Source organism: Gobius niger (genome assembly GCF_951799975.1).
Source record: "Gobius niger genome assembly, chromosome: 9".
NCBI classification, from domain to species: Eukaryota; Metazoa; Chordata; class Actinopteri; order Gobiiformes; family Gobiidae; genus Gobius; species Gobius niger.
In genome coordinates, this window is record NC_136860.1 from 17,243,769 (window position 1) to 17,358,375 (window position 114,607).

Here is a 114,607-nt window from a genome sequence, read left to right on the forward strand (position 1 = left end):
GATAGTTAACCTAAAGGTTAATGTGGTTTAGACAATTAAACTCATAGATCTATTTAAGATCACAGCAGACCGTCCCTCCTGAGTAGACTATCTAGCACTGACCAGGTGACCATTTTTAACTGTTGCCATGCCAACCAATGAGAAATGAGTGAGTCAGAATTATAGTGAATGCAGATTTCTATTTAGATAGAAATGGATCCTTAAATTGGGGGACAAATCAAAGAATAACACTGACTAACATTGAAAACACATTGCAAATGCAGCCAGCCAATGTTCTTGCTGTTTTGACTTAAAAAGCATAAGCTCTACGGAACTAAGCTCTATGGAACTCAATGTTTATACAGCCACAATGGACACAATGCATAAACACAATTCCCATCTCTTGCGGTCTGGTTAGTGGAAAAGTGCATTGTATTCAGAAGAAGGCTTTGATATTTCTAGAGTATTTACTGGTGCAACATTCCAGAGCAATAACAGTCTGCACAGGAATGAACTGTCTCACTTTATGCAACATTTATAGTACTGTAAAATATTTGACGACTGAACACTGCATATTCCTGCTTAATGAGAAATGCCCTTTAGAAGTAAAAGCTGTATATTGTGCTGCTGTCACCTGTTGCGATTGAGAGACATTCCATTTGTCATGTACTAAACGCTTCTTTATGAGATGCTCCAAGCTGTTTATGACACTCACCGCTAATACGGCTCAATACTGGTTATTAACTCCGCTGGAGACGCCATATATCAAAGTACTAACTCTGTCACACAAGATACAAGGAAATCACTGCATACCAATGAAGGTCTAAATGGACAATTCTGCATTCTATATGCTGTGAAGCCTATTGTATTCACTGGCTATAGGTCCCACAATGACAATAATTACAACCTGTCAATGCTATATTGTCTCCCAAAATAGAGATAATGTCCTTCACCAGTGCAATGCTTTGATAAAACCCATACAGCATTTCTCCATAGTCCCTGGTGCACACTAACTGAAGATGTTTATTTATACGTTTGTTTAGTGCATCCTCAGTTCTTCTGTAATGTTAAGAAAGATTTACAGCAGCATATCCCGGGAGCATCTTAAAGAATAGATATCCACTCCTCTAGGTTTGATAGCACTGCGGTTACATCCAAAAATGAGCAGCAGGGTAGTGATTCACTTATCCCAGACCTTTTGTGAAACAGAAGAGCTGCTACTGTCATGATATTGGCTTATATATTGTTGATAAATACTAATAAAATGTTCTGATAGCACAAAAGTTTTAGTTAGAGTTGTCTCAATATCGTTGTTGCAAATACATTTCCAAGTAGTCCTGTGGTTTCTTTCAAACATGTAAGACATGCATACATAAGTGCATTGGATTTACCCTCAGTGAACTCATGGCCATCAATGGCTTTCTTAGTCTTGCCTACAAGATTTACTGTCACTTTATGAACAACAAAATGCCCCACAACCAGACCTTTGGGGACCAGTCTTAAATGGCCTCTAAATTGTGGTATATGACTAATCTTGACTGTGGGTTTGGCCACATGTTGGCCAATGGCACCAATGTTCTCATGGGAAGAAAGCAGAATGTTAGCACTTCCATGGTTGAACAGCAGCTGCCTTCATCTGTTCTTGAGGCTACAGAGAACATTACACCCTTATCTAAAAAAAAAAAAAGATGACAAAAATCAAGGATGGCATATTTTTGAATACATTCACCAAAAGTATTCTGCATGTTACTTTTGGGTCTACTGCTCTACTAGTGTGATATAGGAGGCTGCAAAGTTCTGTTTTGAGTCTATAGGAGACAGGTTTGAGCAAATAATACTCTCTGATGCTTTCCCTGTAGCTGGTTTCAATAATAATTCACAATCTGAAGATCTATGCATTCAAGTTTAACCCAGTCTATTTTCACACAGTCTGTTGTTGCTAAGCAACTTGCTGCTTTATAACTTTGCATAAGTGTCTTTGCTTCTGTAAAGGAGTTGTTACAATCAGTGATTGATGCACAAAGCATTTCCAAATGCTCCTCATGTTGTTGTCTGTTTTTCTTTCCATCGCACCACAATAAACACAATCCTATATTTTGCCACTGATCTCAAACCTTAAAAACTATAATCCATCGTATTTCCATCACAAACACTATCCTCTATGATGCTCGCGCAAGCTCCAATCTATAAACCATCCCTATCCCAAACTTGGATATGCAATGTTATCGTCTGAAAACCGAGAGAAAAAAAAGAATCACCACTTTTATTCAATCTTTTTTGTTCCCATCAAAAGGCCATTTTGTTCTCGGCGGTCTTAATGGTTACAAGATATTCAGCAAAGCACCGCTGATCCGCGCCTCATTGTTCGGACTCCCGCCGAGAGTACAATCTTACTTTTGGAGCAGCGCGGCGGCAGCCATACAATTCCATCAGCATAAACGCTCCACAAACACTCACGCTCAAAGTATAGGGCTGGAAAAACACTACTTCAGACAACAGGAATCCTTTTCTCTGACAGAACAAGCAGGGATAGGACCAACTTCAATTTTCATACCTTAAAAATTTCATAAAATTGAGTTGAGGTTTTTGGTGGAAGGGATTGGTCTGAATGGATATCCAGCTTGTGTATTTGCAGGGATGTTAAAGAAATCAAAATCCAACAATGGAGGAGTGACATCTCCCAAGTTGGAACAGGTTTTTATTTTTATTTTTTATTTTTTTTAGACTTGTCTTTCTTGTACATATGCTGGCTTAAGAAATGCAATGTGGACAAGAAACGGGTGACACCATGGGCTTCTTGGACAGTTTCCTTTTAAAGCATGCATACGACAAGTACAGTTAGATTAATAATTTCCCATTATTTAAAATATTTTGCTAAAAAATATACCTAGCTTTCCCTTGTTTGGACATTTTTTTGTGATGTTTAATACTTTGTAAAATGTTTACATTATGTGACCCAAAAAAACGATCAAATATCCATAAAGTTTTCTGTACGACATTACTGCTCATGAGGGCCAAGAGCAAGTTCTCTCCATCTATCTGTGTCCTGTTAAGAAGTGAAACAAAAAATCAACAAAAAACCCCTTAAAATTTCTTCAGATAATTGCTACTGATTTGATAATGAATATATTCTCCCATCAATATAAGTATGAATTAAAACAGAAAAACCTGTCACCACTTTTTGTTTTCAAATCCTCTCTGAAATCCACATTACAGTTTATCATTTATGTCTTACTGTTTTTTGCTCATGCTATATTATATTTGCCAAGGGCCCCTGCAAGGCTCTTGACAAAATGCTAATTATCATTTTTTTGCTCCCGACTTGTAGATCCATGTATGAAACCTAGCCTCTGCACATTTCTCCACACTGACCACCTGTCTGTCCCCCACCCCGGCCTATGTGCATATGCCCTCCTAAAATCAGCCCACACTTAACACATTCAACTGCGATTGTAGCCTCTCTCGATTTTCGCCTCTGCCGCAGTCAACGTCAGCTGTGTCTTTTTAATTCTCTAATCAGCATCGGGCAGGAGCGCTATCTCCGTCCCCCACTCGATACAGACATCCCACAACACAACCAAATCGCTTTTTTTGTCAAATGTTTTATTGAGTGCCGACATCTGGGCTACTGTAAAACAAGCATTATCTGGCGGCGCGGGCTGGAGGAGCAGGTGCCATTGTCCCCACTGTCAGCTGTGTCACCCGCTGGCAACCGTGATGGAGATTAATGAAGTATCTGGAGAGTTATACGCTGCTCCAAATACTGGGAGTGGGGAATGGAAGGGGGGGTCCTGTCAGATGTTTTAGGATTCCTATGAGGATGGCTGCAAAAAGTGATGGTGGGAGAGATGTGGGGAAAAATAAGAAGAAAAAAAAGAACAAGAGAAAAAGGTGCCATATGTCGAAAGATGAAAAGGTGGTGTGTCACTTCTTCTTGGGGGCATTGGGTGCGTTGAATTTGAAAAAGATGATGTCGCCGTCTTCAACGACGTAGTTGCGGCCCTGTTGCCTGTATTTGCCGGCAGCCTGTAAGGTAACGCGGAGAAACACGGGATCAGTATGTATCAGTATTTGCCAGTTAAAATGTCCAAAATACTGTAATTGTGGGTAGACTGTATAGATGTGTGATCATCTCTTTTTTTTTCATCGGATTTGTCTCATCTCAAAACAGGTGTAGTGAAAGCAAGCTGAAATTGTTTAGAAATTTAGAAATATTCGCAAAATGGAGCTCTTGGTGCTGATTTTCACAACATAAGTACACCAAATATGGTCTGTTGCTACTTAATTCTTACAAGTAAAACAATAAAACTGCTCATAACTGAGAACATGTCAGAGATCTCCTTCAAAAGTATTCCCCGCAGTGCCTTTATAAATGCAAATTAAATACAAGTTTCCTGAAAGTTTTGTAATGACTCTTGGGGAGTCCAAATACATAAGCAGAATTCAGAAGACAACAGGTACAAACGTGTGCGAATAAATATAAATGTTTTGTGAAAAAGCCAGTGTGTGAGAAAGAACACACGCCCCTTGGCAGAAAGAAGCCCCTGCTGGGAGCTCATGTGCTTATAGGTTACAATTGCTTCCACAATCTTTACCAGCCGAGTGCAAATGTCATGCAGTATGTGGTCCTACTGAACTCTCGTACCAGTGTTTCATCCAGGGGCGCTCTGCACTCCCTGCTGAGAGCTTAACCCCACCCCCTTCCCACTTTGTGCCCAATCCCACAATCTCACCACGCCTTTGATTACCCGCGCCATCCTCCAACTCCTCCAGGAAACCCAAATAACTTCTGCGATTTCCCCCCTTTTTTTTTGTGTGTGTACAGTGCGTGTTTGTTCTCCTTCCCTTTCGTCAACTTATAATTTAATTGACTTGAAGTGCTAACACGGACAGGTTTATGCATTCTGCTTCTGCACCGCGCACAATTAATTAGAAGAATCAATGTGGCTTTAAAACGCTCAGGAGACCATTTAATCCGGGCTCGATACTCAGAAACAGAAGAGAGAGAGAGAGGGACGTGTGGAGGAGGGGGGTGTGGGGGGAGGAATCAATGGCTATTTGTGATCCGCGACTATGTATTAAAGCAGACACGGCTAACTGGTTCATTTGCACTTGAAAGCGGCCATCTGGAGCAGCGAGCTTGGCTTAAGCAGATATGATTACTAATAATGTGATATCCCCATACACTGGCCCCCTCTTTCACGGGGCCTATATTCCCCACAACTGCCGTTAAATGGCATGGGCCCTTAATGCCATAGGCTTCATGTTCTTGTAAGGGATTAGGCGAGAGAGCAAGCAAGGAGGCGACACCGCGATGGCCTCGTTCGATAACAATAGTGAGACAGCCCCACGAGACTGAGCGCTTCACCCACTATTTTAGAGCTTATGGGGGGGAGTGGACAATACACGACCACTGCATTGAATATCAAATACCCATTATAGGAGCTTGAATTGTAAATAGATTTCCACGTAGGCCGTCTGAGGTGGGGATGTGTCGGCATAATTACATTACAAGTTGGGTCTCCTTGTTAAACTAAGAAGAGTGAAACTTAATAGAATAAAAGGCACATCTCTGGCACCCAGCGGTGTTTATTATTAACGGCGGGCACTTGCAGCGTTAAATTGCAGCCTCCTAATATTTAACTAATAACTGTCAAATTTAAGCAGCTCATGTCAAGTGTGAAAAAAAAAAAAACACGCACACTTTTTTTTTTTATAGGGTTGTACTCTGCTTGTTGTCCAGGGGTCCCGCCCACGCATTGTCACCACAAATTCACCATGAAATCTGTGAGCACACTCGGGGGAGTACGTCTGAGGGGTTTAAACAGGCACATGGGATTGATTGACCCCCGTTACGCGTCATACTTTTACTCCTTTTTTTGTCGATCCTTTTCATCCTGTCATCTCATTTTTTGAGCTTCGAAATAGAGCCGAGTATTTGTTTGTCATTGAAAATTGTGTCCATTTTTGTTGGGCAATTCTTGAGACTTAATATCGCCACGGGTAAGGAGTCCGCAAACATGCTTCAAGGAACTCAAGGGACAAATTACACACTTGTGGCGGCATTGTTCTGTTAATTCCAATGAACATGTGCTTTGATATTTACACAATAGTACAATAGTAATTACATCATTTGGTTATAATATTTTTGCTCACACAGTCTTGTATAAAGAAACAATAGAGACTCACAATGTGCCTATTGCAATCAATATCACCACAAGACTTTACCAGCAGATGTCACCAAAAACAGCATTTCATTTATTTTTCTTAATTGCTTTGACCTCATGCTGACTCAACGCTGCATCAACTATTTTACCAACGCAAAGCAATAGATGGGAAAGGATTGGGATGTCACACTGGAAGGGGAGCGTATGTATTCACTCCATAGAGCACTTAAAGATTGTAATAACACCGAGTATCCTTCGTTAAAGTGAGCTATACAAGCCCCATTCATGTGGTACTGATCCATGCCGCACTCCTCATTTGGACCATTTCACACTTTGTTTAACTCGCCTCTTTACATCACTGTCACAGCGGCTTGGGCACAGCGGATGTGCAACTGGCGCTCTCTGAGTCCCTCTATAGATGTGCTAAACGCCTGGAGAGGCTGAACAAGTGCTGCCAGTCGCCAGTTAAGACACATTGTGATAAGATATGCACAGCTGGAGTGCCCCACCACTGTTTAGACCCAGCCTGTCAGTAGTGGTGCGAAGTAATTCCTTCCCCTGTGTAAAGGTGAGCCGTCTCTCACTGATCACTGGAGACTCGCTGCTCATCCTCACCTTGACAGCGGTCTCACTGCCTTCCTCTTTAAAATCCTGGAATTTCATCACTTCGGCCATAATGAAGCCCTTCTCAAAGTCGGTGTGGATCTTCCCCGCAGCCTGTGGAGCCTTGGTGCCGTTCTGTCACAAAGGGAAGAGAGAAAGAGAGAAAGAGAGAGACAGTGAATTGTTTTGCTGGAAGATGGATTGCGGCGCGTGCCCGACATGCTGTTTGATGGGGCGATAGCGGGATAAGCAGTACTGGGAGGTGGCGTTCGCTCGCGGGCTGCTGATTTGAGGATAGCTTTCCAGTCGGTTGTGCCCCACGCTAGGCCAACCTGGACACCGATAAGACACCGGCGCTGTTATCAATGCGCGCGTGATTCCCATTCCCCCGGCTGTATTGATTTCTGTCCAAGCAATCTGTGCTCATTGTGGGTCGCTGCCCTGCTCTGTGGTCAGAGCAGCGAGACCCGGAGAGCAGAGAGAGGCCAGGACAGTGAGCCCCTACAGCACCGGGACCTAAAGAGGCCTACAGTCTATGGCCACAGATGACAAAGGGAACTAAGATACTGTAGATATGCCCTTACAGTTAGTTACATTACATATGAAAATGCTCAACAGTGGGAGCAAAAAGTAGTGCCACACTGCCTTGTCCCATGAATATTGAAAACTCATTACTATTAATGCAACAACAATGAAATCTGAAATTAGAATAAAGAAAAAACTTTTAAGAATGAGAGCACAGGATAAATATCTACTCAGTATCTTTCTGGTCGGCAGCAGGTTATCCATAACTAATGAGTTGTTACCATAGGAAATACTGTGGTGGGTCATATATCTATGGAGATAATAGCATTTAGGAATCATAAACGGAACTGGCTTGAGCTATAAAAATTTGGTTGAATAAAAAAACGTGGAAAGCTTGATTTTATTTTGTCTAAGTAAAAAGAAAAACATATTATCATGGGAAATTGTAGTGAAAGAGGACGTTGAATATTGTACATACTTTGGCACACGTGTCTCAAATCTGTTCACTCTAGATTAAAACTGTATTGGATAAAATATTAATGAAACCTATAAAATCATACACCTGCAGACAGAATTCTAGTCTGGGACACCACTGGAGTGGCGACTGATAAAACGTGTAATTTATATGCGTCTGAAATAATGGCGGGCGTGAATGACAAACGATGCGAGTAAGTGACGTGTGTGTTGTGCATCATCCCTGTCCGCTCCCTGCGCTCCTGCGTCTGTGCACTCGGGAACTGTTGAGCACTTTTAATTATGTATATAATCAGGTTGGGGTCAACATATTTCATGCCAAAAGAATGATGCGTATTTAATGACTCTAATACATTACCATCTCTCCGCAATCGCATTGACGGAGCGCTCGCCACTTTAACTACCATTAATCTGCATCAAGGTTTGTCTATGCTGAGAAAAATAGATTAAGGGGGGGATCTTTTTTTTCACCCCCCGTAAGGTGCACTACAAGAGAAGCACATTGTCCTAGTTAAGAGCTATGCAGAGGGGGCTGATAGATAATGGTCACCTCGAGGCTGCCTAATAAAGCATGTTAAAGGATTTGGCTACACGACATTACTGAGTGGAGTTTTTACAATGCAAGATGTATTGGCTTAATATAGTTAGTCAGTGATGCTTACCTGACTAAATGCCTCTCACACACAATCAAGGCCTGGGGTAATTACTTATGTGGAAGACGAGAGCTCTTTGAAGTGTTAGGGACTTATGGAGTAAACAGCCACGACATCCGTCAAAAACGGACTGATGTCACCGGACAAGAATGCAATGCGTCCCGTAAAAAAAAAAGAAAGAAAAAAGGCTACATAAATGCAGTGAGCTCACGTCCTGCTCTGGCCTGTAAATAGGGCCGCCGTAAAAACGATTACAGCCTAAGTTTACAGGTAGAGTGCTAAAATGTAATGAGCCGCAGAAGGGGCAGATTAGGAATGACCAAATTTGAATAATGAATATGTGGAAACAAAATTCACAAATTTATTTATGTTTACGTTTTCTCTGCAGAGACTTATGTTTTCTCTGCAGAGAGCATTTTAGGAGCCTTCTTTTCTGTGTTTCATATCTACATACTTTGCAAATATCGTATAATAGTTGGATCATTCAATGAATACAGCTTTATCATTAACATGGCCCAATGCCTTGGTCATTTAAAGTGGTTAGAACCAAAACTGTAACAAAATCTTTTTATTTATTTAAAAATGCCTAAGTAAAAATGCTTAATGTTAATTATATAAAAAAATAAAAATGAGTTCAAAGTTCAAATAACTACTTGTATGATGAGCTTGTGATTTTAGTTTGCAGTGAATCTCCTGGTCAAGTCAGTTTGCATTTTATCTTCAGCTAGTCTGCTGAAACAATGCCTTTACAATCTTAAAGATGACATTAAAAAACATAACTGCTTTGTATTGGTCTTAATAAAATAAAATGATATTTATTCTCTCATCTTTGTTCCATCTTAAAGGTATTTATGGTTTGTTTGAGTATTAACTTGGACCCACCTCCTCCTGATTCACTATCATGTCCTCTGTTTGTGGAAGAAAACAGTGAGTGAATGTTTGCACAATAAGAGCATGCAGATGCAACATCTGTATTGATGTAACGGCTGTGATGCGCTCCCACACACAGAGCAGCGGCCAGGCCGGCGAGACGCACCGGGAGGAGGAGCCCCCCACGAGCCCCACAAACACTCCAATGAAAGAGCACATCAATTCTGCCACAGACACCCTCCGTCACACAGATTAGGCAGCCACAATGCGCCGCGCCCTTATCTCCCGCGGCAGGAGGAGGCCGTCCGATCGGTGCCGGATGGAAACATTCTCACACACGTAATGGGCAAAATCAATTGTTGCCGTTCCTCAATCAATGTGGCTCCCACTTTCACCGTTCAGCGGCTCACCAGTAAATTGAAGTTATCCTTGGCCTGTAATGACCGGCTAAAGCAGCACCATGACAAAGTTGAGAGAGTGTGATATGGGAGCGGGGCAGTAGCGTGGAACCGTGGATGCTGTGTGCTGATTGGCTGGTTTCTCTTACCCGTATAGTCCAGGCCCGCACCTCGTCTGGGCCGGCCGTGAAGAAGTACTCAAGCTGCAAAACTGCGTAGCCCGCTTTGATGATTTTACTCAGGGCACTGAGGAGACAACACCCACAGAATATAAATTTTAACAAACATCAAGTGATGTAGCGTATTAAAACTATTGTCACAAAAAACCCTGTTCATTTAATTACTCTTCAGAGTAAGCAAACCAACGATAATGTTTTGACGACATCATGACTTTACTGTTTTTATGCAAGGTGTAATACCTACAATAGGCAATAGACACAACTGACAAGAGTGAAGGACAATGTTCTACGTACTCCTAAAATGCAACTACTAAGTAAGTCTTTTTGTTTCTGTATTTACCAATGATAAGTCCATCCTTTCACAGATCAACGCCATACTGTATGCCCCGTTCTGATTTAGTTTATAATACTCCTACCCCCACAAGTGGTCACGTAGAGAAGCACTGAGTCCTGACGCAACTTTGTGTACTAACAAAGTGCATATTGCCCTTTGAAGAATTTCATTAATTAAAGTAATTCCCATTCATTTCCATGCAAACTCATTAATTGACTAAGATAGGTCACTTCATTCCACGTAGCACAGTCAACTCTCTATTGGTCCCTTTGATTAATTGCAAAGCTTGCACCCTCATTTAGCGTTTTTAAGAATTCACTGCGATGCCTCTCCTTCCCCTGCGCCGTCATAATTTTTCTCTCCATAGACATTTTCACACTGGAACAATACGCCAGAATGCCCAAGTTATAATTATACCTACAGATGACAGATGACAGTTAAAAACTTCATTCAGAGGAAAACCCTTTTGACTGAGTTGTTCGGTAAGAAGAGGGATCCTTGGCTTTATAATGGTAATTACTCCTGCCATTTATTATTCTATCAGCACATGCAATTAAAGCAGCGCATGGAGGACACGGCTGATAGTGCGCCGCTGAGGAGGCTGAATCGTAATTAACCTCTGCGTCTTGTGCTCAGAGCAGTAGGCCTCTCTCTCCGCCTCGCTCGCGTCCTGTAGCTGGCTCTCCATCCCGCCGCTGAAGGGGATGACCAGGGCGCCCGGGTCGTGACTGTCCACCCACTCCTTGATCTTCACCAACCTGGGGAAAAAAACAAGGAAATACTGTAGGTACTGCATATATTGTAGGTTTGAGGTGCAAACGCAGTGGGGAAAGTGGTTGAACCTGCTGGTTTACAGTAGTAGGCCACAAAAGAGGGGAAAATGTAACTGCATGAAATGATGAAATTAAATTAAAATAATTTAATTTCTTAATTTGTACTAAATACACAATTAATCTCTATAAAGACCTCATTTAAAGCCACACCGCGTAATTATTCGAACCAAGAAATAGAATCAAATACATGCATTTATTTCATTACTGATATTAATATTGTTGAAAAATACTCAAATAGAACGTGTCACCTCTCCTTAGACCTAGCAGCACCTTACTGGGAACGGGGACGTCTCCAGCTCGTCTCCATGGAGATGTTGACTAAAGTGTGCCAAATATGAGATTCAAACAGGTTTCATCCAAATCCATTCTTTGATTACCCACTCCAGAAATAACATGTGTCAAGCTGGTCATTAGGAGATTTTCTTTTTTGTTTGCAAAGCTGGCAACAGAATAGTCCAAAATGTTACACAGTGTGCCTTTAAATATGTTTATGTAACTACGTGCCATAAAGAAGTATTGTTCACATACTGTTCAAGGTTTTATGTTTTTTTTGGGCTCAAGATGTATTCCATCTTGAAAATAAATTAGCCAGCAGGGCATACACACAGCATGAGGAAAAAAGCAGTTTGAGCATGTTTTTTTTTTTTTTTTTAATATATATTTTAAAATATATGTGTCCTAATTATGATTGATTGTAGAAGTTATCTCCTCAAATTGGATATCCTGCTGAAATAAAGTGGGCTGTAAATGATTCACATTGAAATGATTAACAGATCCTTTCCCATCATAGATTACATTTCAGATGTTTTGAACCAGTTTGAACGTAACTATGTATGAACAAAACAAAAAAGTACAACCTTTTTACAAGATATCTCCAGGCAGCAATGCAAGTGGGACAGTCTGAGTCTGAACACTAGACCAGAGCACACCCTTTCATTATCATCATCTCCCGACTCCACATATGTCTAAATCCAGGAAGAAGTCTGAACCTCCCCTTACTTTAGGGACTTTTGTCATTTTCCTCTCGTCTGCCGTTCCCGTGCAGCAGGACACCTGACATTGCGAACAAAGATATCCCCGCACCTAATGGTAACCCTTGGTCAGAACAATACGAGGGAGTTAGGGCAATTATGAGATTAGCTGGACGAGAATCCCAGGCCTGCGATTTGTCCGATCTCACAGAACAACATCACATAGATCTATTCTTTCACGCGGGCTCCTGGGCTGGATTGATTCAGAGGGCCCCCATCATTATGTGTAATCCAAGTTTCCTGTTTAAAGCCTTTAAGAATCAAAGAGTGGGAGGGGCCAGGACGCCTCAATACCACATCCATTCCAATAACAATGTCACCATTTTATCACCTCCAGCGCCATATCATGAGCCAACCTATTGATTATCAATAGACTGTATATATGACCAGAAACACGCCAGGGGGAGGACGCACATGTGGTATATGATGTGAAAGTATATCTCTTACCGTAGGAATACACAGTGGTTTGATGTAAAAGTTGCTCTACTTTTCTGAACCAGGTGTATTTTGTCGAGTACATTACAAGGTACAATACTTTGTTCATTTAAGTTGGTAATGTTTGTTTATTATTTGTACAGGGACAGGATATAACATTGACCAAGACAAAGGCAGATGTAGAACCATATAGAGCAGCTGAGTTTGAGTCCTGGGGGATATTTTTGTTGATGTTGTGTATTGTTATTAGCTTATTTCGGGACAGTGCAGGTTAAAGTACAATATGTACGTTTTTATGTCAAAAAAGAGAAGAAAAGGGTTGACATTAGCGCATATTGGACCTTTCAGTGACTAAGTGGCTGTATGGGCAGCTAGCTTGCCGCCTTACCATCCTGGTGGCCTCTATAATGCTTCAAGATTTTTTTTCAAGGTTTTTGGTAGGTTTTCTGGATTGAATGCATGCATAACCATGGAGATGGTTCAATCAACTGTGAAAATCTACCAAAAACCCTAAAACAATTGATCATGGCGGCTCTTAGGTAGGCTGAGGAGAATGATTCCCCTCTATATTTTTTTATACAGAGGCGGCAACAGAAAAATCAAAACGAGCCCATGCAATCAGATTTGCGTCACGTGTTGTTCACGAGCAGCGTCACTCACAGGATTTGAGACCTCAATACCAATCTACGAATGGCGTACGAGGGAAAGAGCGTGTCTCCAATCATGACCAAATGACCAAAGCACATCGATAGTAGGTGAGTTTTGTGATCATCAACGGTAAACGCCCACCCTTCGCTGATTGGTTTACTCCACTTCCTGTTAGCTTGTGTATGTACCGCATGGGAAATGGAATTGACACAGCCCGTCACCAGACTCAATCTCTGCTACAGCGGTGAGTCTAGTTCCCAGGCTATAGGTCTTAGGGGCCACCGGGAGGGTGAGTAAAGGCGCTATGCTAACCACCCAAGCAGCCGCTGGGTCACTGACTCCTGCATGTAAACCATGACGGTAGAACATTGATGCACCGAGGGCTAGCAATTTGGCTGTGTTTTGGAGCCTGTCAGTATATCTACAATGAAATATTCAGAACTAGAAATAAAACTAGCCAAAGGAAAAATTAGGACGATGTAGCACATGCTATGGCAAACACGTGGAGGTAATGATGACAAGCCTGTGTACAATAATGACTGAAGGAGGGGCAGCAAGGAACTTCCGGAGCCAGCCCTCATTTCCTAGCCCATGTTTTTCACAGTATGATGTAAATATGTTGCAGCAAACTTGTTTCCATTAGTTGTCCCACACTTTCACTCACAAACACACTCTCATTCATCCTGACCGGGCCAATTGTACATGCTTTTAGTGCAAGGGGAAATCAGAGCACCAAACAGAAACCTATGCAAACTATGGAGGGACATTCAAACTCCACATAGAAATGACTCAGCTTTGGAATCGAACGCGGGACCTTCTTACTGTGAGCGTTAACCACGTGTGACATCGTGCTGTGCTTTGATGTTGTGAACTCTTCTGTTGAACTCGTGTAGTTTGTGCAGGTCCATCGGTTAGGTTTTACTGAAATAAAAGTGTGTATGCTGTTCATTGTGTTTTTAACAATAGCTCATATTCACACTTCAGGTTCTGCTCTGCTCAGATCTTTTAGCCCAGGAAGCGTAACCTAATATTTCCCTTTCGGTGCTTATTGTGTGTGCACGGCTGACGTTTGACTGCCACCGCAATAAGGAGCTGGCTAATGTCTCTGCGATAAAAGGAAAAATAAAATACATTTAGTCTGATCCCAAAACGCGAAACACAGCAGACTGTGGTGCGCTCTGAGCGGGGAAAAATCCAATCTGAGATAATAACAGCTGTAGTTTGTCACTTTGGGCGCACAGCTGTCTATTTGGTGGCACGTTATTTGCATTCCTCAGGTACGGCGTTGTTCTCTCCGGGCGGCTGAATAATGATCACAAATCACTCTCTCCAAACCAGTCAAGGGCTGTGATCCTGTGAATAGACCATTGTACCTGAGACTGTAATTGGTGAAGACTTGACAGAGCCGCAGCCAAGGCAGCCCGGTAACAAAGAGGCTCTCGGTGGAAGGCTGAGGGATGATTTTAATAATGTGAAGGCGAGATGGAGAACAAATGAGCGCGTGGGGTCTAGGGGGTCCGGGCCCTGACTGACACGGGACCAGACTAACACCAGGAACACCCCCTTCAACCCAACTCCCCAAACAAAAGCACTGTCAATTAAGAACCGCGATCCTCCGTCAGCGCGCGTCCCCAAAACCGGCTCCGACGACTTCTGCGCAATTTGTTTCTGTGTCCGGTCCAATTATTTGGACCACCACTCAACATGCGAAGGCAAATTGGGGAATGTTTATGTAAAACGTGAAACAGTCTTTTTTTAGTGTCTTTTCTTATTCACAAACAATGAGAGCATCTCTGCCACTTACAGGCGGTGATGCAGCTTCCTTTGACAAGGTGGCTCTGCCATTAACTAACCAAGTTGGGTTTCCTTTTTCATGTTGATAAGAAATAAGTATTTTAAGTTGTATTTTAAGTTGTGTGCATAACAATGACCTTTTCAGTCTCACAGTATATCAAATATAGAGTAAAATTCTTTGGATTTTTGATTAACTTTCAACAAAAACAACGTTCTTTCATGTCAAAGTGCCTTGATCGAAGTGTACATTTAAATCATTTGTGTGCATTTTCCTTCAGTGTTTGAATCATTAAAGTAAAGATTTGTTTTGTCATCAAAGCTATTGTAAAAGCACACCAAAAACCTACTTTTTTAATGAATTAGTTGTTTATTACATTAATGTGACTTGCTTATATACTTATTCCTGTGTTGGGATGTTACAAAGAGTTAGAAAACTATCTTTAACTTTTCAAACCAAGTACTGGGTTAATGTAACAGCACTGTGCTTCTATCACCACTGTAGCACATGTTATCCATTGCATACATGATGAGTGATTTGAAACCTTTGAATCCAGAATAGCTGTGTGGTTGTGTGCATGTTTTCTGCTTCTATTATGCCCTTGCTCTGAGTGCCATCTCTAACAGAAAGATTCAGCACTTTCGGCTCCTGCTCCCTCTCTGAACAAATGATGCCTGAAATTTTTATTCTTTTTATAATGGAATTCCAATGGCCTACGCTGCAAATCAAGTGGAAATTTTTGCATATCAAGAGGGAAAAATTAAATGTTAACCACGTTTTAATGTGATTAAGGGTGACAGGGACATTATTTCTGCTAATCACTCACGGGCTTGAAGACTCGGGCTTGTGTTTGCACGTTTCCCCCTCAGAATACAGACTTTTAGCCTCTGCGTTTGCCTCTCTCCTACTTGTCGCGATGTAAACACGCCATGAATTATTGAGGAAGTGATTAGAGTTGGAGAATTTGAAAGTGACACTAAACAAACAGATCGTTTGTCAATCTCTTCCTCCATCTGAACCGGTGTAATGTTAGCTTTAGGCGCTCTGCATCTAATCTAAAGAACAATATATGGAACGACCAAATGGGGGGGGGGGACAAAAACAATTGTCGCTTCCACAACAGGCGGGCGTTTGAATGGGGGCGTCCCGCGGGGGGCCACCCTCTGGGGCTAGTCTATTTGTCGTTTTGTGTGGGAATCTTGACGGGGGATAATTCCTGTGTTTCCTTGCGCCTGGGGCTTCGCCGGGCTTTGCTGCAGCTTTGATCTTCTTAAACGGCTCAGAAGGAGAAGACAATGGGAGTCGCTCAAGTACAGGGCCCCGGCTACCTGAGACAATGACCCGGGCCCGCTCCCGTTCGCTCTTTCATACAGGTGGGCCTTATTAGAAGCGCTTAGGCCTGTTAAGCCGTAAAGGGCGGGCCTTAAGAGCTCCTTTCACATGCGGCTCAGCTCAGGGGTAAGCCGCTGTACCTGCACACTCCACCGACACACCCTCAGGTGCAGCCGAACGGGAACGCTCCCAGGGCAATAACATGGTAACTTGCACTATTCATAACTCTCAGCATGTCGATGATGACTGACGGCAGACAATAAACAGACCAAAACAATGCTGATCGTTCGTTCAAGTAGACCAAACATTATTGTATTAAAAATGTCAATGTCAGTCACGATGTTTCTTTTTTGTGTCACCTAATAATACAATAACTATAATTTGCTGATGTATTGTCCGAGCCTAATGAGAGTATTAATAGAATAAACAGCTGTAACAGTAAATATTTTCTCTTCTTACCACTAATCTTGTCTGACATTATATTTTTCTTATTGCCGGCGTCTCCTCTCCTCTTCTCACATCTTATTTTTATCTTGTCGGTTTCTGTGCGTTGGGAGACAGATAAGATGAGCTCATGGTGTCTTTTGAGGCTGGGACATCAGGGGGCCTCAGTGGGAAGCTTTTCATCTTCCCAGTGAGTGGCGAGCTCCTGAGCACAGGCAGAGGAGAGAGCGGAGGAGACGAGCGGCTGTTCTCTGCTCTGTGTGTCCACGCACAGACCCAGGGGCATGAGACATCAGGGGCCCGAGCGGAGCGAGCACATCTGACACGCGGGCCTCGATACATCACCAATATATCAAATTGCAACTGCTTTTCAGTCTTCAAAGAGCCGCAATCCAGGGGAAACACAACACAGCGCCGGCACAATGGGAGCGACTTTAATTAAGAGCATCATTTCACATCACAGCTCAAACAAAGCTCGAGGGTGTGCGGTTAACAAGCTTTTCTGAACAACTTTCACTGCTTTGATACCCACACCCGTTCAGGGGCTCTGGGGGCTGCAGAAGTTAGGTGTGCTGTTCAGCAAAGAGATGATCAACTTTACAACAAATTGTAATAAAGAGGGATGTCAACATTGTAAGCTATGATTTGGGGTTTTGTAAAATTGTATAGTACCACGAGCAACCGTTAAAATGTAAGTGTTATCATTTGTTCTTTTATAATTAATACTTCAAATGACCATTAGGTTTAAAAGCCCATTGGAAAAGGCAGTCACACACTGAACCCCCTTTCAGCTTGGGGCTCAAGGCAATCCTCTTGTTTGGTGATGATGTCATCACTCTACTTCCAGGTCGCAATTCAGCTCTCTTCAGGGGACTTGCTGATTTGAACCTTTAGCCTCAGAGCTTTGTACGATACTCTTTTTAAACATCTTATTGCAGATGACGTATTGAAGTATTACTCTGGATTATCTTAATGCTTTCCTGGCATCAATTATGATTTTTTTTTTTCCATACACAATGAAGACTTATTTTGAATACAAAAAGTGTATTCATTTTGACTGGAGAACTACTTACTAGGGCAGGGCGATGTGGCCTAAAATCTATATCACGATATAAAAAAGAAATATCATGATAACGATATATTGGACGATATAATTGACAACTGACACATTTTTTCAATATCCCAGCCTTACGCCTATTGAGAAGATTAATTCAGTGATATTTTCTTCTTCTTTTTTTTTTTACAGCAAACTGATGTCCTCGCAAATAAGATCTAATCAAACAGTTTACATCCTTTATTTCATTTCATTTGACTTTTTAAGCACTACAGTCAGTGCTGCTCTGATGGAGCTGAGCTGAACATCAATTATATCATGTCCACAACGATATCAAAAAATTATATCGCGATAACGATATGTGATACAATATGGCCCACCCCTACTACTTACAATTATTACATTTAAATGCAGTTACAGTTTTGGGCCTTTTGGTTGATGTTAATTCACAAAGACTATGGTAAAGTTGTTGTTTTTGTCGATGGAGCTGGGTGCAGTTTGGATCTGGAAGTAGCTTAACATTTCTGTAACAAATTTAACACACACAAAAATACATGTAAATACAACATGTTGGGGTTCCCATTACGACAGGTTGAGGTCTTTCACTGAACTCTTCATGGCATGGATTGTAGTATTAGTTTCAATGGGACGATTTAAAACTGGGCAAAATAAGCAAAACCAACAGTTGACTCCCTCTGAGCCACTTTTAGGCCTTTTGTAAATGACTGTGTAAAGTAAGTGCAGCCCAAACCTAAAGTGGTTCTTTAACAATCAACAAAATGTGCCTAAAAAATTTATTTATTCAAAGTAGCAGACACAAACATTATTTAAAGCCTTGTTAAAAATCACACGGCACATGTCGAGAAGATGAAAAATTCAAAGCCGCGGGAGCATGTCCTACATCACCCAAAATAATTCTCTATATGGGGTACCCGCGCTGTCATTCAGAGCAGTTGACTGGGCCAGAGAAAATAAGGGCTGGGGGAGAGAGGGAGAGGGGGAGTCATCAAGATGTGACAATTGTGACAAGAGCAGGCAAAGTGTAGTGGCGCCGCGCAGCACACGGATTCCTCCATCTCGTCTTTTCTCCCCCGTGACAGCTTAATGTCTACCACATGCAATATTTATTCTCATCGTGTGTCAGACTGTCGAGCTGTCCTCGCCGGCACAAAGAATGCCACTTATTAGAATAAAGCACGAGCGAGGTAATCAAGGACATATGTAACATCAGACAATCACGGCCTCGTCCAATTCTGTCTGCGCCGCGACTCAACAATAATGCTGCTAATAGGTGTTCGAGAGCGGGATGTGGCAACACTAAATTCATTTTTATTTGTCTCATTAGGGGTGAGAGAGGCTGGGCCGGGGCTTTCCTTTCTGCCTCTAGTGCATCGGTCATGACCCTGTAGCACAAAGATGGGCAAACAAGGACGCTAAAACACGCCTGTTTTTGGACGCAGGATTTCATGTAAAATTATTCTTAAAGCAGTGAAAGTACATAAAGGAAACACAGTAAGTCTATGCTGCATACACTGGGATTTTCTTTTCTCCCCAATTTTTCTCCAAATATTCCAACGGGTGTCCCTTAAAGGCCTTATGTACGGCATCATATGTCACATTCAGTACTTATGTTCTTTCAATACATAACATGTACTACCAGGGTAAAAATCGCTAATTTCATGCTACTTTTACCAGGAGGAGGAAGAAAGAGAATCCAGTTGTTGTTGTTGATGTTCTTGATGATGCTACAAAATACTAAGTTCACATGCCCCATCTCCAGTAAATATTATTGTTCCATAAAATGCTGTGACGTGTTCTGAAACCCAGCAGTATCAGCAGAAGACACACAATGGGAAACAGATTAAATACACAGAACAACTCGCCATCTCTCAAGTTCAGTTTAGCCTTAGCAGATAACAGTGGACTTGAAGTGAGCAGGGGCGAGCTATTATTACTCTAAGGACTACTGAATCATGGTGCGTCATGAAACGCATTTGCCAATAGTTATATAGGTCAGGATTCTTCAATTATGAGAGAAGCTGTAAAGTCTCAAGAAAGAAAACAAGTTTGATATCATTAGTAACAGGATAGTGTCTGTTCCTGTACAACAAAGACCAAGGGGGCTGACACATGACAACAGGGCCTGTCATTACCTGGACCAGGGACAGTCTGCAGCACTAAAACTCACCAACAGACTTCATTAGCACCATCTGGTTCAGCTTTACTGCACCGTCTCACTCTCCTCTGTTGTTTTCTATCATACAAAACCTGCCACGGCCAACTAGAGGAGCGGAAGAGGCACACATTATTGGAAAAGTTTTTGCCCGGCCACGGGGTCCCGCACTGGACAAGGCCAGAGTGGACAAACTAGAAGTGGTCTTGGCTTTGAAAGCAGCACTGGAACTCCACAGACCGTATTTCCTAAAAAAAAAAAAAAAAAAAAAAAAAAAAACTTGGAAGGGGCCAGCGGTTTTGCACTCAATAAACTGGAGTTGTGTTTATGACCGTATTGGTTTGGAGGAGCTCAAGTAGAGAGGAGAGTGGGGTTTCAGTGGATCGTTACAGGCTGCCTCAAAATCTCTAAATCCCAAGGCATATGTGACAAAAGCATCAAACAAACAACAAATGTTAAAAATAAATAAATACATAAAAGATAGACATGCCAAATACTTATCATAACATTGTGTATGTGCATAATGTCTGTAGTGGCTAGAAATGTTTCCACTGACTGCTGACTGTGATCGAGCATCTCTACTGTAGTGAATAAAGCTCCCCCTAAAGGCCAAAACCGGTACACGCAAATTATTGTCCAGCAAGGAGGACGTTTATCTTTGGTTTCACTTCAAAAACAGAAAAACACAAGACAAATCAGCACCAGTGTCACATCTCTGCCAGAAAGTCATTCCGGAATGAAATGACATCAAATAGCTAAATACTTGCTATTTGTCAATCAACAAAAATATATATGAATAAAATTGTTAAAGTTAAAATAAAGGGGTAGACAAATATTGACACTTTTCAATATATATATAGTGATTTTTGTGACAATATCAGCTACATCTATGGAGCAGGATCTTCCGATCAATCGTATTGTTTTAATTGTGTTGAAGCCTATGTTATAAATGAGCAAGTGCAAACAAACAGGATGGTGATAACTTCAGACATTAGTGGAACCACATTTGTGCATTAAAATGTCGACTAAAAAGGATGAAGTATGATTTAGATGATTTATGTTACGGATCAATGTAGTGCTAATTATAATTATTTGTGTGACAGGCAGCCATTAAAGCATATTTGCTGGCTTCAGCTGTTTGCCAAACTGAACCTACTTGACATGATAAGCAAAACATGTAATAATCCCAATCTTAGCTCATATTTGGTAAATGTATTCTATGTATTTAAAGGCCATTGCAGTCACTTTCTGGAGACATTTCATGACTTCGAAGGATTTACTTTTAGGGACCTGTTTTTGTTCCTTTAGGAGCATCCTGGTAGGAGAAAAAGCCTTCACTTTCCCATAACATATTACAGAGCGGTGCACTCACACTTACATACACACATTTAATAGAAGCCTGGTGCGGTAGTAGCCTGCCGTTCGCTCTCACTCTCTGGGAGCAGAGCACTCAGAGGCAGGCCACGCTCGCCGGCTTCCTTAAAGGTCAACTCATCTACTTAAGAGGCACCAATTTACTTTAATGTACATTGTCCAAAAGAACAAGAGCAGGAGGAAGGAAAATGCCATCAAAAACATCCGCGCATAGGGATTTTTTTTTTCCGTGGCAAAGCCTGACGGCTCAGGGGAAAAATGGATCAAGAGAATCAATGAAGTATAAGTCTTCAGGTGTCAATTATGTCAAAGCTTGTAAAATAAACAATATTTGTGGAGACAGGTGTAAACAGGCAGCCGCCGCACACGTTCTCAGTCGTCCTGTAATGACCCTGCCATATGTGCTACAATCTAAAGTCATAAAGGCAGCTCCCAGACGCAGGGCAGAGGAGAAAGCCTCTTGATAGACTCTTGTAGATGCCATTCCCTATCACGCAATGCCTCTCATAAACACATGACAAATGCGGCCTTAATCATTTTTTATGAGCGGGGATGTGCAGGGGGCAGTGATGGCTGCAGGGAGAGGGGAGCAGCGGGCAGCCCTCTGCTCAGAGGAGCTGCAGTCTCCCCTGAAACATCACAGGCCTTTGATGTGCACACCGCAATTACAGCAGCATCCAAATGAGCGCCGAGTCGCCTCTGAGACAGACTTCAAACATGCACATGGACACGTTCTCATACACATACACTATAGAGCGTAGCCATGTGCTGCTCTCCACGGTAAATGATGTTCTGTCTCCAGCAGAGCAGCTGGGATGAAAGCAGCCGTGCTCCTTGTCTGATCCACATTAATGATGGTTTGCTAAAGCTAATACGCTGTATTCTTGTCTAAACAAGAGCAGCCTGGTATGTGGCTCCCATACTCCAAACAAGATGATGGCAGTTAACAACGGGCTGCTTCTGTGGCCTCCAAAGTCTGATAACATTCTGTAAGGCTGTTTGACAAATGTTGTCACATAAAAGTTACAACACACCCAACCTGTTCTGACGCCGTGGTAAAAACATCAACTAAAAATAGGCTTCAGATGAGAGCTGGATGCATTTACCTAAACAGTGACTGGCAACATGCCATCAACAAAAGAGCAGAAATCAAAAGGTGCTGGAGGAGCAGTGTAAACTAAACCTGTCATATTGCTTCAATGAGTGTCCTAAGAGACACAGATAAAATTGGCTTATTTGCCTCATTCGAGGATTCGCCTCCTTTTCCTCTGCACATTAAAGCTGAGATTGCAATTTGTCTTGCTGTTTGCTTTGAATAGTCCTAAAGCGTATCATCATCTCAACTGTGCCGGTGGAAAAACACGAGAGCATGGCGACAGCCAAATGGCAGTCTGGCGTCTCCGCTGCAGACTGGCTGCCATTAGGGCTGAGAGCGGCATTTATTGTACAATTAGGGCCAGCTAGATCTACCTGTAATCATCTCCATACAGGTGTGAGCTGCTCTCTGGACAAGGGAAGTGACTCATCACTTGTCAAACATCAACACTTTGATGTGAGTATTGTTCAGAGAGGAGCCCCCGGGACACCTGAGCACTACTGTTTAAAACACACCAGGATTTATTGCATTTCTCACAGTAAAAATCCCCACACACGCAAGTTAAAAAAGCCTTTCTGCTGATGACGGATGTTCCACATGCCATGAATCATTTGATTTATGAGCTGGCTCCCTCCTCTCTCTGTCTGACACTCATACTTTCGTGTCAGGAACATTTTAACAAACACTCAAAGGTAAACAACTTCCCTTGTAATACAATGCTGCCAAGTAAAGCACTGAAAACAAATTTTGCAAGAAGTGACACCAGAAAGCCTAGAGGGCAATTGGAAGAGTGTGGTAACAATCCTCAAGTTGGTGTTATTGACAAACTGCTGCAGTGAGGAAAAGTAGCCCTTTCACATGTAATGGATGTGTCCGCAGCCTCTCGGGAGATGACATTACTATAAAAAAAAGGACTTAGGACAAAGCACAGACCACAGGCCAGTTAAAATGTCACTCATGTTTACATTAGTTGTTTGTCACATAGTGATCAGTATTTATCGAATTAAAGCCTAATTTTAGCAGAGAAAATATAAGGTAATTTACTTTCATTTATTGATTTGCTACCAATGAGTTTTTCTTATTGGCATGCACACATTGTACATACGTCAGATGGTAATTTACTTTACTTTTGTCTATGCTTTTCTGTCAATGACGTTTTCAACATCTACTGCTGGAAGTTTTTTTTAATGAAAGTCTTGGCTCTCGTTGTGAAAGCCATGACAGTAAAGCATGTCTTGTAAAGTATGACGCTCACATCCCCGTCTCGAGCAACAACATGTGTAGACAAACCCAAATATTTGACACAAAACCCTAAATGTCTGTATAATATTAATAGCGCTGTTTGTGCCTACACTTTATTGTCCCCTCTCCGCACTGCTAAATCACTTGCTCATGTTTGTTTTGTTGTCATTCAGGGCCTTTGATATCATATGGAAATTTTACAGTAAAATGGAGACCACATGTCCGTAAGTTGCTTAATGAAGTGCAGAGTCGGAAGGCTGAGCTGGCTGTTGCGCCGCACTTAGTGCCACCTCCGGGCAGATCCTCTCACAAAGATATAACCGCCCGAACCAGCGGGGGGCCACCTTCAGTAGATCTCTCAGTGTACACTTCTCACACTCCACTGTACCGCATTAATGCAGGCAGGGCGCGAGATCCAATCAAAGTTAGCAGAAATCAGTGTGCGCGGGCTTCGTAAGTAGGAGGAAAAAAAGCTCTTTGCCGGTGATAAATGAGAGCAATGAGACACGGCGCCCTCTCCTACCTCCCAGCACTCACCATTTGTTCTTCCTCCTGATGTAGTCTTTCTCCGAGAGGTTAACGAGGTAAATCATGGGTTTGGATGTCAAAAACAAGTATTTGTTCAGCACTTCGATCTGCAAAGAGAAGGACACAGTGAAAAAAAAAAAAAAAAAAGGCAGGCCAAAACTTTTATAAACTACACATGCGGCGATGAGGGCGCACAAATCACATCAGAGTTAGTTGTGTGGACAACCGCACTGAGGGGGTAACTATAAAGATCAAGATCAGCATGGCCAGATGTCTTTAGCTTGTACAAAAGTGATGTCAAAATAAAGGAACACAAGGCAGATTGTAATATTAATTTTCATAACAGAAGACTAAAAAAAACAAAAAACAGTTGGAGTTTCTCATAAATCTCTGGGACTTCAAAGACGTACCTCCTTGTCGTTCCAGTCATGATTGTAGCGAACATGTTTCTTTTCATCCACTACCCAGCTCTTCATTTTGCACATAACGTCCTGTTTGGGGTTAAAAGAGAATAAACAAGGAGCCATTAAAGGAGATGAAAAAGAGTATAAACGCAGCGGGGTATGGGGTAATTATTTCCTAAATGCACTGCATCCTGATGCCCAAATGAACAATGGCTGTGCAGGGATTGAAGCAGCTTTGACATCGATGGCACGCACAGGACCCCCTTCCTCCTTAAAAAAGCATGAGAAAAACCTTCAGGGCTATCAGCTTACTTTATATTGTTTAATGAAAAGGATGGATGACAACATAGACAAGAGGGGAACTAATTGGAGTCAGTTACTTAAAGTGCAAATGATCAGCTCTCTCTCACATTCTGACTCAGAATGCAGTCATTGGAATGCACTCCAGCGAGCTATAAGTATTTATTCAGTGATTCTTGTGGAGAAAACACGGAGCATCAGCCTCCATGTAAGCCACATTCATTACTGAGGCACTTGTGGGCTGGGACCACAGGCGGGACTGGGTCTTGACAGGATCTGGAAGCGGAAAAGGGTGGGAAATGGGAGGGAGGTAGTTATAAAATTTGTAATAAAGAAATTGAGCCTATTATTGTTGATCCAGCCCCACAGAAATTAGCGGAACACATTCTTTTTGTTCCTGTCAACTTGACCTCCCCCTTCATATAAAAGTCCCCCACCCCCTGCAACACTCCCTCAGCCCGCTATTCCCTCCCCAAAGCCTCGCAGCACTTCACAATCATACTGCCTTTTGAAAGAAGTGAGGAAAAAATCCTGCCAGAGCCTCAATTACACAATGGCAAAGAGAGCGGCACACACTGACCCCCGGCCAGCTGCATTCGCTCTGGGCACATCTCTCTCCACAGGAATTCTAAAGGCCTTTTAGTGGTGCGGCCAGAGAGCAGCAGCGGGAGAGGGCGCAGGAAGAGGCGCGGACACGGGGCCAGCGCGGCCCTGCCTTCACAGAGAGATTAATCATGTGTGAAATGGAAACAGCAAACGGCCGGTGACACGGGCTGAACCCGCTCCAGGTTTCCCTCATCAGCTCTAACAGGCAGGTGTTAATAAAAGGCAGATAGGTCCCACAGGGGTCAGCACATACGCCTGCCGCCATCAAGCGCCGCTGGTGGGCCGCCAATGCCGCATTGTTTTCTAAGGACAGGGATTTAGAGCATTCACAGCAACAAAAGCATCAAACATTGTGCTCGTAAACACAGAACCAGCAAAATGGATTTAAATCTTTGTAACAATGCATAAAAATGAGCGCTTGCTGCTGCATGCATTAAAACGTATCTCTGAGGGGAATATTAAAAGGCCTCTCATCCCCGGAAACATATTCAGACCATTCTATATTGTTTTGCACCATCTATAAAAGCCCTTAACAATTAAAGTTTTTGTCCGTGAAAAAAACAATGTTAAAAGTTTTCATTGTCTTGTTTGACTTAATAAATGTGCGCGGTGGTTCATCTTGTCCTCACATCCTGTCTCAACAGGAAGCTCATAATTAAAAGCAGATCTGTTCATTATGAAAAGCCTCAACATTAAACGCTCACATTCTGAGTGCATCCAACATGAGGCTGTATCATTATGTATTTACATGCTCAGTGTGACAAAGTGCACTCTGCCATTAACATATTCACCATAATCACACTGTCAAATTTACTTTTACTACCTTTATATGAGACACAAATTAACGCAAACCTGCGCTGCAGAAAGAATATCCTGGGCAATTAATTATATACTTCACTAAGGGTAAAAAAATACAGTTGATTTAATAAACAGACTGCATTGTTGTTGATAAAGTTGACAGAGGAAATACTTGTACCTTATTTTGGCCCTTATATTTACAACTATTGAAACCTAACTTTGAACCTTGTAGTTTGTCCCACTTTGAATTGAAAACTATTACAAAAGGATGTCTTTGAAGCTCGGTGACAGAAGCACTTTTTGAGTTTTGATGACATGATAATAGGTGTAGACAGTATCTTTGCACTGTTCCTTCACCTGCTCCACATATTGTTTCTGATTTAATAACCCCCCTGTCACAACCGACGCAGCGTCCTATTGTCAGAATGTACATCTCTGCGCAGGCTCTAGTGTGGGCCTGATGCTGACATAAACATGTTTGGAGGTGACAGCACACGGCTGATGACAATCCCTGAGTCTCCGCGCTGCACCCGCCATTGATAAGCCCCATTCTTTCTCCGTCTAAAGAGGTCTTCTATAGATTTCACTTCTTTCGCCGACGTGTGCACAACCTTTGACAAGTAATGTAGATCATTTTTATTCATTGCCTAAAATTGTTAGCAATTATGTGCGTAAGCGGCCACCTGCCTGGGCTGAATGGCTCCTGTCTGCGGGGCTACAGGGGTGTGGGGAAGTGCTGTTGGCAGGAGGAGGAGGGAGGGAGGGAGGGGGGTGTGGAGGGGCGTCTGCCGGGGTGGGGGGTTGTTGGGCTCGGGGGCGGCTGCAGCAGGTGAAATAGCCCCTCTCGTTAGCGTAATGACTGGTCAGAGGCTTAAATTGAGCATGCAGCTTAAAGCGAAAGGCCAGGTTTGCTCATGCTCCCATCATGGTCAGGCACTGGGAAACGTTCAGCACCAAATCGATGCTGATGTTAGCCGCTAACCCTCATTAGCCTAACAATATGACTGGCGCTTCCACATACTTCCTCTAATCTCCGTATACGACTAACCCTAACCGCTCTGTCAGAGTACATGCCAAACATTTATGGTATTCATAACGACATATAGGCTTCCCTTTCACCCATCGTATGGCCTTGCACAATTTTCTCCAGAGCTGCTGCTGTAGGTGTCTGATTTGAGTATTACTTTAGATGAAAAGAGCTGTGCGGATACACTTTCATTAGCCTGCTACAGCGACCTGGGGTCAGCCGCTGAATAAGTAACTCTCTATTAATGATTTCTACAGCAGAAAACCATGACCCCTGATCACTTTCGATCTCAGAAAGGGAAAAAAAAAGAGGCCAGCGAGGGGGAGGAGGAGGAGGGGGGCCCATTGGAGTGAGATTATAAAAAAAAAAATACTTTTTTCTCCTTGGCCATGCGTGTGGGAGGGTTATTATTTGTAGCGTGCTGTGAGGGAAAGCAAAGGCCTGCAGGGGACGTGCACTCACATATTCTGGCTTGAGTTTCTTGTCACCGCCTCTGACGGCCGTCTTCTCCAGCTTGTCGATAATGGGCCCGATCAGCTCCTCGTCCTTTAGCCTTAACTCCTCGTGGATAATCTCCATGTCCCGCACCGGGTCCACCGTGCCCTCCACGTGAATGATATCCTCATCTTCAAATGCACCTGCAGAGATGGGACAGAGAGCACACTGTAAGCACTGATGGAGAATGACAACACCATCTGGAAGCACGAGGATCAATGGCATCGACTGTGAGATGAGATTAGATTTAGCTGCAGAAGAAATCATTATGTCCTGCAAAGAATATGGGAAAAATAAACATTTACATAAAATTCTTAGTGGGGAGCTGTATTGTGATAAATACAGCATGCATAATAATATATAATATAGCACTTCTGTGGTTGCAGTTTGTTGTTTGTATGTGATAAACACCAATTTACTTTTAATGCTGTTAAGATGTAAGTATCTAGTTCATCATGAGTGCTTTTGTTGGTGAAAAATATCTGAAGGGTGCGTGAGCTGTAAATACATTTGGGCCTTTTCCAAACGCTATATAATCCACTGCAAAAACAGCATTATAGTAGTCTAAACGAGAATAACCAATCAATATTTTGTGTAGAGCACTTTTCACAGTTTAGTTGCGCTTGCAGCAACAACATAACCTGAAATGTTCCGCAGTATCGCTTTAAAACGCACACACAAAACATACACTGCTTTTATAACAATCTTAAAACATATAAACATTACCTCAATCATATGCTTGGTTTGCTGTAATTCATATTGGTTTTCAGTCCCTCATTGGTTCACCATTAGCTTGTAGCCTACTGTAGTCTGTGTAAGGCTAATGCTAATGCTACAAACCATGTTGCTAATGCTTGCAGCTAAACAATAACTCAGAAAGAACATTACAATTGACTATATATATATATATATATATATATATATATATATATATATATATATATATATATATATATATATATATATATATATATATATTTTACATACTCTATAAATGCTAAATGTCGATAAACGCATTTCACATAGCAATTTGCATGAAAAGGAAAGCCTCATTTTAAAACCAGCCTGCCTTGATCTCGTCTAAAAAGAGCATGGTTTAGGAGCCAAATGTCATAAGAAAATGGTGGCAGTTGTGCTCTTTAGTGCTTAAGCTGGAGCTGTGCTGGTGATTAGGTAATGAGGCAGGAGAAGGCCATTTAGCACCAGTGGCTGTGAGGACTCCTCCTGCAGTGCTTCTCGGGGTGGGGGTGTGGTGGCGTGAGTGGGGGGTGTCACACAAGAGAGCCTGGAATATCACTAAGGCTAAATGTAGCTTTTATTTACTGCAGCGGCTGAGGGACAAAGTAACCATGATTTAAGGCATCAACTGAAATGACAATGTCTTGACAGCAGCGGGTCATGACCAGGGCCTCATGTAATTTCTGATGGACACAATTTTCTTGCTTTGATTTTAAATTTGCACGAGGCATGTGTTGACATTAGTTTTCACATTTAAAACAATTGTACTTGTTTACGTGCACAGTAACCTCTAAGAAAGTTGTGGCTAATATATTGTATTTGCCAAAAGGAAAGCCTACCCATAATGTGTTTTTTTTCTTCATTACACATAACATGATTGAATGGCAGAAGGTTGATGGATTGATAGATATTGATACAAATTCATCTGAATGTCATAGGTCTATTAGATTTGTGTCGCCTCATGAAATATTTCACCTTCCAAGTACCACCAAAACTTGGAATAAACTAACTCTAAAAGCATCTGAAACACATCTAAACTTGGACTAAATTATGCATGTCTAAACTAACCAGAAAAACACCAACTTTCAACTACAAAAATACATAAAAGGGTCTAATTAAAATGAACAAAGTCTAAAATTTTAGTACCACGATCTGAAAAGCATTGTCATAGGGAGTTCTAAACTAAAACTTGATAGCGACATTATTAAAGCAGCTTACAAAAGAGCTGCCATTTGAAATTTTGTCGAAAGTGCACAATGTTATTATAATACACAACAAAGCAAGAGATAAACTGAAGTTTCCAGGTGTAAATATAAGAATATAAGTGTTTTTTATGACATTAACTTCCGCTATCAGTAGACCAAGCAGGAGCCAAATGATTTACACCTTTCTGTTCATTGTTCATCACCCGGCCCTCAAGTTTACATTGTGTGAATGTGAATGCCGTCTCAGTCAACATTGAGGTGGAAGCGGTGTGCAGGACAGTATGTGAAGAATGCTCATGCAGAGTGTTATCAGTGGCAGATTATGCCGCTGACAACCCAAATGTGTGCAAGATGTTGACAGGAGAAGCCCCGCAAGACACAAACATCAACAAGAAGATGCTACCACTCTGTCACAGAGCTGTCAGAGTATCAGTCCACACGTCAAGACAGTGATGCATGTTCTACTCACTGATGAGTCATGTTGTTGTCATTATTCAGCATTACCTAAAGCTTAGCACAAGTGCCTCTCAAATAAAGTAGCTCATCACGAATCGCATCCTCTTTGTTCCAGATGTATTAATGCCAATTTACTGTCAACCGTGGATTTGTTTCTTAAAAGGAGCGGAGAGACAAGTAGATCATTGCGAATTCATGTAGGCTACGGCATTCTATGGAAGCCTTGGATGGACATTTTGCTGTTAAACAAATACAACAAAAAGAGGAATATGGTAATTCAAGAGTAACTATTTAATTCAATAAGATGCTTCCCTCACGCATGCAGTTAGCAAATTGGTACTGGAAAGCTACTTGGACAAATGTTTTACTGCTTTTGTTGACGATGTTTGACAGTTTATGAAAATAATGTTCCATATTAGCATTGTGTGATTATAATTAACTGCAAAACACTTCTTCTAATTAGGAAACGTCTATAGACAGACTGAGGGGCTTGCATGACTGACGGGAGAACCACACAAAGTGCAAGTATAATTTGATTATCCAACTGACAACATAGCTCACTCATCCCCAAACCAATTTACAAAAAAGTATGTTCAAACAATGGCGCTTCTGCAAAACTTTCTGCTCTCTCCTCTCTTGAAACATTGAGCATCTATGAAGAAATGAGCTCCAGATTGATCAAAACGACTGCAGTTCAATCCCGCCGACTTTTGTGCAAGCTGTCATCCCGTGCGTTGTCCTCACACTGAAATGAACTTATCCAATTACTCTTTGCCTAATCAGCCTGTTTTGGTTCCTCTCCTCTTGCAGAGGTACTCCACAGTATAAACAGTTCACTTACGCCACACAGAAAGGGGCTAATCAGTGGAATTATTGTTTTGCCGCTCCAATTTACCAGCTCCCTGTTCAGCACTGATTGGAATGAAAATTTCCCATTGTGTCTGCGTAAACTCGGAAAATATAATGCAATGTAATCATTTTGTTAGCTGAGCGAAAATACATACATTACAAGCAATTATGATTTACAGTTCCTGATATGCGTGTGTTGTTCTATTTAGCACGTATTAATTATGAGCAGAGTGCTTTGAAAGGCTTGGCATGGGTAACAAAACGGTATGAATTTGAATGTTGATTGGAGCGTCAAAAATAAATATCTGCATCCATATGTCCCAAGGGATAACGCTAGGTCATTTTTAAGTGACATGTTTAAAAAAAAAAATGGCAATCAGCGCTCCCCTTACTCACGTTATACCCAATAAAAAGCCCGATAAGTGAGATTTCAAAGGGGCTTTTGAAGCAGCTGATCAGTCACTATTTAGCTATCAGCTGACACTCTCCTCTGACTGCCACATATTCCACAGTAATTTGCTTTAATTAATTTCGCCTAATTTAACATTCACGTCTACTTTACCGCCGCCCCATTCACAGCCCAGAGCCGGGAGAACAAATAGATGAGGTGAAAGAGGGAAGCGTGATCCGAGGGGGCAATCTCCACAATTAGTGCTTTAACAAGGCGCACTCGTCTGGGCAGGGGTTGTGCAGGAGGTCCACAAAAGACATGCAGGACGCCAAAGCACACGGGATAAGGAGACAGGGGGTTAGGGAAGACGCTTTTGTCTTACTCTGGCACTATTGTACCGACTCCATTTAGAGGTGACGCAGTGAGGCTAATATTAACAGCTGCTTCTTTACTGATAGAGCCAAAGATCCACTGTTCTCATGGAGATGGATGGCCTGAATAGAGGTTAGGCTGCAGACTTACACTTACAAGGCCATTTTGTACAAACAGGAGAAAATTCTTCTCAACAAAACATCAGCCTCATTCTGCAAACAGAGATTTGGATTTCATTAAATAAAAAAAATCCCTGGTCACCGATCATTAACTCAGACCACATTAAGGCTGGTGGCATGTCTTGCCAAAGGACGGAACCAAGGATTCAGCCATCAACCCTTCAGTTATTTGACACTTCTACTACCACCCAGAAGCGTAGGTGGTAAGTAACTCATGACCCTAGAGGCCATAACCGCCACTGGAGGTGTTGTATCATGTTGCGTTTTTTTACTCATTAATTGTCCGTGAGAGTAAATACTACGCTGACAGAAAAGACAAAGGGAGAGAGGGATATTGTACATCCAATTACACAATGAAGATATTTTTTTTCACTCAAACTTGGCTGTAAATACTGTTTAAGTGGCACTAGCCCGCAGTTAGCTTGGCCCGTTAGCCTGTTAGCTTCTGTGATTCCATTAGTGTGTATTGGTGACACCTGCCCGGTGGCAGCGACGTTGCAATCGTGGTTTTCTGGCCAGAGACACCAGGGGGAGATGAAAGACCCTCCAATCATCCCATTAACACTTGTATTACCCCCAGAGGGACTATGAAAAGGATATATTAAGGTAAACAAGCTACTTAGTACTGCTTTAAGATGCTGCTTCTACAGGCTGCCCCAGCTGCATTGAGGATGGGTCAAATGTAGAGAATTTCCCTATACGGGGATTAATTAAGTATACCTTATAGCTATAGCGCAAAGTAGATTTAATTGTAATGGTTGCGCTGATTTTAAATACTGAAAGGCGTGATCACATGACCCAGTTTTGACAGATGGGGAAGAGACAGTGTGTCTACCCAAGTAATTGGAGAGGAATGAATCATTGTTCAAGCAGTTCCCAAAGAGTAGCTCACATAGATGAAGTAAGAGCAAAGGTCATAGAAAATGTATTCATAGCCACCTCTTTTTGATATTTGCATGAAATTTGTTTATAGCTTGGATTGTGTTCTGGGGCAGGGGTACTAGCAGCATGTCTCCATCCTGCTCCTTCTAAAACATTGAACTCTTTGTGGACTTTTTAGATATCTATTTTATTGAAAAGCTAATAAACTTAATTATTTCGCTGAATATCTCTCCCCAATCTTCACCCTGTCTTAATGTCTCGTCGAATGAAGTCTATGAGCCAAATATCTTTGTGAAAAAAACATATCTTTTTTATCAAATATGTCAATCCAAGTGTTGGTACATTGGAATTGGAAAGTAGAATGTTCTTTGCCGTATAGAAATGCATGCATGTCAGTATTCACAGGAAAGCACAGAGGTAGCCACACTCGGCTTATATCATTACTCTTCTGTCAGGCGTACAGACAAGCCAGTCATCAGTGCCGAGCCGGATCGATAATGATTGAGTAGCTCCTGTGATGTTGCTACCTGGGAGGATATGTGGTCATCATAATTCAGATAAATTACAGTATGCATTGACTTGTGACTTCCTGCGCATGTTTTCACATGCTGCCGGGCCCGGGAGCACATCTGAAGGAGCTGCATTCCTCGCGCTGCCTTTAAAAAAAATGTTCATGCAAACTCCGCGCCGCAATTCTCCAGGTATTCAGAGCAGTAAAAGCTATTTTACGAGTCTGTCAGGAAAGGCGCATTATGGATGTCTTCTTCCCAGGACAAAAACACTGGTAACGCACACAACAAGAGTATTTGCGTTCATTCAGGAAGTATAGCCTTGACATTCATTTCAAGAATCAGAGAAACTGACGGGCAATTTGTAGTGTGCTTTTAGACTTTGAGGCACATTCAGCCTTGTTTCTTGGTGTGAGTCAATTACAGCAAATACATTGGCTGCTAAAAAGCTGTTTGACACCAGTAAATGGAGGGTTTGGGTCCTCGAGAGCAGCACTCATGTTTTCTCCATGATCCCATCTCTCAAACATATCACACACAAATGACAGTGCTTGATAGTATGAATATCAAAACCCCAAGGCGCCCCCAATACCTGTGTAATCTCATGACATATCTCAGAAAAATGCTCAGAGCATTAAAGGAGCGTTTTGCACAATATTTGATACGATGGACTGAAAAGCCCAAAGTCAGCATCATTTACATACAGTTGTCGGAGCAAAGAAAGTGCCAGTCACACTTTAATTATCTTATCATTAGCTTAACCTCTGTCAGCCCAGAGTATGAGTGAAGCTTATATGCAGCGCTCTGTTGTCCCACATCATTGTGAGAACAAACCGCTTTAGATCCTTAACTGCTATAGTCCTGCTGATTGCACAGGCACCGGTAATTTCCTAACCAAGCAGCACCTGAACAATGATGTGTTGAGCAGCTCAGACCCTCAGCCTTTCAGGGGTGAATCATTTCACAGTTTGGAAGCAGATCACCATAGCAACTCCTCTTTGAAGGGTTTAGAATCACCGTCCAATATTTCTATGATCATCGGGCCCCGCCATTCCCTCTGGTTCTTTTCACAGCGGACAGGCGAGGGGGGCACGAGGAGGAAGCACCCAGGCTCTACAGTCTATTTCAGGCAATTCATCTGACAAGCCCATTAGAATTCAAAATATTGCGACCTTCAATCACCGAGCATGTTATCTAGAGCTGTAGCCATCTCCAGTCAAGATGGGCACACATTTTTCTCTAATCATCCACCAGGAGTGGAGGCTGACAAAAACTCTTCATTCTCACTGAAGCAAAATGCTCATTTAAATGCTGTGACAGCAGCTCAAGCAGACCACGAGCCCACAAAGGAGGCCAGGGCAGTCGCTGTACACCGATCCGAGCTACACGAGCTAAAACAAACCCTGTGTCAAAACGAAAAACTAAAATCTAAACAAACTTAAAATGTAAACTGGCCATGATCTGATTTACAACACTGTTAGAAGGCGAAACTCAAAACAGATAAATTCAATAGTGTCTACTGGAATTTAGGGAGTTTCTTTCTTTTCTATTGCTGGGAGTAAATTATATGTTCCTTCACTTATAAATGATATGGTACCTGCTCTTACACGTGTAATTATAAATCATTTTGTTTGTTCAAAACAGTTACGGTTTCCATTATATCATGCTCTGAGCAGCCGGAACAGCCGCCAGCCCATACAACAGTAAAAAATAAGTTAAACTATTATTTTGAAACCACCACATTAATGTACACTTTTCAATTCCAGCAGTAGATTTAGATGTGCTGCTTAGACAGTCTCTGGGTCTTGAATGGGCGAGGTGCTCGGATGTTTGTCAGTTTTGCGAGCTGCTGAGTGACAGGGAGGATTGCTGGAGAGGAGCCATGCCTGGCGTCAGTGTGGAGGCAGGTTGGTCATAAATCATCTCGTCTCAGCGCAGTTTGCTCTCAGGCCTGCGGCGAAACAATGGCTTTGATTTGATCAGTGTAAGCGATTAGAGCAGTGTGGGCCGGACTGGCATCTCAATGACGCAACGGCCAACCAGCCACAACAGCATTCACACAGCTTTATGGACCTGTTAAGTCTTCAAATACATTGTATGTATGTAAAGAGGGTGCACCGAATACGGAATAAAGCAGTCATATTTATTAATACATTACCTATTACCATTTTTTTTATTACTTTGCGAATGCTGTTTGTTTTGGCAGTAATGTGTGCACCCTGATACTCCTGTAAATTGTAGAGCTCGCTAACACTGATGGACAGGCATTGACAGACAAATAACTGACTTTCACACAAGTAATTAATTAATATGACTCAACGCATGTGCAACAATATACAATTCGCAATGGAACGTAACCATGATCTTTCAGGTTTGAATAGGGAGCACAGAATCTCAAAACGTTGGCTCAAGTGAAAAAGCCTGACTATAAAAGAAGTTGTGAACTGTGTAAATTCACAAGTTATTACAGTGCTCAGTAACAATTAAAAGATGTCACAATGACTGTTGTTATAATATAAATCCATTTTAATTGTTGGCCTTAAGATCAATGTTTCTAAAGAACTCTGTGAGGAAATACTATATTGTGATAATTTAATTGGGTCCAGCTGCAAAATGCTTTTTATATTAAATTGAAGTTGGTTGAAGCTGAGAAGCAACACCAGCTCAGAACCAGAGCTGTGAGTATGAGCGTTGCCCGACCCAGTATAAAACTTTTAATAATAAACTTGAAAACGGATGAGGTTATACAGAAATCAAAACACTTTGTGTCTGACGAAGCCTAGTGGTAAATTACTACCTAATTAAGTACTACTTAAAATTAGCACATGCCGTTTTATAGTGGGTTATCATTAGAAATCTGACATGTAAATGAGTTTGCGCTGTGGCCTTTCAGCGTTCATGAGAGACAAAATCTTAACTGCACCTGCTTTTTGCACCACTTCAGGACACACTATCCACTGTGCCCGTTTGCAAACGCTCAGCTCTTTTGAACAAAACACATTTTGTCTCAATCCTGTACAAAATATTGTAAATATTGCAGCAACTGCTACAACTTTACCAGGAGTTTGTGCGCAGAAGCCATGACTATCACACAATTTTAAAGTCACCCTTAAAATAACAAGCCCTTTTTATTCGGCTGCCCACAACAACCACTGCCTGTCCCCTCAGATTAGACCTGCACCACCACAGTATCTCCAGGCTATACCGCGCAACTGAAATACCTCTACACCAGCAGCTGGTGTGAGGTTTCATATGGTGTGATTGGGGACCATCGCTGAGCATTCAAACATCTAATTGCTGGAAACCATACTTCTGGGAATAGCGCCAGGTGAGTTGGCGGTGCTGCTGGCGGGGAACAGTGGAGGAGATGGAGTAGAACGTGTCTGTGTCTTGTCTCGGGCACGTTCCAGTCACTGCGGAGGGACTGGGAACAAAACGCCTCCAAACTGTTCGCCCGTGAGACCACGGAGCGAAATTTAGGATGTCATTGCAACAGTTTCTGGAAAAGTTGAAAGTCGAGCCACTGTTTACACACGCTTTTGAAAGTCATTAAGGGATAAGTTACATTGCAAGTGCACACGCCAAAAGGGAAAACTACAGAGCCTTCCAAGTGGTACATTTTTAACTAGTGTGCAGGGAAGGAGTGTCAGCTGCCTAAAAGATGACATAATTGAAATTTACAAGCAATTAAGAATGTAGGAGTGTCAGTAGGTGTGTCAGTAAACTAAAGGTTAGCTGAATTTTCAATGAATAGGCGGAACCACAGTATTTCTAACAATTTTCAGAGCGAGTTGTGGGTTTGCTCCTTTGTACTCTTTCAGGATGTTATCATGTTAGCGTCTCCTATCGACAACTCAAATAGTTTTTTGTTTTTTTTATCACTGGGGTGGCAGTGGCACAGTTGGTACAGCGGGTCGTCTGATGATCTGAAGGTCGAGGGTTCGAATCCCACACTTCACCTCCTAGTGTCTGCGTACATGTATGGGGGGTGAATGAGAGTGTGAACGGGTGACTGGTTCCTTGCTTTAAAGCGCTTTGGGCCTGATGAAGGTAGAAAAGCGCTATAAACTACGAGTTGAGACCATTTACCATCCAGGCACTGTCTATTTTCACAACACACTGTGCATCTTCTTCTCCATCAATTCTCATTTTGATTGATTGATTGATTGATTGATTGATTGATTGATTGATTGATTGATTGATTGATTGATTGATTAATTAAGAGCCAGCTTTGTAGCTCTCTATGGGAGTAAAGCTAACCTGCAGCATGGATTTGCATTTGGCCCACCCTGCACTGCCACTGGGGAAATGCACCGGCTACACTGAGCACTGGAGATTCAAATGCAGTCCACGAACTCGGTATGAGGAGTACCAATCTGGAGGATTAGCCTACAGTGCATGTTTTTAGTTGATGGAGGAAGCCGGAGCACCCAGAGGAACCCGGGATTCCTAGGCCTTGTTTCTGCAAGGCAAATGTGTCACTTTGATTTCAATTTGGCTCATTGTCTTTCTAGCTAAAACTCCAAAATGCGTCTAGACAGAGAAGGACGATTACCTGTCACAATTACAAATGTAATGGATTTGTTTTCAAGGAATGGACGGGTCAAAAACTAGCTTCTCAATTGGACACAAACAAGAGCTAACTCCACTCAGCTAATGCAACACATCTCTCCTCTCAATCTCTCTAAACTCTTGTGCTAATTCGCAGACAGAAAACACACCACTTCAGACACGACCAAGTGAGATTCTAGCAACCATGTAATCAGGCTATATAAAAGTAGTGGCATTGCAGTCTGGCTGACATCAGATTGATATAATTGCTGTGGCTATGTTTAATGGTTAACTTGTGAAACATAGCACATTGTTTCCAAGGACTTGAGCAGAGAAAACAATAGCATGCCACAGCCCCAGATGTAAACAGACAGCAGCAGAAGTGATGCGCCCATTTCCGACTGCCATGGACTGGAGTTGTTTTTGTGAGGCCGGAGACAAAAGAATAGGTTTGGGCGAAGGGTGCGGCGTGTCCATTTAACAGCCATTTCAAAAACAATGGATATATACGGTGATATATAGCACCGAGCACGAGTTATTAGAACAACACAAGCTAAAAACAGAGATGAAAGCCCAAATCCGAAGAAAAGTCGGCTCCACTCAAGTGTCACACTGTTGTTGTTGGTGCTATGGGTCAACTGACTGAGTTAAGCCAATTAAATAGCTATTGGGATGAGGATTCAATGCAGCAGCTAGAAACGAGAAAAAATTAGCTCAGGTTCTTTATATATCGTTTTGGTTTGTATAAATACAATACTCTCTGTAGGTTGCGTCCTTATTTTCATATGTAGTGCTGTGGCTTCGGGAGAGGCATTTATAGAAAGAAATCTAAAACAGAATATTCAAAAAAGTTGAACCATTTTTGTTACAGAGAAGCTCCAGTAGTAGATGTTGCTAACAAATAAGCCAAGCCAATCTGACTGGAATTCTTCGCTGGAAATCTTAACTCCATCTCATATTTAATCAATGGGCTAATTTTTTAGTGAGGTTATATACTATTTTGAAAGTGTTTCTACTGACAAACGCTTGAAACAACAGAACTCTGTGAATAAATACTGGGTTTGGAGATTAAATAGAGAGTCATGAAGCTACACCAGTAGACAAACCACTCTGCACGAGAATATTGTATGATGTAATGTAAACGCAACATATCAAATACTATCTGGAAAGAGTCGTATGTCACTCCTATCTGGGTAACACTCTTGAACACCGAATGCAAAATGCAAGTCCTCAGAAGATGTCATTCGAAACTGCCATCCATCAGATGACACATTTTATACTTAGAAACAATATAGAAAATGGCCTTAATCTTAACCCTTTCTGTCAGAGCTTTTTCCAGAGCCTCTAATCAGCCTCTTTTCACTGAGGGGAAGTCAATAACAGCACACAATCAGTACACAAACTCAGCTATTTTTAAAAGGCCCTCTCCAGTCATTTCAATAGCTGCAATTTGAATTATTCGAGCGTGTAACACTTTAATTGTGTAAGACAAAGAAAAATGTCAGAGGCGCAGGGGAACAGCGGCACAGAAAGAGAAACCTGCAAAAATAATCTGAAGGATGTCTTAGTTTGAGCGCCATGTGAGAGCTGCATGTGCTAAGCTAAATCACGTGGAAGCGAACTGCTCACACAAATAAACAAGGCTAATGCTATAGCTGAATGTTTTAATTGTATTAGTTATTTTCATAATTGTTATGTTTCGTAACTCGACAAAACTCACTACATTATGAGAATCAATAAATCATGAATACATCATTTACAAGCAATTAATTAGAGAGTGCAGTTGTTTTAGATTGTTAGTTGTGGTCAAAACTGTTTTTTTTCCCTTTTCTTTTCTTTCTTTTTTTTTTTTTTTTTTTTTACAAATGTCTGTTTTCATAATATAGTGATAGGACAAAAAGTTATATATTCTACATGTACAAAATAAATACAGTTTATGTCATTCAAAAATGTATATTTTAAGCGTCTAATTCTGACCTTCAAAGGGGAAACTGTGTAAACTCTAGAACTGCCATAAACCACTGACTGTTTTCCTCATTGAGAAATAATGTGTGTTTTGGCCTGGTTTGACTTACCATAACTATACAGTTGTCATTGGCTACAACTGCACAAGATGCCTCTGCTCTGTCTAGATAAATGACAAGACTAGGCTTGTGTTTCTCTGAATACACGGTATGTAAATAAGGAGTTCATTCTTTTATGGAACGTTCATGGTAAGGACTTGTTACTCACGTGTCATGTGGAAGATGCCGTCACAGGCACTGATGTGGGACAGGAAGGCATTGCCCAGGCCTTGTCCAGCATGAGCTCCCTTCACCAGGCCAGCGATGTCCACAACATTCAAGAAGGCCGGGACCTTACTACAAATGAAGTAAAGTTAGCTTAACATGAAAAGCACTAAAGCCGCACAGGGGAACATTTCAGGATATACGTTGCAACTTCACAAGAGTAGCTAAACTGGCACAAAACTCGAAACATACATGAATATGCCAGTGCCAAACCAAGCCCCAGCTATTCAAAATGGAGCTGTATTCATTTTTATTAAAAATTCTTCACTTCTGCATTACTTCCACGTTTATTTAACTGTCTCTGTGAGAGCTGAGGGATGCGCGCCTCCACCCACACCGCATGTTCGTTTATTTGATCGGGATAGTGCATATTAATAAACACACATGGGACTCATGCATATAAACACTTTCACTCACAAACACACGCTCACTCATCCTGGCCTATTATTCATGTTTCCTGTGAAGCATGAGTGCTAACCGCTGCACCACCATGCCATCTGACCAACCAGCATGAGAACACGGGTAGAACGGAGCTAGGCAAGATCCTAAGTTATGTTTTGAACGAAAGGAAATTTCAAAGGGAAAAAATACAAAAAAATCGTCACAAAATCGGGCCTTTGTGAAAGGAGGTGCCTTGTGAGCCGTATACGAGCTTGTTTTTACACGGACGCTTTATAAGAAAAATCCTTTCCGGGCCCAAGGGTATGTTCTGCTGCAGTCTCTGGGGCGTACAAGAACGGGGTCTCAGGGGGCGGTACCCTATCCATTTAATATAACACATCCATGCACCAAACATGTTTCAATTGATTAATAAACCTTTGCAAAATGGACCAATGCAACATTGCCGTAGAGATGAGCAGGTGATGTCCTGCTCCCATTAAAGTTATGAGTCAGGTTTTGGGGAGAGGCGTGCCCACTCACACTTAAGACTTTACACCAACAAAATACTGAAGTTAATGCTTGAATTGCATTATAATCTACTGGGAAGAAAGGTTATTGTTAGTTAATCATATTTACTCAAACAGGATAACGTAGTTTCTTATCACATCTGCAGTGGTCGAAGGAAAGTGATAAAAAACGATTTCTAAGCCAGAGAAAGATCAGCGTCAACTGGAGCAAAGCAAATGTGAATGGGCCCAGCTTTAACAGCCGCTGTAAACATGTATGATAACCAGGTGTGGTCCTGATGCTGCCTCTTTAACGGAGACCACAGACCAGAGCAATCACACGTGGTGGTATTGGCAGGCCGTGTCAACAACACGCTTATATGTTTTCAGACCTATAGCTGGCAGTTGACGGAGCGAGCGCAGATCTGAAGTGTGAATAATGCGTGCGCGATGAGACCCCATACCTGGCAGGTTTGTGGAATTGGCAGAGGAAATCATAGCGTTCATCTGGAATGGGCACTCTGCTTTCATTTGGGTCAATGGTGCAGAAGGGGAAATTTTCTGCCGCAGCCTGGCTCTTTGTCAGCACGTTGAAAAAGGTTGACTTCCTGAAAATCAAAACAGCAGTAAGGTCAGTCTACAGAACAGTTAGCTTTGGTCCAGAACCTGAGGCTATAGGCTTGAGATGCGATCTTAAAATGCCACAGGTATCATTTCAAAACACACAGGAATTATAATATTTTTTTTCTTTTTTATCTATAAGATTGTTTTATGTAAAAGATATATGAATAATTTTATCTGTCAAGAGTAAATGGCAATTTAGCATTAGCCACTAAGGATGCTAACTTGGCTAATGGATACACAATTTAGGCACATGCTAAACACGTTAGCACGTTATCAGTGCTAGGGTAGAGAACATTAGCAACATTGTCAGTAAATAGCTAGCTAGCTTGATATCCAGGAGAAATTGAGCTAAATGATGCTTCTATCATTGTGTCATTGGGCGATATACTTTACCCAAATTCAACTATGACATCTAGCATAAAAACTCTCATGTCATCCCAATTTCAGCAAATTTCCCCATTGTGTTACCTCACGTACATGACAAAAATACTGCGCCTAATTGCAAGGTCAGTTAATCCTTTAATAGATCAATTGTAGGTGGACTCAAGAGGCAAATTACCATTGCTTATAGATCTGTGCCAAATACGGCCTTGTGTTACGAAAGGAGTTTTTTTTGTAAAACATCTCAAGAATACTTCACAATCTACAGACAATGGTGAGTGTCTGAGCGTAATGACAGCACAGTCTTAAGTATAATCCCGTACTTTTTATCCTGCTCCTCAGTGCTCCACAGCTTGCTCTGTCTTACAGGGATGAAATTACTTGAGATTGCTTAAGTGCATACATTAAACCCCATATATAAGGACCCTGTTACCTCAAACATACTTGAAGGCTGCACAGACCACCTTGACACAGTAGGAAGGAAAAGTATATTGTTCTCTGAATCCGAATAAGGTGAAACGCTCAATGGGGTGCACAAAGTTGAATATTACAGTGCCCGCTTTTTGCACTCTTCTGGAGTTCTTCATGAAGAGTGGACCGTAGAAATTCACTCAACTGGACCTGACCTTAAGACTTACTGTTGAGATGTGCAAAGCTGCAAGTGCAGGTATAACTGGTAGTGGTTGGAGGGGCCATGGCTCTATCAGACTTGTCACATCATCATAAATCGCTTTTCCTGCCTTTATAATTAATGTAAAGTGAAATGTTTTAGCATGTTTGTTTACTCATGCTGCAACTGTTGCTTTATATAGGTTATGTGCATGGTTAGTGGTTTATGCAATCACCACTCAACCAGGGCTGAATTTGTGAAAATGCCAGATCTCAAGTTCAGAAATTCCAAAATTCAGTCACTGAGCTGTAACTTCTGGAAAGCTGCGATTTTCATAGTGAGTAAGACCCATATGCTTATTCTCTTTTCTGATTGGATAATCACCTCAAGAACCAAAGCAAAAATGTAAATATAGTATAACATCTTTTACATCATGACATTATTTTAGTCCCTGCTTCAAATGGAGGTGTTCAAGTATCTCAGGGTCTTGTTCATGAGCGAAAGACTGATGGAGATGGAGATGGATCAGTGCAGCGTCTGCTGTGATGTAATCGCTGTTTTACACTGTCGTGGTGAAGACGGATTTGAGTCAAAAAGCAAAGCTTGCAATTTACCAGTCCATCTATGTTCATACTCTCACTTATGATTATGATATTTGGGTCATGACCGAAAAGACAAGATACCAAGGGTCAAAATGAGTCCACAGGGTGGCTGGGCACATCCTTGGAGATAACATGGGGACTACAGCCACGCAGAAGGAGCTTGGAGTAGAGCCGCTGCTCCTCCACGTTGACAGAAGCCAACTGAGGTGGCTCAGGAATCTGTTTCAGATGCTTCCTGGAGGCATGTCCCATCGTGAGGAGGCCCCGGGAACACATAGAAAACGCTGGCAGAAATTTGTCTCTCAGGTTTGAGAACTCCCCAAGATCCCCGTGAAAGAGCTGGAGGAAGAGACGCGTTCCGGGAAAAGCAGAAAAAGGTGGATGGATAGATGCCTACCTCATTTCTGGGGGTACAGATTGGTCTTGTTTCTGAAATATTTACAAAAAAACACATACCTTTTTTCTGTTTTATCTTGAAGGATTTTTTTTGCCCCGTGGGCTTTTTTGGAAATGGTCAGGGTGAAAGTGGGGGAAGAACAGGGAGAAACATACAAAGAATTGTTGCAGCCAGAGCCCAAACCCATGACGCTGAGGAAAAACATACTCTATTTCAAATATACTTAAAACTATAGTAGATCAATTTCACTTATTTGGCATTTCATACTAATACAGTAGTACTGTCAATGCAACAACTACCTCTGTAGTTACTACATCAAACACCAATACTGAAAAAAAAACTCAAATCTGAAATAAAACTCTAGGTCGTATGATTGAGAGGTCGATGGATTTTCAATGGCTAAAGTAAAGAGGCCAATGTAAACTAAATAAAATAAACAAGCTGGTCCAAGTCCACCTCTGCATATGGCTTAAACATAGTTGTAATATGTGTCTGTTGCTAATCACACGGATTAGCAGTTTTCCTCCCCACTTTTTACCTTGATTAGATAATCAAACACTAATTGGCTGCGTGACCCGGACTCGATGACACTCCTCCGTATGAAACATGTATTGAATGCGAGGCATTTCATTTTGATTAACTATGATTTTTTGATGCAAAACAATTCACGAGGTCTAATCAGTTATAGAATATAATTAGTAATCAAAAAAAGGAAATGATTCGGACTCTAAAGTTATTATACACTTTAGCCAGAACTTTAGACTGAGTGCTGTTTTACATGTCAGTATTATATGGTAAAATGTGGTGACTAAGTCGTGTTATATAGACGGTTTATGGAACGGCTCATATGACAGATAATGAGTCCATCTTGAATAATCTGATTGTGTGATTGTGTGTTATTGCGCTGAAAGCCTTGTTAATCCTCATCATCTCTGTTCTCCTCTTCGCTCCTGATTCCCTTCGATGGTGCTACAGTTTTCCCGATTCCTCCATTTCTATATGCTTTGAAAATGAGATGATCAAATGTGTGAAAGCAACCTAATGTCTTAAAAAACATGCAGTATATATTTGCTTTCAGTTTACGTTTGATAAATGCTCCCTATCAAACTAAGTAAAATAAACAAAACAGGTGTAAGAAAATGCTACGTAAGTGGCTGTATGTCATTTAGCATGTCGCTGTAATTGCTGCTAAATCAATACGCTAATGGCTATGGGAAAACAGTGGCTCGGGTAGAGTTCACCGACTTCACCCCTTGACTGTTAACAACCCAATCCTGTTGACCACTGTCACAGTAGACCTTTGCTACAATGGAAAACTGTAGAAAAGGTCTTGGCTGGTTGGTGTACGGTACAATAATTTATCATTCAAATATAATAGGATCAAATATAAAGGATCTGTGTTTGCTGGGCTCCCTCATAGGCCTGTTAATAAAGCGCTATCACAGTTTGTAATGTCATGCAGCCAAGGGACACATCATACACTTTGGATATTTGAACTGATTATAACTAATGGGATTGGTCCAAGTGAAGCAGACTCAAAGCGTAAACAGAATGAGGCTTTGCGTAGAAAAATGGATGAGTAGGCGCGGCTGGCAGTCTAGAGATTAAGGTTGTTGCCGTGTACAGAGAAACATTTGCTGAATGTCTCTCCCCTCATCCTGTGTTGTTCTATCTAATTAAGCCGACGGGCCAAATATCATTGAAAATAATTGGATGAATAGAGTTCTGGGTGACTTGCAACATGTATAGCCTATAATTGTAATTGTCCTTTTGTAGAGGCGTTAACTCGTAAAATGTCTCATAGAAACACACCCTGTCCTTTTCAGCTTCGGACAAAGCCAAAGTCTCTGACCAGCCCAGATTTTAAAAAAAACTATGGTGCCACTGCTTTACTTTGGATCTGGAAACATTGAGTAACACAACATTTGGATATTAATTATTGGCAACTGTAATCTATTGTTTATAAATAAGAAATTGCTCTTAAAAAATTGTATGAATCATCTGTGACTGATTCCGTCACCAGTCGCAATAAGGTATAATTGAGTTGTTCAGTGCGTAATAAGCCCCTGTGTGACATAATATTTATTCTAAGTGGAGACAATAGCTCTGGATGACTGAGGAGTGGAACAGTCTCATAAAACAGTGGCAACAATAGTGAAGCAGGTATGGACCAGTCTATACGGCAGACAGACAGCCAGACAGACATGGAATCCACACGCAAGGAAGGGTAGGTCATGACAGGCTGGAGTAATATCACAATACACCGAAAGCAGAAGGACGGGTCACTTTTCCCATGACATAAACGGGGCTGGCAATCTTCAACCACCACAGCCCAACCAGCGTTATTTCTTGAAGATGATCAAACAAATGGGCTGCCATGATTGAGTGTATTTTAGCATCCATCGTAGCGCAATGTACACAAGATATTGAGTTTGTTAACAGTTCATTTGTGCATATGAAGTTGTGAGTATTTTCTTTTATTCAACTGCATAAAACAGGTCTATTACATGACTGATGATATTTAGTTGCAATTAAACAGAATGCTAGAACGATTTATCAGCCTTGCCGAGAGCTTAAAGGGATATTTCAGGATTTTTGACATAGGGCCTCATTTCCTAGTTATCCAGAGTGTTGCTGATTTATGGAGATATTTTTTTTGTAAGTCATGCAGTTCTTATATTTGAAAAGTTTAGTGGTGTTAGGCTAGTGCAAGGCTAGCGCATTTCTAGGTATCAGCTAGCCTGCATTAAAAAAAATTTAAAAAAATGATGCATCTTGAGGGACTATTTTCTAGCAGATCACTCCGCCGCCGCGTAGCTTATACAACCACGAAGCTGATGCTGCTCAAATATAAGTTATTTTAAATGTAAAATGGTTAAAATTATTCTATCAACACAGACATTTATGTGATTAGTCTGGCGTTATAAGTGATTTGCCTCTGGTGCACTGTGGAGTGGGTCAGACTGTTTTTAATGCAGGCTAGCTGATATCGTAGAAATGCGCTAGCCTTGCACTAGCCTAGCGCCACGCAACTCTTCAAATTTAAGAACTTCTTGAATTACAAAAAAAATATCTCCAGAAATCAGCAACACTCTGGATAACTAGGAAATGAGGCCCTATGTCAAAAATCCTGAAATATCCCTTTAATCTCCAGCCCTTTCCCTGAGTAGCTCCTTTCGACAATTCTCCAAAAACTGAATGAGTCAATTTCACTGTCTTCGTGAAACAACAATACAAATGGTTGTGTCATAGATGATTGAGGCTGGAAAACTTTGAACTGTTTTTTCTTTAGGGGGGTTTGTAATATCATCTTGTTATTGACTGTCCATGAAGTACCCTGCCAGTAAGTTCCATAGTTACTCAAGTATTGTCAAAGAACTCTTGAGTAGCAGCTCATGGGGGACAATAGGTTGGAGTCCCCTGGCCTGGAACCTGGATATTAAAGGAACAGGTCACCGTTTTTCCATACTGAGATGGCAGAGTGCGTACCCGTGGAAGAGCTTGGTCGCTTCTAACTTCACCCCGTTTGGAGCTATAGGATGATACTGGGAGAGGCCAAATGCTAACAACATCATTGGTCTTTTTGCGTGACTGAGGGCATACAGTTCTTCCATACTATGATATGTTCTTACCTGAGGTTAGAGGAGTTGATACGTACCTGTCTGGTCTTTGTGCGTGCCCGTGGAAGAGCGTGGTAGCTTCCACCTTAACCCCCGTTTGGAGCTATAGGAATATGCTGGGAGAGGCCAAATGCTAACAACATCTTTGGTCGTTGTGCGTGACTGAGCACATGCACAAAGGCCAGACAGGTGCACATCAACTTGTCCAAGCTCAGGTAAGAACATATCTCAGTATGGAAAAACGGTGGCCTGTTCCTTTAAGATTGCAATGATCTTACAAATTCTGCTCTGCCATTGTTTTTAATTCCAGCAGATTTCAAAAGGTACTTTCCAGGTATTGTGGCAAATACACCATGAACTAGCGCATACCATAGGAGTCATTCACACTCCATTTTTACTCACCCAACATTAGGCAAGCCGACCACCCCAATCTTCAGAGAGGTCCCGAATCTTCCGATGATGGGTGGTGGTTTGGGTATATCCCCTTTTCCCTAAAATGTAGAGATATCTGTAGTCAGAATGAGCACATGCTGTTACACGACCGACTGCAGAGCTGACTAACCTTCTTCGGAGCCATGTTTGACACTTCGGATTTCACAACACAAACTTAGCAACTCCAAAGAAATACAGATTCATTCATAGAAAGTGGTACTGTACAAGTGTCCACATGGAACGAGCCGACTGCACTTTCACAGGGCTCACTCGCTGGACCCAAAAATAGAAGCTGCAGCCCAGAAATGAAAGTTGACACTGTGAGCTGCTGGGTCGACCCTTAGTGCTATTTTAGCTGCCAATACTACGATGCAAGTTTGTAATCTGTTCAACACTGTGCTGAGTGGGGAGAGTTCATTGGTCAATTGCTCGTTTTGTATTTGTTCTGAAACTATAGAGACCAATATTTTCGTTGTCATTTTACGTCACAATAATCAAAGTGTAGCCAATAACAAGTGAAGAAATCTCATTGTTTATAAGTGTTTCTGTACCAAGGTGCCATATATAATGACATATGAGGCTAATGTAAAATCTGACACATTTATCCAGACTTGGGACTGGTACAATCCTTTTGAGAACTGAACTCAGGACTGTTGTTATTTTGCTGATTTCTTTTATAGATAATTGGCATCTGCGTGTTATGAGTTTAAAGCATGCAATCATGTTGTTATTTATTTAAAATGTAACTGTACATTAAGACTTCTTGCTTCTATAACACCCTACCTTAAGCAAACAGGCGCCCCAGGACACAGGGCCTGGACTAGGCTATAGAAAAGGCCCTACATGGGCTCACATGACACTCAAAAGCAAAGGTGTATATATATTCAGTTTTTTGTGCATGTTATAATAGCCTAATCATTAATATATATATATATTCCATTGTTATCATTGTTTTTTTTCACGTCCGGATGCTCTGCTGTGATAAACCAGAGGAAGAGTGCCAGTTAAGACAACAATGCAGCGCGCTAATAAAGTGTGCCACCCTTGCTCTCGTGATTTCTTGCATCCCACTCGGAGTGAAACAGGTGTAGCCACATGAGCACGCCAAATTACCACAATTAGTTAAATGTCCTCAAATAAACTTCGCTAGGCAGAAGTACAAATTAAAGCGCGCGGGGGCACAACCGAAAACCCGCAGCCTGTCTGGTTTAACATGCACAAAACGAGCCCCTAATAATCTGGATCTGAGGCGAAGGGTGGCAGCCTTTTGTCGAGAGAATTGAAATGAATAGGTCTGGATTAATCATTTATCTTTTGTTGATGGATGCTCCCCCACTTAGACTCATCACAATAGATGCAGAGCGTTTTGTTCGACCAAATAAATCATTCCTATTGTTTAAGGTACATTGATCAATCTAATGGTTTGTAATAGGCTCCTAATTGCCACAGAGAAGTGCTCACAAATGGAGTCCGGAATTACAGATTCAACTCAGAAATGCAATGCAGTAACAAGGCGAGAGCAAGTCTCCTGCCTTTGTCCACACTAAAAAGACCACAATTTAAGAACGTGGTTTTATCACTTTTTAAAGCAAGAATAAAAATAAACAATCGTCCAAGAAAAATGTACAATATTTGTTGTGATGTCAAAGAGAGTTGCCGTTTGATAAACAAAATGACCAGTCAAATATAATAAAGATGTATAAGCAAGACATTTTAATTTTATCTGCGTTATCTCGATACATGAAAATAATAATGTGTAAAAATTAAATAAATTTAGTTCAAGAATAAGACATGCCTTTACATTTCTGTTTGTGTTTCCATTTTACGCACGCGTTAATTGGGCGCCTTCAACTTTGTTTATGTAGAATAGACATTTACTAATATTAGCAACACTCTGACAAATTGTCATGATTGCCAGAATTATTCCATTTTCTGGGCTCGTGGTATTTGATGGGGTTGGTTTTATTGCCGCCTTCAAAAGGCGGGTTTTAAAGCAAAGGGAGTATTTGAACAAATTGCGCCTGTGTCGACAGGCAGCGTTCCGACTCAGTAATGGAGCATTATCTGTCCGTTTTGAATAGGCTCCTGTAATGCGCATCTTTCGGTCAAGCCTTTCTGTGGAAAATTGCTTTACCTTTTTAAGTGATGATGATGATTCACATTACAGGTCAATTTTACTGTGTGTAATTATCCCTCCGCGTTTTTAGTTTAACACGTTATGGGATGTATGGTTTATTGGATAGCGGAAGCCTATTAAAAATAAAAAGCTGGAGTTTGTGTGAAAGTGGGGAAACATTGTATCATCGAAATGGTCCGTAAATGTATTGTATTAATGTTTGATATTCAGGACGGCTTGTTGCGTTTAATAGACACGAGCCGAGGCCTTCAATCCTCTGGACTCGAAAACTTTCCGCCTATAAAATCCACGTGCTGTAAAAGCAAGCTGTCATTTTTAATTAACCCCTCACCTGCACTGCCCCAACTCTTGAGCGGCGCGAAGACACGTCTGCGCGTAAACGCGGCCACGCGCATTAGCTGAAGCGCGCTCACAGGTTGATTTGGCGGTTAAGTTTGAGATGTTTCAGAAGAAATTTGACATGACTAGTTTATGCAAGTCGTGTCTCGGGAGTGACGTACAGGTCCTCTGAGCGGCACATCCTCCCGCTGTGTAAAATCAAATTATTTCGTTGAAATAAGACGCACACACTAATCAAGGGTAAAATGCCTCACCAAGTTTAAGATCTCCTGAGCGTTGCCGTCCACAATTCACATGAGATCAACACAATTCAACACTGACGTGCAACGCATGATCTGAATGTTGGAAAATGCGAAGAGCTGCTGTCGCATCCACAAACGCGTAGAAAGAGTGAAACGCTTACCTCTCTGTCGAAACCACGTGTGCACTCAATTCAGCCCAGAAATGAGACATTGAGACTTCGTCAGAGGATACATAAAATAACTGTATGCATTAAAAATACCAAATCGTGTCTTGTATGACAGTCCGAGCACAGGCTGCACGGCACATGATTGACGGCAGGGTTTTGGTGTTTCTGTCTGCGGTTACGTCTCTCATTGGCTGACTTCATCCCAGACCACGAACGCGGCAATTAGATTGGCTGCGCGTCCTCGCCAGCTGTACTTCAAAGCACACGCTCAGTACAACTAGGTAGAGACTCGAGCTGTGAGCCAAGAGAGAGAAACCGTGTGACCCAAGTCCAACACGGTGCGTCCGGATCACGTTGGAGTTGTACGGCACCGAACTGGCGAACTCTCTCCTTGCAGCGCAGACCCTGGATATGGCTACGTCTATACTTGGGGTAAGTTTGTTGCTTCTTTTGTGCATAAAAAGTTCGGACTAAAGTTGGAAACATCTTTTTATTTTTCACTTGTTATGTGGTAGCCTCTGTCGTCATGCGTTTTCATTTCATGTTGTGCGTTGTTGCATTTTTGTTGTTTTGCGGATGTGAGTTGCAAACAATCTGTCTTAACAAGTTTATAGACCAATTGAGCAGCTTTGCATTTCAAACTTTTAGTGCGTAAAGGGCCCTTTGTTGCCAATAGTCAGGTATAATTGTGTTATAGGCATTTATCAAATGGGTTTTTTCTTGTTTTCTTTCCCATTTTATTAAATGTGTGTTTGTGCATTGTTTCAGACATCGATATGCTGTGGCTTAATGCTGTTTGACTCTTGCTTGTTTCAATATTTATTCATTTTTTTAATTTTTATTAATTTATGTCCTTTGTGTCCAGGAAGAACCACGGTTTGGAACTACACCTTTAGCAATGCTGGCAGCAACCTGCAACAAAATTGGCAATACCAGTCCCCTCACCACTTTACCAGACTCCAGCGCTTTCTCCAAAGGTGGATTTCACCCCTGGAAAAGGTCGTCGTCCAGTTGTAACCTCGGCTCCAGTCTGCCCGGGTTCGCAGTGGCAACGAGCCGCGCACCCACAGGACTAACCCCAACCAGTGGAGCGGGGAACAGCGCGTTCTGTTTGGCCTCCACATCCCCCACATCTTCGGCATTCTCCAGTGAGTACAGCGGTCTGTTCTCCAACTCCGCCAGCGTCACGTCTCAGGAGTCCGGTCAGTCCGCGTTCATCTCCAAAGTGCACACGTCAGCCGAGAGCCTGTACCCACGCGTGGGCATGGCGCACCCGTATGAATCTTGGTACAAGTCCGGCTTCCACTCCACCATCTCTGGGGAAGTGGCCAACGGCGCGTCTTCGTGGTGGGATGTCCACACGAACCCCGGCTCGTGGCTAGATGTGCAGAACCCCGCGAGCTCCCTGCAGAGCTCCCTGCACTCTGGAGCTCCCCAGGCCATTCCCCAGCTCAGCGGTTATAACCCGGACTTCTCCTCTCTCACACACTCCGCCTTCAGCTCCACCGGCATCAGTCCGACCGCCTCACACCTCCTGTCCACAGGCCAGCACCTGTTGACACAGGACGGCTTCAAGACCGTTATCCCCACGTACACAGACGCTTCAGCCAACGCCATGATTTCAGGAGGCAGTTCAGGAATTAGCAGCTCATCCCGGTCATCCAGGCGCTACTCTGGTAGAGCCACGTGCGACTGTCCCAACTGCCAAGAGGCCGAGCGACTGGGGCCCGCGGGGGCCAGCCTCAGGAGAAAGGGACTCCACAGCTGCCACATCCCGGGATGCGGGAAGGTGTATGGAAAAACATCGCACCTCAAAGCGCACTTGCGCTGGCACACCGGCGAGAGACCATTCGTGTGCAACTGGCTTTTCTGTGGGAAGAGGTTCACGCGCTCTGACGAGCTGCAGAGACATTTGCGCACGCACACCGGTGAAAAACGGTTCGCGTGTCCGGTGTGCAATAAGCGCTTCATGCGCAGTGACCATTTGAGCAAGCACATCAAAACGCACACGGCCGGGGGAGGCAGCAAAAAGGGCAGCGACAGTGACACCGACACCAGTAACCTCGAGACGCCAAGGTCCGAGTCCCCAGAACTGATTTTAGAGGGGGTCAATCCCCGGATCACTGTGAAGGAGCCGTCTCCTCACGATGAGCCGTAGGCCTGACACAGCCATAGACTGCACTGTTACACGGGTCTTTGACAGACGGACTGTCTCACAGCGGTACGGCTCACCTCAGGCCGGGTACACGGATGTTGCATAGTGCCGAACCTGTTGAACTCGGGACAATGTGAGCTGCATTGTAAATGACGCCTCAACTGTGTGTTTTCTGTAAATGTTCGGCTCTATTGTTTTATCGTGTTGGTAACCTGGACATCAGGGAGTTTACTTTGGACGCACTTTGTGGATATGTATGTACACAGCTTTTTCAAACCTCGGTTAACCAGTTTATTTCTTTGCTCAAATATCTATATATAAATGTTTACCTGTATAAAGTCACACGTATAAGACTTTCATTTTATCGTCATTAATTAAAACGTGTTAAAAGGCTTTAATTGTATCTTATTGAATTATTTGTAAGGCTTAAACAAATGAACAGGTTGAATATTTGGGGATTCAAGAGGGGCAGGCCTGGTGTTAAGGTTATTTGCCTAAAACTAGGTCTGGTAAGCCGCCTGTGACGCTTCCCCTACGGAATAGATCAATGTTTAATGCCCCGGAAAAGACATTTCATGGCCAAATGAAAACCTTGTTAAATGCTATTAATTATGACTTGGAGCACATCGCAGCCCCATGTGTCTTGTCGGTGCGATTAGGGATTCGTGTCTTATCAAATATCTAATTAATCTGCGCGCGTCTTTTGTTCACTGTCACTTTATCGGGGGCCGTCCAAGGGGGTTTGATGACAAAGGTCCCTGAATATTTATTCTAATTGTCCAAATTAACTGCTTGAATTTGCATATCCATGGGGCGAAAATGGCGCTGTATGGCGGGTTTTCTCTCTTTACCACAAACCACAATGATGTTATGGGAACAGTTTTTAAACTTCAGAAAACGCCGGGGCCAAGAGTCAGATGCTAATGTTGAATTTGAAATGCAGTGCGCGCGGTGCAGTCAAATGGCCTGTGTTATTTGAATATCAGTGGCCCCGCGCTGAAAGGGTTCAAGGATGCTCTCTGACTTCTTTGTGCGCAGCCAGTGCAGCGTCCGACTCAAGGAAAAAGCCAAGGAATAATAATTACAGCTCGGTGCACGATGGGAATAGCCTACGTCAGGGAGAGGCATCCTGCACGCAGCCTCTTTCAGGCGCCTGTTAAATTGAGCAGAAGGCAATACAGGCAAATTATTTTCATTTCCTTTGGCGCAACAAGGCTTTTAAACGAGCGACCAGACAGAATCCCATTTAGGAAAATGATAAAATGCCATGTCTTGGACGCATTTGTATTTATTTATATTTGGAATGTAATTATAATTTCCATTGATAGAAAATTTATACATTTTTGGCCTAAAATTACGTATATTTGGGTGGTTTTAAAACTGAAAATATTAGTTTTAATTCACCTAAAATATAAATAAAACTAATGAAATAGCACATACATAACCTGCATATTTCAACCGTGCATTAAACATATAATGTGTATGTTTATGTGGCCATTGCCAATTAAGCAAAATCTAAATTAATACAGATAAAAAAGAACGGAAATGTTTTGTGGGTCATTTCCCTGCACTCCGGATTTAATGCTGTATAAATGAAATGTCTGCGCAAATCTGCTCATTGCTTCTAGCATTTCCTCCCTTTGATTTATTATTCAGTTTCCTAATTAGGAGACATGTCACACAATTTAAGCGTCTAAATATTTATTCAGACAGCAAAGAATTACAGTCGTTTAAAATGAAAGCTTTTGCCTAAAATACAACAAGACAGTCAAAGACAAAGGAAACGCTGCTTCAACATAAAATTTCCAAAATTTCAATCGTGCACAGAAAAATAACAACAACAAAAAAAATATCTCACTTGCGCATTATAGCTGCGAATCGCCTCGCTTCCGACGCAAGTAAATGAATTCACACGGCAGGAGAAAGCACTGCCAGCAGCCGCCACGGTCTACTATACAGTATATTCTTTGTGGACTGGTTCCCTCTATTGGAGAAAAGAGGAACAACGCTCTATTTACAAGCTGCAGGAGGATTTAACGGCCCATGTGAGACATACATTTCTCATCACTTCAGCTCTGAGTATTTTCTTTTGTCTGGGCTTCGTTCTCTTCTCCGTGGGCTCCTGCTCCTGCTCCGGCCCTTCTCCCTCCTTCTCTCCTGACTCCTACTCCTACCTCTCCCTCTGTCCTCCTTATCCCTGCGTTTTTCTCTACTCCTACTTCTGTCCCCTCTGTAACTCTGCCTATCCCGACTCCGGCTCCTTCCCCTGTCCTTTCTCGTCTCCTCTGTCGGCCTGTCCCTCCTTCCGTCTGCGCCTCTGTAATGCCTGTAGTCATCTTTACTTCCACTGCTCTTACCTCTCTGCTTGTCCTGACCTCCCTGCTGCTTGTTCACTGGACTACGCTCTCGACTGCCTCCCCTCTCTGTCCTTGTTTGGCGGTAATGGGCCGTGTCCTGAGCGGTTTGCGGGCTCGGTGACCTGCTCCTGTGAGAAGAGGACTTTTTGTGGCACTTGGCGTGTCTGTCCGCGCTGCTGTCTCGACGGGAAGTTTTCTTTTTGTTCTTCTTCTTCTTCGGGCTGGAGTCGGAGCCGCTGTCGGTGTCACTGTCGCTGCCACTGGCGGCGTCCGAAGAGTCGCTCGAACTGTCGCTGTCCTGCTTCTTCTTATGTTTCTTTTTGTTCTTCTTCTTTTGCTTCTTGCTCTTTTTCTTCTTGGACTTCTGCTTCTCAAGGCGATCCAGTTTTCTGTAAACGCAAAGACATAATGAATACCTGCCCTGTCACAATGTAAAAAAAAATGTACAGTTTTATTAACGACAAAATATGATTAAAAATGTTGGTAAAATGTTGAATGTTGTGTCAAAGGCATAAATCGGAGTGTTCTTTTTAGTTTTTACAATATTAAGTTTTAGTTTTTGAAATGAATGTGCTTTTAAAAAAAAAAAATTTAACATATAAATATTGTTACGATATAAAACTACCCAAAAAAGTGACATATTTCACTCTACAAAACTGCCCATTGATGCAAAAGCAGCCAGAAAAAAAAGGATCATTCAAACAGAAAGATGCTGCAATAATTATTTAAAGAAATGCATTTACCTGAGTAGCTTCTGCTTTTGCTTTGTTGATAATGACTTTAAAAATTCTATTTCTGGATCCTCCTCTTCTTCACTTGCAACAAATGCCTGAACGCAAAGCATAACACTATTATCCAGGACAAAATGAATGCATTTGGAATAAAATAACAAAAACAACAATCATTTTTATTTCTAATTCAAGCGCTACTCTTTTATCACATACAATATATTTACATTTTCGTTTTTTTCCCCCCTCTTTACCAAGGGTAAAGGTATATGTGTATGTTACAGGGAGAGGGAGACGGACAATTACCTGCGCCGGATCACAAACAGTCTCTTCCCTACCAAGGACACATTTTTTCAGGGCAAACCCACTGTTTCGCATCTCCGCCATTAACTCGGAGGGGTGCATCGACGGACCTGTTAGCACAAATCACAGCCTTAGAGTCCCATTCATGTCAAAGCCATGCCAGCCACTATCTCCACAGTGGGAATTTCAGGGGCGGCTTTGTTAACAGAATAGGACATCAAATCAACTCACTCCACTTCCGGCTGAGCAAATCATACAATATCATTCTCTGCCAAAGCAGCGGTTTGGGCAAGCAGAATACACAATAATTACATTTCTTCTGCCAGCACAGGAGGGGGACCATTACGGCACTCCACCATCAAGACCATGCACTGACTGGACTCTCCCAGGGTAAACATTATTACTTTACTCCTCAACTTGCTGATTGCACAACCCAGAATCAAGAGCTAGACTAGGAGCGCCGGCAGACAGGAAAGGCACAGTAGACGCTCCGGGGAAAAAGCTCAAAAGCCTGGCTATAGAGAGGGAGTTTTGCTGTATAGATTTGATAAAAGAAAGATACCTGCTTCATCGTCCGTTGTCATATGGCTTGCGTTGATCCCTGACAGTCCATAGAGAGGGCACTCTCTGTCTGTGTTCACGTGACCCCACTTGTGACATTTGATGCATCTCACATTGCGGACCTAAAGAAACAACAGTCATGAGTGCGTTCTCTGCACTACACAGAGAAACGAAACATTGAAAATTATGATTCTATTCTATTGTTGTATATTTTAAAATAAAGAAATAAGAGAAACTGAATATTACAGTCAAATTACAATGATGGACATTACACAAAGACATTAACCTCTTAACGCCCTGCCTTAACCGGGCACATTTTCTCCAGTTTGACTTTACCCAAATCTTACAGCTTCTTGAAAAAGGCATTAAATTGCGGCAAAAAGTGATGAAAAAGCAACAGAACAGTGACAAAAATGCTGCAAAACAGGTGACAAAAAAGAGACAAAAATACGAAAAAGTGACAACGCGAGAAACAATCTTAGATCAGTTTTATAGGTCTTAGCTTTCAAACGAGGCGTTACACTGGCCTATAGGCTGTAAGCTACAGGTGAGAAGTTTTTAGATTTGGGTAAAGCCGAAAATGTGCTCGGTTATGAGCACATTTTAAGTTAAGAGGTTAAGCATGCAAATAATCTGACTCAAAACTTGTGCCATTATTATCGTTGTTTCACTCAAAGTATTAAGACCAGTGGTCAAAACATTGAATTTGCTTCATATAAGAGGTTTCAGTTTTTACAGTACTATAGTATAAGCTTAAATTGATTTATTTTGTGACCCACCTGAATTCCAAATGGCTGATCCCTAATATTCATGTCATCTTTTGCATATCTGGAAGTTTAGAAAAAGAGTTAGTCTGTACATAATAATAAATAAAAATTATACTGTATTATGTTTATGAATGCTTTATAGAAATTAACTGCTTACTTCTCTCGAGGAGCTCCTTTCTGCCATTCAAACCTATAATCGTCTTCACCCTCCTGAAGAACACAAATACACATATTACAATTTGCATTAAAAGAGAACATAAATTGAAACACAAGTCATGGCAGGCGGTACCTCTTTCTTTTCCTCTTCAAGAGCGACAACCCATGAGAAAAGAACATTATTTATTTAATATCCAAAGCAGAAATATTGAAACATTTGGATCTTTCGTACCTTTGGATGCTCCAGGTGGAGCCTCATACATAAAATTCAGCCCATTTTTAACACGATCATCTCCCATCAGGACTCTACAATTACACAAATAAAAACATAAAGTTTACTTAACTTATGGGTCACACAATGATTAAACATACAAATGACAGAACAGATCACACCTGTTGTTGTAGGTATCCTGCTCTTTCAGGTAGGCCTGCATGAGATCCTCTTGCTTTTTCTTTTCGAAAGTGAGTTTCTGTTCTTGGATCCATACCTGCACAGTACAAGATTAAAACAATGTTATGTGGCAGCCGATTACATCCACACATTTGCTTGAAAACAGAGATGTATTTTTATTAATGGATAAATAACACATACAGCAGTTAAATCACTGCCCAGTGCCAAACATAAAATTATTTTTAGCGGCTGCGCAGGTAGGGCGTCGCCCTCTAGTGGATGATATAAGCTACTGCCATATATAAAAATAAGCACGGAAATATTTCTGTTTTATTTGCTTTGAGGTTTTAATACCCACGAGTAACTGTTTGCAGATCGATCATCTAGGATTGTTAGCAAGACTAGTAATGTGGCAACCAACCAACGTTAGTACAGGAACAATCAAAAAGAAGAAGCTGAAATTACGCTAATTACACCTTAAATTGGAGTTTACATTAAACTACCATTCCTCACACGTGGACATTTCAAACAGAATATAGTTCAGTGAAAGAGATGCAACAACACTCGTACTCTTTCCCCCACAAGAGTGTGGCAAACTAAGCTATGCTAATTTTAGCTCGCTATGTAGCATTGTGCCGCCGCAAACTGAAATAGATGGGCCTATTTCAGCTCAGCAACACTTACCTTTTTAATATTTGATTTCGAAGCAGGATGAAAATCCTTCTTGCACATAAAATTAGCAAATGACTTCCCCATGGCTGAACGGACAACTAAGATTGATTTTCACAGTTTGTAGCTTGCTCCCATCCGCAATCGCTTGTAAACAAATACTGTGACCCGGAAACAGTCATTCTCTGGCTAAAATAAAATAAAAATAATAAACCATGAATAAGATGGCATTAAAAAAAGAAAGTCCGGAATGTTACATGAATAACTTTATCAAACAAATACATCAAAATATATTTCAAAATATATTAATGGACGATGTTTTTTTTTTTTTTTCATGCGTCAGGGTAACTTGCAGTTGAACAGATTTGTTCTGACTGCATTCATAATATACTTTGTTTTGAATAAGCCAAGTTTCATAACTTTCATAATACAATGTAGCGTTGTGTGAGTGTTTTTTGTTTTTGTTTTCGACTTCATATGACTACTATTTCCGGGGGAAAGACTGATCAAGAGCCGAAGTACAAGAAATGAAAGTGACAGGTAACGTTGGAAAACGCATGTTGTAAAGTAAGTTGTGTTTTATTTACTGCTGCCACTAGTCATGTACAGCAACAATGGCAATTGGATACTCGTGCAAATGCTATAGTTGCCTCAATGATAATAACAATATATTATATTACTGACAGTGGTTAAACATGGAACCATCATCCTGTGATACCTTTGTGGCCTTGCCCCCATCCACGGTGGGACAGCGCATCATCTTTGGGAAGAACTCGGACAGGCCCTGTGATGAGGTGCAGGAGGTGGTATATGTTCCCGCCAGTGACCATACAGAGGGAGGAAAAGTGGAGGTGGGTTGCACTGGCACATTAGTCTATGCCTGGTATGATGAAGTGAAGTAACCATGTCTTAACTGTGTCTCAACTGTGTCTCCTATAAAGTGCACATATATAGAGATTGACCAGGTTGCTCACACACATGCTGTGGTGTTGAGTAAGCCAGCCTGGTTGTGGGGTGCAGAAATGGGAGCAAATGAGCATGGATTGTGCATTGGTAATGAAGCAGTTTGGGGGAGAGAGAGTGCAGATGGCGACGAGTCCCTTCTTGGTATGGACTTAGTCAGGTAAACTACCTTCCTTGCTATATGCAAATAAATCGAGAAATATGAAAGCCTTATAAATTGATGCACCCATAGCTAGAACAAAACCCTCAAATTGTGTCTATTATTGTCTTAATACTGCACTATCTGAGGGTTTAGTGTTTGTTACAAGTGTGAGGGTGTTACTGCCATATTATCATACCATATTTGTTCTCAAGACTAGGACTGGAGAGAGCAGACACAGCAGAGAAAGCAGTGGATGTTATCACTGAGCTGCTGCAGAAGTATGGCCAGGGCGGGTCGTGTATGGAGGATGACAGTGGCTTTACCTACCACAACAGCTTCCTCATCTCGGACAGGAAAGAGGCCTGGCTGCTGGAAAGCTCTGCTAAATACTGGGCAGCTGAGAAGGTGGAAAGTAAGCATGACAAAAGAATGCACTTCACAATACGTCGTAGCAAGTCTGTTCACAAGATAGCACCATCATATTTAATTATGACAAAATATCTTAACATTTGTTCCAGAATGATGTTAAGCATAACTCTTGTTTCCCCTGTTGTAGGTGGATATCGCAACATATCCAATCAGTATGGCATCACTACTAAGATTGACAGGGAACACCCCGAGATGAGGGAGTATGCTCGGAGTAAGGGCTGGTGGGATGGAAAGAGTCTGTTTAACTTTGCATCTGTTTACTCCTACCTAACCACGGCCAGAATCGAGGCCTCTGGGAGCCGCTACTGTGAAGGGAAGACACTGCTGGAAAAAAGCAATGGTTTGTATTTCTTCAATTGTCTGCCAAATAGGGTCTTAAAAGAAAGGGTTAAATTATGTTGTTTATTTTTTTGAAGGTTCAATAACTGCAGAAACAATGATGGATATACTGAGAGACAAAGACAGTGGCATAAACATGGAGGGAATGTTCATGTCAACAGGAAGCATGGTGTCTGTGGTCCCCACTGATCCCGCTCTTCCCGCCGTGCACTACTTCACAGCAACTCCAGACCCAGAACGGTATATATAGTTTGGTTGATTTCACACATATTAGTGATCAAACTGTTGTCTCATTGTTGTGATGTTTATGCTAATTTCTTACATATTACTACAGGTCTGTATTCAAACCGTTCATTTTCTTGGACGGTGTGGGGCAGATAAAAGAGACATGCTCTCCGAACTATGGTGCAGATGATCCAGTGAAGAAGAAGCCTCGTTTCCAGAGCAAGCCAGACAGGAAACACAAGTTATTTGCCAAACATGAACTTGTGTCTGCCATTATTGAGTCGCACAAGGTAGAACTCTTGTTGCATATGGTCAGATTACCAGTTGGTTTGGCATTTACTAACTATTGGACATTGTTTGGACTTCAGGACAGAGGGCAGAGGATCACACAGAGGATGAGAGGACTTGAGAAAAACAGGATGGAGAAGATGGAGACGATTCTATCAGAGGGGATTAAAGAGTCTGAGTTTTTGGTCAACTTGTTTTCAAACTGTGCTCAAGAGGAGATGGCTATTTATGGAAATTGCTAAAAGGATGTGCCTTAGTTTTGTCATGAAAACACAGCTGTAGCAAGAGTCCAGTCCTTTACAAAGACAGGACAATATATATACAGCATCTATGTTTTAATATCAAAATCTGAGAGGATGTAAAGGACATTGAGTAAAAAAAAAAAAATCATATGATGTAGTTTTACTCATGATCACTGGCTTTTATTATGTACATTGCATTGATGAACAACGGACATTTGGCAGGAATCTTAAGTTTGCTGAAATGTGTGGGAAAATGTAACAATAAAAAGCTTTTTAATTAAATAATATTTTGCAAATACTTCAATAAACACAATATAATGTTCAATTCCCTCTGTGTACATGTAGCAATAGCAGAAGTAATCAAATCACAATGCATTTTCACATGCTGAAATGTATACTTACTAACTGGCTTACATATGACATTATCCCTTATTAGGTTAATTGTATTGAGGTATTCAGCAAAATGTCCATACTAACACTATTAGAGGCAACAATTTAAAGTCAAAGCATGATTTCACAAAAGTAAAGTGCAGCTTCAAAAAATATATTTAAGATATAATGTCAGCTAAAACCCTTATTTCAAAGCTTGGTTTAAAATAAAAAGGGAATTCCCAGACATCCAGGTAGATACGTAAGAAATGTTCAATAAATTGATACAACAGGACAGTTTGGTGATTAATCAAAACAATTCTTCCAGGGCTAAAGTTGGTAACTCAGTTTTCACAAGAGGCCAATGTCCAATTCAATTGAACAGGAAATCATTTACAAAGTCCAATGAATGGATACAACAGAAACGTTCTCAATTCAGCTGGCTGACAGTTTTGTGATTAGCCTAAACTGTTGACCATCTGAACCAAGAAATGTCCAGCTGTGTCAATATTGGGCATTGCTTAATTAAGTTGCTTTAAAATTTGACCTCAAGCAATACTTCAACACAGGATAAATGCATATTGTGTGGAGGTTGCAGTTGTCAGAGGGTTGAAAGTGTGAACAATAGGTTGAAATAAAAGCGCCATTTCATTAACATTTTCCTTAGTGTAAATCCAATGCTTTGGATGATATTGTCCCTTGATAGTTCCAATATTTAATGTTTGACCATGAACTGTTTGGACATTAAAGGTGCTATACCTGATTTTTTTTGTAGTTATGGAATTCAATTTGTTTTGTCTTCCTTAAGTATATTGTAAACTCAGACATATGTGGTGAAAACACTGTAGATCTAATTATAAAGCATTGTTAATTATAAGCATGTATCAATTTCATGAACTTGGAGGCTAGTTTTCTAGCATTCTTGTGAAAGTGACCCTGAATAGTGACCCTGCAGTTGTGAAATGTGGTTAGGGATGAGTTTCAATTTAGTGGCTTCCTCTTTCATTGTTTGAAATGAAAAGGTCAGGTAAAGGGCCTTTAAGCTAAATCCTTTGGTTAAAATGTATGATGAAATGTTTTACTCATACACTGAAACAATAATACAGGTGACTGTCCTGGAAACCATGCTGATGATTAACATGACGCAGCACACTGCCTTGCTGTAGCCTGAGCCCATACAGAACAGCCTCTCCCCGATCCAGGGCTAGTCCAACCTGCAGCAGCCACTCCACCAGCTCACAGCCCAGAAAACAGTCCACCATAGTCCGCTCCCCACACCTCCAGGTAAACAGAGCCAACAGAAGTCACACACAAGGTTAGTCAAATAAAGTTAGTCCACAATAATAAGACACTATGTGCTATCATCAAATGTGACCAGGCCGTAAGTGTGTAAAGCCAGTCTCACCTCCTGGGTCTGACTATGTCATGACTACACTGCTCTTTGTGGTATCTGGTGAACTGTGTGCAAGTCATCCTTGTTTCCTCAGGGAGATCCGTCCGTGGCGTCCCATGCCGTCTTCCGCTCCACAGAGCGTATAACCTTTATCAAAAATATGATGAATACATTGGAGTTAAGACGTAACCTGTCTACACCGGTTTAAACATGTTGAAAATAGTGCTTGACCTCTTAAATGGTAGAATGATAAAATGTTTGTCCAGTCCAAACAGTGCAAATGAGATAAGTCCCTGTTAGCACAAAACAAAGCAGTCACAACAGAAACACAGGAAATGCCTGTAATCCCAGTTTTAAGTATTTGGAATAGTTACCTGTCCATAGTTGGCCACAGCACAGAAGAACTGCAGCTCTAAATAGAGTCTACCAGGAAGAGAATTCAACAGCAGCCACAGGCAGCTGGACAAGTTCTGACAAAACAGGAATTAAACGGGATTTAACACTCACATAGAGGGAAGGGTTACAATGTAAGTCGAGTATAAATGGTGTGTTGATTAATGGACTAATGGTTGTGTGTGTTTGAAAGAATAACAGTGTAATGTAACTCATTACGCACAGCAAACAAGCTGACGATGAGGAGCAGACACAGGAGAACATGACGAGCCACTTGTCTATCTACGAGCTGCTGTTGCTCCTCTTGCTGGATGAGCAGACACTCCGTCGGCTGACAGTTATTCTCACACTGGCCTGGAGAACAGGAAAACACACAAACACATCTCAAGGACAAACAGGCTTGTCTTGTCAGAAAGACAAAAGGGCAGGTCCGTTGGCTTTGTGTTGAAAAAGTAATGTATTACAAATGAGACTACTATACCTAAGAGTGAGGAGGGTGTGTTCAAATTGGTGCTTATGATCATGTCGGGCATGGGCTGGGGTGGGGCACAGTCACATATGAGGCAAGCTGATAACAAAATCACATATGTCAGAAGGGGAAGCAGAAAGACATTCACAAATTGAAATATTTGCATTTTTCCACTGTGATCCATTATGAGGTCTCCGCTTACATGTAAAACAGTTGTTGTTGTGTTTTTAAATAGTCTAAAACTGACTTAACACCACTGCACTCCCAAAGTCAAAACCAAAGTGTACCTCTGTCACCTTGTCCGGCATGTCCATTAGGCTCCAAAGGACTTGGAGTTTCAGGTTCAACTAAAGTATCTTCATTTCTGAGCGGGTTTTCCTCGTCCTTTTGTGCCCAGCTTCCTCTGCTGAGACACACAAGAGAGCACCCTCCTAGGAGTATGCTCAGTGCAGCGACAAATGTGGAGCAGATTATCTAGAGAACGACACAAAATCAAAGACAGGCTTTTAAAGAAGGGTAATGTTATAGCAGGTATTAGGAAGCTATCTAAATTAGAGAATACTGGACAACAGTTTTGGAAGGTTTGCATACCTGAGGCCTTCCGTAAAAGAATGTGAAGTCTATCATGTCAGGCACTTTTTCCCCAAAAATGAGCAAAAGACCAGTTACAAACGCTGGGACCCTGGTACAATAGAAGTCAAGTCAGAAGTCAAGCATGAATTCAAAACCTTTCCACTTCCTGTGGTCCATTAATCATTTTAGAATAACAAAATTGTGTTTCCAAACTAGTCACACTTTTCTTTTGTTTCACTTCCCCTTCTTTCATTTTAGCAACTCACCCCCAGCCAACAATCACCAACATGCCTGAAGACACTTTCACATCCTCATATGTCTTCAGCAGAACAAGTGACAGCGGTATCAGACCTGAAAAAAATACAACTCATGAGCACCCCTAACTTTGTATGTCATTCTTAAATATGTTGTCCATACCTGACCACACATAAGTACTGTAGAGAGAAATGGATAGTATTGTGAATGTTAGGACCTGTCCAATGAAGTTGTCTGTGTTAATAATGAAGTTCCACAGAATCATTCCAAAGCAGGTCAGAAACTGTAGGACAGAAAGAAATGCTTACAAAGGCTTCTTCTTGATTTATAGAAGAAAATTAGGTTGTAAGTGTGTAAATGTGCCAGACCTGAGCTAAGAATAAATTGGTTGCAAACATGTGAGGTAGCCGCTTGACCTTCTTACTGAGAAACATGACACTGATTGTCCAAACCTGTAAAACATATTCAAATTAATTAGAAAAGAGAAACAGCTTTAACAGTTTAATTGAGTTTTCAAGCATAAGGCAATCAAATGCTTGCATGATATAGTTATTGACTGAACACACACCCATTAGAATTTCTGTGTTTGTGGGGCAGAGTAGATAAAATCTGTACTGCATTTATCTTTTTGTGCTTCCATACACAATGCACATTGTCTATATGGAAATAATACTGTACGACTGAAAGTATACACTTGTATTACTGTGCATGCACTTACCAGAGCAACTAAGCCCACAATGCTAATGTTAAAGCTGACATTCTGCAAGGACTTCATCAAAGCATCGGGATCCATCCAGCTAATTGTCAACAGCCACGCAGAGACATACATAATAGGAGCTGACAGAAACGTGCTGATGACCATGCCAGAGCACACCTGAACAGAGCGAAAGATTGTGTAGAAAAACAATGCAGAATTTGCCTTTAAAATTATATTTTTTTATACTTACAACTTCAACCTCTGCATTGTAGTAGACAGCATAAATGGCCACACTTGGTGCGGTGGGAAACCCTCCATAGAGAAATGCATAGTTGGAGAGACTGGAGTGGTTTAAAGTGCTGGTGTTGCTATTGTCGAGCAGTTCCAACATGTCTTTACACACCAGCGGCAATAATAACCTGCAGATTAATACAATACAAGGAATTAACATTTCTCCAGCAGGCAGGCACCACACTGAATTATAGTGTAGTAAAAACAACAAAAAACTATTGTGGCTTATTCTGCTAAACGTGTGGTCTGAAAAAAAAAAGTAAGTCATCCACACCATGATGGGCGACCATGGTTAAATTATTGAACTACTTCATTACTACTGTTCATATCAATAAATAAATAGTTTCTACTCACAGTTTTGCAGTGATGAGCAGTATCAACGTCACTACTGTCGACTTGGTTAACTTCCCCAGCTGACCCACCATGGACAGACCCAAATAGAAGAGAGCAGCGCCTCCAAAAGAGTTGGCCAAACCATCTACAAATGCCAGCATAAATGCAGGGATTCTCTGATGCAGCACAAAGTGAGCGATGATGCCGATTATCACCATGAACACTATAGGGTTCTTCATGACTTGTAAAATCACATGTCCCACTATGACAAGCTTTCCCTGCTGGTGGTTTGCTTGTTTTTTCCACTTTTGGATCTCACAGAAACCAAATCCAATGGGGTTTAGGATCATTAGTGAGACAGGTGCGACCAGGTAGATGTACTGGAGGTATTCTGGATAAGTGTTCTTATAGAGGGCTGCAACTGCAAAGTAGGGAAACGTATATTTAATGACATGAAAGGAGTTACAGTGCTAAACTACAACAAAAATCACATGCACAGAGCGTTGTGGAGGCCTACACACACAAGGTAAGCAGGTTTTGTACATAAGACTCCATGGAGAGAGGATATTCAGCTATTTGAAGATGATATTGTATCACCTAAAATAATGCAGCTTGTGATTGCAACCTTGCTGCTCTGGGGTAGTCTGACGGAAGCGAGGCTGCCAATGTGTGCCATCAGCCCTTCCAACCACCCCCCAGCCACTTACTCACACACTATATTCACCCAGGCCTCCTAGAGTTCCCCAGCGGTCTCCCATCCAAGTAAAGGCGGTATGCCCTTTTAAATTCTTATTATGATTAGCCCTGATTTTAAAAAAGTTCAATAATTACCAGTAATGTGTTTTGAGAAAGACAGCTGTCTTCATATTATTGAAATTGTACAACACAATTGTATTCTGTTTAATTCATATCGCTTATAACAAATCATTCTGGTAATAGCTTTCTGGTAAATGCTTTAAATGCTTTAAATCAAATAATGATTCTTATGAATAGCAAAGGAATGACAAAGAGCAGCAACAGCAAGTGTTCTTCGCCCGGGTGTTACAAGTGTATAATTATGGATTTAGCACAACTGTGTTCTGCCAGACACAAATGTGGGAACTCACCAATGGGATATCCTAAAGCAAAGTCATTGCTTTGGGTGGCAAAGATTGAGTAGAGCCCGGCTTTACTGAATCGACTGTCAGGACTGGCCACAACTAATGTTAACAAACATACAATTATAAATACTGCTGCTTTGGCTATGAGAATACTCCATAGGAACGGCCAGACGACGTTTCCAAAGTCCAGAAGCACCATGTTTTTGAAGAGCAGTGCAGGAAGGGCAAACTTGGACACAAAGTTCCCCAACCCTTTGGCCTGTGTGGAGGTGATGATGTTCGTCCTCCCGGCAATATATCCACACAGAATAATGCCAAAACACTCCAGCAGCGCGGGGAACAGGTTGTCTATGGACATGGCAGAGGAGACAGTGGAGGGGTCCCCATCCTCTTCATACACGAAGGCGAAGGTGTTTGTCTGCTTTGGTGCCATGATTCTGCCAGCTGTCATCTGTGGGACAGGGCCAGATAACCTGGCTCTAACCACAAAAACACTGGAAGAAAAAAAAGGGTGGAGATTTGGACACTCATTGGATCAAACATGAAGAGATATGAGCCTGATGATGTTACAGTAACCTTTGGCTCTCTGGCGTCACTCACCATTTAGTGTTTTTAGACAAAATGACAAAAGGCGGTGAAGTTTTTAATCTGATTTTTATATAGGCAAGTTATAGCTTATTTATAAATAATAGGCAAATAGGCAATAACATATGGTGGCCTTGGCCTTCATGCATTATATTAATCTCGATTATATCTCATTGCATTTCCTAATAGCAAGCCTAGCTACACTAATATTGTGTAGACTCAACGAGGCTGTCTTAAATGTTCAGATCTATTCACTTGGACAACAAGTAAGTGAGATTGAGGCAACACCTGTTGTGAAACTAGGCTTTACAAAACAACTTGATTAATTGATCGATTGATTGATTCAATAACAGGACAAGGGTACTTCAAGCCAAAGCGCCACACGTTGGGCTTGAAATCTGTTGCTAAATACAGTTCTCACCTCTGCACGCCGTTTCCTCCTTATCCGTCACTGAAGTCAAGCCATAGTCTACCGGTTTAATCTAAGACTGTTACAAGTAGGCTAAACTTGGTGTGGCTATTTAATAAAGTCCATAATGTTCCTCTAAAAAATCCGATATAAAGTCTTTGAAAGTGCGAAGTAGCGACATAGTATCCTGCTGGTGTCGCGCTCTACCCCACACATACACCCCACAGCGCTTTCATAATTCCCGATTTGTCAACAGCGACTCAGCCAATCACAGGCGCCGCAGCCAGATGGGGGCGTGGCCATCTCCAACTGTCATACTGTCCTGTTGTTCATTGTTATGTTGATTTTAAATGTCCCTTGGGCTATTATGCAAGTCTGTCTACCTACCTACCTACCCACCCACCCACCTTTCTATCTATCTATCTATCTATCTATCTATCTATCTATCTATCTATCTATCTATCTATCTATCTATCTATCTATCTATCTATCTATCTATCTATCTATCTATCTATCTATCTATCTATCTATCTATCTATCTATCTATCTATCTATCTATCTATCTATCTATCTATCTATCTATCTATCTATCTATCGTTTCTAAACTTGGCTGGTACTGTATTTATTTACGCATTATGTGTACTTGGGTGTAATGGGGTAAAACCAACATGGTGTGTAATGTGCATATGTATTTGACAGTCAAACTGAGAACTGTTTAGCTGGAGCGCACCTGTCGGTACTTAACAAAAGGGTTAAGCTTTAAACTGTTGTGAAACAAGATTGTAAAAAGGATATATATATGGTTTATTATCACTGTCAAGTTGTTCCCCATAAAAGTGTCAAAATAAATCAAGTATAACATATGCAAAAAATAAGTTTCACAGTGGTTAAATAACTAAATATGAAAAACCAAACATTTATAGGCCTATCAAAAGTTTACCAAACAAGAACAACAGGCTTTATTATTACAGTCAACTGGCTTACGCCACACAATCTTGGCCTATACCACACCGGGACATCAGAGCATGCTTAGCTCAATGAGACGTCCTGCGAACACGCCCAAAGTGCCAATGAGACACATCGCCATGAAGACACACAGCAGGATGTGGTCCAGAACCATAGCCACAAACTTCCACTCCTCAGCGGCCTGCACACGAATGACAAATACGGTTAGTGTAAACAAACATGGAAAAGTAGCAAGATAACCAAAAAACACAGTAGGCCTGATAAAAACCATTTCAAAATGTTTCTTTTAAACCTTTCAACAGGGCACTCTCACATGGCACTGGGTTTAGTCTACACTGCATGCCCTATACCTTTTTACATTATTCGGGCTTGGGACCAATGAGCACTGGCTTAAAGCAGTAAGTAGTAAGCAGTAAGTAACTCTTGCCCTAGAGGCCATAAGCGCCATTGCAGGTGTCGTAGCATGTTGTGTTTTTTTACTCATTAATCGTTCGTGAGAGTAAATACTACGCTGACAGAAAAGACAGAGGGAGAGAGGGATATTGTACATCCAATTACACAATGGAGATTATTTTTTTCACTCAAACTTGGCTGTAAATACAGTTTAAATGGTGCTAGCGCGCAGTTAGCTTTACCCGTTGCCTGCTAGCTTCTTCTTCGTGATTCCATTAGTGTGTATTGGTGGCTCCGACCCGGTGCAGGCAAAGTTGCAATTGTGGTTTTCTGGTCAGAGACACCGGGGGAGATGAAAGACCCCCCAATCACCCCATCAACACTTGTATTACCCCCAGCGGGACTACGGAAAGGACTTATTAAGGTAAGCAAGTTATCTAGTACTGCTTTAAGACTACGGTACTTACTTCAGTCTAGTTTGCAGAATTTAAAGCAGGCCTAGAGTAGAGTAGTCTATTAAGTATAATGAGAAACTAGGCTAATATCCCATCTGCAGAACATATTCAATGGATTTTAACTTTGAGCTGTTTTGTGGGTTTTTTTTTTTATCGTCTACTTGAGAATATTTGCAACTAAACTTTAAATTGATAATAACATAAAATTATTGGAGGCTTACATTGTTAGACTCCTCATCTGACTTCATGGTTTCTGCTATGTACTTCACCCCCTCGATGGCACTGCGCACATCTGGGTTCTTTGTGATGGGCGACTGGTAGGGCACTGGGGACGCCTGGTTTCCTGAGATGTCAGAGATGTCAAAGTCCGCGCCATAAATACTTTTAATCTGCTTCTCCTTTCCAGGGCGCTTCATCGTGGAGAAGAACATGATGTTGGGGATAGTTTCAATAAAAACCTGCCATAAAACAAAGGGCAAAGAAGCAGTAAAAAAAAGGGCAAATAGGGTAAATTGAGACGAGGGAAAAAAAATGTCAAGAAGAGGCAATAATGTTCTGGCACCACTAGAGGGCAGTGTACTACAGGTGATAAAATGTCATGTGCTCTCCTCTGTCTGTGTTGTAAATAGGAAGTGAACGTGTTCAAATCAAATAGGCTATTGATACAATTGTAACAATAACATTTTACATAACATAAAAATTGTTTATGTTTTTTTTTTGTTATGTTTTTGGTTCTCAAGACGATCATCCAGTCAGAACGATGAATGAGCCCTTGTGAGCATCGGCCCTCAGTAGGCTAGTTAATTCTGGAGATTCTTAGCTTTCAAATCAGGAATAATCAGGAATGGCATGTCATGCTTGTGTGAGTGCATCCTGCAGCGATCTTAAGTTACTCAAAATCAACATAAATTCTCTTAATTCAAACACATTTTAGTCTTGTTGTTTCTTGGGACGATTCCCTGAACACTGGTTACCTTGCGGACCCACTCGGGCATGGTGTGAGTGCTGGGGGAGCGGTGGTGAGTGTTGATCACAATGACGGTAATGATGATAGAAGCAATGACAAAGACCATGGTAAAGAGCATGTATTTTCCGATGAGGGGCACGGCGCTGGAGGTGGACGGGATGAGCTCCACTATGACCAGCAGGAACACAGTGAGGGACAGGAGGACGGAGATGGAGAGGGTCATCTTCTCACCTGCACAGTTAAAAACAGATTAAAAAGGAAAAATAACTGCCTTTCTAAATAGCTTACACTTTTGGACACCTTCTTTGTTTTTGTTTTTATTTTATGGTTATATGAAAAGATAATCCTACATATAAGCCTGACTCTCGGTAAGAACGCTTAGTATTAGGTGTAAGTAGTCTGCCTCCATCTGTCAGCAGAAGGAATTTGAACAATTCGAAATGGCTTATTGGCTGTGCAGCTATTAGCAACATGGTTTTGACAGATACTTTTCAGTGAGGGTATTTAGGCACGGTAATGATCACAACCTAAACAAGTAGGCTGTATACAGAACTTCTAAAATCACATATGGGAGAACCTTCTGCTCCACACATGAATGAAACAAAAAATATTCAAGGTGTATTTTTGAAATGCAATTAAGAAAAACTTAGCCAGTCCTCGAACCTCATTTTCCAGTCCTGACTCCCTTTGGACAGGGTGTGTAGACCTTAAACAATGGCTTTGTTCAACAATCTAAAGACAGTATACACTGAATAATTTGGCGAATCCTAATTGGCCATAGTAAATCAATGTGAGCAAATTGATTGAAGTGTCAGCTATCACAGCCTAAACCAGATCTCACTTGGCGTATTCATGTCCTCCTCACGCGTCTATGGATTATTCAGCTTTTTCCTACAATTGTACAATTGTCAATTTTCAGCGAAGATGACGACTGTGCCATTTTATCCAATGGAATTATCCAAATGTATAGCTGGAAAAGGGGTGCTGGCTGGAAGGATAATAAATGAATTTGTATCGTATCAATGTTAAAAACAGAATTTCTTGAGAGGCCTACATGAGCAAGGCCTCCAGACGCTTACTGCACTTTTAAAAATTGAAAAGGCGTTTTATCCTAAAATCAAACAAAAGAAAGTGTAAACAAACTGACAGCGATTCGCAGCAGCAGTATTCAGGGCGTGTGGTTTGTTTTCCCACTGAGAGCATCTCCTGGCATCAGCCTCTCCTCCACACGCTTCTGTCAGCAGTCATCTCAAACCCGAACATCAAGTGATGTATTATACATTAAAGCAAAGGCCTGGTTCAGACATGACAGCACTGAGGGACTCTGGGTAATGAGGCTGGCCTGCTCCCACCGCCATGCCAGATGTGCAGAGGGTAGGCTCTCCATACTTAAAGCTGTTGTAATCAAATCATTTTTTGTAGTAGAGTAAACTTTGTTTGTCACCATTGATTAACATTGTAATCGTGACATTTGTGAAAGAAAAACAGACCATGTGCGCTGCTGTGCGCCTAAATATAGCATATTTTACCCCAGCGCAAACCAGGAAATTAGAGGCTAAATTGACTCTGTGCATAACTTCAAATCACAACAACAGCGCCCAAGAAGTGTCTTCCTGTTTAGATCCAGCACACCAAAATAAAAGCGCCATCTTATTCATTAGTTCAGCATTTCATTAGTTCAACTTTCTTTCTGCCTAACTATTAACAGACAAGACACTAGTGTATTGTAATGTTGCAAGTACCTTAAATTAACCAAGTTAATTAACCAAAAGTCTATTGATGGAAGTTGTTTTTTGTTTTGTTTTACGCGCACAGTATTTCCAAAAGTGAAAAACAATCTGCAATAAAACAATATCATTTATGAGATTTGGCTTCTTAAAAATGCATATTAAATGCAACTAAATCTGATCCCAAATATTCAAATCCAATTATATAGCCATAATTCCCGCCGCTGCTCTTTTGTTCGCCGATATTCACTCATAGTGAGACCACTGAGAGACAGACAGACAGAACCAGGGCTCGTCTGCAGATTAAACATGGCTGACATTTTACGATTCACTGGCGAATTATTTATTGGACTCACTGCCTTGGTGTGAGCTTCTGTTGAAATGAGATTTGCTCAGAGGGACTTTCATTTTGTTTTGACATTCTAAAATTCACTCCCACCGAACCCAGTAAGACAAGACGGAGCCAGAAGACAAATGCCTATTACAAACGATGAGCCTATGAAGAATTAATTCTCTTCCTTCCTTTGTTTGTGTACAAATTTTCCACTCCATTCAAAAATTTTGATCTGCTTTTTTGACCATTCTGGACATTGACGCTGCTGCCTTGACTTCACCCTCTGTCCAGTATTGTTTATGTTGGCAGTCTGTGCCCATACCTGAGTCAGTGGGCAGGTAGAAGACCAGGCCGGTGAGGAAGGAGAAGAGCATACAGGGGATGATGACGTTAACGATAAAGTAGAGGGGCAGACGCAGCATGAGGAAGTGGTAGGTGATGTCCAGATAAGGCGTGTCCGGGCAGCACGAGTAGTAAACCTGGTGCTTCCAATTGCGGTAGTCCTTCATCACCCACTCCCCACTCTCCATGAAGTGGCTCAGGTCGGGATGATCACTGTCCTGGGATGAGAGATAAGGTATGCTATGGCTGGAAAGCAACATTTCCACAAATGTCCAGAAAGCTGTTGCATTATGAATAGAAAATGCTAACTTCTTAACATCTCAATTCTTTATGGGGACGACTTTAGCAACATGTTTCACAACTTTCAGGAAGCAAAGTGGAGCTTTACTGATGAGGTAATGCTACAAACAACTAGCCTGCTAAGAGCCCCCCATCAGTGCCACTTCCAGGTTTGTGATTGCCCAAAACCCGTCATGTGATGCAGGTAGTTGCTTTTTGCACCAATGTGTGTGAAATACAACATACTAATCAGTATACACCGCACTAACTATATGATGTATCCGGCACCACTGCTGTGTTTTGTGATATTCATTCTTCATTCTCAGTCATTACCGGGTTGATGATGACCAAGTTTCCATCGTAGGTCCAGGTGCCCAGCTTCATGCTACAGTTCTGCAGGTCGAAGGGGAAGTGCAGCACGATGATCTCACAGTAGCTCTTGAAGATGGCGGGAGGGTTCCATGTGATCATGCCAGTGTGCTCCAGCATCACTTTGGTCTCATGGACGATGGCAAAGTCTCCGTCTGCACTATGGAGACACACGAATGGATATGAGGGGTAAATTCAACTGGGGAGACTGTACTGACTAACTCATTCAAACAGCCTGGGCCTAGTCCTCTCCACCAATCATCTCTCAAGGAAATTACATTCAAACATTCCTTGTTTCAGCCATACCTCCGCAACCATCAGCTTTTCACCACAGCTTTTTTTTGTCAGCGCAGTCCAATTCAAGTCATTGCTTATTATTACTGCTGATCAAGTGAGGAAAGATGGATGTTTTCCCCCTCACAAATGTATCATTCATGCCACTGACGTCTCGACCTGCTGTGTCTAGCCATTCAATAAAGCATCCACACCACTCCAGCTAAACCAACGCATGTACACAAACACGGGCACATAAGCACCACATCAGGAGAGGATAATGAGTGGAATGCAAACGCGGGGGGACACTGGTGCCTGAGGATGCTTCCACTGCCACCGCACATGCAGCCAACCAGAGCGCAGCCTGGTGTTAGCTGCGGCGACGCTGGTTGTCAGGGAGAAAGGCAGCTGCATGTCAGACCAGGCATATGGCGAAAAAGGGGCTGGTGGAGGTGGGGGGGTCTCTGTTGTTACACCATGACAGATTTAGCCTGATGAAATGTGAGCTTTCACACGACAGACAGCGGCATATAGGAAAGTGTGATGCAAACATCAGGTGCTCTATTTGTTGCAGGAAAATAAGCTACTTAAGTACGCAGCCTGAGGTGGGTTAAGTTTAGATGCTGGTGGGAGGCTTACTTGTTGTAGAGGACCAGGTCGGGCCTCCAAATGTCAGTGGAGGGAACTCTGATCTTTCTGATTCCCCCGTAATCCTCCGGGTTCCACTGTAAGTTCACATCTTTCCATTGCTGGATATAGAATGAGACAGGCATGTACAACAATGGGAAGGAGTGTATAGAAAAACATGTGCTATATGCTAAAATATTTTTGGTCTAATAGCCTCATCGAGGGGTAGCCAAAAACACCAGGAATAAAACCATGGCATCCTATTGTGGCTCGGAAAAATAATCTTGCTTTGCTATCGTCCGAAATAAATCCTTTTGTTTAGCATAAGCCAGTCTGTTCATCCCATGCACACACGCCTTTGTACTCCATTGTGCTGAACTTTACCAAATCCCACTTGCAACATAGGCTACTGTTGTGTAACACAGTTACTTGATAAAAAAATAGTGGTATGGACTGAAAATGTATGATGCCCACTGCAGCGGCATCACATTTATAGGGCAAGTCAATAATTTATTCAGCTGATTCCTGGCAATTTAGTTTTTTTTAAGCATGTTCCAATTAGAGTTGTATAAAATACGTAAATATCGAAATAAGAAAAAGTGGGTCAAGAATAAAACTAGGACATTATCCAGACTAGTCAAATGCCATTGGTCCAGAATGCTAGTGAGAAGACAGGGATTGCCTAAAGCAGACATAATGCGACAGATGTGCTGGCTTCCACTATTTCTACTACAGACAACCTATGCAACAATCTATGTCAAAATGAACTGTGAATATCAAAAGTACCTGTTTGAGGCGCACGTTGCTGCTCACAATCTGGTTGACCTCGTCCTGTATGGGAGAATAACATTTGATGAAAGGTGACGCCCTGGTGCTGATGTCAACGTGTGATACAATATAGTCTCACCACACTGATGAGCTGGATGAGCTGCAGCCCCACTGTCACCACAACTGGGTCTTTGAAATGTGCCACCGGACGCACCACCTTGTTATAGCCGGTGAACAAGGTCTTGACCAGGCGGGTCTCATCATGGGACGCCCACACTACACCTGACAGACAGGCAAAAGCAAATGTGAGACTTGTTTCTTCTTCTAGCAAAGTGGATGGAAGTGGGTAATGGCCAGGATCCATGGTTTGGAAGGTTTTCAATGCTGACGGACCCTCTCACCAGAAAACCTACAAAACTATTGATCCTGGCACATTACAGAGACCACTGTGATCAAAAGTAAAGGCGCCATGCTGACCACTCATACAGCCACTGGGTCACTACAAGGTCAAAATACGAACAAATGTCAACTTTTTCATTCACATAAAACGTTGCATAATGCACCATTAAGGATGCTAATGGGGTTATTCTGACATTGCTCTATGCAGTGGTGTGGTGAGATGTCCTTTTAAATTTCCACCTTTTTGTATTGCTTAAAAAATGTGCATGAATTCAAGTAGTATAGGCAAGACTAGGCATAGACACAGCTGGTAAAAGCAGCACAATGGAAAGTGTCCACATGCCCATGTCAATCCAAGAGCCAAAACACAGAACTTCATGCAAATTAGTTTAACATATTGAGTTAGTTGGATGTGACATCTTACCCGCCAATATCAAGAGATGAAATGTAAAAAATATTGCCATCATTGCTGATAAAGCCAGGAATCCAAAACAGCACCTTCAGCACGTTTCCTGTTGACCGCTAAACAATTAAAAAAAAAGGCTTTGACCCACCTAAAACTTTCTTTCAATACTGACAAAAATGACTTACAGTTCGCCCCGGCGCTGTTCACTGGCACACGCCGTGGTATTGTCTGACGGACCCACTGCCGAGGATTGTCATCTGAGAGGTTCGCATACCTTGTCATCTGTTAGGAGATCAGCATGCCGGGCTAATCCACTACTGAAATATCACATCACAAAGTTGGCCGCGCACAACCTCAAGGTGCAAAGTTGTTCTTCTGTCGCCCATTAACTATTAGTTTATTAAAAAATGGACTGAAAGATAGGCCTATGTGCATTATATTATTCTATGGTTTGGAGGGGTGCGCCCAAAAAGAGAGAGAAAGAGTATAGAAGTGAAGGAGTCTGGGAATAACCTTGACCTTGACCCCTGGAAGTTCCCATTTACTCCCCAGGTGTCGGGTTACCTTATTAAAGCGGGGAGCAAATGGTGCGCTAACACAGAGCAGGCATATAATGACAGCTTTTTGAGATGGACCACACTGCCATGGAGAACTTTACATTAGAATACCAATGTTTTACTGCATTGAGTTTAACATGTGAAACTATTTCCATGGTTTAATTCACACTGCAGATTTTTTAGTGGATTCTTGATGTCCTTTTTGTGGTTGGGTGGACATTTTTCTTTTTTTTTTGTCAAATACCTCCCATGCATTGTAATCCTTGAGACGGGGCTCAATCAGCATTTAGGACAATTGAGATCCCTCTCAAAGAAAATAATCCTAACACTCCTCTAGTCACTTCAAACCACTATAATTTCATGCCCCAGTGGCACGGTGGCAGAGGTTTCAGCGCCCGTGCCACACAGCAAGAAATGGATGGGAATTAGTCCCAAGAATCTTTCTACGTGCATGAGTATCTTATGTGCTCATTAACATGCGCCGTCCTGCCCAAATCACCAAAGCAAAGACAAGGTGGAAGAAGAAGTGTCTTGCCCAAGAGCAGGTAGCATGCATGCTGTACCACTGCGATTCTGAATGTAAATGGCTTTTTTTTTTCTTTTTTCGACAGGACAGCTCCGGATTAAAGGGGGCGAAGAGCAGGAGAGACATCCAGCAAATTGTCAGAGGAAACCCAAGACACTGAGGTTGAGTATTGTTTTTTGTTTGTTTTTAAAGCATGCATTTTTTAAATTTGGGTTATGTGTGGAACAGCCACACTGACCTAAAGGCGAAACAAATAACATAGTATGGCTTCAAACTTTCAATATCTTTATTGTATTGCTTTTTAAATGAGTTAATCAGGATTTTAATTTTAAGCAGGAGGATTTAAGGACAGGGGATAACTGTCCATCTGCTGCTTCACTGTCATCTGTTGTTCCTTTTGTTGTGATTGGATTTTAGAAAGTCGATTGATTGAAATTTTAACACTGTGCCTCAAAGGTTTTTTCCAAATTCCTTATTTTGAGCTTTCAATGCACACAAATCATCTTTCACTGGCAAGAAGCATGGAGAATACCTACCAATTGTATTTTGTATTTTACAGTGGGCTATTTGAGGCCAGATGTTTTGCCCCACACCCCGTTTGTATGTGGCCAGTCAGCGACGGGTCAGGCAACTCAATTTCCTCACATCCCCCGTACGTTCCATCAACCAGTCACTCAAGCGCTCTCCTCATTCATCTCACTTAGGCACAAATGACCGTTTTGGCAATGTCCAAATTAAGAAGGATTTGTTTTAACCCGCCCACTGTCTTTCCAATCAGCCGGACCACCTGAATTCACCCTCTTCCAGCGGTCCCATGTCAGAATGGTCACTTTTGGCACTGAGCTGGGGGGGGGGTAATAGCAGGCCACATGTGGAGATTGAGGTCTCACGGGGGGACTGCATGAGCACTGGTGGGTTGGTGGTATTTGCTCCATTGCCGATTACATGTGCAGCGGGTGTGAATATCCGTGGGGGATAGATACAGTACATACTGGATGCTCATGCCTCAATACCGATTATGAGGATTACAGTGTGGCCTATATTTTATTTAATGTTACAGGCAAATACGTGAATGGTAGGAGATTGGTATTGTACATCCAACTAATCTCATTTATATATGATTTTGACCATTGCAGTCATTTTGAACCATAAGACATTATAAAATTATAAAACATGCACTGACAATCCTCCATTGTCAGTGATTCTGATCCAATGTACAGCTCAAGAACAGAACAAATTTCCCTGCAGGGACAATATATTAAAAATGTATCTTCATAAGACTAACATTTTGATCAAAATATTAAAATAAGCTGTCATGAGTCGTTATAAAAAGCAGACCAATGTCAAATCCTTTATTGTGCTTCTGAGTATTGTTCTGTTTTTATGCTGGTTGGGCCTATTTCGATGCAAACATTAGCATCTGAGTCGACACAGAAAGGTCAGTTATCTCATGGATCGCAGAATTTCATATCTCAGCTCATTACAGTGAATAAAGCGCATCCACCGCATGATGCCTTATCACATCCAGGACAATATCAAGTGCTGCGTTTCAGTGGACAGATAGACAGGGCTGATAGCATTATTGGTGTGCTCCCCCCACACTCTCTAATGATATGTTTAAAATGGCCCATAATAGCGATGAGCCAGGCTAAACGCTTCGGTGAAAATCCAATTTTAGCAGACAATCGGCTGAATTTGGCTCACATTAACGGAACGTGATGTGGCCACAAAACCCGAGTGATTACTTGTCAGGAAGGCAAGGCTTCAACGTTGCATTGTGTGGAGATGTCCCACAGAATGCAGGCTGGCAGGACAACGGCTGCTCACAACAAGCTACAGCCAAGTGTTCAATGGAAATGGATATTGGTTTACTTGTACTGTAAGAGCAAAACAATGTGATGTATATTCCTGTTTAGACCAATGTGTGCTGCTTGGATTATACGGAAAAAGGAGATGTTTTATATGTGGATACATCCGAGACGGGTTGCATAATTATCTGATGGAGGACCCTCAAACCTACAACTGTTACCCAGCCCATTTTATAAACATGAATATAGAAAATGGGGGGCAATGTGAAACCTTTTTGCCCATGGCCCCTGCAAGTCTGACAGCTCTGAACATCACACTACAGTATGTGAGTGTAGGCCATGTGAGGTTTATTGTGACAGACGCAACAGCAATGTTGTTAACAATATTTGTCAAGGGATGCATATGTCCACTCCCACTACTGCCCTGATGCCACCCATGCATAGTATAGAAAGTGAAAAAAGTCTGGATGCCATTGATCCAAGATGCAGTGCGAGATGTGATATGTTTGTGAAGGCGCTCAATTCATCCAGGGAGTATCCATTGTAGAAAAGCGAAATCATCGACTGGACTGGGTTTTGGTAAAGTTGAGGATGTTTCGCTTCTAATCACAGAAGCTTCTTAGCTGTTTTGGTCAGAAAAATACCCTTATTCAGTGGCACAGCGGTTTGTGATCGTGCTTCACAGCAAGAAGGTCCGGGGTTCGATCACTAAACAGGGTCTTTCTGTGTGGAGTTTTGTATGTTCTCCCCGTGTCTGCATAGGTTTCCTCCAGGTACTCCAGTTTCCCCTACCACTAAAAAAAACATCTACAATAGATAGTTGAATGATTTGTGCACATGCATGAATGGTGGTCAGAAGAACCTTTGGCACAGATGTGTGCAGTCATACTTTTGTCAGTCTACCCCAGGGGTAACTGTAGCTTCATACGTAGCTTACCACCACAAGAGTGAATGATGTAGAAAATCCCCTAAAACTGTGTGAAGCGCTTTGGGTGGTTGTGTCATGTGGAAAGTGCTGTACAAATAAGATACCATTCCATCTGCACAAAAAGAGACAGGTGGCACATCATGTAGCTTTCTGTTTAAAAAGAATTATAACTAAATATTATATTATTATATTGTGGTTAGTGGTTACCTCTTTGTATATTGTGATGGATAGTGCATCTGTCTATACAGTCTATGGTCTAAGCCCCTGCTGAAATGATGAGTGTAGTGTAAGCAAATGCTTCCTATGAAAATGTTGGAAAACAGAAATCACAGCACTTCCCCACTGTGTTTGCTTTCTTGGAAACATGCTTGTTGCTTCAGAAATCCTAACCTGTGGGTAATTATGTATAAACTGCATAAATTTCCCGTGACATGGCTGGTCGTACAGCAGTAATTAAGCCTCTCTTGACAGTGTGTGCCTTAGGTATTTTTAATCTCACAGAAAATCACTGTGACGGATGTGTTTACGGGGCTCTGCTTCATCACGTGATGTCTCCAACGGCAACATACACCAACCAGACAGTTTGTCAAGGTCAGCAACTGCACAGGCAATTACGCTTTCATTATTCATAAGCTAAATACTCTCAATACATTCTTTCCATAAAGCACATTTAAGTGTATTATGAATAACTGCAGATTTGGTTGGATTTTGAATGTTAAAGAATCATATATTAAATTACAAACAAATGCAGTAGCTTTATCAATTGAATTTAATGTGGATGTTCATCATGGCTGATTTATTTCTCAGAACAATGTTTAAATTAATAAATTAAAGTGATCATGCACATGTTTACAGAATGTACAGTCCAAATTAAATTGACAAAGTATGACATTGCATATAGTAACACAACATTAGAAATGTCAGGCAAATGCATCAGTGTGAACACAATGACAGAGACGCTGAGAGCTAGAAACAGTTACATAAAAACGGTACAAGAGGTACAAAAATACAGCATTGTAAAAGTACAGACCAAAAATCAGTAGCTTATTGGTTTTTACAGCATTTAACTAGAATCACTACAGAAGAGAAATGAATTGAGAGCCACCGCGTTACACCTTCTGAAGACATGCTGGATCCTGACTACAGAGCAACACAAGAACAGACCGTGCACGCAGCATGCTGGCCGACCTTCCCCGACAAAAATGGGGAAACTAAGAGATGGGTACAAGGTTTGAACCCAGAGAAAAAAAGGGTTGGTTACAAAAAAAAAAAAGTGTCATTCAGCTGTGATTCAAGTTTGTACAGAGGACAGATTACAGTGGTTAGCTTCAAAAGTCCTGCGTTCAGAAGAGCACGTCCTCGTTCTTGATCAGCGCCTCCACCACTTGTCTCTGGTAGCGGATGTCGTTCAGTGCCGTCATGGCGTCTTCCTCTGGCGTGCGCATGAGAGTGGGCCCAAAGATGATGGCGAGGTTCTCCGCGTTCATCAGGTTAAATTTCTCATTCTGTGTCACCCTGTAAGCGGATTATAATGTCAAGTTAAAAAAAAGGAAAGAACAAGATGACTTTTAGCTGCTGTAAAGGCTTGTGCGGAGGCTGACCTTTTCAAGTGCGCCATGAGGTACTTGAGCGTTTCAGTGTGGGATTCGGGCAGCAGAGCGAGCGCCTCTCGAAATGCCTCGAGCTTCTTCTCTGGGTCTGAGAGCTCTGGAAGAAAGCAAATTAGCAGCTTATTCAATAGTCCAGAATAGGGACAAGATAAAATCAGCGGTGCAGTGATTTCCTGTGAGCTAATAAAGACCATTAGTCTGGGAGAGGGGAGGGCTTTCACAGATCTGCTCATAAAAAAAGCTTTTAGTGGAAGAACAACAAACGCCTAAGGCTGCGTTTGCGACTGCGCTGCAAATGATAGATGCAATTAGGGAAAAACTAGGAGAAATAATGAAAACCATGGCCATATTGTAAGAATAATATAATTTAGACATGCTCTCTGAACATGAATATTTATAGAGAGCTATTAATTTATATATAACTCATGCATCTGTGACACAATCCAGAAGACACTGAAAAGCTGTGTATCAGTGGAAACGGTAAAATGTGGTAATGTGCAAGAAAATACCACTTTAAGTTATAATTTCATAAGATGTAGTTGTAAAATAGGGCTGCAGAACATATTAATCAGCACATTGGGAGTTTGACCACAATCAAGTTGTCTAGACTTGAAAAACTCAAGAGAAACTTAATGGATGAATCTGTGTGACGTATATTGGGGAGGGGGCTGGCGCTTTGAGTGGGGACGAGGAAAACGGACTGAAGATACAACTACTAAAACGTGCAAATAAGACAAAATACAAATCCAGGTACTGAGTGTTATTTCATTTCCATCCTTTGCATCAGTGTTTGAAATGTCCCATAATAAACTTGTTACCGAGACAACGCTTGGCAACAACTGAATTAAGTGGTGGCTCTTACTTGCAGCCTCGATAAAGCGGGGGTATGCGTCGTAGGAGATGACAGGGACAGGAAGCTCCCTCAGGTACATCTTGAGCGCTCCTGTGATGATGTTGATGTCTTCATAGGCCTTCGCTGAGATGTCTGTCTTCTCGCCATCTGTGAACATGATGTTGAAATAAGTCAGGAGGGTTTTTCTTTTTTACACTAGAAAGGCCGACGTCAGCACTCCCACTTCACAGAAATCTCCTGACCACAAGTATAAAAACTCTTGCTGCGTATCATTGGCCTCAGCTCTTCTCTTTGACTCGGAGTGAGTTATGCATGCGTTTCTGAGCGGGCCGTGGCCTACTTGTGCAGGCAGACTGAACATCGCAGCGCTGTGAGCTGGAATGACACTCTGTCATGGATGATCTCCCACACGCCGATCTGGCTCAGAGTTTAGCCCAGTGCTGCGGGCGTCTCCTCAGAGTTTAAATTCACACCGCTCTCGGCCAAGACAGCCTCCATCTCATGCAGCCCCTCTGCTGACTTCCAACGCAGCACAAGACGGCTGTTCTACAGCTAAGACAGGGACTGCATCTGTGCATAGGCCCCTATAGATCGCTGAGTCCACACTGCACTGAACTGAAGGATGTCTCAGCAGATGGACACTAATCCTTGACTTACGTGTCACTTTTTCATTAGTTGTAAATCTTATGTAAGCAAATGTACGCAAGTCATCAAGAGCGACAGTAATCTATAGAGGCTTTTAAGTGTGACATAATCAACTCTTGTGAAATATATCATTTATGTAACTTTGAAAATGTTTCCATAGTGCACTTTAAAGCCACACCGTGTAAGATTTTTCTCAATAAAAAATGTTGAAATACAAGCAGATGACAGATATTTTTATCATTGAAAAATACCTCATAAATGTGCAATGTACATGTGCTTTTGCTGTGAACGGCTCAGCCCTCCTTAGACATGACAAACTTTACCAGGAGTGAGTATATCTCCAGCTCAAGATGTTGACTAAAGTCAGCAGAATTTGAGATACAAACAGGTTAGGTTTTTATCCAAATCCATTCTTTGATTACCCACTGCAGAAATAGCATTTTCTGTGTTAAGCTGGTGATTAGGAACATGTTTTGTACTGATGACAACAGTATAGTCCAAAATGTGCCAGTGTCCCTTTAAAAAAAACTGTCCTTCATTTTCAGATATCCTGTATATCTTTTTTCACCAAAAACACTGGCGTTTGGTCCATTTAAATCTCGTTTTGTACATTGGTGTCTGCTGTTTTTCATTCTGTCTGTCTCGCCACTTCTGTACAATCACTCGGAGGCTTGTGCTTCTTTGTCAAAACTTTGACAGCCATATTGTTTCCAAACACCAAAGCGCTTTATAAAAGGCAGCTACAAACCTTTGTCAAACGACGTCTTAACTTCTTCGACGGAATCGCTGAATCCTGATATTCTGTAGAGCCCCTCAGATTTCAGCCCTGTGAGGGAGATAAACATAAAAACAATAGTTAAACACCGTCACGGCTGTCAGGGCTAATGCAGAAAAATCAACCTGCTCCCGTCGCCCGTGGGTAATCTAGGAATTGCCATTAAAGCGCTCTTGAATATGCATAAGGAATTAAAAAAGGAAAATGGCCGCAATGTCACACAATAGGGGTAGCACGGGGTAGATGCAAATAGTTTCCCGCATCGCTGGGCAAAATAATAAAGACATAAATCAAAGTTAGCTCCAGATGTGTGTTAGCGGGCAGACAATGAGGCAGTTTCCCATGTAGCCGAATGATTTAACTCTGAGGCAATCAGCTCAGGCAGCAGGAAACATGGTAATGGATTCCTCATTACAAGTGAAAATTACCAAGAGTCTCATCAGTTGTCTGAGTGCCCTACAAACATTAATTGTTATAAGTAATGCAACCTGCCTGATCTGTGTATACCGTTGGTTATAAAAGTAAAGTGTTTTTTATCATGCTTTTATGTTCATCACAAATTTCGCAATTACAAACCAATAAAAACAGCATGGGAGGGAGCGGTTTTATCTACTTGTTTGCTGGTTGATTTGAAAGATATCTTAAAAATAATTGTGATTTCAATTTAAAATCATAGTTCCCAGCAGATTTGTGCAGCAGACACCCTTCTGTAGTCAAAACCAGCCACATTAGGGACACTGTATTGGGCAATGGAGTCAGGCATGTGGTCAAGGAGGCCCAAACCAGCAAACTTAAACAAACACTTGGGATTGTTGAACAGCTGCTGTCCCATTTCAGGAACAATATTAGGTAAAAACTGGTACATGCGGGGTCCTGAACTGACCTCTGGATTCGATCTCCCGTATGCACATGTCCACCACCATTGGGCGCGCTGTGTTGTATGCGTTCACCAGCGTGGTCAGGTCACAGCTGTACACTTTACGGATGTGTCTCAGGCTGGGCTTGCAGTCGTTGGGGACCAGGGGAGCGCACTGTTTATGGACGTTCAAACCGCAATCTGTAAGAGACGTCAATGAAAATATTAATCACAAAGCATTGCATCTGTAGGGCATTTATAGAGGGAGTTTTAAATGAATGACATAACATTTCGCTCAACTCAATAAAAGAGCACCAAGATTAAGCAACCGCAGCAGATTATATTTTCACTGATGCTCCTGGTTGAAAGATGAAGTGATAATTGCTCTCTCGCTATATATAAATTTAAGTTTGTTCTCCAGAATTATTCAGCCCTACTCAGTAATTGAATGAAAGAAAAAACAGGGCACTCTTCCTTCATCAAAATGATCTATTTACATTTTCAAAAAAAAAAACTCTTTTGAAGGGGCTTCTTCAAAATCATTAAAAACATTGCGTTTTGGATGCTAATTTATCCCACGCGGAGCTGCTATAACAAAAACAGCCTTCTTCAGGGTGGGAGTAATTGAATTTCTGCGGCGTGGACATTTTATAATGGGAGCTAAAGCCGTCTCCACACATTTACACTGCACGGGTTAATTGTGATCTGCTTGGCCTTTTCGCACACATTGGCCATGCAGACCACTGTTAATCCCCTTGATCAATATTTGTCCCCCTCAATGTCAAAGAACCACTGGAGAGCTCTTGCCTCGCTGCCAAATGGGAAACATTGAAGCGTCCTTGAGCGCCGGTCAAAACCGCCCATTTCTGGATACAAGCACTTGTTTATTCAAAGAGTGGGAAAAACAGCCGCGAAACAAAGACACAGCCTGAATTGTGCTAGTTTGAATTTCCTGAATGTGGCCCAGTGGGTGTTCAAGCAGGACATTTGTGTCTAAGTGTCCGTAGTCTTTCGTCACAGCCCAGGGTCGGGAGGCACGGCTGTTTAAGGGCAGGATTCTCCTTATCTCTTTTTGGAAGGAGCGAGAGAAACAGACTGCTATGGATCGGCGAATGAGAGAGAGGGATATTAGCTGTAGAGGGTACGCCATGGCCCGTAGGAGGGACACTGAACACTGCTGCGCGCTCCATTCTTTTCCAAATCCCAGCTCTGGCGCACAAAGGCTGAGGAAGCAGCAATTCATGCACCGCGGGCTACACAAGACCTACTTTCTTTCCCAGACTGAAACGAGGCCGCTCCTTCAACTGCTCGCATCTTTTCAGGCTTCTCCAAGTTGGCTGTTTGATGAACGACAAGCTGTTTTCATACCCTTCAAGCACAAAAATACACAAAGAGCGCGATATGGCCTCAAAAGTCTCGCCTAAGCTAGATTTCTCGAGCCGAGTGGAAAACATTGTGATTAATACGGCTCCCTTGAGAACTGCCGCACAAGCCGCATTGATATGCATTGGGGCAAAAATGTAATTACTTTAAGAGATGATTGTCGTAAGTGCATGAGACAGGCGGAGAATAGGAGCAGATCTGTTATCAGTGTCTGGATGCGTTCGCACTGAGGGCGGGGGGGTCCCATGTGGGGCGGGTGAGGGTGAGCCAGTGGCCCCTGGGACCCTGGGATCCGGGAGAGTGAGGAGGTTGGTTTACCGCACCGTCAACTCTGTCTGGGTTGCTATAGCGAGGATGATGCACTGAGCTGGGTTATTTTGGATAAATGTTATGGGGAAAAATAGGCTATTTTTGTTGCCCTTTTAGACATGGTATCATTTTGGTACATTTTCATGCACGTTTTTGGTCATTTGGAGAGCTATTTTAAGATTATTTTTCCCAACAATTCAATAGAGAGGGCACAAAAAGCCAGACAAAATGCAATGAAGGTTAATATTCATGGGTTTCAGTCACATGTTTTGAAAGCCACTAGGAAAAAAGCACTATTGAGCGATCAATAGACACAAAATATTTGATGTAGCTTAGTTAAGGGGTAAATTCTCAATCACCAGAATCTGATCAACAACCGATTTTGTTTCTAATTGGGTAACAACAAACTAAAGAAATAAAGAATCCATGACTTCATTAGAGGAATACCAAAGCTATTTTTTGCTTTGTAGCTATGAGTTCATGTGAAAATCGGGGTTGAGCAGTCCTGACCTAGCTGTGGGGTTGAGGCTGGTGAATTTTAATGTGTGGAAACAGAGCTCCGAGCCCTCATTAAAGAGACATGCCAGCTTTGTTTTCCTTCATGGCCGTGATGGGATGAAACTGCGGGAGAGTGAGGGGGGGTGTCTGCTCTATGCGTATATACACTGACGAGGAAATGTGGCACAACAACCACAAGCAGAAGCTGGCTCTGTGGCACCAGGCCAACGACACTTAGCACACTAAAACAGAAAAGAGGGAACAGTTTTTTTGGTATGCTAATTCGTACATCATGTGAAACTGGGCTGTCCTAGATACTGATAGACTGATGGAATGAAGAACTAAATGAAAATCCAAGCATGAAGGCACGGGAAATGGAAACATACTGTGGCTGTAGTGCTATTGTTGTCAGCGTAAGCGTAAAAAAAAAAAAACAGAGCATAAATATTTAACGCTAAAGCTGTGTGGCACACTTTGTTTCATCTATTAAACATGACAGACACGTATTGAGCTGTATTCTCGCACTGTTCACCGATGGGAAAGTAATTCACACCACGGCTGGCCGGGAATCTCTCACACATTGGTTCTGTTCCCACAACAGGAGCGGAAGGCACAGCAGTTCATCATAATGCAGATGTAGGGATGTGTTTGGTACAAAAATAGCATTAATAGGGCAAAGGGAAGGAAAAACCATAGCAACAGCTCTTCCTTGGAAACGATTCAGATTTTAAGTTTAACTTTTGCACTCAACACACAAATTACATTGCGACAGAGATAGCGTCTTTTCTATACAACAAGATCCCATTTGGAGGATACTGTACTGCCTGGATCATTGGGATTTGCTAGTTGCAACCATTCAACATAATGATTAATTGTGCAGCCACATTATAAAATCACATGCATCAATATCCGATACTTATTTAACTTAACAACTTTGTGATGTTGAATAAGATGTCACTAATACTGTAAGCGGTTATTGAGTAACAACAATCACGTCTTTCTTTCTCATTGGGAAAAAAAACTAGAGCAGTGGTTTTGACATCGACTTAACTTTACATTACATCACTAACAGTCCTGATTTCTTTGTGTTATACAACAAATAATCTAGCACTGCTGGTGGGGTGCGGTTAATACTAATGCCCATAATCCAACAGCAGCTGCACTAAAAACCAAGTAACCTACATAAATAAATGCTCACTTGGAAAAAGGCCATTAACAGATCAGGAGGTTTATGTAAGATCCGAGGGAAACGTACCTGAGCACTTGACCCCCTGCGCCATGAGTCCCCACATGAAGCTGGCACAGTGTTCACACCAGTGCGGCCCTCGGAACGTGTGCACCTATGACAAAGAAGATCAGACATTAGACCATTTTCCAGCAGTTTACAAATCCACAGCCTTTTATAGATCGGAACATCTCACAGGGTCCCTCACTTATTCATCCAGCTGGTCATGTGTTTATTCATACACAGTATTTACAAATGGCAATGAATGAGACTACATACAATTGGGGTATAGTAAAACTAAACAAAATGCCTGTAAAATTCAGTTCAAACTCCATTTCTATTAATTTTTGACATGTAAAAACCTTTTGGGGCCCCTCTGCAGTGCCTCTAAGGTCCCCCTGAGAGGCCATGTACCACGCGTTAGGAACCACTCTATTGTCTTACAGGGGTTCTAAACTGATGTGATGAAGTGATGTTGTAGAGCAAGGCATATATACTTTATAATAAATAGGTTTAGGACCAAATGGAACAAGACATCAACCAATATGTAAAATACACCAAATATTTATGACCCCCCTGCCGCCCCCAAGGGGTCACGAGCCATGACCCCGAAGTTGAAGACCCCTGTTTTATTATACTGCTGTCACTTCTGTGGTTTCAGATTTAGCCTTTAAAGTACTGCCTAGTACTGTTGTTCTGCCAATTAGATGGATGCTTGGGCCCAAACAGGGACTTGTTTGTACAGTAATTCAGGGCAAAAGACTCTAATACACTTGGTGTCTAATAAAACTCTAATAAACTGTAATAAAATTGGTGAACTTTTGTTGCCTGATTATTGCTCAAGTCAAACCCACACTGATAGAACAATGCAGAGCAACTATCCTCATTGACATGAAAAATTAATTACTTCCTTGGTCCATCCCTGACCTTTTCCACTCACCACCTGCTAATGAGATCTGTAGCAATGCTTTACTATGGCACTGTTAACCCACTAAAATATAATTAAATCACATAGCTATATATAAAAAGGTCAAGGCCTAATGATGTCCCATGGATTCTAAGTTGTCTCTTCACACATGGACACAAATCCAAATATGATTTCACCAAACCAGGCCATTAATGACAGTAAAAGTGACAGGAAGGCCCTCAGCAGATGCCTCGTTCTATACTGCAGTGTTTGGACAGCACCACAGCCCCATAGGTGTCGCCATGTGAGATGCGCCACAAGGGGAGGATAGTGTGTCTGTGGAGGGGGCTTGTTGTTTTCGCAGACTGACACTCCTGAGCCGCAGCAGTGACTGGAAGCAGAGCCGCCTTTGGCATCATGGCACCGCAGACTTTGACACTTCACCGCGGAGAAGGTGTGAGCTGTCGGGAGGATAATCTGCTTTGGAAACACTAGAGGGGCACCCACGCTCGAGTTGGGAAGGGAGGGGGTAACCCCGCGTCGCGGCAGGTAACAACAGCCCAGCCAATCAGAGCGGCCGCTGGGTGACAGGGGGGGCAACGGCGCTTCCTGATTTGTGCCAGAGGAGGAAGACACTTTGTTTGTGTTGTTATCGCTAGCAACCATAATCCCCCTCTCATAGGATGTTTTGGATTTGCTTTATTGTTCACGGCATGATATATGTGATACTGTTTGAGTATCATGTTTGAATAAAAAAAGGAAAAGTACCAACAGAGCCATCATCAGTGTGACATAATGGGGAGAGACTATAGCTAGAGCTTTACTGAACTGTACAAATGCATCAAAATGACTCTGTAAGAAACAATACAAAGAATAGTCAGCGTAAACAAAGCAATGAATAACATACGGACAAATAAAGCAGACAGGAACTAAACTACCAATATGCTCCATAGTAATGTGTTCCCTCTCTCTTCCCAGTGAAACCAGTAGCCTAAGCCAAACAGGGACACACTCATCCTCTGTTCCCCTCTCCATGAGCTTAATCTGTCCATCTGGTACTCAAATGAAGCACAGTGGACCACAGACCTACACAGACCACCCAACAAATTCCCCTTTGATAAGACTCAGTGCCTCCTCTTACCCAGCTCCGCTCTCACCCCTCCGTCGAAACCCATCCCCTCAGGCCATACATGATGAAACACTTCACATTGACTTGAAAACATAACCCACAACCACCCAGTAAAAACTCACCTTAAAGTTATGGACTTTCTCTGTCCTGGGCGTACTCTCCTTCAGTGTGGCTCGGCGGACCAGCGAGGTGAGCTGTGAATAGGCGAACAGTTTCAGTGGCTGCCAGAAAGTGGCTGGAGGTTTCTGTGTTCCCACTCTCATCCCCAGAGCGGCAGCCAACATGTCCTCCTGATTGGCCTCCCGCTTGGCCTTTTGCACAAGGGACTTCTCCTCTTTGGATGCCTCGTATGACTCCCGGGATGGCATTTTGTTGCTGAGGAGACAAAGTGGAGAAAGAAAAAAGGGAAAAAAAGGACAGCCCAGCAATTCAGAACTCCTTGGTGTTTAGATGTTGGACCGTCAGTTGCAAGTTCCACTATGACAAGACATCATAGTAAAAAAAAAGAAGATAAGAATGTAAAATACTCCTTTAAATCCGTCCCGAAAAATGGAGTTAGCAGGAGGAAAGTCTCTAAGATGACAGTGCCAGGTTTGACACAGAAATAGGTGCTGCCCAGGATGCTATACAGTACTACATGTATGCAGATGAGCTGGCTCCTGGCTAATCCTCTCCTCCCTGTGCCGCGCTGATATTCCTGCTGGAACACTCAGCCCTATGTGTGCGTGGATGCTGTCAGAGTGCGGGGGGAGGAGTCCGGGGGATTAAACGCATCCCACCAGCCAATCACTGCACGGAACCAGCGGCTTTATAGTAACCGCCACCCCCGCCCCCACCGCTATACTGCCACACTGCCATCTCTGTCCCCATCAGATAAAGCGGGGGGGTCAAAACTGCGGGGGCTGTGGGATGATAATGAGCAATGAATGAGTCAAGACGAGTGGGTCGCCGCCCGGAGAACTTGAACAGCGGGCCGTTAGTGTCGGGAGTCGCTATTTTCAAAATCATGTTACCACAGAAACTGGAGTGGAGGAGTGGGACGCACAAAGAGCGAGCGAGACGCACAAAAGGCGACCCAGCAGGCACGCAAGCTATGAGATCACTGCTGTTGACGCACGTTGAGAAATTCAGATACGCTCCACCTCCAAAAGAGGAAGATGAAATAGAAAGCAATGTAGGAACAGGAAGTGGCCAACATTGGGATGAAGATGGAGATGAAATATTGAGTGCTCCTAGATGGGTCAAAAAAGAAATATAGAAATGTTAACTCAAGCACAAAATACATTATTCTGAACACATATAAAGAGCTACAGGATTGATAGTAAGAAACAATATGAAGACCTTTGTCTTTAGTATAATGTAATGTAAATACCAAAAAATACCTGCGAAACTATAAAGAATATAAACGATATAGACGTTTTCCATCAACATCAAGCAATTATCTGCACTGAGTTGTTTTAGTGTTGGGTTTTGCCTTTCACCTCAACAAGAGGCTTCGTCAGCAGTTTAAGATCTTCTATCAAGGAAAGGGGCTACCAGTTACCCATCTTTATACTAAAATAGGTACTTTCAACTTGTTTAGTTACATTTGTTATGTAGAGATTTTGATCAGAATCGACAACTCTTCTCACGACAATATTCTTGGTCATGACCCACGCGTTGAGACACAAACTTGCCCCCGTAATTCTGTATATTATGTAAGGATTAAACCACTTACATAATCATGTGACATACAGTATAACCTATAAAACACTCACATTAATTTTAAACAGGTCATAAAAAGGCTACGTCACATGCAAGGGCACGTCATCACATAAATTGAAACAGCAGAGCCCTGAAATTACTCTATTCACTCCTGCTCATATATCTTTGGATGAAAGCACCTCTTGCCGCTTATGCAAACTACACTTCAAATATAGCCTTGTGACGGCGATGTGGGTGAGGAGCTTTTGCACTCTGCTCTTGCATTTCACACCGCTACTCAAATGTGATTACTCTCCCACGACTCGCCTGTTATAAGAGTCTAGCGCTCTCACCTCCGCGCAGGAAGTGCTTGTACTGTCTCCCCTTCAGAAATCAATAAGGACAGCCATAAGGGACAGCCACGGGGGTAGATGCCTGTGGACAACAAAGGAAGCCAGGTAGATGGTGCTCTTATGTGGAATGGCATTTTTAAGTTGGAGATAAAAGTGCTTTTTACTCAGCGGACGTCTCTGGACACTGGAGATAGCTGTAGAAGAGAGGCAGTGTTCTCATCTCGTCCACTCAGACCCTGGGCACTTTAGGTTGTTTGCACTATAATTGCCTTGCCTGCTGTTAAGTGCATAAGGAGGGCCGGGCTGGCTCAGGATGTGGTTGGCTTTGAACACACCTCTAATTGACACAGATTGATTTGCCTGTTTTGAGACATGCCCAAATACACTTCAATGGAGAATGGGCAGCCTTGTATGCTACAAAGTACACTCCAGCCTCCATATTTCTAAAGATATCACAATGCTCCGCTCCAATTAGTTCCCCGATCCGCAAATGACCCCAAAACTTTCTTAGCGCTTTATTTTAAGCAATTTCCACATTCCCTCACGTCTTTTTAAGCCATTAAGCCGGAGAAATGCTGAGTATTTATATGGCTTAGGGAGGTTTGTTACATAAGGGAAATGTTTTTTTTTCCTTTTTCCTGCACTGTTGACCTAGTACAACTGGAAAGACTTACTACCACATGACACAACACCCTTTTGATTTGATAGAAAACTGTTAATAAGCCCACAAATATAGTGCATGAGTTGGGCTGGCAGTAATTATTAAGTCAAATAACTATTAACATTCCCCCACTCCCAAAAGTTATATAAGCTTAAATAATGATGAAGGGAGAAAGAATATCATAGAGCAGATAAGTGAAGTGGAAAGACAGAAACGTAAATGTGCTGCTATATGTGCTATTAAATATGTGAAACCACCACAAAAACCTCACATTCAGACATGGTTTCTTGGTCTCTGCAGCGCTGTGACATAGAGCATAAAATACAGTGGAAAAAGACTCAAACTTACACATGCATATAGGAGGAATATGGTGTCAATGGCGTACCCTGGAGTTGCTTTGAAGCAGCCTATACGGGAGTGTTCCGCCGCCCCGAGCATGTGGTGCGGCTCAAATTGTTTCCTTTTTTTGCTGCGCTTGCAAGAAAGCTGAACAAATTACACCATATTTTCGCGGGACAAATAGATTACCTGGATGTGGCTGGAGCAGTCTGTGCAGTGACAGTGATGTATGGCAGGCTGCTATCTGCGTTCGCTATTCAAACAGGAAGGTCACAGCGCGCAGAGAGGACGCTCTTTACAATGCATGGACTCAACGCAGTGCGATGAAGCCAGACACGTTTTCTCGTCTTCATCCCTGCAAGGAGAAAATAAAGAAATATGCATTAAATCATTATGGTTGATAGTGTCTCTGTTTATAGACTGTGCGTGTTTTGGTAGGATGGGAAATATACTGCAAGCACTGAGGGTTTTAATAAACATGTTAGGTTATATACTAAATTCTGTATTGTCTTAGATTGTGTAGCTGGAAGAAATGGGCATTTATCACTAAACTAGACTAATGTGGTCTTTGTCTTGGAGCCATGTATTTTGCCAATGTTATTGTGTGCTAGGACATGCCTTACTCCCTCAATGGATTTCTTTGACACATATTTGTTTGACTTGTACAAAAACAGGCCTGGATTTCTTTAATTCGACATATGCACATACTTTAAGTACTGTAAAAAAACTTCTGCAACCCTGTAGGCCTGCAAAATGGAATGTCAAGCACATAATTTTATCTTCGTTTGAAGGTTGTATAAAAAGTCTAACCAATCATTCAAGTTAACGTCATGGATTAGAGAATTCTGGTTGTGAAAATGTAATTTAAAGACTTGAATGGTAGTTTATCTCCTCTGTTCATGTGGAGGTGAGTATTCTCCCCCACCAGCAGCATGAATGAAGCAATTGGACTTGATGCATGAGACATTGTGTGGAGGCTTTGTGGCAACAGGCAATTTATGATAACATGCAATTCATGATAACGTGCTAAAATCAGTTCATTCATGCTTAAATTTCTTACCCGACAAAGAGGTGTATGAACCAAAAAACACCCAAATTGTGGAAGATAACCTATACAATCATACTGAACATTATACAGTCAGAAATTATGTGCAATAATACAAAATGAGTGAAGTTTTGTAGCCTATTTAGGCGGAGAGCGCATTGAAGCTGTTGCTACATGCACTATGTTAGCATGGCTGTGTTGCAGCTACATTGTAGCTTAGCTGAACAGTTTGTTCAAGTTCAAGTTAAAGCATAGCAGGCTATATCGCACAAAGGCGCTAAGTGATGCCATGAACCTCAACAATTCCTCTCTTACGGTTTAATTGACAAATGTTATATCATTTCTATTTATGTATTTTGCATGCATGGCGTTTTTGGCTACATTTAGCAAATAGCTAATTTTGCCATTGAGTCTTGTTTCTTAGCATGTTAGCCAAAGCTTAGCTTGCATTACACACACAATTTCCATGAAAGTCATGCTTTCTAATGAATCACAATACATTAGGTACTTATTATTATACTAGCTTTTTAATCTTGTTTTTAATTTAGGTTATTTTTGAATATTTAGCAAATAGCTAATTTTGCCATTGAGTCTCGTTTCTTACCATGTTAGCAGTCATGCTTTCTAATGAATCAAAATACATTAAGTACATTTTTATACTAGCTTTACAAGTTTACATAATTTTGTCTTTCAAAATTCAAATGGAGAAGGCGGAAAAAATAAAGCTTGTAAGTGCCTACCCCATAATCACATAATTTATTATTTAACCCCATAATTTACATAACATAAAACATTTTAAGTCATCAGGCAATAAAATAAATGCTGCTGAATTTACAACAATAACAATCAGGAATGTTGATAAAACCCATGTTTAATTCATTTAGCCCTGGCTTTCTGCTCTTATATTAAAGATAACGGACTGTTACATAATTGTAGTAAGTAGTAATGGACAACAATCATCCCCAAAGCACTTAATGGGAGAGCAGACTGTACAAACTTTGTATACTTGGGATTTACACTCTGTTCTCCTCATGTTTGTAAATGCATGCACAGCTAGAACATCACATACTGATCTCTCTAGCTGTCCATGCCTAATGCTGCTCTTTCCGTGGAGCCTTACATAACTGAGCCATCCTCCTCCACATCTCCAGGGACAAAGACTTGCAGGAGGCTTTCATAATTTGGTTTTACATAACATCAGATGTGGTCATCGTGTCAACAGGTCACGGGTCACAGGTCATTTATGCTCACATTGCATTGCACAAAGGGAGTGAGATGAATAGTGCAACTCACCGAAAATAAATGTAGATAGATTCAGGCCATTGTTGAAAACTGAGTTGTTGCATCACGGTTAGATAACACGGGGATTAGACCAGGAAAAAAAAAAAGACATTCTTGACAGATTTACCAACTGAGACCTAATTTACAAATAGGTTGCATTCTTTCCTTATGAAACAATGAACATACTTAAAATGCTGCATCAACCAAGCATTCAAGGTAAATAAATCATCTGCAATGAGTTTATTGAGTTATTGAGTTACTTGTGCAGGGGGGATTGTCTGGCTACAAAGCTGGCGGCGTGCAAAACGGGATTTGCACCATCAATTTGAGGTTTTCCCAGCAAATAGACAACTGTATGAGCCATTGCTGCTCCATTGTAAAAGATTTGCAGATACTAAAATAACAAAACAAATGAGATGAAACTGGATGAATACAAAATATTCATCATGTGACAATGTTTTAAGAACCAACATTCACAATACTACACATTTTGATTGTATATTTTAGTTATTGTAGCTATTTTTTGAAAGACCATGACATTATGTAAACCAAAGAAGAGTTTTCAGCATGTTACACCTTTTGTTTGTTTGTTTTTATCAACAAACAGGTGGGTCTGCAGTCACTTGCCCACTTTAGCATCAGTAATGTGCTCGGTGTCTGCTGCGACTTTAAGGACACAGACCTGTGGAGTGATGACCATATTGTACTTTACTGTGTTACAGCAGCCGTGCAAGCACAGCATCTGTTTAGAGCGACAGCTTCCCAGGAGAACAATGCTACTGAGCCGGTAGACTTCTTTTATACACTACTGCCTGTCTTAGCTGCTCAAATTAGCTGACTGGTCCCAGGAGGAGCCCATGTTAATAGATACTTTAAAAGGAGCTGAGGTATGAACAATACAATTAGTATGGTTTATGCTACAATGACAGAACACACACGGAACAACTGGCAGTGTTTCGGAGACAGAGCTCCTGGAGTTACAGACTTACATATAAAGCTTACAGCCAGAGTCGTAACCTTTTGGGCTATTAATGCCTGAAAATACAACACGCCTTGTAAAAATGTCTCTTTTAGAAACAGGCATGATTAGAGGAGATGGTGAACCTTCTCAGTGTTCTTTGCTCTGAGCTCGTGTACCTGTGTACAGTTTTCTTTTCCCTCTCAGGGCCATATCATGTAGAAATTGTGATGTAATCGTCATCTAATAGCTGCAAATGCTTCTAATAAATAGACTAAATAACACCACAGTCACCTTTTTTGCCTACCCCACTCATGACAGCTCTATCAACAGGACCATTGACAACAGTGCTTAGATGGAAGAGTAGGTCATCCTATAATCAGAAGGTTGGCAGTTCGAATCCCGTTGTTGTGCCCTTTGGTAAGACCCTTCACTCACTTTTCCTATGTGTGAATGTGGTGAGGGAGTGGTGGCCGGAGCATCACTTTCATCAGTTTACCCCTGGTCTACTATGGCTGAAATAGTACCTTGCCACCATTGAATATAATAATAACATATTTTGCCATTCTCATAACAGTTGCTACATACAGTCAGAACTCTTCGATTTGTAGACTGTCTGAGCCGCTCACAGACGCCTTGAGGTGTGTTATCCGTTGGCACTTTGTTTTCACACCCCAGAATAGTACAAATGATTTAATTAAATGTTGAGGATATAATCAATGGTGAGGGAGGAACTCAATATCAGTCAAGTTAAATTGCTCATATCTTTAATGTGTTTCGAACTGTTGATTGCATCTGCGACTGAACTAATCAAATGATTGACACACGCAGTTTGGTGCGTGAAGAAAACCTATATATGAATTTATAAATACTTTGGTTTCGTTCAGCCAATAAACGTGGTTGGATTTCTTTAGAGGCAGTTTTTTTTAATGAATGAACCCTGAATCACATCTTGAAAAACCTCTCTGAAAATGTAGGCAAAACCAAGGAGAGCATCTGATACTCACTGAACCCGCTTATTAGATTAAATAAAGAGAAGAGAATGAGAACAGAAACTATTCCTGGACAGATTTCCTTCCCCCCAAAAAGTCCAAATTCTTATGCAACCTATTGAATACAAGCCCCCACATTCGCCTCCCGTGTTATCTAACTTTGCTGATGAGGGGAATACATAACAGTGTAATTCACCACAAGATGAATTTATTTCATGGCGAAGTGCGATTGTCAGTTCGGACCTAATCTTCTGCTGCACTGCTGAGCCAGAACAAGGCGTTTCATTGTAGAAGCAAAACTTCATCGGCCCCAAGCTGAACCACGGCCATATACAAGGGTCTGTGCTCATTTAACATCCTCCGTCACCAGCGAATGAGTAAACAGCTTTCATTTTTTGGTTAGTGCACACGAAATAAGAGAAAGCCTAAAGCAAAATGTTACCAAATAAATAAATGAAGAAGGAAAGCTGTACAATGTCTCTTTGATAATTAACCTTGGTGCATAAAACAGATCAAACTGAAACATTACTTGTGTAAGACGTCTGTGCCATGAACTTTCTTTAAGGTCGAAGGCAGGACATACAAAAATAAAAATAGACACAGTATAAGAGTGGTTACCAAATTCTTCAGACTGCATTTTAATTTGAATCTCTGTTGTGTGATATTTTTGGACATGCATAAAGGTTTTAATCATTGTAAATTCCATTAATTGCCCGTATTACAGACTGGATCGGTCTATTATATCTTCTTTTTTAAAATTAAAATAATGATTAGAATAATTTTTTTCAGTATCATAACAAAGCACAATAACAGGAATGAACAGAGAGGCATGAATACTTCCTTAACTTTATAATCTTGGACAGCTTTCATACGCCGCATGTCGTGTCTTCTCATGCAAATCTCTGCGTGTACTGCTTGAAATAACATGAGCAATTAATGAGAGGAGGGTGTGTAATCCCGAAACTGCAAACTTGCAAGTCCAGCCCCTCCCAGCTCCACACCCCTCATCCCGGTACCCACCCTCTCCCAGAACAACCCCTCAGAAATTATTATATATATATATAACATTATATGAGACGACATCCAGCTCCGAGGTTGGAAAAGTTGCATTTTGATATTTTGATTTCTTGCTTAAAGTACTTCATGTGATGCAAAAGTAAATAACCCCCTCAAAAAAGAGCATGGATGAGAACATCATGCATTCACTGAACAATTCTGTTTCAATCGGGGCGATCTACAGGGACAGAAACACCATAAAGGCAGTGTTTCCCACTCAGCATATTAGAAAATAGAGTAAAAAAAGCACAATAACTGAAATGTGTGCTGTAGTTCTAGATGAGGCTACTTTATGAACACTGGGCATTGTTCTAAACTTCAAATCATTAGCTGTGTATGTGTGGCCTGGCTAAGTATTGAGTAAAATCATTGGTCCTGTCATGCTCCATTGCTCCTTGCTGGCCCTTGCTCCATTCTTCCGTCATGAGGGAATAACACTTGCACAGTTTCTGTCAGCCTGACTGATACACTGGACGCCATGATTGCGTGTAAAGTCCCTCTAATTCCCCCGTTATTGCTTCTGTGGGCAGGGAATAGCAGAGAAACACGGATTTTAAGACGAGCCGCCATAACAAAAAGCTTTCGCTCCGTTTGCTCTGGGACATAAATGTAATAAAAGGGAGGAAATACCATCATGTGCAGCGATCAATACGTGTCATGGCTTATAAGGTCCAAGCTGGACGTTGATACGCTGTGAGAACATCAAATCAGACGGGCCAAACAAAAGACTTGGATATATTGAAGAGAAGGCACCCACCAAGGCACTGTCCCTCCCTATATGTCGCAATTACAATGTCCAGACCTGTGCTCGAACTGTGTCTAATCTGGAATTATAAGGAGTTTCTTTAGTATTTAGAATTATTTTGCTGATAAGAAAACAAAGAAACAACAAATGCAAAGAAAATCATCACATTTTTGAGCCCAGGTATGAACTGAAAGTAAATTTGACTTCTTCAAAAAGGCCCGTCGTATGAAATATTTCTGAAAAGCCCGCATTGAACGCCGCAGTAATTATCCCTCACTTGGTTTAATGGAGGACGTTAAAACAGTGATTAGCTTGTCTTTGTCCTCTTGATTAATTCATTCAGCGCAGTGAAAGCAAACAGCTGCAAGTCTGCTAATCAGCCTCCACAATCACCGGCGCGACACAACCTTCAGCGTCTCTGGTGAGCTGTAATGATATCCTATAAGGACAGCGCTGGGATGGAGAAAGTCAAATCCGGTGTGAAACGCAGGTAAACAGGAGAGAAATAATAAGTATGTGCGAGAGAAAGAGGCAGCCATTTTGTTGTTTTGAAATGGGGTCTTGGAGGGATGTTGCAATGGATGATGTCATTAACTGAGAGGAGATAAAGTGCGCAAAATCTCATCTGCATTACAATACGAGGACAGACACAATTTCCTCACAGCCTCCCCGCTATCCACGCAACCCAAGATCTTGAATAATTATCTACAAGTAATGCAATAGTAATGAGTTTGAAATGATTCATTGTGTCTTTGGGACAAAAATCAAAAAGCTTGCTTTTGTAAAGGCCCAAGTAATACTATAATGTTCTTATTCAGGAATTATAATGTTCTTGACCTATTTACGCCGGCATGTAAAATTCTGTTTCCTATATAGAATGATACATGTATGCTATTTGATATCCCTTTAGCTGTGATGAGAATAACCTTTTCTGATTGGTGAGATTATTGTCAAAGGGAAAAAAAATAAAAAATAACTCCACATGATTTTGTTCCTTTGAGCGATATCAACTGTGTTACTACTGTGCAACTTACTTCAATGTTTCAATACAATTTGAACCTCTTTAGCCCCGGCTTTACCCAAATCTAAAAGCCTGGACTGGAGAGCAACAGTGTGATGCCTCATTTGAAAGCGTTTTTGTCACATTTTTTAAGTGTTATTGTCATGTTTTTGTCACTTAGTAGCCACTTCTTTGGGGTTTTTTTGCCACATTTTCGTTGCTTTGCTAGCCCGTTTTTTGTTGCTCTTTCGTCACTTTCTTTTTCATCCTAGTTTTCGTCTCTATTTTGATGCTTTTTTTTTTAAGCTTTTAGATTTGGGTAAAGCCAAACTGGAGAAAATGTGCTCGGTTCAGTTGGGAGTTAGGAGGTTAAATATTCTGAGCCCCTAAATTACAGTACTGCAATGATGGATGGAATAACAACATAGGGGACCTAAACCTAGTAAATTGGACACAATTCTTGGTATTCTGGGTTTGTTCTTGGAAATAAGATAAATTATCTCTTGTTGCTGATGTGGAGTTTGACTTGGTTGTTTGAAGCAAGAGACAAAAGACACCAGGTTTGTTATTGGCAGGCGGTAACAATGGCTGGGACATTCACACACTGTTGTTGTTGATGTGGTTGTTTTTATGTTTTGTATCCTCGCTCTGTTCCAGTGTAACTTGTGTATGGAATTTGCTCTCCGATGTGATAAGTAACAGTCAACTGATAATAATGGACGTATGGTGCGTGAGTAGAGCAATAGACACCCAGGAAGCTGTGCATTAAAAGCGCATTCCCCTCCGGCTGCCTGATCCCTGAGTCACCTGTTTCATAATGAGTCTCTTTGTGAAATCCATTAGCATGTGCTTGAAGGTGCTGCCCTGCTCTCTCTGCGGTGATCCCTCATAGAGCAGCCGTGGTACTCTTCATGTGTGTGTGAAGTGGCCTTTATATCTGCCGCCGCCGCTCCCACATTTAACTGTTCAGTCTCGGTCTGCTAATCCCATTAACGTCATCATGCTCAGCCGACTTAGGAGCGGTGTGGAGCTCGCTGAGACACAACTAAGTCCAAACCTCAGATCTTAATTTTGCAGTGTGGTTAGGGAAAAGCGTTTTTAAACCCATCTTGGAGATTTATGAAAAGCGCATTAGAGAGGGACTTGAGTTGGTGCTTTGTGGCGTTCTGTAACAAAGAGACATTTTTTAATAGCAGCTGATGGATATAAGTGAAGCAGAGCAATTATCGACCAAGACAGAAGATTGTATCTGAGTAATTATGACCATTGATTGCAGCCAGAGATGTATTAATGCCATCAAAGACAGCAGAAAACATTGCAGGGAAATAGGTCTTAATAGCATTCGTGCTCACATTGAGAGGTCATTTCAAAGGTGCTGCTATTCAGGCATTACGCATGATCACATGTAATACCCCATATGAAGTGCGTCATTTAGAAGTCAATGTTTTTAGTGTCTTAACATTACATAAACATTCACAGTGACATTATGTGGAGCCAGAACAACAGATGTTTATAGAGATAGAGCGGTAACACAATATTACAGCTTTAAACCGAGTGCATTCTGTGTGCAAAAGATTATTTAAGTAGTCTTTTGGGTTACTTCTTGCTTTCTTGCTATTAAATATTAGACCTGCTTTTTACTACACCTTGCAGTTATTCTAAAAAGCGTGTGTGTCTCGAAGCTGAGATACAGTACAGTTTTGATGTTGTGGCTAACCTCAGATGCTTACTCAGCTACGGGCAAAGAGATATTTTGGCAAAACTGCTGACAAAACTCCTGGACCATTTAGCAGTCAAGAAAAGTCACAGGTAATTAGCTTTACTATCAGAGAAAGCACATCCGAGACCAAAACTCACTGAAGAAGTAAACCAGCATGATGTGGCAGTTCCCCAAGGGTCCCTCAAGCAAGTCAGCAATATTAATGGGAATTAGCATTAGCCACCAGCAACTTGTTTGAGACAATGTGTGCATCAACAAATTTGACAAGAGGCAATGAGCTAAATAATAATAATGATGCATCGGTTTTATATAGCACGTTCCTGCACTGCGCACACGAACCAGGTCATCGAGGCACCCGGCCTCGACTGCCACCCAGTCTTCTTGGCACCCGACCCCTATGGATGCCTCTGCGGGTGGTGAGTCCGCAGGAGGGCGGGCCCATGTCGTCTCGTCCCCCCGTGGGCAGAGGCCCGACCACCAGGCGCTCAAGTTCGAGCCCCAACCCCAGGCCTGGCTCCAGGGTTGGCCCCGGCTGCGCCATGTCGGGCGACGTCACAGTCCTTGTTGTTGTACTGTCCATAGAAGTCTTGTGAGCTGCTCTTCGTCTGACCTGTCACCTCGGACCTGTTTGCCATGGGTGACCCTACCAGGGCCATAAAGCCCCAGACAACATAGCTCCTCAGATCATTCGGGCACTCAAACAACCCCACCACGTTAAGGTAGCAGCTCACGGGAGGTGTTCCAGGCATGTCCTAGTGGGACAAGGCCTTGTGGAAGGCCCAGGGCAAGCTGGTGGGACTATGTCTCCGAGTTGGCCTGGTGTCGCCTCGGGGTCCCCCCAGAACAGCTGGAGGAGGTGTGCGTGGATCGGGAAGTTTGGGCATCTCTGCTGAGACTGCTACCCCCGCGACCCGGCCCCGGATAAAGCGGAAGAAAATGGATGTATGGATGGACGTTCCTGCATACTCAAAGACGTCTTCATTGCATTATTCATTCACTCCATACTCAGTGGTGGTAAGCTAATATTGTAGCCACAGCTGCCCTGGGGTAGACTGACGGAAGTGAGGCAAGCAGTCTGTGCCATCGGCCCCTCCGACCACCACTAACCACTCACTCACTCACTACATTTGCCAGGTTACCAAACGGTCTCCCATCCAAGTACCAACCAGGCCCTTTCCTGCTTAGCTTCCAAGGTCTGACGGGATTGGGCATAGCAAAGTATGACCACAAAACACATGTTAAATTATCATTCTGCACTGAAAGTAATGATGTCTTTTTGTAAAACCCAACATTTAAAGCTTTTACAACATAAATATTTACACTTGTTATGTGCACTTAAAACATAAGCCATTGAAAATAAGAATCAAAATAATTCAGGGAAATCTACACTTATGTTTGAGTCCACTATCAATGGTAATCTTGTCTAACAACATATAAAGGTTAGTTGAGCCAAGTTGAAAATCTGCTGAGTATAAACTTGTAGTCGATATGGCACGCTGCAGGGGGCACCCAAGGACATTTCATCTTGCCCGGTAAACCTAATGATGCATCAGCAACTGTTACACAGCTTTACTGAACATGATCTAAAATCCAAATGCTTTTGGATCTTTCGTTCTTCTCCTGATTTACATATTCAGTTTAATAATGGCTCTACTGTTCATAAAGCTGACGCAGTGAAATATCTTGGACTCTGGCTCGATCCTGAACTCACTTTTAAACCACATATAGATTATATTACAAAGCGAACATACGCCACTTTAAATCCTATTTTTCGTTCAGCAAATTGTTTTACACAGGAAGTCAGAAAAAGAGTGATCACTCAGCTAGTTTTGCCCATCATTGATTATGCCGACACTATTTATCAAAACACATCTGATTTGTACCTTAAGCCACTTAATATTCTTTTCAACACCCTGTGCAGATTTATTTTGAAATGTCCATACAGAACCCATCATTGCATTTTGTTTGAAAAACTCGACTGGTTGCAGCCATACAATAGACGCCATTATCACTGGATTATGTTTATTTTTAAATGTATTTACTTTAGCTGTCCGCAGTATCTGGAACATTTTTTTATTCCATTTACATCCACATATTCACTCAGAAGCACTCACTCTCTTACTTTTACTGTCCCACGTATTAATAAAGAGATAGGTCGCAGAGCTTTTCAGTTCAAAGCCCCCTCTGATTGGAATAGTTTACCTTTATCCATTCGTTCTTTAACATTGTTTGGTTTGTTCAGAGCCTCCTTATTTTCTCACCTAAAAACACCTTGTTTATGTCTTTAAGTGTATTTGTAATTTTGTACTTTTACCTCATCTCTTGGAATTGTTTTCTATTGTTTTCCTTGACTATATTTCGGTTGTTGTTTTTTATTTTTTATTTATTTATCTTTATTTATTTATTTTTTGTAAATTTTGTCTAAGTATCTTGGAGGGGTTTGGGAGGACTATGGAGCAAGTTTGTTTTGTCTGTGTGACTGTCCTAATGTGTGTTTTGTCATGTCTGTGTCCTGTCTTTTACTGTGTAACTAGTGTTTTGTGTTAATGGACCCCCTCGCAAACGAGATGGAACATCTCAAGGGGCATTCCATAAATAAACTTATAAACTTATAAACTTAAACTTTTTGTACAGCTTTACTTTTGTTTGCATCTGTGGCTCTTGAAGGTACAGGCAACACTGGTACTCGAGCTCCTCTGCAGTTCTAGACAATTCTGCTTGTGTTTTGGCCCTCATTTAGGTTAGTCATTGTTATGAGCTTATAGTCATGGATAAGTACTTTCAATCAGGTTATAGAACATGGCTTTAGGATGTTTTAGTGTATTTTTTTTGTCCAAATAGATGATAGACAGAGCTGACATATCCAAAAAACTGCAACTATAGGCTAACTTACTATATGTTTTCCTGAGAAATAGTGAATAAAAACCCAATAATAAAAAGGATAACAAAAGGAAATCTATCTCAATAACAGCCACCAAAACGCTCCCAATAAAAAGCCAGAGTTACAAAGTGGCCTCCCACCAAATGATCGACGGCGTAATGAAGAAGCTAATGAGGGGGATCAAGATGGCCGCAGCACCTATAAATCAACAGCACTGTGCCGGCAATGATACGAGTACAATCAGTAACAGCGGTCAGCGCGCAGAGAGGACAGAGAGAGAGAGGGAACTGTGTAGGGGGAGGGGGGCGCAGACACCGGGGTCAAAATTGTAATGCAAGTCAAAGTCAGCCTGTCTCATCAGTTTTTATGGCTCCTCGGCAGATGACATTACACATGCAGAATCAAGCAGTCCCAAAACAGGTCTGTTCCTATGACAGTCTTTTTTTTAAAAGTGTGTTTGTGTTGATAGAGTTATATTGTACAACAAGGCCATGTCTGTGTTTTACCATAGAACACCATATAAAGAAGGAAAATCCCTGATACAATAATATCACCAAACCAGCAGATTGTTACAGGTAGATCACAGTATAAATTCTACCCCACCGTTATTTAACAATTACCTATTAAGATACACCAATTGAATTGCAGCTTTTCGACCACGAGCTGTATCTAAACCTCCATTGACTCAATCTTCAATCCATCTGTGATCAATGGGCCGATGGGGCTCAAGTGTTGGCCAATCGATATCTCTTTGTGCAGGTCAGCAGTTAGAGACGCCGTTCCCTGGAGTAAGCATGTTCAAGCCAAAGGTCGGCAAGCGCTTCAGCTCCACAAACAGTTTAGAAGTAAGAAGTCCTCACACTGAGATCAGAGGACAAGCTGCGTGCCTCTGCTCACGAGAAGATCAATGTTCATGCATTATGAAGCGGGACAGGAATCAAACAGGCTTTGAAAAAAGAAAAAGAAAAAAAAAACACAGGCAGGTATCATGCTGGAGAGGGGAGAGGAGATGACAGGTGGGTAGAGAAGTAGCTGTGCCCAACTTTTTCTCGTTGTTGAGCAAAATCCTTTTTATCCCATAGAGTATATTGGATAAAATACTCTCTACTCTGTCATGTGTGGGGAATAAAGAGGCCCAACATTGTATTATTATTATGAACCAAACCTGGAAGATTTGCTACTTGGACCTGTGCCAAAAATGGGTGCACCTTTTTGTCAGTTGATGGTAAAAAATGGTAAGTTGATGGTAAAAACAAAACAAAACATGGCTACAGGGCCATGAGGACTTAATAAACGTAGGAATCTGAGCAGGCTTTCACTTGATTTCACATTGTAGTAGTGAATTATAACTCACCATCCTTGTAATTCTCCCCAGACACTTCCTCCATGTCGTTTCTGGGCGACCTAAGGCGTTCTGGAAGCCCCTAGTGGACAGGTGAAATTAAAATGAAAACAAAAATGGTCTCGCACAGGGATGCCCAACGTGCGGCACAGTTGGCACACATCACCAGAGATTGTATGTCTTTTGCTTCAAATTTGATCATTCTATTGATTATAACCTTGATGCCTTACATTTTACTGTGAGAAAGCACTGCATTAAGCTACCAAGCCTAAAGAAATGTGTGGTTTCATGGTTTAAACCTCTGCTATATATGGCCAATTGAATCTTTCCTGATCGGTCGGTAGCATACTACATTATGCGTGGCTCTCTGAGGAAAGTTTGGACACCCCTGGTCGAGCAAATCTTTACGAATAACCAGCAGCTTACATTATTATCTTTATTTTCTCATGTAAGGTATACACAAATGTGACGAATACAATTATGCAACATTGTAAATTGCGGTCACATTTGTGTAAGGAGTTTTATTTTTCTTAAACAATTTCATTTTTTTGACTCAAGCAATTAATTGTACGTCAGAAATTGATTTTTATAACATGCATTAATACAGCTTCTCGGTTGTCTGTTCAGGAATATGCTGATATCCACTCTGTGAATGTACAACAGCGCGAGCGTACTTTGGACTAATGACATGAGCCCAGTGCAGTCTCCCTGATGTGGGAGAGAGCGCTGCATGAAATAACAAGAGGATTTGAATATGATTACGGCACCAGACATACAGAATAGCAAATGAGGGACTGGCAGTATGCATTTCCGGGAAAATATACGGAACATTTGATTTCATATTCATGCATCCAAAAGAACATCCAAGTTTGTGAAACACACATTTTGTGCAGTGGACTACTACGTTAAAGTCCTTGGCTGCAATCAATGCACAGGCGCCTTTATCCAGTCAAGTCATACTGTTCTTCACAAATAGAAAACTAAAAGGACACCAATCAGAGAAACTTAACTACAAGACCAGATGAGTGGGTCATGATTTCAAATGACCAACTATAAAATGATAAAAGTGAAAAAATTGTGCACACTACTTTTTGTAAACAGCAGATTGTCCAAAGAGCATTAATGTGAAGGTCAACATATAAAGTTTCAAAATGCACAAAAATATCTTAATTTGATAGCACATCATAAAAAAAGATGGTCACAACAAAGCGATCCGAGACAATTGTGTCCCACAATGAGGCCATGTTGAGAACCACTGAGCAGACAATGAAGAAGACTCCCTGAAGAAAACCTCCCGTGCTCTGGAGACATCACAAATGCAGACTGCAGCAGTGACATGGTGTGAACAGTTATTAAATATTGATTCCAATATCACTTGCTGGGGGGGAAACAGACTCACATACGCATACATTAATGCTGAGTAGGCTGATGCTAATGCGCAGGGCTAACGGAGAGGGGATGTCTCGCCTGCAGATTCAACTCGGGGCATCACAAACCCAAGGGACAGATTCACCAAACACCACACTGTGTCCCGTCTCTGGACAATGGGATTAATCTGTGCCATGCTCCATGAAGTTAACTCAGCCATCCAGGACCACTGCCATGAAAGATGTTCACTCACACCATGGATGATGTGCTGACCATAATGAACAAAAGTCTAGCAATATACTGGATGGCCCCATTAGCAATTAGGCAACTAAAGGTCCCATGGCTTTTGAAAATATGTCTGGAGACATGCAGGGGTTTTATATTTCATAAATTATATTTCATAAATCTTATATATTTCATAAATCTTTTATATTTCATACATTTCTGGGTGTGATTTTAAGTCATAATGTAAGCTGGAAACCCCATATAACAAGCATACAATCAAAAATGGCAAGGAGTATATCAGTAATGCACCGAGCTAGACATCTGCTAAAATATAGAGCCTTACATATCATATATAATTCATTAATTCTCCCATACATCAGCTACTGTACAGAGGTTTGGGGTAACACTTATAAAACTCATTTAGATCCACTCTACAAACTTCAGAAAAAAGCCATAAGAATCGTTCATAACGTTGGTTTTAGGGACCATACAAATGTGCTGTTTTTAACGTCTCATGTAATGAAAAATTGAAAAAAAGACTTAATTACATTTAAAACTCTTATAAAGCAAGCCGAAATCTTCTCCCTAGAAACATCCAAAAATTGTTCAACAGTAGAGAAGGGCATTATAATTTAAGAGGAGAATTTGTGATGAGAAAACATTGTGTTCACACCACCTTTAAAAGTCTGTGTATCTCCCAAGCAGGAATAACACTGTGGAATGAGTTAGACAAAGAGGCGAAACGGAGCAAAACACTCGGACACTTTAAAAGAACATGTAAAGACATTATCTTTAAAAAGTATGCTAGCGAAGTATCATCATTACTATTACATTCTTAGACAGGCAGACACTTGCGTTTTGTGTGTATTTGCCTGGATATGAATATCAAAAGATAAAGAAAGTTAAGACCCTAAAGCATTATTTTGCATCGACTACAGTACGTTTTTGTGCGTATGGAAATCACTTTGTGTGAACTCAAAGTGAGGTCAGCTTGTTAGTTCAAGTTTACATGACAAAACACATGCTTCCAATATGTTCATAGATTACATATACGTATGTATACTTCAAGGATGTATACATGTCTTTTTTCTTTCCCTTTCCCTGTCAATCTTAAGTGAATGACTATGGACAGATAGTTTCTATTTCTACATGGTTATACGGAGCTTGTACATTTGGGTATAGTTGGTATAGCAGGGCTGAGCGATATTATATATATTTTTGTGTGATCAGAACGAAAGAGAGATGTGCCTTGGTATAACTCTTATGTACCATATGTGTATTTATTTATTTACGACTGTAAATGATAAATCCTTTATTTTTATTTTTTGGTAACTGTAAATGATGAAATTCTTTGACTTTTGTTCGATCATAAACGATTTATATCAATATGTAAGCACAGACTCATGCATCGATTTCCTGCATGAGTATAGCGGAAAATTTATGTGATGATTACTTGAATGAGAGATAAGGGGTAGGTTTACTATAAGTTCTTTGAACTTCTTCCTACTACTTTTGAGCACAAAGTCTTGTTGAAATTAAATAAATCAGAGCCATATACATAATGTTTCCCTCAACAAATGCATTTTAATCTCTTTCAAATGCTTTATTTTGATGAAACAAATGGAAGAAACATGGTTGTCATCCCTGTTTTGTCATCTGTTTGGTATTGCTGGCATGTATTTTTTTTATTCTTTGAGTTTGGCTACAGTGAATAATACATTTTTTAATCACAATTTCTGAGGACGTGTACAGCCCCGGAACTGGAGTATCGCAGTTTAAATGAGGCTGTTCGCAAGTGCACTTTTTCTTTTCTTATTGTGAATGCACACAATGAGTTCCAGGGCACCAAGTCAGGACAGCGACATTTGAGCACTTTAAGAATAAATCAAAACAAGTCCTGCTCTGTTTTTGACGAGGGAACAACATTACAACATGGGTCCAAGCTTTAAAATAAGAAAGAAAAAAGGTTGATTAAGAAGAATCTCATTTTAAGTCCATGAATGAAATGCACCACTGTCTAACATTTGAATGACAATGGAGGCCATCTTTGCTGTAGGGAGCTCACAATATGCTGAGTTTTGGGACATAACCAGAGTATTTGCATAATCTGTATTCAATGTAAATGCCTGGATTCTCTGCAGGGGGAAAAGAGCAGCACCATTGTTGGACAGACTGGAGCCCGGGGCCTGGGGTCCTTTCAGCCGACTGTGCGCTTTTTAAACATGTATGTAGCAGGAGGACAAAGGGCCGCGCTGCCTGTAGAGGTTACGCAGTGTAAATGAGGCAGTTTGACCCTAATCCTGGACTAATTAAACTGCAGAGTGCGAGGATGAGTGCGGCGAGGGAGGGAGGGAGGGAAGGAAGGAGGGAGGGAACAGCTGGAGGAGGAGGCTGTCAGTGAATCAGTTTATTATGGTAAAAAGAAAAACACAGGGAGGCTCCAAGAATTCACCACTCATGAAGCAAGCTTTTCTCTAACCCTTTCTCGTACAACATGTATTTATTATTATTATTATTATTAGAGGCACAGGACTGATTAAAAGATAAAAGAACACAGTCAACCAATCAAACCTGCAGTCACAGTGTGAACATGTAGGCTGTTTACCAATAGTGTTTAAAATGTCTTATTTGTCTGTGTCGTTTTGTTTATAATGTCTTTTTACTAACCATTTTATCTTGTCTTTTGTTCATGTCTGTTGTGCTTGTTGTTCTGAGAACAGCAACCTGCCCTGGGACTACTGATGAAAATTAGCCATTGTGGCTAACTCTGGCATATTTACATGTGGACTTTGAGGACTCATGTTAATTAATATGCACTGTCCCATCTTAAATAAATAAATAAATAAATGTAACAGAGACAGATAGACAATATTCTATTTTTCAGTAAGAAAAGCAATTGGAATAATTGAAAAAACCTGAGGTGATATCGGCCTTTAGCTGTCGGTTCCGTCTGAAGACAAAGATGAATAAATGGGCATAAACTGGGCATTTGAAAAAAACATTTAAGGTCTGCAGAGAAAGAGAGTTCAAAACAGACTGACAGAAGATTTAAAGTGATATTAAAAGTTTTATTACAACAATTTATCAATTCATATTTTTTTTCATAACTTCCACAAGTAACAAGTACACTTTGAACACAGAGTCACATCCCTTTAAGCTGTAAAACTGAAGTAAAACAAAAGATTTTTTTTTAACTTAACTGAATGAACTTGTAATATTTTCAAACTCACATATCTGAGTAAAATTATTTTAAAGAGTGGTACTCTCAACCCCTTAACCCCACCTTAATCAAGCACATTTTCTCCAGTTCGGCTTTACCCAAATCTAAGAGCTTCTAAACAAGAGGTAGATGAGGATGAAAACAAACAAAAACATGACAAAAAAGTGACAGAAATGCAGCAAAGAAAAGTGACAAAAACGTGAATAAAAACAATGACAACCCAGAAACAATGCAACAAAAAAGTTTTTAGCAGTTTTGTATGGCTTTCAAATTAAACTTTTAGAATTGGGTAAAGCCAAACTGGAAAAAATGTGCTTGGTTCAGGTGGGGATTAAGAGGTTAAAGATGTACTATAGAACAAAAAAAAAAAAGATGCTAATGCATATCTGACCAGTTACCCAGAGGCTGTATCGGTTAGTATGGTACCTTTGCTTTCCCTCACAGTGGCCACTATGACTCCAGGATCTATTGTTTTTTTAGGGTGCCCGGTAGGTTTTCTGTATGGAATGTATGCATAACCATGGAGATGGTTCCATCAGCAGTGAAAACCTATACCAGAAACCCTGAAAACAATTGATTCAGGAAAGTCAATAGAGGCTACTGTGATGGAAAGCAAAGGCACCAGGCTTCCACCTGTACAGCTGCTCGGTCAGTCAAAGGTCAAGTACGCTCAAAGAAATAAAACTACCATGATGCTCCTTTAAGGCGAGACACTGCAGGTGAATAGGGAAACTTTTTCAATTTAGAGATATCATTTTGAAACTTTAGCTTTAGATTATTAACACAAGTATGAGGATAAATATCGCAAGTTTTCTGTCATTTTATGTTTTCAGCCTTTTGTGCTTAAAAATGCCCAAAATTCCCTATATTTTTGGCGACAAAATCTGAATGATGGATTGAGCCAGGTATAATTCTGTTGACATATTAGTTACAAAGACTTTTTCAAAGGGGATTTGGGAGTTTTGAAATAAGCTGTTTAGTATCCGGAGGGATGGGAGGGTGTGCCAGGCATATTGTTTTAAATGTTGTAATCTGTAAAGCACTTTGCGATACCTTTCAGTATGAAAAGTGCTTTATGATTGATTGATTGATTAGTGGAAAAGTCTGTAAAAAACTTTCAAAGATATTGTTCAGTCCAAGGCTGGGAAATCTGAAATCTGTACGTGCTACTTACGTGGAGATATTGACGCACCAATGTGAGAAAAAGAGACCAATTTGGTGTATAAATAACTTTTGCCTGTAGTGTCTCGCCTTAATTTATTAGGCCTATATCCCCTACTCTACCCACTTCTGGCAGTTGCAAATCTTCTTTGTATTCATTGTACTACATTTGTTTTGATTTTGACTTTAACACTAAACAAAACACCCAAAGTGCGTTGTTACTTTTAGACACTACAGCCAGGCTATATTCGTTTGAAGTGTGGAGCTTTTCTTTCAGCCACATTTAACTACCTCCATGCATTCATTACAGAAACCTCATCAAATTAACATTAAAATCATTACAGAATGAATAATGAATAACGCAGGCTGTTTGCCAAGGGGAATTCAATTAATCAAACAATCACAATTAAGAATCTGCTGGAGGAGGAAGAGAGAGGGAGGACATAATGTGGCATCCTTCTCTTTCATGCTCTTTGGATCTAACTTCAAAGAGCCGTATTCCAGCCTCACTTTTACAATCACAAATAAGCACCAGAGCTGTTGTTATTGGTGAGAGCTGTGACCTACATCTTTATATTTCTCCCTCTCTCTGTGATGCGCAGCTAATCAGGATGGCCTACTTGTACTGCGATGAGGAGGCGGAACTAAACTATTCTCTGATGTATTGTGGACCCATATTAGATGAAGTCTTCATTCAGAAATGCATGACCCTAACAAAAAATAAACACAAACACTAAGAGGTGGTGTTTTAAAGGGGAAACTCACCTGGAATCAGGAATCTAGTGGTAAGCTGTATTTAATAAATACAGCTTTAATAATACTTAGTAGACCTAATTCAGACCCATACCCGGGTCCCTCACACAACAAAAGCACTGGTCATAATCGTTTGAGAATCTGGCATAATATTCATGCATAACCAAATTACACCAGTCCTCTTTTTTCACTTCGGCCCTACATGTTAGGAAAGAGCGCCATCTGGACGAGATGTTGTGTTAGTGCATGCGCCGCAACTCTTTTTTTGTTAACTCAGCATACCACAAACCGACTGCACTGTTGCCAAAGTGCCTGTGTGCAGTCACAGAAACCTTTGGCCTCTGAGTGTTCACTGTCTGAATGGTTTATGTCCCAGTCTTCACTGAAGGCTATAAGAAACCATAGGTTAGTTGCCCAATTCTTTTATGTATGTCAGGTAGGTCCAAAAATGGCCCACATTTGTTGGCCTTTCCAACAACGTATTTTCTATACACAGCCTTCAATAGAATAGATTTGGTAAGCCCAATCGTGAAAGATATAATGTGATGTTACGTGTTGTTGACTATTCCGTTCATGAGTGAAATAAACTCCGCGCACACGTAAGCTACCACAAGGAGGCAGCAGACACCACGACATTTCAGTCACTGCCACTCGGCTGCAGTAGGCTACAGCTACAGAGGAGATTGTGCTGTTCCTTTCAGGAAAACATCTTTTGGTCAGTTGAGCTTTTCAGTGAGGGCGGCTCACACCTGGAACACTGTTCCAACTCACATCAGGAACATCCCAACACTGAGAACCTTCACTAGATCAGTAAAACTTTGGCTCCTGGACAATCAAACCTGCAGTCACAGTGTGAACATGTAGGCTGTTTACCAATAGTGTTTAAAATGTCTTATTTGTCTGTGTCGTTTTGTTTATAATGTCTTTTTACTAACCATTTTATCTTGTCTTTTGTTCATGTCTGTTGTGCTTGTTGTTCTGAGAACAGCAACCTGCCCTGGGACTACTGATGAAAATTAGCCATTGTGGCTAACTCTGGCATATTTACATGTGGACTTTGAGGACTCATGTTAATTAATATGCACTGTCCCATCTTAAATAAATAAATAAATAAATGTAACAGAGACAGATAGACAATATTCTATTTTTCAGTAAGAAAAGCAATTGGAATAATTGAAAAAACCTGAGGTGATATCGGCCTTTAGCTGTCGGTTCCGTCTGAAGACAAAGATGAATAAATGGGCATAAACTGGGCATTTGAAAAAAACATTTAAGG

The 114,607-nt window shown here is 41.5% G+C and overlaps 7 protein-coding genes across 10 annotated transcripts; 2 read left to right on the forward strand and 5 right to left on the reverse strand.

Moving 5' to 3' along the window:
* Positions 1-3,807: 3,807 nt before the first annotated feature.
* Positions 3,808-50,806, reverse strand: LOC306968009 (obg-like ATPase 1). 2 transcript variants are annotated; one of them, XM_079563247.1, is made up of 10 exons: positions 50,647-50,806; positions 47,738-47,826; positions 41,566-41,709; positions 27,762-27,937; positions 24,575-24,655; positions 24,174-24,271; positions 10,800-10,940; positions 9,819-9,915; positions 6,762-6,884; positions 3,808-4,005 (listed from the first exon to the last, which is right to left on the reverse strand). In XM_079563247.1, exons 3-10 carry the CDS (start codon positions 41,630-41,632, stop codon positions 3,904-3,906), a joined length of 885 nt encoding a protein of 294 aa, XP_079419373.1. In that variant the 5' UTR covers positions 41,633-41,709; positions 47,738-47,826; positions 50,647-50,806; the 3' UTR covers positions 3,808-3,903. The 2 variants fall into 2 exon arrangements, with proteins under 2 accessions (XP_079419373.1, XP_079419374.1); XM_079563248.1 differs by lacking the exons at positions 41,566-41,709; positions 47,738-47,826; positions 50,647-50,806 and adding an exon at positions 40,159-40,282 and having other exon boundaries at positions 3,810-4,005.
* Positions 50,807-50,930: 124 nt separating this feature from the next.
* sp9 (sp9 transcription factor) lies at positions 50,931-54,170 on the forward strand. The gene is made up of 2 exons (XM_079563246.1): positions 50,931-51,084; positions 51,518-54,170. Exons 1-2 carry the CDS (start codon positions 51,064-51,066, stop codon positions 52,808-52,810), a joined length of 1,314 nt encoding a protein of 437 aa, XP_079419372.1. The 5' UTR covers positions 50,931-51,063; the 3' UTR covers positions 52,811-54,170.
* A 342-nt stretch (positions 54,171-54,512) lies between these two features.
* Positions 54,513-58,891, reverse strand: cirsr (corepressor of RBPJ and splicing regulator). Of its 3 annotated transcripts, XM_079563277.1 has the most exons (10): positions 58,755-58,891; positions 58,073-58,167; positions 57,912-57,985; positions 57,813-57,826; positions 57,681-57,733; positions 57,536-57,584; positions 56,758-56,878; positions 56,199-56,305; positions 55,908-55,993; positions 54,513-55,553 (listed from the first exon to the last, which is right to left on the reverse strand). In XM_079563277.1, exons 1-10 carry the CDS (start codon positions 58,824-58,826, stop codon positions 54,872-54,874), a joined length of 1,353 nt encoding a protein of 450 aa, XP_079419403.1. In that variant the 5' UTR covers positions 58,827-58,891; the 3' UTR covers positions 54,513-54,871. The 3 variants fall into 3 exon arrangements, with proteins under 3 accessions (XP_079419403.1, XP_079419404.1, XP_079419402.1); XM_079563278.1 differs by lacking the exon at positions 57,813-57,826 and having other exon boundaries at positions 57,681-57,730; positions 57,895-57,985; XM_079563276.1 differs by lacking the exon at positions 57,813-57,826 and having other exon boundaries at positions 57,895-57,985.
* Positions 58,892-59,223: 332 nt separating this feature from the next.
* scrn3 (secernin 3) lies at positions 59,224-61,493 on the forward strand. The gene is made up of 8 exons (XM_079563120.1): positions 59,224-59,279; positions 59,426-59,590; positions 59,681-59,862; positions 60,057-60,256; positions 60,401-60,613; positions 60,690-60,852; positions 60,947-61,127; positions 61,206-61,493. Exons 2-8 carry the CDS (start codon positions 59,435-59,437, stop codon positions 61,365-61,367), a joined length of 1,257 nt encoding a protein of 418 aa, XP_079419246.1. The 5' UTR covers positions 59,224-59,279; positions 59,426-59,434; the 3' UTR covers positions 61,368-61,493.
* A 1,246-nt stretch (positions 61,494-62,739) lies between these two features.
* gpr155a (G protein-coupled receptor 155a) lies at positions 62,740-67,727 on the reverse strand. The gene is made up of 15 exons (XM_079562612.1): positions 67,247-67,727; positions 66,162-66,561; positions 65,767-65,935; positions 65,538-65,693; positions 65,188-65,271; positions 64,982-65,102; positions 64,831-64,915; positions 64,583-64,673; positions 64,279-64,465; positions 64,004-64,090; positions 63,746-63,876; positions 63,504-63,599; positions 63,361-63,422; positions 63,142-63,276; positions 62,740-63,014 (listed from the first exon to the last, which is right to left on the reverse strand). Exons 1-15 carry the CDS (start codon positions 67,689-67,691, stop codon positions 62,819-62,821), a joined length of 2,445 nt encoding a protein of 814 aa, XP_079418738.1. The 5' UTR covers positions 67,692-67,727; the 3' UTR covers positions 62,740-62,818.
* A 1,510-nt stretch (positions 67,728-69,237) lies between these two features.
* Positions 69,238-76,673, reverse strand: LOC306968439 (acetylcholine receptor subunit alpha). Its single transcript, XM_079563788.1, has 9 exons — positions 76,558-76,673; positions 75,874-76,016; positions 75,753-75,797; positions 74,979-75,088; positions 74,031-74,226; positions 73,399-73,636; positions 71,023-71,246; positions 70,270-70,506; positions 69,238-69,381 (listed from the first exon to the last, which is right to left on the reverse strand). Exons 1-9 carry the CDS (start codon positions 76,598-76,600, stop codon positions 69,253-69,255), a joined length of 1,365 nt encoding a protein of 454 aa, XP_079419914.1. The 5' UTR covers positions 76,601-76,673; the 3' UTR covers positions 69,238-69,252.
* Positions 76,674-81,160: 4,487 nt separating this feature from the next.
* On the reverse strand, positions 81,161-91,306 carry chn1 (chimerin 1). The gene is made up of 7 exons (XM_079563038.1): positions 90,671-91,306; positions 88,543-88,627; positions 85,125-85,298; positions 84,215-84,292; positions 82,831-82,968; positions 81,960-82,065; positions 81,161-81,873 (listed from the first exon to the last, which is right to left on the reverse strand). The coding sequence occupies exons 1-7, from the start codon at positions 90,914-90,916 to the stop codon at positions 81,702-81,704; spliced, it is 999 nt and encodes a 332-aa protein (XP_079419164.1). The 5' UTR covers positions 90,917-91,306; the 3' UTR covers positions 81,161-81,701.
* Between the last annotated feature and the right edge of the window lie 23,301 nt (positions 91,307-114,607).

Excerpts from the sequence above, each read along its gene's own strand:
- LOC306968009 (XM_079563247.1), bottom strand. The coding sequence starts at position 41,632 with ATGAAAGCAGAGTGCCCATTCCAGATGAACGCTATGATTTCCTCTGCC. Across the intron at positions 24,272-24,574 it reads ATGACTGGAACGACAAGGAG|ATCGAAGTGCTGAACAAATA; the intron begins GTACGTCTTTGA and ends TTCTCTTTGCAG. Across the intron at positions 9,916-10,799 it reads TCTGAGCACAAGACGCAGAG|TGCCCTGAGTAAAATCATCA; the intron begins GTTAATTACGAT and ends TTGTCTCCTCAG.
- sp9 (XM_079563246.1), top strand. The coding sequence starts at position 51,064 with ATGGCTACGTCTATACTTGGG. Across the intron at positions 51,085-51,517 it reads TGGCTACGTCTATACTTGGG|GAAGAACCACGGTTTGGAAC; the intron begins GTAAGTTTGTTG and ends CTTTGTGTCCAG.
- cirsr (XM_079563276.1), bottom strand. The coding sequence starts at position 58,826 with ATGGGGAAGTCATTTGCTAATTTTATGTGCAAGAAGGATTTTCATCCT. Across the intron at positions 57,734-57,894 it reads AAGGTACGAAAGATCCAAAT|GAGGGTGAAGACGATTATAG; the intron begins GTTTCAATATTT and ends TGTGTTCTTCAG. Across the intron at positions 55,994-56,198 it reads CTGTTTGTGATCCGGCGCAG|GCATTTGTTGCAAGTGAAGA; the intron begins GTAATTGTCCGT and ends CTTTGCGTTCAG.
- scrn3 (XM_079563120.1), top strand. The coding sequence starts at position 59,435 with ATGGAACCATCATCCTGTGATACCTTTGTGGCCTTGCCCCCATCCACG. Across the intron at positions 60,257-60,400 it reads GGCAGCTGAGAAGGTGGAAA|GTGGATATCGCAACATATCC; the intron begins GTAAGCATGACA and ends CCCCTGTTGTAG. Across the intron at positions 60,853-60,946 it reads GCAACTCCAGACCCAGAACG|GTCTGTATTCAAACCGTTCA; the intron begins GTATATATAGTT and ends ATATTACTACAG.
- gpr155a (XM_079562612.1), bottom strand. The coding sequence starts at position 67,691 with ATGACAGCTGGCAGAATCATGGCACCAAAGCAGACAAACACCTTCGCC. Across the intron at positions 65,694-65,766 it reads ACAATGCAGAGGTTGAAGTT|GTGTGCTCTGGCATGGTCAT; the intron begins GTAAGTATAAAA and ends CGCTCTGTTCAG. Across the intron at positions 63,015-63,141 it reads GACATAGTCAGACCCAGGAG|GTGTGGGGAGCGGACTATGG; the intron begins GTGAGACTGGCT and ends GTTTACCTGGAG.
- LOC306968439 (XM_079563788.1), bottom strand. The coding sequence starts at position 76,600 with ATGATGGCAATATTTTTTACATTTCATCTCTTGATATTGGCGG. Across the intron at positions 73,637-74,030 it reads ACTTGGTCATCATCAACCCG|GACAGTGATCATCCCGACCT; the intron begins GTAATGACTGAG and ends CTCTCATCCCAG. Across the intron at positions 71,247-73,398 it reads CTACCTGCCCACTGACTCAG|GTGAGAAGATGACCCTCTCC; the intron begins GTATGGGCACAG and ends TTAACTGTGCAG.
- chn1 (XM_079563038.1), bottom strand. The coding sequence starts at position 90,916 with ATGCCATCCCGGGAGTCATACGAGGCATCCAAAGAGGAGAAGTCCCTT. Across the intron at positions 85,299-88,542 it reads GCAGGGGGTCAAGTGCTCAG|ATTGCGGTTTGAACGTCCAT; the intron begins GTACGTTTCCCT and ends CGTCTCTTACAG. Across the intron at positions 84,293-85,124 it reads ACGGGAGATCGAATCCAGAG|GGCTGAAATCTGAGGGGCTC; the intron begins GTCAGTTCAGGA and ends TCTCCCTCACAG.